The sequence below is a fragment of the Scophthalmus maximus genome, chromosome 4, assembly GCF_022379125.1.
Source record: "Scophthalmus maximus strain ysfricsl-2021 chromosome 4, ASM2237912v1, whole genome shotgun sequence".
Lineage (NCBI taxonomy): Eukaryota > Metazoa > Chordata > Actinopteri > Pleuronectiformes > Scophthalmidae > Scophthalmus > Scophthalmus maximus.
Genome location: NC_061518.1, coordinates 23,749,888 through 23,894,066, shown reverse-complemented (window position 1 = coordinate 23,894,066; position 144,179 = coordinate 23,749,888). Strand labels below are relative to the sequence as shown.

At 44.9% G+C, this 144,179-nt stretch overlaps 1 protein-coding gene across 2 annotated transcripts; it reads left to right on the top strand.

The window, feature by feature from the left end:
* The first annotated feature begins 43,311 nt into the window (after positions 1 to 43,311).
* Positions 43,312 to 132,227, top strand: cdh8 (cadherin 8). Of its 2 annotated transcripts, none has more exons than XM_047331725.1 (12): positions 43,312 to 43,749; positions 46,014 to 46,531; positions 76,274 to 76,568; positions 101,331 to 101,450; positions 108,084 to 108,251; positions 108,450 to 108,637; positions 113,778 to 114,025; positions 121,943 to 122,079; positions 124,687 to 124,808; positions 125,537 to 125,654; positions 129,563 to 129,814; positions 130,038 to 132,227. In XM_047331725.1, exons 2-12 carry the CDS (start codon positions 46,274 to 46,276, stop codon positions 130,523 to 130,525), a joined length of 2,394 nt encoding a protein of 797 aa, XP_047187681.1. In that variant the 5' UTR covers positions 43,312 to 43,749; positions 46,014 to 46,273; the 3' UTR covers positions 130,526 to 132,227. The 2 variants fall into 2 exon arrangements, with proteins under 2 accessions (XP_047187681.1, XP_035485152.2); XM_035629259.2 differs by having other exon boundaries at positions 130,032 to 132,227.
* Positions 132,228 to 144,179: the final 11,952 nt, after the last annotated feature.

Sequence of the window (144,179 nt, the reverse complement as noted above, 5' to 3'; positions counted from 1 at the left end):
TTAACATACAGACACCAACAACCACTCACTCTCACATTCACATCTATTGTCAATTTTAAGAATCTCCTTCAATCCACCTAACCCCAATCTGCATGTCTTTGGACTTTGGGAGGAAGCCGGAGTACCCAGAGAAAAATCACACAGACACAGAGAGAACATGCAAGCTCCACCAACACCCTTGGTGGTAGATAACTTTTGTATTTTCATGGCTGTTGCAGGAAAACCTTCAAATTGGTTGCAAAAGTTATGTTGATGCTTAAAAGGTCCACCTGAGAATACCCCCGTCAGTCACTCCATTAATAAATTGATTCATACTTTTACCTGCCATGCCTATTCACATACGATTTCCTCACAGCATGTTATGCGCCTTTGGGTCACATGTTGAGGTTAAATCATAAAGTTCAGATATGGTATGGATCAACACATTTTAGTCAAATCCTCACTGTATACTGGCTATTTTTCAACAGACTTTCACTAATCGTAGGAGATTCTTTCTAGACTCCCTACTTTTACTGAAATGAATAGACCAAATGAGAACAAAACCAGCTGAGCCCTAAAAGAGGATTTTGTGGTAAAATAAAATATACATAATATTTGTAATAATAATAATAATAATAATAATATATGTGACATAAAACTACAAACAAATAACATGAATAAACATCTTCATTTTTTGATTGACATAAATCCAAACTCCTGGGTCTTGACTCCTGAATCTGATTTTGTTTTCTTTCTCTCTGTTTTTTTTGTTTTTTTTTACATTTGTATAAATGTTTATTGAACTCTGGATTGAACTGCACATGTATTATCTAAGTGAGATTTTTTTGTTGCTGAATTTTGGAAATGAAAATAATAATGAGAGACTTCAATTTCTGTCTTCATCTTGGTAGGATCCCAACTGTCTTTTGTTTCTCCCATTGTTTCTAGTCCATGGCATTATTTATTTATGCCTCCAGACATGTATCCATTGAAGGTTAGACTTGTTACTCACTAAAATTTAAAAAAAACCCAAATCTGCTGAACCATAGCAATATTAATATCTCTTGAGCCTTGGGCAGTGACACACATTCTTAAACTAAGATTATGTAATTCAATGTTACTTAAGTATGTAAATATGCTTTTAAAAAATGAAATTAGAGGAAACATGTGCATAGTTACAGTGACTCCAAATCAATACCAACATACACATTTACAGAATTACACACCTTAACCTAAATGTCATTGATGTGTGAGTTAGAGATGCTAAGGTAAGGCGTTATCATGAAGATGATTACTGTCATCATGTATATCCTAATGGTTGTGTATGTGCTGTGTTAGGCCAGGGTCTGCTACGCACCCTGGGTAGGACAGGAGCCATTCATAATTGATACCCAACGTTTACTGCAAGCCCAGGTGTGTTGCAGGAAATAACCACTGACCCAATTACAGTTTGCATCCAGCATGCTTTGGTTAATTTGAGTAAAAGCCATAATTGCTCTTGGTTTTATAATTCATGAACAAGGTTGTGCAGCACTGGCAGGGCACCAGCATCTATTACTCAACCACCCATGAGTGCACCTACACAGACAAATAGTAAACACGGCTGTGTGTGTGTGTGTGTGTGCGTGCTCACACACATGAGACTGGAAATGCACTAGGGCGAAACGGTTGCTGATGTTTATTTTACATGTGAGCAGGGCAGGCTATATTAAGTTTGGCTGGTATGATAGGTGGGCATTCATCCATCCATCCATTATGTGGTCCCAAGACTACTGAACTCCTTTTTCTTGAAATCATCGTATCTTGTTGTTTACTTATGTCTTTCTTTTTCTTTTCCTTTTTGCATCTGACCTCACAGTTTTCCCAAATAATAAGTTTTCTTCAACTGTGAATGTTTGCTACACCATGTTTAAACTTTTTAAGAAAGACCTTTACTCAAAATGAAACAAAAGTACAGTACCATGCAGCATGGAGCTCTGAACATTTTTGGCCATTAGTATTGTTTTTTACTCTACATGGGAGCATTCACACCCACAGTCCAAAGTACTTGAGGGAGGAAGAACATGTGCAGTGTTGTGCCTCACAAAATGGAGGACCTGACCATTTGGCCCTTTGTTCGAAAGACAAAGTAACGGACGGAAAAACTCTGATTACCAGAATGCTTCACTTTTCACAACTTGGTGTGATATCTCCTCGAAGCTCCAGCTGCCATTGGTCACCGTGTGCCCCAGACCCCAGGGGGTCAACAGGCCTATAAAACCCCAGCGCCCCCCGCTGCTCACTCTCTTCTTCTTCTCCTTTCTAATGCCTCCTTGAGGGGTGAACTCTCTTCTCCATCCTCTCACCGGAGAGCAAAGACCTCTCTTTCTCCTCCGGGAGAAATATCCACTAAAGCAGGAAGCATATTTCCCTCAACGAGCTACAATGTCACCATTCATTCCATGTCAATTATGCCTTGGACCAGTGGCCATTACCATTGAAGGCAGTTGATACACTACAGAATCGGACAATTTCTTTTGATATTTTACATTTTCAACACCTGACAGAGTTTGTGTAATGCTTTTAAAACCAGGTGGTTCTTGGCATTCCATAGACCATTGGCGTGTTCCCACAGACACTGTGTGCAGCGGACGAGTCTCTGTCAATCCAATCAGACGTTTTCAATGATATTGGTATTTCCTGTGCTGTCTTCCAATTAAAAACTGTTTTATTTCTTCTGTGAACTCTTGAATGGGTGGGAAAGATGCACGTTAGCCGAGCCCACCCCTGCTCGTCGCCACCTCCAGCCTGGTGTGTGAGAAAGATTATTACGTTGAACTCTGTTGAGTTGCCGCTGGGCGATATTAATGTGTTTCGCCTGTTGTTATTGGGTTTTTTTTTGTTCTTTCTTTTTCCTACAGGTGATACTACCATCAGAGGAGATTAGCAGCTGGGGGAGAAATCAACATGCCCATTGTTAACAGCATTGATTCCCTAATGTACTTGATTCAGTACTTCTGGATCAATTGGTTGTTTCTTTCTATATCATAATATAGACAACGAGACTTGACACACACACACATATGTAAAGTCTTCAAACTAATTTGAAAGCAGAGAATTTCACTAAACTCTTCTCATCCTGGAGTATATCCGAGGGGTCACAACGACATTACAGGGATCAGTAAGAAAAGTGTGAAGACAGAAAATTGGTTCCTCTGACCAAAATCATGTCAGCACTGAGGCTCTAACCAGTTATTAGTGGTCACAAGTAGAGTTTGTTTTTTTTTCTTCCTTTTTAAAAAATATTAACGCCATTCCGCTTTCGTTGGCAAGAACCCACAGATGTGTTTCACAAGCAACTACTGTTAAATCCATGTAAGAAAAAAACACAAGAAAATTATTAAGAAATTATTCCAGCAGACTCGAAAACCGGGAGAAATGCCTCCAAAGATGCAGGACTACAACACACAGCTGGAAACGATGTTCAAGTGTCAAACAAGTGTGTGTTAAAGAGTTCAATGGTGTGGATCCTCTATTTAAAAAAAGCATGAAATTACAGTATTGAAGTCCCTAGAGAAGGAGCCCCACTGGAACTCAACTTTCACAACTTCAAGAAAATTGTTGTGTCCATGACAGTTAGAGCTGTTAAATTGTCACATGAATTTGAACGTGGATATTTGATTTTCAACATCATGATCCAAATTCATTACAGAGTAATTGGCATTCTTTTCTTTTATAAGTTGTGATTTTAAAGAGATGATACTTTTATTCTTAACATTAACATAGCCATAACTGATCACTTATATTGTCAATGTCAATGCACAACACCATGGTTTAAATTGCTCATTTTCTTAAATTGTTTCGCTCCATTTATCCTCTGTCGAAAGTTACCCTTTTTTTTCTTTTCTTTTTTTGCATAAAATAACCAGGACATTCTGAAAGGACAAAGGACACACAGAGGAGACACACTCTGCACAGTCCATTCAGCAGAAAAATTGGCTCAGTTAAAACTGACATTTAAAGGTTTAGGATATAACTCACTAAACCATAAACACAACAAGCAGCAGCTATAAAAGAAAAGAATCACCTGTAGATGGGGCACGTCAGCGTGGACAGGTCTACACCCGTAGTTTGGACCCGCCGCTGCTTCATTTTAATGGCAGGTGGAGGAGGATGAATGGCAGGACTGGAAACATTGAAGACTGTCCTGATTAAAAAAAAAGAAAGTATTTCAGTAACAGCCTAATGATATTAGTGCATTGGTGTGCGTCTCTGTGTGTTCACTGCCGTAAACAGCCTGACAAGCACAATAAAAACAAAGGGGGGCCTTCGCAGTCATTAAGATATTGCTACAGTATTGGTCGATAACTACAGTTGAGATGTAAAAAAAAAAAATCACAGTGCAGTGCAGATCTTTTTCTCAAAAGTGATTTGTGAGAGTTGGAGGGAACAAACTCTGCCAAAAGGGTGTTCAGATTGAGCCATGCTCAAGTGGTCTTCAAGAGCGCAGTACAATTTCATTTATTTATTTATTTGCGTTGGTTGGATTTGCCGACATTCCTGAATCTGTTGGCTCCAAGGCGGCGCAAGTGTGACAGTCCTGGTGAGGCCCTGGTTTCAGGTGCAGCACATCAACAACAGACTGTGGCTTTGCCTCCTGCTCCACGTGTAAATGGGAATTTGTCAGAACTGGCAAAGAAGGAACACTGGATTGAAATCGACAATCCAGAGCTGAGGTGTAATGCCAAGTTTAAAATTACATCTTGCCAGTGTACAAAATTTACATATTAATCAAATACTGTGTTTTGATATTTTATTTTGTTTTTTCTGAAGAAATTCTGCATCTTATCAAAAATGATTTATGATGAAGCAATTTGTCCAACTGTATTTCCCAACAAGCAATTAAGTCCCACCATTAATTGTGAATGTATCAGTTGCTGAGAATTTTTATTTTTATTTCCTCATTCTTCTGTCCTGCAAAGTTGGTTTGGAGTGGGCTTGCACGCTCAAGGTGTGACTGTATCTGTGGCCCCTGCAAACTGTGACTTTGCTGGGATACTTGGACAGCATGGGCCATCACAACTCACGTGGTCTCAGCCGGGCTGGGGGCTGATTACATACAGTATGTCAGAGAAGGGAAAAAGTATGCAGAAGAACGTGACGGGGACAATGGAGGGAGAAATGTAGAGGAAATGTATAAAGGATTTTAACGACTCATTTGTCTGGCTCCTTAATGAGAGGAAGCGGAACAAAGACCCCGGCTAATATTCCGAGGGGTCTAATTAAAATTAGGTGTGATCCGATGGAGGAAGGAGCCACAGAGGTGATTTTAGTCACAGCCCAGAAGAGGCCGGCTAATTAGGGAGAGTGATGGCCTTTACTTGGAAGCCACTGGAGAGTCACAGGGCACACACATTGTCCACGTCCCTGTGGCCTGGCATGGAGATTGCTGCCACACTTCTGTGCAACAACCAGGGCAGAGGAAAAGAGGACACTACAGAGGAATGGGACAAGAACAGCGCTCAACAACAGGGCCGGTGCTGTCGGAGGGGAGACGTCGACTGTGATTGGACAACAGAGCGAAGACGAATTCCGTCGCTGCCATAATTCTCGTTTTCGCACACAGCCAGCTGCTCTATTTCTGTTCTCCTCGTCCATGTTCCTCCCAAGTCTCCCTTTCAAAAGCGGCAGGACGGAGGCAGACTTCAGCTGAGACAGTGTTCCCCACAGCTGCACGAAGACGTCCCAACAGTTCATCCTCCCACCCATCGCATCAGGAGAAAACAACAGTGATGCTTCAAACAAATTAATTGGATTCATCCCGTTTCCAAATTTCGGCATAATTTCATTTCAGCGTTCGATCGGGATCCCCCTCCGGGCTGCTTGAGCCGTGTCACTCTCATTGATGAAGAAACATCAATAGCTATTTGTCAATGTGAGCATTATGTATATGAGCCGTCGGCTTTTCTTTGATTTTTCCCAACGGCTTGTACATGCTCATCTTACCTTTGACATTGAGGGAATGCCGTCTTGTTGTTCTTTATGACACTGTGATAGCACTTGCCCTAATCTTAATTGATGGTGCTGTGGCTCATCTGCTAAAAGCAGCCTATATTTATCTGCTCAAACTATATATGCGCACTAATAGCAATTGCTTTCTGCCGCCTGTCCTTGGGAAGCTGCCAGGAAGACTGTGAGAGGGCAAGAAGTATCATCCTAATGTCTCAGCGCCATCGCGCACTGAATCATTCTGCTCATAATAAATACAAATATACAATCACATGGGTACAAGCACACACTGGCAAAACACACGGCCGACCTTGTAATTATCCATGGCAGCGTGTTTACTTTAAAACAGAGGAGGTTTAATCATGTATCCTTCAGTCAAAAATCGGAGTGTGGCCGACGGAAAGACCTTGGCTCGGTCTCGACTCAAAGCAGGTCGCTGCTTGCAGAGACACTTCCAGCTAATATGACCAATTACTTTTCACACCACAGGCATGGAATTGCCAAATGAAAAGGCTGAAACCTTCATGTGTCAGGAATTAGACTCCCTGGCTCTGTCTAAGATGTGTGCTGCTAGGCGGAATCACGACATCACCAAGTGCAGCCTGGTCTGTGTGCATTTTGGGCCCGTATCTTAGGCCCTGCGCGACACAACGTAAGGTCCATTACCAGATTCAGACGGACGCAGTTTGTCATTTTCCCATCCAGTGCACACGTTGTCAAAGCAGCAAATAACCTTGCGCCGATGTCTGCGTTGATGGGCGTGTCGGTCTATAAATGAGGTGTGTTCAGGTAAATCGTTGGCGTGTCGTTACTTTGACAGCGTAGAAAATACAGGTAGAGATACAAGACCAGGGAAAGGAGACGAAAAAAGATAATGAACAAATAGCATGCGGTGCATTTGTATTTGACATTTGTGCATTTTTTTTGCGCAGCTTTCTTCCCGGTAGACGTGTCATAATAGCACTACGCCATGGTGCAGTGACTTGACTTTTAAAAAGGAGTCGGAGATGATGCTCTGATTATTGCATTGTATGTCAAGTAGTAGGACAAAGAACAACCCTGATCCTAGTGGTCTGACCGCTAGGATCAATGGAAACTGAATGTGTCATAATATAATTTCCCCTTTAATCCAAGATGTGCATCAAGAATGTGTTATAATATAATTTCCCCTTTAATCCAAGTTGTGCATCAAGCGTTCCAACGCCTTAATCTTTGAGTTAATTGTGAACTATTTAACGCCTTAAAAAAATTCCCCCCCTTGTGGGGGCTGACGACGATTAGATTTTTTTCAGAAACACGGAAAAATCAGAGAGTATGGGTGAAGAGTGTTGTTGTCGTCTCCAGGTTGACACACTCACTGCCTGTCACATCACAGACCCCGGCGTGTCCAGATGTTTAGCTGATAGATATCTGGACACGTCGGGCGAGGCCTCAGTGAGTCACTTTGGCCTTGACCGTTTCATGGGAAATCTGTAGTTCACATGAGAGAAACTGTGCTCAAAGTTAAACAGACGCTATTAAACAGTAGCATTTGAATTTAAATACTTCCTTTGTGTGATTTCTACATTAATTACATAATTTTACATTTAAATATCCATTATTACAAACTTCAGTCTTAAGAAAAAAAAAAAGTGATTAAGCGTGATTAATTCAGTGCTATATCAGGTAAATAGCACGTCCTTTTCAATGGAAACTGAGGGTGTGGAGAGCAGTTGGTCCACTGGCTTGTTTGCTTTATTAAACCATAACAGGGATCTTCTCTTAATCTTAAAGGGATAGTTCAGTGATTATAAGGTGGGGTTGAATGAGGTACTTATGCATAGTTAATACGTGACCATATGGAGTTGGTGTCGTTTTACGGAGTTTGGAGGAGAAGTGGAAGCAGCGAATGTCGGAGTCCCACTGTTGCAGAGTGGACCACCGAAAAACCTCTTTTTTCGCAACAGATGATTTGCGGAGTGATACGCTGATTCTCTGCACCGGCGCGATTTGGCCTAGTAATACATGGCCGAAGTACGCTTGAAAATAGAAGTGAAAAAATAAACGGCTGTCTGGCGACAAACTAAAGGAGTTAAAAAATACAGTATTTAGCGTCCAATTGAACAAATATTTTTTTTTACGTAAGGTAATGAAAGGTACATTGTTTTGGTGGTCCCCTCTGCGACAGAAGTTACACCGAGTTACTCATACAACCCCACTTCAAAATCACTGAACTATCACTCTGACCATGCATATGTGCAGATATTGTACAAGGGAATCATTTTTTTGTGATTAAATTTATCGGATTGGTATGTTTAAAGAGAAGTGCTGTTATCGAACACTCAAGCTGTAGTTTTGCAGAACGATCAGAATCAATGTTGTAGTTTCCTAATCTTAACCATGCTATGATTTGCAGGCGCTGCTGTTGACATAATTGTAGACATACAGTACAACCACAATATTAAATGCTCTATTTTTGAAGAACAAGCGTTGGAACGCCTGATGCACATCTTGGATTAAAGGGGAAATCCTATTATAACACATTCAGTTTCCATTGATTTGTGCAGTCTCTCATCACATCCATTGGAAGTTGGTGTTATGAAACCCGACAATTCTACACGCAGTAGTTTCCAGGAACTTGTCATAATATTGATGAGACGTCTACAGAAGCTCACACCTGAAGCTCAAACGACTTTGTTTTTCGAACCGCCTCCGTGAATTCTCCGCGTTGAAAATATCACATCCCTATCAACAGCGCAGGCCTTTTGCCGACAGACTTTTATAACATGGCCGTGAGTATTGCAACTCGTCACTCCAAACCTGCGGGAGGCTGGTCTTTGTTTAAAGGCTCGCTTCGCCGTTGCTGTTGCTCTGTTAAAACCGCTCATGTGAGACCTGATGTGCCCAGTGACCCGGGGATCTGACAGGCCGCGGGGTCCCACAGCAGGTTTACAAAGACCTCCAATGAGAAATTGATCGGACAACTATTCGAGGGTAAATCATTTCCACGACTTAATTACTTTGAACGGAGAGAGGGGGGAAGAATTAACACGTTGGAAAGTCCGAGGCATCTCCCTCAGAGCGCGGGAGTCCGGTGTGTGCCGAGCGAGCGCAGCCACTCACCGACTGATGGATCCCAAAGACTGCGCTGGGTTTTCTTCCGTCTACGGCCTATTCTCTCTTTACATGAGGAGTTTGTCAAAACATGCAAGACGCCGCTTTCAGATAGATTATGTCATGCATTATTGAAATGCGAAAACATCTTCTCATTGTGTTATATGATTCCATCCGCTGATTTGACGCAGTGCATCTGATTGATAGCCTTACACAATAAATCATCTTTTTTTTTTTTTACTCCATACTCTACACCACGTTACATCTTTGCCTTTTTGGCCCACGCCAGTTTACACTTCTGATTAGATTTGTGCATTTGAACAAAAACCCACGGGTGACCTCCAATCTCCTCTAAGTGACTTTAATCTCCCCAGATTAGCTGATTTGTGCCACGCGTGAGCATAATACAGTGGGAAGGGATGCATTTTTTATGGATAAGTAGTCAATAAAAATCAGCATGTTGCTGCCATAGTGCACCTTGGCTGCGATCCAACCTGTTAATACCATTACAACAATACTGGTAACAGGCCTGTTGGCTTTTGCAAATTGAGCCACTGCAGGCTCGCTGGGATCTGATTGGATTTCCCCCAGTCCTGCGGCTGGGAACATGTGTTCCTGCGATCCCCAGAGCAGCTGTCAGTTTTCTGACGGCAATGTTCCTCTCCACCGGGGAAAGGAAAGAACAGAGAGCGTGAGGGGGAGGGGGGGGGGGGGGGGGGGGGGGGACAGAGACGGAGAGAAGCACCCGTGGCTATTTACAAAACACTTGTTGTTTTATCTGTGCGAGGCAGTCAGGGGCCTTCCCGGTCCTCTCCACCTCTCATTAATCAGTGACAAAGCCTTATTTAAGTGCTTGTTGTCCTGACCTATTCACGACTGACGTTGGCATTTAAGAAATACCAGCTCGGTATCAGCTGGGTGGGCGGGACGGGAGCGTAGCATTTTAGTCGGAAGGCGAGCCATTAATATATTTCTCCTCAGAAGAAGCTGTCTGCGCGGCGACAGCCCCCTTCCCGGGCTCATCAGTCGGCGGGGTGAGGGGAGTTCACTCTGGGCTGATGAGCTCAATGGGTGATCACCTTTTGTAATGAGACCGACCGAGGGGTAGCACGGAGAGCACAACGGAGACGGAGGAGGGATAGGGGGAATCGCCTGTGTGAGAGAGATGAAAGAAGAAAGAGACAAACCTGAAGAGACTGAATGGGCGATGAAGAGAGGAGAGGGAGGCCACGGCTCACCCGGGGTGAGGTCGAATGGTCAAATTTGCTTCGGAAGTTTCCTATATCTGGAAATGACCCCGGAAATATTTCATCGGCAGCCATGATAAGAGTGGTTTGGATTCTCTAAATGCATAGGAAAGATGCTTCGTTGCTTCCTTTCCTATCTCCTTTGGCATAGGGTACACTGGACCTTCCCATGCCAAAGGAAAGGAAATATAGACGACCCACAGTAAATTGCGGCAGGTGAGGCGCTATGCACAAACGGAAACGATTAAATCCGTAGAAGGAGAAGAAGTAGGAGAGTATGAATATGACCAAGATGGGTCATCATGTTAATTACCGTTGCCTATAGACCATTTACATCTAATGCCACACGGTGGTAGTCCATCTTCGGAAGTTTGTAGTTTCACCACGGCAGACGCACGTCAATAATATCCACTGTCGCATAATGACGTAATATAGTGAAAGCAGAGTTGGATTCTCTGAGCAGCGATGTTGGCTTTTCCTAATTCCTATGAGTCCTCCTTTCCTTGACCCCGGGACATTTTCAATTGTGGTCAAGGAATAGTGGATAGGAAAAGACGATAGGAATGACAATTCGAATCCACCCCACGGCACTCGGGAAGGCGGATCTGTGTTGAGGGAAAGAAGCACAGGGGAGTGAAGAAATAGAGACCGCTCCCTACGACAGGATGACATATGAGGGTGATGATGACGACAGTAATTATTTTGGTGATGATGTCGATGAGGTCGATATTCCACCGGCCAGAGGAGGCCTGCGATGCATTAGGTTTGACAAAAGTAAACCCTTGCGCAGCGTCCGCTCCCGACGCCTGTATGGCCGCGCATCCGTCAACGTGGCCTCGTCATTAACACAATCTCTGTCAGGGCTTTATCGTAGGTCAAGTTCAGTGGCGCTCCTGGCAAATAAAAGGGCTTCATAACTCAGCCCCTTTAAAAGCATGACTGACAACGGCATAAGTGACGAAGCGACAGCACAGATGGATGGGAAGGAGAGCACTGATGAGTGGGACAGGGAGGCTAATAGGGAGATATTGCCGAAATTTGAAAAAAGAAACCTGACCTGAAAATATTTAATGTAATTGCAACAAATGGACATGCGTTCGGGTACATTGCTGCCAGAGCAGCATCAATGCAACTCTGCATTGATATTACAAGTCTCCAAACTGTACAGTGCGGTTGGAACGCCAGTCTTCCGAGAGATACTTACTCACATGGTGTTTTCGATGATGGTGGCGAGTACTGTCAAAGAATTTGATCCCAACCCTCCAGGTGTTTGATTGTTTTGAGACGTGGTGACTGCGAAGGCCGGTGCATATGATTCATATGATGGTCAAACTGGTTGAAAGGACCACTTTCAACTATGTATTGGTTTGTAGAGACCCTTTTTTTACGGGGACAAGTGGACCAACACCATGCCAGCAAAATGCTGCATCACAGCATCCCACTTGTTGAGAATGTGCTGAATATCACCATTGGTTTTTGCACCACTGCACTGTGCACGTGGCCCCATCTTTGTAATGAGGGGTTAACTATACTGCAACCCCTCTGTAATATCCCTCTCTGTGTAATTGTTGACGAACTGTGAACTGTATGTTGATGGACTGTTCACCTGAGGAAGAGTTGCGGAAAGGGTCACTTTCCCTACTGTAAGAGTTGCCTACACCCTTTGCCCTTTATTTGCCTATCCTGCTATTGTCATAGCCATGTAGTTGCATAATGTGTGCGATTGACATTTAACCCATACATACTTAAGCCATGGCAGACCTTCCAAACCTGTTCCCCTTAGCTTTTAAACACCCTTGGCCCCATTTGTCTCTCTGAAGCGAAAAGCTGGTGATCTCTGGTGAGTTTGACAGGTTAGGCAGTACTAGTTTGCAGAAAAAAAGCAAAAGAAGAGTTGTTATTTCAGTAATACAAAAAAAAATACAACATATGGCAAATATTCCAGGGCATCCACAAACTGGAAGGTCGGTGGTCCGCTTCCCGCTTCCCAGAGTAAAGCATTCCTTGGGCAAGACACCCCAACCCTAAATTGTCTCTGACAGCGCAGTTGGCAGTACATGGTTGAAAGTGACTTGTACTGTAAAAGCAACTAGAGTGGTCGTTAAGACTAGTTGAGCGCTATATAAATATGGTCCATCCACCATATATTTTCTTGCCGATAAAAATTGCTTTCTCTTACTGATGCTTACTTAACCCAGGCCAGATTATTTTGCAATGTATTTCTTTGAGACTGTCCCCCAACTCATAGGACCAGGTCGTTTTAGAGCATTCGGACCTCTAGCCGTGGTTAGGTACAAGGCCACTAAAGGTCAGCTGTGGACCTGGTAAATCTGTCAAGTTTGTTTGTTAATATGAATTTGCTTATATTCTGTAAAGGAATTGTGCTGCTGATTCTCTGCCATGTCACCCTAGCCATCAACCTTACCTTGACAAACTTATTAACCATGCTTTGGTAAAGCAAATAAAGGCCCACGATACTCTGAAGTTCAAAAAACGCATTTGTACCCCCCTGTCACAGGTATTTTAAGAAACGGTCGATATGTTCAATTTGGAAGATTGTTGGTTTCTTTTGGTCATTATCCAAGGCATAATATTGTTGACATTAGTCTTGTTCAGTATATGGAGAAAGATGAACTTATATATCTCATGTAACTTTTAAAATGTTTTGGTATCATCCAAATATCTGTTGTTTGTTTTTTGCAAAGAAACAAAACAAATAGATTTGGGGTTTTGATAAAGATTACTTTCACTAGAAGTTTTAACAATTTTATTTTTCTATGAGATATTATTTCTAGCTTGTAGTGGTTATTATCACAACACTATTAAAAACTATTCAGGGCCACAATCTGTTAATTAACTTGCCTTTCGAAAATGTGAAGTTGTCCTGACTGAATCACAGACAGGACTTCAACGTGCTCGTGATTTGCTGCTTTAGGTTCCATTTACCAAACCAAACTTCAGAGATCACACAGTGCGGTCTCTTGGTGAAGCTTTCAAAACAGCTCAAGGTCATACATGATAAGCTGAATGAATGAACTTTATTCCAATGAATAGAATAATAAGTTTTTTGTACAATCACAAAATCATTTCAGAACGTCGGCCATTTTCAATGCGTGTCATGAATTATTTCCCGAATGTCAATTGATTGCCTCAGTCAAATTTAGATTTAAAATTCTAGAGACATTCACTATTCACAGCTGAACCGATGACAGGTTGTCTAATTTCATAAATGAAAATAATGAAAGTGGTCATGAAAGCATAACCAGCATAACCACTGCATCCTCAACTGGAACATTACCTGTGTAATGCAACTAAGCTACCCTCCTCCAACCAACCCAAACCCCCTCCTATACCCCCAACCAAATCCCTACTATTTATTTCTCTCCTAAACCAATAATCCTGCCCCTTCCCTTTTGGGTTCACTCCCGAACTTTTTTTCCCACGGAACGTCACATCCCACATGTTGGTATTTGGAAACTCTGCTTGTCGTCTAAGACCTACTTAAGAGCAAGGCAGGTCCTCCTGCCAGAAGTGAATATTAATACATATAGGGTAGATGGGGGGGCTGGGTTGTTGGGGCAGTGAGGGGGGAGAGCAGAAACAGTGTGATGAGAAAGACGGGGTTGGAGACAGAAAAGGAGAGAGAGAGAGAGAGAGGGAGAAGCAAGGTCCTGCTAGTGTCAAGCAGGGCCGACTATCACAATTCAAAGGGGGATTTTCACATTATGATTCTGCAACAGTGTATTGCATACTTCAAAGACCTTATTACAGCTGCCTATTAGCATTCATGCTGCCATTCACGTTGCAAGTCCAACACCTGCATGGGAAACAGGGGCAGGATTTGCGGCAAAGAGGACTTGCTGGGGATCACAACGCTGGGGCACATGACTTGGGGAAGAGGATACAGCGAGGAGTGAGGAGTCCTAGGACATGAATTCTAATTCTTGGCTTGACTTAATTAATACCGCTGTCTTGAGTATTGCAGGCGACGGCCACACATTCGTATGAACCTCTTTGTTTGCTTCAGCATGTCGGCTGTTTATCTGTTCAGCAGAAATTAAAAGGAAAAAAAAGGGCAATTCTTTAAGTCTGGCAATGTTGTTTACTACCAAAGACAACAGTGAGTGAGTATGTCTGGAGTCTCTAAAGATGCGCTAACTCATCCTCTTTTGCAAAACATGGTCATGACAGGAAGGTACAGTGTCATTTTGTGTCTGAATCCAGTAGTAATTGACAAAAAGTAAAAAAAAGTGCATTTTGTAACCATTGGATTTGTGCAATTTTGGTGCTGTTGTATGTGGGATATAATCCAAAGAAACAACAGTGCCCACATCCATTGTAATGAATGCAAATGTCAGCTGGTGCAACCGAAAAGCTAATTTATGTCTTTTTAATATGGATGCACCAATCTGATGGATCACTGTCTGCCAGGAAACTGACCTTCTTGAGTGAACAGCTGATCCACATTAATATTAGTATTTCTGTTCTGTTCTGTTCATTTACTACTGTTTGCAAATTTTGATCTGCCAATATACCTCGCTTCCGCGTTACTTCATGAATGTGCTTCACGGGACATGCATTGGTGGTGCTGTGGTAGCTCATGTAGGCCATCAGTACGTGCTAGCCAAACAGACAGGAGTTTCCTGCGGACATCCATGTTTTCCGAGCAGATGCACTGGAACGCATTTAGATCGGAGGTCGGTAAAGCTAACCGACTTTCGACTTGCAATGGAACACAGCATTGCTGCACCCGGTCTGTTATGTCACTTCAGTTCGGGTTAATTTTGTACTCGCCCTGAAGTAATATGTGTTATGGTTTAGCGCTATACAAATTAAAACTGAACTGAACTGAGACAAATTGCACACCGATTATAACACTATAATTGGTTGGAATTGTCTCACGTTCCATTCAGCTGCAGCTTAAGTTGAATTACATGTTATCAATATGAGGGGAAAAAAACACTGTCCATGTCCAGTTTGAATGAGAAGACCGACAATATGTTCTTTCTCACAATACTGTACAATAAACCCCCAGAACATGGCGGCACTCCTGTACAAAGCAAAGTATAGAAGGCAATGTCATTCATTTCCAGTCGTTCGAGTGGAATCTTTGTTATGTGTGAGGTCTGTTCTCTGGCGCAGCTCTACCGGCTACATCTCTCGCTCTGACTTGTATACATGTCAATGCGTTGTGTCTGTATTCCACCAGCCTTAGGATATGGTTTATTCACTTAAGCATGCTCAAGCTGCCGATGAAGGGCTTTTGATGCGACTGCTCTTTATCGCTACACCCCACAAGCCGTTTGCTATGGTTCATTAGCTTTCTGTTGAGTCGACTGCTAATACTTGATATTGTTGCAGGCTGTTCATTTCCAAACATTTCCAAGTCCCTGCCCACTAGCAGAGCATGGTTGGAGAAAGAAAGCGCCTTCTGCCGTCATGATGGGAAAAATGGTGGGTTCATCGTGTGGACTGCGAAGAAAGGGGGCTGATTGTTCTTCTTTTTCGTCAGTTATTCTGAGATGAAAAAAGTACTTTTCAGGAAGAGAAGAGCTGCTGAAACATTGTATGTGAAAATAAGTGTCAATTTGCAGCCGCAGAGAAAAACATGTTTGTCTGACTCAATATGTGTGGAAGAATAGACAAGAATAATAATACTTTATAGGAAAGCCTATGCAATACTGGCTGTACAGCAGTCACTGTAAAGTCCATACTTTATGATATTTACATTTATTACAATTATATACGATTATAGCATAGTCATTTTAATATCGTAATCATTAGGAAGCCTGCCATGTATTTTGTACGGTAGAAATAGTATTGTAAAAAACAGGAACACGATTCAAATTATGAAAAAAAAAAACATCACAATAACTTTGTTGCAAATTTCTGTTTGAAATATCAAGATTTGATTCGGACAGCTACGACATCTCCCACTTGGCCAGAGGAACCACGGATGTGTCAACAGGCTGGTGGAAAAATGGTTGCAGAACCACTTTGGCTGGCATTACATCAAAGTACAATCCAATATATAATAGTACAATTGATTCAGCGGATCGATAATGAATACATTGTTGTTGTTTGTTCGTGTCCGTGTTTTGTGCGGTTTCACTTAATCGAGCGGCGAGAACAAATGTGTGTGTTTCCTCACGAACCAGGGCCATCGTTGTTTGCAGCTGTCTTCGGTTGGAGGAAGGACAAGCCACACCTAACCTTAACCACATTGGGAGTTCTTCTTCTTTCACATTGGTCCTTCATGTTTGTGACTGCAGCTGGATTTACATGTCCAAAGATGACTGCCAACATTGTGCGAAGCGGCATTGATAGTGACTTTCAGAAGCCGAACAAAGAAATGCGAATGCGGTTCTTAAAAACTTATGTTGCGTGAGTATGTGTTATGACATAGTCATGTGTGAATCAGTATTTGTATATTGGTGTTGTTTATCCTGCCTGCCAGAGGGAGGTGCTGCTCCAGTTCTGACTATATTTTTCAGGTGCCGACTGGAGGATGGAGATTGGCCAGGAGCTAATCAGGCTGGCTTTGAAAGGATGCCTGCTAATGGTGCCATCTTCCTGACTTTCAAACAGACAATGCTGTTCCGTAGTGTATTGTTAGAGTCCATGTGGTAGATTGAATCATTGTGAGATTGTTAGATATTGTGTAAGAGTAAACTTTTGAATAAAGCAGTCCTGGTAGAATAGGGGCGAGTAGCCATTTTGTTTTTGTGAAACCTTTTCTCCTCTTTTAATGTTAGAAAAGAGGCAGGTAAGAATCCTGTATTTTTTTATTTATTCTATTTTTGTTGATAGGTAAGTTTGTTTCATTAAAACAAAGAATTGTGTTTGTTGTTTTGGCTGTGCTGACCCTGAAAAAAAATACCATATTGAAGATACAAATCTTTTGTTTGGACTTCAAATTCTGTCTCCATGGTCGTATCTGGAAGTTGGGAAAAAGAAGAGCAAACTTTTATGTTGCGCTCAGGTTACCCCTAGGCTGGTCGTAACAGTTTGTTACCTGAAGAAAAAGGCACATTTTACTCACTTAAGGTGAACATGAAAGCTGTGCATGAACACCCCACTATTTTTGTAAATGAACAACAGCATCAATAAAATAATTCACTCAATTACAAAAGGTCTTCGCTCTGACTTTGTCAGTGGAGCTCGAGCCCTAATAATAATAATTCAAAAAGGATGAATGGATGGATTTGTATTATTTAACCTCTATTTTACCAGGTGAGTCCCACTGAGATTTACAAGACCTCTTTTTCAGGGGAGCCCTGGCCAAGAAGGCAGTCACAGTTTCAGACATACAGACACAAGCAGCACATGATGAAGACATACAACAAACATCATTCAACTCACAGGACATACTGTAGTTAAAATAATCAGGAGGCAAATACAATGGGTTGGGTTTAAAAGCAAGTAGAAACTGGTGAAGAGTCAGGCCAAAAACCCCTTAAGCAACCGTTTAAAAGCCCTTAGTCAGGTCAGCACTTGGAGCGACCGTCCACTCTGCAGATGATTCCAGGCAGCAGAAGAAGAAAAACCTAAAAACCTTTTTACCAAGTTCAGTGTGAACTTTACAACCGTCAACAGAAGCGGTTGTTGTGCGCAGTCCATAGGAACTGGTTTCGATTGAGATGTGGTCAAAGATAGATGGCAGACGTCCAAGGATGGACTTGTAGATGAATATATACCAGTGCATGAGCCTGCACCTGGCAGGCCAATGAACTTTGGCATACAGGGTACGATTGTGTGTCAAGGGTGTAAGGCCTGTGGTAAACCAGTCCAGCCGTTTCACACTTTGGGACTGCTGCAATGCAACCAGGGTCAATGGAGATTTGTCTGGGGTGCTCAAATGAGTGAAAAACAAATATACATTTTAAAAACTACACAGCAACCATTGTTTCCAAAAACAATGTCCTGGATCGTCCACACATCCTGCTGGGACTATTTACATTTACATTTATTCAGTGGGCAGACGCTTTTATCCAGAGTGACTTACTTACTGCTAGAAAAGAATAAAAAAAAAGGATTTCAATGGGAAAACTGTCGGATCCAAGGTCTGTGGATTATCCTGAGTAATTAGGGCCTTTGTTTCTGGATAGGCATGCTGCTGTTTGAGAAAATGTAATCTTTCAAAGGTTTTGAACTGTAGAAACTTGCTAGAGACATGAAGAGTTCTTAAAGGGTCTCTTAAAGGAATATTTTTGTGGTTTTAACAGAAGCCAGCTCAACGTTTTACATCTCCCTCCGTCGAGGCCAGACATGACAGCGCGGAATTCAATGACCGTCGAGGACATCAGGGCGGCGGGTGATTGGGACACTGCGGCGGCAAGAGCAGAAGATGCCAGACTGTGGAGTTTTGAAATGGGAAAGATTGGGAGTGCAGACAAAGAGACAAGCGCTCGTGTTGAGGTGAGAGAAATTGTGGCAGAAATGTGGTTCGTCTATGCAGCAGCTACAGAGACAAAACAGTTCAAGTAGCTCTTCCTTTTTTCAGGAGCTCATAACTCCAGGCGATGGATTTCATCCCTTTACTGTGAGTAAGCAAGTTTGCAGCCCACACACACACACTCACAAAAACAGGCAGCCATAATAACAGCTGGTTGTGTAACTCATAAGACGGCACAGCCGATAAAACACAAAACTTCAACATCAAGATAACAGAAATCCAAAGATCGGTTAAACATTAAAAAAAATACCTTAAAAAGTGGAATATATAATTGCAGAGGCCGAACAAATCAAAATAAGAGCTGTTAGCAGAATAATGACTCTCAGAAACACATTGACTAAGAAACATAACAGATTTCATGCCGGTGGTACAGCTGAGGGTGCTGGCCGTATCCCTGTGACATCACAAAGTCACAGATGCTCGGACAGTGTTCATGCAGCACTAGACCTGCTTTATAATCAAGCAAAAAACCACAACATGGACCCCTCTCACTTTGTAAGCTATGAGGCCTTTAAGGTTTAATTACTTCCGAGAGCAAATCACCTTGTGAACTGTGATCAGGCTCCGACTGTGGACATCAGCAGGCACCAGGAGAAGATATTTGACCTGGCACCAGACACAAACACACACAGTTGGACGGATCAATAGTGCTGCTTGGAATAAGGAGTGCTGGGCTCTTAATACAGATTGCACTTCTAAATGGATGTGAAACATCTGCTCGCATGCCTCCCAGTTCCAGTCGGCTTAGCTGGAATTAGAGCCAAGAGTTTTTCCATCATTATCTCCCACTTACATGATGTCCTCATAGCTCCACGCTGCCCCCTCAGGTGCATGCGTTTTGGGAGCAAAACTGACTTTGTTTGCTTGTGTAATTCCAAATTGATTGAACAAACGTGGATCGCTGTTTGAAACATATTAAACATCCACAACCCGTGCAGCTGTCGGCCTTGATATCTAACATAGCTGGCTGTTTTTTGACTGAAGACGGATGGTGGGAGAGGGTGGAGCATCATCGTATCCCCATTATTCTCCGCGATCGCTCTCTGCATGGACGTATTGGGCACTCCGCCTCGACAAGAGGAAAGACAGACCATGATCAGAGTACAATGAGGAGGGGAGAGAGTTAAAAACAACTTGTTAACACTGGCTGCAAACGTTTTAATGAGTCGACTCTTAATTAGTGCCACAGGAAATCGATGGTTACCTGAAATCCTTGTCATTAACACGCGAGCAGGAGGGCTAACCCCTGGGACCTGTGCTAAATAACAGTTTTTTTGTGTCACATGCTGCAGGAGAGGACCAGGAGGAAGGTAAAACTGTGAAATACGTGTGCATATGTGTTTATGTACCGGGGCGTCCCGCTGAGCAAAGCAGTGCATTGGCACTTGTAAAGGCTGGAGGTAATAAAGAGAATAGTTAACGTATCCGTGTCGCAGGAAGGCAAAGATATACAATATACTGCATTTTATCTTGATTCATGAGTTCTGTTTCAAATTTCAAACGTACTCTGCAATTAAAAAATGTCTATTCTATTCTTTTATAATTTAAACCAAAAACAAAGGAACAATGAATCCTTTTATTTTTAACCGCAGGCTATGTCAAATTAAAGGTCACATGAAAGTCAATCAACTTTCTATTTATATTACAGTAGACTTATTCCCCCCCCAAAAAAGGTTTATTAAGAGCAGCTTGTGCTGTACTTCCATGCTCCGTACATGAATCGCTATGAACTAAATGCTCACTCTCGCTCCACAGGTAATTTTGCACCATAAAATGAAACTAGAATCTAATGCTCGAGACAACTTCAGAAAAATCATTTTAAATGATAGAGAGAAAAAAAACATGTTTGAACAATCTGTGACATTCCCCAGTAGCTGGGGAGTCATGAAATTAAGCAATAAAAAAATATAGAGATAATAAAATTATATTAAAAAAATCATATACACATTGTCAAAAGAAAGTCCAGAAAGGAGACTTAATTATTTCATTCATACCTCAGCTTACAGTTTAAATTCGAATTGACAAAACATTTGCCACCTTTCTGATTCCATCCATGTGTGACGACAGCCTATAAACACCTTTGTCTTCGGCTATGGTGCGACTGCTTCATTTCCAGCATGCCGACACCTTTACGAGCAAGGTGGGCCTATGAAATCATCAGCCCTATTATAAATGCCACTGAACAATCCACTGGCAGACCTGGTGTTTAAAATGCGTTAGCTGCAGCATTGCTTTGTCTTCTTTCTTCTTTTTAAAGTGACACCTTTTATGGATCTTTATGCGTTCATTATAATTTTCATTTCCCTGTTGCAACCACGTCTCTGGAATCCAGCCGACAGTTGCGGGATGCGCGGCCGCATACTCACAGGCCCCCGCGATGTAAAACAAAACTTCACGAGGGAGAGGGACATCTTTGTGTCCCACAGCAGCGGAACTCTTGAGAACGGGAGAACTTCACTTTTCAATTTTGACGACATAAAAACCGGGAGGAGCGCTCTCGAGATTAGAGTTGGCTGTCGTCTCATACGGCATTACGGGGGGGGGGGACCGCCATGCTCAGAGGCGGCACGATTTATTTCCGTCGGGATCTGCCGGTGTCACTTGCGGGCGGAGTGTGGCCTCTGTTTGTGACGGCGTTGACTCGCTGAGCACTTGATTGGAACACACGGGGTTTTGAAAGCGGGGCAAGGCCTCTGACTTTGATGGATTTCTGGGCAATATTAGTCAGCGGGCATGTAACCCCCTAAGCTGCGGTGGAACTGATCGAGGTTGACCAAATAATCTGCCAATTCCCTCCCGAGAAATGCAGAGGCGACAAAAAAACGTCTAAGTCTCTCAAGCCCCCATCCCTGAGAGCTGGATCAGCAGTTGTGTCAAAAAACTCCTGTTAAGAGCACAACTTCAGAGTAGGTGGTGGTGGTGGTGGTGGTGGTGGGGGGGGGGGGGGCTTGCAATTTCATGGTTTCACTTTTAATTCGCGTTTAATCACACAATGGTTTACGGGAACACAGGGTGATGCTGATGGAGTGTGACAGTACAGTTTGTGAGCAAATGTCACGGCGTCGGATACCTGTATTGTTGTGCCGCCCGAAATTGACTGTCACGTCAATCGCTGGAACACTTCTTGCTTGCTATTCAGGTAATGAGCCACCGCTTGGGAGCATTTTTAATGTGTGCAAGTCGCGTCGATGGCCGGCCTTGGAACTCCCAGCGCTCTGTCATTCATCCCACTTCAGAAAGCTCGGGGCGTTCGAGCACCACGAGTGCTGGAATAGATTGTGTCAGTGTCCCCCCCCCCCCCCCATTTCTTTTTCTTTTTTTTCAGGCGATACAGTCAATATGGTTTATGAAGTTGAGGTCTCCCTAGGTCACATGGGAGCAGCAACTTGAAAGCCGAGCACTCGGCCTCCACTTCACAAACAAGCTGTCTCTACTTCAAACGGGCGGCGAAGCTGCCCCACATTTCTTCTCTTTTCACTTCCAATAGCCAGCACCGCTAATCGCCGCCGGCTCTCTCCATCTCCCCCTCTACACCTGGCAACGGGCGCGAGCGTGCAGCCGCGGCCAAAGGTAGCCTGAACTGTGGCAGCGCGCGGCGCGGCTTTTTTAAAGTACAGGAATCACTCAGGAAGCCGCCGTTTGGTGTTTTCAGTTCACAACGGAAATACTATAATCGTCTTGATACAATTGTAACAATTTTCAGTGAACAGGGTCTGCGTTTTAAAAAAAACAACCAAGTGTTTTCAGTAACAGGAAGTGAGGAGAAAACTATGGACACCACCCAAACCTTCAAGAATAATTCATATCCAATGTGCTAATTTCATTTTAAGGGCAAAGAGATAGAGAATAGAATGATTATTACTTAAAAACTAACATTCTTTAGTGACAACATCATTTTTTATTGTTTTTTCTCATCTAAGGAGGCTGTTGCATTTAATCATGAAGCAGAGATTGGCATCAGATTTTCTACAATTCTGTGTGTAATTGGCAGACATTTCCATTTCCATACGTGCAGCCGGAAGAAACTTGGCTCAAGTCCCGCATAGACCCTTAATGGATGAAGTGGTATTGATAATGGATGGATACTAAAGCTAAATTAAAATTTGAAATATATCAAATATTCCACCTTTATTTTTTTTGTGCATTTTGTATGCTACATTCGTTGCGGAAGGAAATGCTGTTTAAACGGTTTGCACTTCTTTCCAACAAGTTGATCTTGATTTCAGAGTCATCACTTTACTGTCCCCGGTCCCGAGCCATGTGAACTCTGTCTGTGTTTTCTCTCTCCTAGTGTATCTCTGACTCCAGAGCTGCAGGATCCAAATCCGTCGCAATTATTGTTATTAGGGCCCGAGCCACTGACAAAGTCAGAGCGAGGACCTATTGTAATCAGTGAATCTATTATTATTATTATGCAAACAATCGCTAATTTGAGGCAGTAAACGTGCTCTGACCTGCCCGAAAATTTGCACAATTATTTTTGTAATTGCAAGTACCAGTCTGTTAGATTAGATTAAAGCGGCGGTTGTACAACTGTTTTTCTCCTCACCCCACCCGGTCGAGTAAGATGTTTCCGCCCACAACTGAGTCCGGTTCTGCCGGAGATTTCTTCCTGTTAAAAGGGATTTTTTTTCTCCTCCACAGTCGCCGAGTGCTTGCTCATTGTTGGAACGGTTGGGTTTCTCTCTGTGATATTTGTAATATTGACCTCACTATGTAAATCGCCTTGAGACAATGCATGTTGTGATGTGGCGCTTTACAAATAAAATTGAATTGAAATTGAAAACTGAATCGCTGTCCTTGCATTATACCAACTTCAGCTCCCCATATGATCTATAACAAGCATGTTTTCACATACAGATCTTGATATTTAGTACGGTGTGAGAGAAATAGCTATTGTCATTCTTACTGTCTTTTGTCTTGCGTAACGGGTCTACAGCTTCCTGCCTCACACCTCTGACACAGTACTCTGCTGGTGTCTGCATTCATGTGCATGCACGTATATATGCGAACGCAGTTTTTCTGCGACACTTTCTCCTCAGTTGCCAAAAGGAGTGCACATGCACACATGCTCCCCCTTGTTTGTCTGCCGTCAACAATGCTCTCCACTGGCCCCCTCCACCACACTTCCCCATCTTGGCCTGTGTGTCAGGCCCCTTCCCTCCGCCCTCACTGGGCCACCAATTTGACTGGAGCAGCAAGTGTGGGCTGGGCAGTCTTCCAGGAGCCTTTCTAAAGCGGCTGAATATTCATCTTCATTAGGGCTATCACCTCCCCTGCCTCGTGCAGGGCTCGGCCCCTTTAACGAGGAGCAAGTGATTCGAATTGAGGGTGGGGGGTGATTCGGAATCCAAGGCATCGGTGGAAGATGAAGACCATTTTTTCCCTTGTTTTTTTATTTATTTATTAGTCTGCCCTTGTCGTTGTAGTGTCAGTATTTTCCTGGTGCAGTTGTTTTTACATATACAGTAGGAAGAACACCCTGGCTGCAAACTTGAGGTGTGATAAGAAATTTCAGAGACCGCACCTGTGACAAGGAAAAGATGTACCTGATATAAAATGTGGCCTCCTTGCCCTTCAAAGTGACCACATGGTGACTGGATCTCCTGCACTGGATTGACAACAAGTTATGGAGTAGGTCGGATGCAGAGCGACAGATGTGTTGGTGTGGGGTCCCAAAAAATTGTTTTCATACATGTAAAAGTGTAATAAAATGATTAACAGCATGACATTTTGAGCTATGGTTGAGGCTGTGCTCTTGGGCCACAACATGCTAAGAGATCGCAACATGATTGGTTGTACTTTTAATGGCGGTTGGCAGCCAGCATAACAGGCACATGATCGGCAAAGGAAGAGCAGCAGATGTAGTAAACTGGGTTTTTTTTATTGTAGTGCTTATTTGTATGTAAAACCAATATATATATAGATATATATTTATATATCTATATATATATAGATATATATATACGTCGTTGACGATCATCTTTGGAATTACAGGAGACGTGACAGTATGCATGTGCAAGCAGTGAACCAATGAATGAGCTCATCCTTATCGTCTTCTCAGTTGCAGAGATACCTTGTTATTTTGCTTTTACATTCAGACATAAATCAGACAACAAATTCAAGCAGGGATGATGGCACTGTCTGAAGCCACCCACTTGTACAATCAATAGTTTACTTCATCTTGATTAAATTGACATTTCAGATTTTTTTTATCATCATTTTGCATCATTGATAGCTGTACATCTATAAAAGATACTGCGCCAAATTATGGAAATAATACATACCAGTGATACAACTATTTTGCTATTATGCTGGGATTTTCAAGGACCCATTTACAATCCCAGAGGGAGTATGATAAATGTAAAGAACCATATAGTACATATCAGAGCGCTTTCAGCCATATCCTAAGGGAGCAAGCATATTAGTTGGTTAGCAAGAATCTTCTAGCGACAGTTGTCGTTTCATCTGATTAATTCTCACAGCCTGCATTTGATAACATCTCTGTGAAAGCAAGAGCCTATTATTTCACAAATGACATCACATTCTGGTTGGTAAGTCTGCCACTGTACATGTATCTAAACTGAATATGTTGTGCTAAAGAACCGTAACAGGCAAGTGGTGGGGCCTAGTGAATGGCTAGTGACTGTACCGACGGCAAAAACTTGGCGTCATTGAGTTCAGCTATGTAAAACCAATCCTGATGTCCGTTGAAGTATGAAACCTTTTCCACATTTTTGTCTTGTTCCTAATCGCGAAGCCAGGCCCTCGTCCCCTGTCATACAATTTGACAAGACGAGGAAATAATAACAGTGGGGACGTGTGCTTTCCCACTGGCGAGTGCATGAAGACTTGGAACTGGGCACATCCTCAGAACTACCAGATGTTGGTAAATGTAAGACCAGCACGCATATAACACTCATTACATTACGCGAACAGGCTGCATGCCTAAAATGTGTCATGTCTCTGCGCTCCTGAGCCAGGAGGCAAAAAAAGAGTTGAATAGTACAGGAGCAGGGGGGGGTGTCATCAGACCAGAGGGCAAAGAGCTTCACGTATGGAGCAGAGCGAAACCCTTCCCCGAGTCGGGGCTATTTCTTAGTTATTGCAGTATGTGTATAGATTTTACTCCTCTGTGAGAATGTACGGAGAACCGCTCCAGAAACCCAAGGCTCCAGACCCGAGACATTTGCTGACAATTACATCATTTGTTTCCCCCAGTTCTGAGTCGGAAAAGGATTGCCATTTTTTCCCCCGCTGCTATTCCCGGATGCCTGTCAGATTTTGCATTGAGCCTCTGCCTAAGCCCCTTCCAACCGAGCACTAAAATATACATCACAGCGTTGTTTAGGATTTGTATAACCTCCCTCTCAATTAGGCACACGACGTGTCTCGCAATTGTATATTATTGAAACATCACCTGGGCTGGATTCCGCTCTCGTCTGCTGAGTGTGCATAACAATTACGGGTGAAAATGGGAAAAGAAAACAAAAAGACTTGAAAACTAGACAAACTTGCAGCTATTGAGATATAGATGCCATATGCCATAGGTTAGTTTATATAATCCAGGAGCCTTTTCCCCCCCCAACCTTGTAGGAGTAACCACCTGCAAATGTACAAATCATGATATGTAAGGGAATATAAACTATTTAGAATGGCCGCAGGTTATGAAACCCTCTACGAGACTTCTCTTAGTTGCCTCAACACTTGAAATCACTTGCTCGCAGTCAACGTGTTTGCCACAATGATTTGGAGACCTTTGGCAACGCCGGAATATTAATGCCTCTTACTACAATTACTGGCCAAAATAGATCTGCCTTCGCGCACGTTACTTTCAACCGAGCCTTCGCCTCCTCAAAGGGAATGTTCTACTCCGCGTTGAACGGCCTTTTTCTATAAAAATATGATAGAAATTGTCTGTGACAACCGCCACTCAAACTGAGCGGCCCATAACGACGAGAGAGCCAAGAACAGGCTTAATACTATTTATAAATCTCTGAAATGGCAGGGTCTGCAGGAAAGTGTGAAGGAATAACGGATAGAGGGTAGGAGGTGGTATGTGTTTGTGTGTGTGTGTGTGTGTGTGTTTTTCTCCTTCTTTTTTCACCCCAAAGCTTCTTATGACCTTAGTGTTCCTCCAGTCCAAACATAGCCCCATGCCAAACATAATAGAGTCTTCCAATCCAGTGTGCACCCTAAACAAGCACTCTTTCAAATCGCCGTCATTTTGCAATGCCGCTCATCGTGTTTAATGGTAATAATCTTGAAGTTTTCCCGATGAAAGCATCTATTTTAGTTCTTCATCGTTCATAGTGTTGATATTGTATTCATCTTTATGCAAGCATAAAAGTTTTCTCCACTCCTGCAGAGTATGTTCATTAATTCTCCAAATGAAATATCCCTAATCCCGAAGAAAAAAAAACGAAACAGTTTTATCCGGCACACCATAATTTCAACTCTTGACTCTAAGGCTCCTTACTTTTTCCAAGAGCACAGCAAGTGTTCAAGTCCTACAACATCCAGTTCTAAGAAGTCCCACAGGATTAGCCAAGATTATTGAATCACGGCTTTAGATAATACCATCAGTTACAGTTTACTTCTGAGAACAGATGCAGAAAGGGGCAACGTGGCAATGTTGTGAATGTGCTAATGATAGCAGCAGCCTTTCTCCCTCCGAATAAGCAGATGCGGCGAGGTTTGAACAGCTGTCAAACGTGATGAGCGTGACACAAGCGCCTGCGGTGGAAACTGTGGGACTTTTCCTATGATATAGCGGCCTACACACCGGCACAACATACCAGATGACAAATCTGCGAAACACCTGGCACTTCGTTTTGATAGGAGATTCAGGGTGCAGAGGAATTATTATTTCACCAAAGACCAGCGTACACAGGTGATGCAGGGCATAGCAATTCAGCGACCATGCACAAATGAGGATGAAACTGAAGGAGTACATGTACTGTAGACCGAATAAAAATGTGGGAGGCACTGTTGTACCTATAACGTTGTACCTATAACGACGCTTCTAACATTTATTTCTGCCACCAGGCCGAAACTCTTCTCCTACCATCACCTCAACATCTGCATGGCCAACTTCCCCCGGCTCAGTTTCCGTAACGATGCGCGTGCATCCGCCGTCATGGCGCACGCGTCTTTCAGGTCCCAGGTGTTGTCCGTACGCGACTGTTATGAATGAGGCCCCGGGATGTGTCATGACAGCACTGTCCCTTTCACGGGTCACTTCACTCAAATTCGCGACACAACACCATTCATCGCCTTCCATTTGTGGCATCCAGCCGTGCAGATAATTTTTGGTTCTGTGTGCTGAGATTTTGTCTCCCAGATTTATGCTTCCGCTGCAACACAACAGAGGTGACTGGAGTTTTTGTTTGCGGCGCTCAAAGCGTCAGAAAATTACATTTGAAAGACCCAACAGCAGTGTGTCCTTTTTCGAAGCTGCGTTCTTCCAGTTCCTCCGGGGGATCCACAGAGGATACAGGCCACGGTGTCACTTAGCGCTATGCTTTGTCTTCGAGGGACATTTTACATGCTCTTTGTACATGGTAAAGTATAGTATAGTGTGTTTCACGTAATCGTTTATGCTATTTTGTGTTTCTAGTTGGTTGACAGTAAATCAATTAACAATGTACACCAACAGCAAGTGATACAATGTAAGTTACATATGAGACTATGACTTTAGGATGCCACTGCCACTGCAAATGTCAAAGAGAAAGCAAAATGCTTTCATAGACAATTCATACAGTTTTTGGTTCATTTTCCAATTTTGTTTTCTGAAGTTACAATTTTGACAAGCTTGTACAGTGCTGCTTTTCCAGGTTTTGGCATTACTTTATTTTCTCCCAACAATTTGCATTTGAAAGCAGTATTAATTTTTTTTTTAGATGTTTATTATGTGGGAGGCATAATATATTAATCAACAAATAATAACAATATAGTATATATGTTTAAATGCATTATATACTATTTATATTTTATATACATACCTATTGCTTTTTTATATTCTGCTCTCCACTTTGCTGCTGTAACACCCAAATTTCCCCGTTGTGGGACCCAAAAAAAGGAATATCTTATCTCTTGAATGCCGTGAAGCATCTGCAGGCTATGTGGTATGTTTCACATATTTGTATGAAATATATATTTTAAATATCTCATGCACAAAAACCTATGTGCAAAGGTCAAGAATGAAGTTTGAAGCTCAGAATGGCTCCATGTGAAATATGTGTTTCAGCTTTTCTTTGTTTTATCATGAAGTAAATTGATGTTTTGAACTCTGTAGCCAGACTTCGATGAAGTCTTGTAGTCATTATCAAAGTTACTACTGATATTGAAAATATTTAGAACACATAGATATACTTGTATGTATTGGTTAAATGAATGTGGCTTAAATTACAGATCTTGAGTGTCCGCGTATTGGATTTCATGTTCAGCCCCATAAAACATTAGCAACACAAGTGAAGAGCTGAAGCATTGTTTGGCAATGATTTGCCGTGTGTTCACGCTTTCACAGTCAATCGGTAGCGCGACTGAATCTCCTTCACTTCACATTTCCCTAGCTGACAAGCTGCCACCGCTGTGTGCCGTTACAATTACAAGATTAATGGACAGGGTGGATTTTGGTGCGCAGGAATTAATCGTGTCTCATTTTACTCCCCTGCCCCCAACAGATGAAACAATCAGGGCAGTAAACCTGGTGGTGATTCTTGTCAACATGAGTACAGATGCAAATTAATATATGCTCAACAGGCCATAACTTCCCGGAGCAGCCCCCTGAACGTTAAGGCACTAGACTATTGTTTTGTGGGTTTTCTCCTTCTCTTGTTCTCACAGCTTGGGTCGAAGGGCTGTGTGCAGCACACGCGTCAAAACAACTCAGCGTTAGTGAAGTTGAAGGTGCCCATATTTTGGCCGTTTACAGGTTCATAATTTGTATTTGGTGGTCTACCAGAATAGGCTTTCCGATGCTGTAATATCACACCATACATCACTCCACGGCCTCTTTTGACCCCCCCTCCCCCCTCCCCGCCCCCAGATGCCCTCTGCTCTGATTGGTCTGTTTCAGCCCACTTGTTTGTGAGTGGTGAACCACTTAGTGCGGGTTTTGGAATAAATGTCACGCCGCTGTACGCAGACCGAGTTAGATATTTAAAGTCAGACGGAAGGCGTTTCGGTCTCTTCAGGCGAAGTGTTTTCTGTGGGAGAGAAGGACTCCCTTTGCCGCTGATTTTGGCCTTTGTTACTTAGCAGACCTATTATGTGCACCAAAAAAAGCGTAAGAGAGGCACAGAAAAAAAAGTGTAATTTAGCTTTTGTGCACAGGTAAGTGGTGCTTTTTGGCTATTAATCTGGTTAGGTCCACCGAAGTCTAGCAGAAAGGGTTTAGGGCAAATGCGATGGATGGAGGAAAATAGAAGATTTCTTATTCTGTTTATTTGACTCATTCCTTGACAACACACTATAATAACCAATCCCCCCCCCCCCCCCCCCCCCCACACACACACACAAACACAAAAAGCTATTTCTATCCAGTGCCGTCTGTCAGCCCTGTATAGAGTCAAAGCAGGCAGAGGAGGATCGGTTAAGTGAGCTAAAAAGAACGCCACATGCTATTGTCTTTGTGTCGTCTGAAGAGTTAAGAGCCCTTGAGTATAAATGAGTGGAGAAGACGTCAGTGGTGCGTCAGATATTTATGACCCTGTTTAGCCATGAAAGGAATCGGGCCGTTCCAAACACGACAAGCCTGCTTAAAGCTGCTATAACCCGTATTTTCACATCAATAATGGATCAAATGAAAGCGGTTAGTCTGACAAAGTGATTTTCCGATGAATATGGCAGAGCGTTCAGCAGCTAAGGAGCAGGATCCCTCCGGAGTTAGTGGCAAACTAAACAGATAAGAAAGGACAGTGGATATTGGAGTTCATCATTATCATTTGTAAATACAAGTTAAAAAAAAAAAAAAAACTTTTCATATATACGTACTGTACATTTAAAACAACTCTTTCTTCCCTGCCTGGCGTTCAACAAAGTTCTAGTTTAAGGTGTGCAAATACAGTATATGAAAAGCTTTAAACTTCCCTTTCCTCTTCTGCGTATTCATAGAAAAGTAGTTCAAACAACAAAATGTTCGACACTCTGACGTGTCCACACTCAGAGCCGTGAGTCAGACACAACACAGTGTGGAAGAGGAGGCGGCGGCCGCTGGAGCTCTGTGACTGTTATGGCACTGCCGGAAAGACGGGGCCCCTGCAGCCAGAGTGGCCTCGCCCTGCTGCACCTGCACCGCATGCTCAGCCACGGCTGGTGCGATGAGTGCACCGGCACGCTCCTGGAGACAGAACTGACATCGTCCCACTGCAAAAGAACTTCACCGTGCCCAGTTTCTCTGTTATTTGTCTACTTGTTCTTGGTGGGTGGAGTCACAGCGGTATCCACTGAGCGCGAAGACGCGCAATACCAGGTTTTTCAGCCACTGCGGGCAGAGAAGCCGATGCTGAAATAAATATAGGTGCCAATGCATTTGAAAGAAAAGTTGGCTCCTGGTGTAATGGTTGGAATCAGATATTCGGCGCTGCTGGAGGCGGAATATAGAGTTGTGGAATTTGACCCAGCAGCGTAGGGGAGGAGGAAGCAGCCGCTACAGCTTCGTGACAGCCGCAGCCGTGTGAGACAGAGAGAGAGGGCGGGAGGCCCTGCAGCCGGTGTGGCTCGCTCTGTACAGTAGCTGGTTGATATCTGGTGGGAGGTCTGTGTGGCAGGTGCACATCGATGGAAACAAAATTAGAGTCGGCGCACTGCAACAAACTTCCGTCTGCTCGGGTCCTATTTTATTTATTTACTTTTGGGACGAAGTCGGCGGTTCCGCTGAGGGCAACGAGCGAGCTTCGTGCTGCATAAAACACATTTCTAGATCTGCAAATGAAGAAAAATAGAAACAAAACAAAAACACCAAGCCTGCAGGACTAAATGGACAGGTCAGCATCCTGTAAGTGCAATAAGATTAATCATGAATCAAGCTTCAGAGTAAATGATACGATCTTAGCAGAAAGTATTGTCGAGATCAGTCAGGTTCACTTACATTGTCACTTTATTAAAATGTAAAAGGAAAAAACAAAAGTGTCCGAATGAAAATTCTTAAAGGGATAGTTCAGTGATTTTGAAGTGGGGTTGTATGAGTAACTTATGCATAGTTAACATGTTACCCTATGGAGTTGGTGATCCGCGATGTCATTATACGGAGTTTGGAGGAGAAGTTGAAGTAGTGAAAGTCAGAGTCCCACTGTTGCAGAGGGGACCGACGAAAAAAGTATTTTTCCGCCACATTTTCAAACGTTACCTAAAGTAAAAAGCATACATCAGCCATGTATTACTGCGTCAACTTGCGGCGGTGCAGAGAATCAGCGGATCACTCCACAAATCAGCTGCTCGACTCAGACCTACCGCGGCGAGTTGGCGCAGTAATACATGGACGAAGTACGTTTGAAAAAAAAGTGTGCAAACTTAAACGACTGTCTGGCAGCAAACTGAGGCAGTTAAAAAAGGAGAAGCATCCTTAAGCGTACAATTGAACAGATTTTTTCTTTCAGGTAACGTTTAAAAATGTGGCGTTAATAACGTTTTTCGGTGGTCCCCTCTGCAACAGTAGAGCTCCGACTTTCGCTACTTCCACTTCCACTCCTCCAATCTCGGTAAAATGACTTCGCTGATCACCATCTCTATAAGGTAAAATATGAACTATGGATAAGTAACTCATACAACCCCACTTCAAAACCACTGAATTATCCCTTTAATATCCAAAGGACTCTGTACAAGTATTATTTATCTACATCAGAAACACTGTCACTCTGTCCCTGTTATGCTGGCACTGTCACAAAATTGAAATGCTAACGAGTGATTGTATTGTCTTGTCAGACAACATGGGAGACGCGTGTCTCTAAAGGACAAAATACTTGGACCAGAGAACCTCTTTGCTGCAGTCAAATCAGACCAAAGTTCTCTGATACTTTAAAAGTGACCGTCTCATTTGTGCTGATCCACCACAGGCGAGCTCGAGAAGTTGTACTTTGACCCCCACTCGCACACCTCGGTCCAGAGCGTCTTCGTACTTCTGGTGAGCTTTCCTTTGCTCTAACACACAACTGAATCTAATCTGTGTTTTCCTTTTATGTTAATTCAATTCGTTGGCTACAATTACATTACAGAGAGTATGATCATTCAAAAAGGATCAGCTTTGAATCATGCACAAAAAAGAATGGATGCATTTAGGATAAGGCAACATTACTTGGTCATTCACCTCGTTCACAAAAGTCTCACGAACCTTCTGCCTCTGTGTCACTCCCGCTGGGCGAAAAGGCCACTGTCCTCCTGTGCGGGTGCCAGGACCCGGGCCCGTCGCCAGTGTTTCTCTACAACTACTGTCACTAACTCTGTTTTTTCTTTCTCCTGTAGTTTGTGCTTTTCCTCCGTCCCCTCTCTTCCTCTTTCCCTTCGGCAGGCTTCTCTGACTCTGCGGCTGCAGGATCTGGAAACAATTGCTGTGAGTGTCTCAACATGTTTTCATTTCATGTTTTAAGTTTGATAATGATGTGGTCACCTCCAAGTGGATATTGTACTGCAACATCAGCTATTTTGTTGGAAAAGAAATATACGTTGGCAGTGACTTTAATTTCCGACACAATTGACATGAACGTATTTGCATCTTGCCAAATAATATAAATGACTCACATTTTAATTATGTAAATTTAAAAAAAAACCCATTATCTGGTTGCAGTTCTACTTCTTACATGAATGTTTTTTTGCCGTTGCAGTTTAGTTTTTAGGAGACTCAGTTGTAGGAGTGGGGTAGTGGAAGGTGCAGCGGGATTCCACCACTAATGTCATTGTGTGCAAAGCCTTCACAGCACTTTGCACACAAGGTTCCAGGTTCTTTGTGGTACATGTGGTTATGGTTTCTGACCCCCTTTGTCCACCGTTGTTTCCCAAACCAAGCGGGAATGGACACGGCCGACTGAGGCCACCATGCCCCTCACACAGCAGGTTTGGAGCAGCAGCGGTAAATCAACTCTCGTTACGTTTTCAGCGATTTGCATAACTCACTCCAGAGCGCTGTGGTCCATGCCCACTGGCATGATACTGTAAGACAGACTGGACTGAAGAATTCTTGTACATTAACAAAAGAGATATCAAAGCAGAGAGCAAAGCAATAGGAGATATTAACAATCTTTTAGTCGGTTTCCGCTGGCTACATGGCACCGATTTCATCGACGACAAAGGTCACCAAGTTTTCCGACACATCCCCTTTCCCAGCTGTAAAACCGCCCTTTGATTGGTCTCAGAATAATCATTGATACCTTTTTTGGTTACTCTGACTCTGGCCCCTGGAAAAAAAGATAGAGGAGATGATAGGTAGAAGGGTATGAGCCTTGATATACTGTATATCTAATATTACTCCTGTTTTTCCTGATAAGAAATGTATGAATCTCCGTCTACCCTGATGCTTAAAAAGACTCTCGACACTGGCCTTGGGTTAGTTTCCTTGAAGGACATTGGACAACCTCTCAGTCGAAGTGGAGACGAAAACGAACCCTCCTCATGCAGGGAATCTCCTAAGCTGGTCAGCTACTGGCTCTGCAGTGTTTGGGAATGTCAAGGATCCTTTGAGCCATTTTGAGTTTCCAGTGATGGATAATGGCAAACAGCTTGCCTCTGTGAGTAAGGATAACCTTCCATTTGATCAATCTTGCACCCGTCTCTAAGACTATACCCTCCAATAAATCAATAGCCTAGATGTGTTTGTCCTGGTGCTTTCCATTCTCCTCAAGCCCCTACCACATGCTGAAGTACCTTTCTTTTTCTTTTTGCTATTCTCCACACGTCCTCTTTGATATCCACGTCCCTTTGTTCTTCTTAAACACCTTATTTTTTCTTCCAAGATTATTTGTCAGACATGATCCAAAAACTGTTGCAAATTGCATCATCTGCTAATTTGTCATGATGCAGGGTTTTTTTTTCTTTCTTCCCACAGTATATCCCAGTGTTTGTCATCAAACAGCACTTCACAGTACTTGCCTGTCTGTGTCGGTTAATTTTAGAGAGAACAAAGGGAACCGTATGCGGCACCGAGGGAGAAGCCTTTTTGGACTGTCAAAGCTACAAGATATGGAAAACCAAACACAGAGGGGATTTGATTGAGAGTCGGGACAAGTGGCAATTTAGCATCAAACAATGAAGTGTTGGCACCGAGAACATCAGGACTTAGGTTGTTAGCGTTAATATTTTTTTCCATTAAGATTATTCCGGCCTAGAAAGAAAATAACATTTTTATTTTTAATTCCATGTTAGGACAGAGTCATTATTTTGTATTACTCATAGGAACGTGTCTGTAGATGCTGCAATTAAATTTCAACAAAACACTTTTGGTGTGGCTGTGCAATCCCTGCAGGACTGCTTGTCGCCTCCATTCTCTCCTAAGATTCGGCGGAGGATGGGTTCGTTTTCTAATGACTTCACATAGCGTCAGCCACATACACCGATTATTAATTAGAAACTGGAAATCCCTCTGAGATCTTGTCTTGGTACGAGAAAAAAAAGAATTAGGTGGTCCCATAGTTGCCAAGCTGCGAGCCATTTCAAGTCCATCTTCAAATGCATGGGTGTACTGCCAAGAAGCCACAAGAGATGCACAGAATCAAAACATCTTCACCCAGATTATATATCGTGATAGTAACCTGCTATTTAAGTAGTATGTATCTGCATGTGTTCAAGTCACATTCTTGAACGTAAACTGTTTCAAATTGGAAAGTGGAGACACTTGGTATTAAATATTATTGATGAAAAAAATCAGCCTATGTTTCATTTATGAAAACATAACCTGCTTTGCAAAGATAATGAACCGTTTTAGTAATGTAAACCTGGAATTGCTATCTAAGGGGGAAAATAGACTATTTGTGAGCAAAACATGGAAACATGGTGTGACCATCACTTTAACCTTGCTTCAACAGTTGCATGTTTTCAAAAAATCTAGCAATGAGGAGCAACGTTCTCGTTCATTTGGAGAATTTACTGTAGGTCCAATATCCACTCTCTTTTAACTCTGTTTTGGTCTCCACCAACCACTGAGGGAAATATCTGGCTCAACTGTGTCCACCTGCAAGTTGCTAACTTTGTCTGTATGCCGTTTGGTGCTGTAGAGGGAGTGCAACCGTATATGTTTTTAGTGCTTTGAGAACCAAAAGAGTAGAGTCGTGGACAAGAGAGCTAACAATGAGGTGAAACTCACTGCAGAGGATTCATCATTATGAGTCATCCCATTTGTGCTGTTATCTTAATTTCATATTTGATAGTGTTACTATAAAAGTATTGGTTGCAGGGACTTCACATTTACTGTGTATTCACATTTATGTAATGCTAAAGTTTTGTAGCACTTTCTGTAGTTGTGACCAGGATGGAGAGAATCGCGCATGTGGTTTTCCAAAAGTGTTTTGCTTTTTTATTCTTTCTTACAAAAGATTTATTCTTTGGTTAATTTTTTTTCATACCAGACTTAAAATATCTCTCACAGACTGAAATGTTTTGGAATAATAGCAGCCATCCCCATAATTTGTTTGGTCCATCAGAGCTATCACACTTTTTTTTTTTTTACTCCAATATGTTTTTTCCTGTGAAAATGAATAATGATGAAAGTTGATTATTAAACTGCTTACATATAACCATAATGTACAGGAGTAGCATGGCAATCGAGGAAGCCTGTTCGTACAGTATGACTAACTGAATGTGACCGTTCTAATTACTTGAGAAAAAGCACATGGAGACATTTAGTTGAAGTATGTCAATGTTGCTGGTGCCCCATTACACAGGTATTCGTCCTCATCCACAGACATGTGTTTCAGTCATTCCTGAGGCCTAACTGAATGAGATCATATGCCTTTAACAACATGTCGTGATGTGTCGTTGTGTTTTGTGCAAAAGCTAGTCCATAGTTAATTTGGAATTTATTCATAATTTTGGGCCATCACCAATCTTCAGCTGTGAACTTAATAAAATGACCGCGTATGGGACAACTTCACAGACAGCTATAGAAATGAAAAAAGCAGACTGGCTTATGCTGCAGCTCCTCGCTGGAATCCAATGAGAGGTTAGCTGGCTCGCTCCTCATTTCTACAGCCGTCAGTTAATTTGTTATGTACCTCAGTTTTTAATTAGAAGAGCAAAAATTTTTATTATGATCTATGCTGAAAAATTTGCTTTTCATTCATGGCTCTTTAGAGACATAATTGGTGGTTATTTATTATCAATTCAGAACATATAAATTAACATTTCTCACACTGGATAAAAATGTCGCGAATGAATAATTAATAATGTACCATTTATTGTTGGTTTTAAACTTGAGTGCAAAACTTTTAACTCAACCCCCGCTCCTGCTTACAATCTGTGAGAGCCTTCCGGCGTCCATAATTTATCATAAAGCTCTTATCAGAAAAGGAAATTCATAAGACCCTCCCTCTGTCTGTGGGCAGACGACAAATGGCAGAGCTCGTCCTCGTTAACCGAGTGGCTAGCCCTCATAATGAGCACTATTGAAGGTAAAGTGTCATTATTGCAGCACGCCGTCTATTCATTACAACCATCAATGTCTATTGATGTCTGCCTTCGTCTAATCCGAGGACTCTTAGGTGAGCACTCGTCTTCATCTATAACCTCCCTTTCACATTAATGTCAAATGTCTTCCCTTTTTGCCACGTTCAGTTTCGCTATTATGTCCCCGTGCTCATAAAGCATCGCACCTGCCTGCAGGAAAACGGAGAGATAGCCCAGCGTTTAATGGTGTAATAAATAGAGGAGGGCCCGCGCGTTGTTCTGATGGAACGGAAGCATGAGTGCGAGTTTCCGAAAAGAACTGCTCTTAAAAACTCAACACAGATTAGTGAAACAAACTTGCCTGTAAATCAAATTCCATGTGTACAAACCGTGGTGTCAATTTCAACGGACACAGCTGTCAGTCTGGATGTCTGCCTATGAACTCGAAATCCTGACGGATCAGCAGTATATCCCAAGATTCACTTCATTCATTCAGATATTTTTAGGAAATCACGAGCACCCGCGGGGGAAATCATGGCGGATAAAAACAAGTTTTGAAAGCAGAGTTTCGACTGTGAGCAAAACCTTGTCCATTACTGCATCTAACTTTCTTGGTGTCCTGACAGTCCTCTGTGGCGTTTGACTCTGGTTTTAATGCAGTGGGAATAAAAGTGTGTGATTCTGCCTCACCGTTTCAATGGCTCGCATCCCGCCTAATTGGCTGCACAATCATTTTCAACAATGGCTGTTGCGACCGGCGTAACACATCTGGTCCATTAGACTTTTTTTTTTAACAATGGGTCAGTTAAGCTGCTCAGTGTAACGTCTCAGCAACTGCTTGATGGAAAGACATTTTGTACAGACATTCATGGCCCCGAAGGATGGATCCTAATGATGCCCTGACCTTTCCTTTACCTCCACCATCAGGTCCAATTGCAAATTCTTCTGAAGCGGCCCGATCAATGGAATCTTTTCTCTGGTTTAGTGCTACTTTCAAATAGTATGTTAACACTATCAAGCAAAAATGTCAAAGGTTATTGCTGCCTTCAAATAAGGTATTGTTTAACCTAGTAAGAAAGTAAGTAAGTAATCACCAGTGACACCAGTCACGAAGTGGATAAAACGTGATTCAATTCAATACAGTTCAATTCTATAGCGCCAAATCGTTACATACTGTACGTTATCTCAAGGTACGTTACTTATTAAGGTCGCGACCTCACATCATAGAAATCCAACAGTTCCCACAATGAACAAGCACTTGAAGAGAAAAAAAATCCCTTTTGACAGGAAGAAGTCTTGAGCAGCACCAGTCTCAGTTGTGGGCGGCCATCTGCCTCGAGAGGCTGGGGTCACAGGAGAGAAATGGGGGAGAGAGGGTTTGTGGGTAGAAAGAGGGGGAGAGAAGAAAGAGAGTGGGATAGAAACTTTGGTGCGGGTAGGGGTTAGTGGAAGTGGGAGGGGTGGGGCCTACTCTTGAGAAGAGTCCATATGGACGCCCTCCTCTTCACATCACAACCTCGCATGTAGGGATTTTATGGAAGAGTTCACAAGTTGGGATATGTTTGCTGATGTTTTCAGGAATTTTAAAGGCCACATAGAGGTAAGGTGGTAAGTTAGTATTGTATGATTTTAGTCATATAGAGCTTCTGTGTTGGATTTAACAATACATCTGCGGGAAATGTGTGTAAGACTCTTGGTCTTAGTCTTGGAACAGCACAGGGTTTCATGCTGTTTTCCTGTGATCATCTTTATGGCATAGTCCAGATATAATATTTTGTCTGTGTTGATTCATTATGGCAGCAGTTTGGGTGGGACTTCAAAAAATGTATTAAAAAAAAATACCAGAGTTTCAGCTTCTGCCATTGTCACGAGTGATGATCGAGCTATGTCAGAGTTGCCATCCGACTCCAAATAATTGTTTCCTTTTTTTTTTTTTAATGCAGTTTTCTTTTTTTAATTAATGTGACTCTATGTGGCTAATGTGGTGTTATGGTGCAGTAAACAACGCTGCTTTTCAACACCGGGGGGCACATGTTCCTCTCAGAGCTATGTACTGTATTTGGGGCACCAAATACAAAATGAAACAATGGTTGCAAAAACAAATACTTTCCCCAGATCTAAACACACACACACACACACACACACACACACACACACACATACACACACACACACACACACACACACACACACGCATGACAGGCAAAGTTTAGAGAATCTTTAGTTTCCAGCAGCTGTTTTCTGTTCTCAACTAAATAAACTCATGTAATTTGAATTTTCCTCACTAATTACTTCAGTTAATTAATGCTTCAGATATCATAATTCAACATCTGCTGATTCAACTTGTTATCTAAAGTTCACTTAGCATGTTGCTCTCAGTACTATATATACACAAACAACAATTAACATTTTTTTTGCAAAGCAGATAAACATCTTCTTTTTTTAAAATATGTGTGGGTGGGCCGGGGTTAATTTAATTAATTTGTGTCAACGAAGGACGTAAGTTGAACTTTCTCGTTTCACCCCAGAGGGGACTCAACATAGACAAATATGTGAGTATCAACAAAGTCTAATAATCATTTCTGATGCATTGTTGTTGCTGCAGCTCTTCATTCCCTCAGCGTCTTGTTACATGCATCCCTTAATGAAGCAGGAATGGAATCCCTGTTTGTTGTACCAGCGGGGGTCTGAGGACTGTCCTGCATAATTGGGAAGTAAGTGGCACAGATACGTGAATGTGAATAAATAAGCCAAATGTAATTAATGAGGACCAATGATTCGACCGGTGATAATTAAATCTGCTGTGTTTTTCAATTTGCATGATTAAGATGTTAGTTAATGTTATGTTGCAGCCGCGCACGTCACAGGTTGTTCATTCTGAAAATGTCAACATATCAGAATTCTCAACACTGCACTTAATTATCTTCAGGAGCTTAAAAAACTATCAGCTAAATCAATTAACTTTAATCTGCAACCAATTAAAGTGTGACTTTAAGGAATGCTAATGCGCCACATGCTGTACTTACATCTGAGCCTGCTCAAACACAGACGTCGCCCAAAATGTCTCGGTAACTCAGCAAGTGTGTGTGTGTGTGTGTGTGTGTGTGTGTGTGCGCGCGCTCGTTGGAGGGGGTGCACTTTGCACACTGTCTGAACAGGAAGTGTTCACTTCAAGCAGGAGTTGTTGCTTTTTCTCTCATACCCAACTGGAATTTAAGTTTGATTTCACGCTGTTATGATTCAAAAGAGGTCAGATTCGATTTGCATATTTTGACATTTTAACCATTCACGGCAGCACGAATACATTTTTTTAAAAGCCTGCCTGAAAAGCAGCTACGGTGGTTTCGGAGGAGCCGAATTGGAGAAAAAGCTAATTGTGCCGTTAACATAAAAAAAAGGAGAGGAGGGCACTTGACAATGAAGAAAAATTAGTATTTCTAAGCTTTTCATGTCCCCCAGAAACAGACATATTCTGTAGAGCGATTTCAATAATTTTAATGTTATATAATAACCGAGACAGGTGAGGAGAAGGAGGAATAAGAAGAAGAGAAAACCAAGGGTCATTTTAGTTTCAAGTCTTCTTCAATAAAGCACGGTGTTCATTTTGTAGTAAATTACTGGAGCGTGAATACAGCATGATTGGCAGCTGGTCTGTCCAATCAGTGCATGCTCGCACGGGAAGGTGGGCACGCAGTGGACGGACGAGCTCTCGATTAGACACGCCCCCAATTATATGTCCCGTTTTCCAAAATACCAACATGGTGGAATCACCAGGTTAGCAAATCATCACCATTGCTGACGGCGTTGAAGGGCAAGTAAGTAGAGAAAGGGGACATCCACCTGAGAACCGTTTAGACTGCAGGTCAACTGCTCACGGAGATGATTGCTGATTCCGGGTTATTCACATACCTGTGTCTTATACACCTGCTTTAACAGGTTCGCTCACGAGTATATCCCAGTGAGAATGTCCATAAGCGTGGGCAAGCACATGCCTCAAATAATTGGAAATCCACTTAAAAACGTGACACACATGAAGGAAGAACCACGCAGCGACGTCTGTCACGTCGCAGCAGGCCGTGGTGGCGACCTGTTGTGCAGAGCTTCAGACGTGGCGGTCCGCGGCGCGCGGCGCTCCAGCTCTGTGATTAATACCACTGACAAAGCAGCAACTAGTGATCGATTGAGGATGCCTGGGATCTGAAGACCATTTCCCCTTCACTTACTTTGCCTTTTTACAAAGCCATCTGATATTTTGATCACCGGCGGGGGCCATGTCGGCGGAATGAATCACTAATTTCAGGCGGGAAACCTTTCTCATTTGCACAAAAAACTCGCACCCGCAAAAGGGAGATTTTGAACAATTAGATGATTTCAGATTCACCTGATGTCAAACACAGCTCTCAGCCTGTACCTTTTCATGAGGGCGCCATGGATGACATTGGCGCCGACACTTTAATTAAAAAAAAAAAAAGAAAAGAAAAATATATTCTTGTATTCAGCATGAATTCATTGAAGTTTGACACTTTTTACTGGGGTGTGTGAGGCAGTGCGTGTGTGCGTGTGTGTGTGTGTGTGTGTGTGTGTGTGTGTGTGTGTGACAGAGCGAGAGGAGTGTTATGTTAATGTATATATATATTTATATTTATATTTATATTAGCTTAACTCTGTCCACACATATACCCAACATGCGCGGGATGTCTGTCAATTAAATCTCTATTCATATCGAGCAGGACACATGGCTCAACATTTACAGGCTGATGTATTATGCAGCAGGAGCTCTTAAGGAAGATGATTGGAGAATTCCCATATGGAACGCGGCTGCAACTTCAAAGACCTTGGTGGGAGGAAAATTAAATGGTACAGAAATAAATAATGGCCGACTTGATGCTAATTGGGATCTCTTGCGCTTGGGTCAAAGGGGCCTCCTCCCCGGGGCAAACGCCTGATAAGAGAAACGGTTTGTTTGTGTTGGTGTGGCGTGGCACGACAACGCGGCGTGTGTGTGTGTGTGTGTGTGTGTGCTCTCCCGCCCTCCGACCGAGACTTATCTCCGGATTTGCTCGCCCGGACGCACGCTGGGTCGAGGTGGGGTGTGGAGGGTGACGTCATCGTGGGATCAAAGGACTGGGGAGTTCTAATGCCCCAATGACTTTCATGAAGACAGATTCTCACAGTAGATGAGAGAAGCCGTGCGTCTCTGTGTGTGGGTGGGTGGGTGTGTGTGTGTGTCAGTCAGAAAGAATGCTGACCATCCTCTGCTGATGCTCTAAAAGCGGCTGCTCCCTCCAAAGGCCTTTCATGACTGCTGCCAAGTAGCCGCACAAACACTAGAGGGCCCTCTCAGTGGATGGCAGCATTGGGTGACCCTGCGTGCTGTCACTCATCACTAACACTCACACACTAACATTCAGCTATGCCTATGCAATGTGCCGGACTTTTGCTTTTCTTACTGTCTTAACACGACCTGTGTAACGCTTTCGCTGCTCCTTGTCGTTTTTTGGTTGTTTTTTTTTGTCACAGAGTTTCCTCCCTGTGTGCAGCATCTATGTATCAGGAATACAAATCAACTGAGCCACAGAGCAGTCGGTGTGCGGGCCACAGTGGAAGAGGAGGAAGAGTAAGCATGACTGTGTAGAATACACTTATTTACGTTCCATTGTGCCAGCAAGAGCCAGAGTAGCGTGTGTGTGTGTGTGTGTGTGTGTGTGTGTGTGTGTGTGTGTGTTGGGTGTGTTCCTTGCTCATCCCTATCAAATGACAGTGTAAATGAGCAGGGACAACTAATGCCTCTATAAAAAAAAGAGGAGAGAAGAGTTAGATCAGGGAGAGAGAAACACACACACACACACACACAGAGAGAGAGAGAGAGAGAGAGAGAGAGAGAGAGAGACAGCGACGAGAATGATTATATTTTTTTCCCCCCTGCACTCACCTATGTGTAATACCCACAGCTACAGCAGTGCGAGACAATAACCTCTGAGTGTCCGTGCCCGGCGCGCGGAGCGGCGCGCGTTCATTTGTGCGCCTGTTGAACCGGCTCCCCATCAACCCAATGAGCGTCGCGGAGGGGGGAAGGCTCTCTCTCCGCCGCCGCGCATCTCTCCTCCATCTCCTCCTTCACTTTTCCAGGCAGCCAGCAGGAGCCTGTCGGAGCTCCCGTAACTACGAAACCCCAAACACTGTCACTCCGCCTTGACAACCCTGCAAGGAAGAAGGATACCCGCCTCGCGCCGCTCCATTCTTGTTCCCCTTTTTCTGTTGCGTCTCGCTCCCTTTCCGAATGAAGCCCATTGGACTTTTTTCCTTTTTTTCCTTTTTTTTTTTTTTTTTGATTGTTGCGTATTTTTGAAAAGGGGTGAAATGATGCAGCACCGGAGAAGGATTCAAGTCCCACCAGTAAGTATCGCCCGCCGTCGTGTTACACAAACCCGAACAGGTATTGCGCTTGTGCGTTATAGTGTTTTTTGTGTGTGTGTGTGTGTGTGTGGAGAGGTTTACCAGGACGTCCCCTTTTTTTTTCTTCCTTCTCCCCCCTCCGACGCCGGGGCTAAAGTGCATCTTTCCCCCCCCCCGGTACATTCGCGGTGAGCCGCGGCGACACACGGAGCGAGTCGTCGGCAGAAAGGTCCGCAACTTAGAGGCTGCCTCCTGCATTCAACATCTCACTCGCCTCCGTTGGCGGCGATGGTCGCACATATGTACACACACACACGCACACACACACACGCACACACACACCGCCGAGGCTTCAGTGTGCTTCATTTTCTGTCAGTTCCACTCGATCGTGCGCTCCAGTCCCGCAGTCGGTGCAATAAGATGGACCGACTGGGAAAACACTTGTCCCCTCAAAGGGGTCCAACCCGCCCCCAATAAAACTTCAGAGAAGAGGGGACATTTGGGTAATCATGCGGACTATTTCTCCGACGTGTTGAAAATGCAGAAGTGGCAGCCTCAAACTTTGATGGATTCCACATTCGTCGGTGTTTCACTCCTTGTCATTTTGACATTTTGGCAAAAAAACGACTCGCTCCGGTGTGTGGAGTGGATTTTTTTTTGCATCCACCTTGGACAGCTCCTCCGCCTCCTCCGTCGCCGCCGCTCCGTTCGCCCGCAGAGCCGCCTGCACGGGCCGCTCTCCGGCCGGGGGAGCTGTCCGCTCCACCCGTGGTGCTGAAACCGCGAGCTTTACGCACGCACTGTGACTTGATAATTGAAAACCTGTTTCATGTCGGTGCTATAATTTTACATTCCAAAAAGACATGTAGATTATCCTCTTAACTCATTGCCCCTAAATACGCACACACACACACATATATATATATATATATATATATATATATATATATGTATATATATATATATATAGACAGATATATATATGTTTTAAATGAACCTGTTAGTCTCCAGGCCGGCCGCCTGTAGTTCCAGAATGTCACAGTAACTCGGGATCTCTCCGCACATTCGTGGTGTTGCGACTGCCTTCAGGTGGAAATGCGGCTTTAGGGCTTATCGTCCTTGGACTTGCACCTGCCGGAGCCACGTTATGACTCCACACCACGGTGGCACGCGCGGATAAGAAAAGAAAGAAACGAAAATAAAGTCATCTGAACTCACACTGACACGTGTGTGCCGAAAAGCAAACCCAAATTCTGGTGCTGTGAAAGCCTTGTCCACCCGCATGCGGTTCTAGCTGAGGACAACTCAACAAAGCCAAGCCTTTGTGTCTGTTTTGTCGTCTTCCTTTTTTTGTCGCTTGCATTCTGGATGCACATCAGTGTGCTGCACAGCCGACGAGACCGAGCCGGTGAGAGGGACGTTAAAGCTAGAGCTGCTCTTTGATTAAAGGGCAAAATTAACATCCGGCTCACTCTTTCATAGATAGATCGGTGGGTGTTTTTTTGGTTTGATTACAGTTTAAACAAACCAAAAAAAAAATGGACACAAGTTCTCTTATCAGATCATAGCCAATGTAAAATTCTGTATTTGATTGGACGACTGAAACGTGCCTCTCGATGCGTTTGATCCCAATTGTCCGGATTGTTGTGTCAGTGAGCTGCGGAGCTGTTGACTTGGTGGGGCTCACCTGCAGAGCAGCCTCTCAATTTTGGACGCTGTCGTGAAGAAATGTGATTGTGGCGTGCAAAAGGATATCCCCCCCCCCCCCCGCCAAAAAAGAAATGTACTGTCAAAACATTAATCACAAGGCAAGATGTAATTGCTCACAATCTTTTCCGGGATAATCCCCAGAACAACAGATTAAAGCGAGGGGAATCTGATGTTGAACGGGCTGCATAGCCACAGAGTTGCAGACGAGCCCGTTTGTTGTTCAATTGCGGCGGGATCACTTGGAAAAGCAGACCGTGATAAAGGGTCACGGCTGCTACGGATAGATCCTCCGTGATGATGAAGTGACATCTCGACCGCTTGGGCTAAAACGAGAAATTGATGTCTTGCCGTTTTTTCTTAATCCATTATTTTTTTGTTCACGTGTTCCTTTCAGATTCCTTTCTTCTGTCTATCATTCTGTCTTGTCTCGTCTGATTTGTTCAAATGTTTATTTGACTCTATTTTCTCACCCCCTCCCCCTTCTCTTCCCCACCTCCTGACAAATCCTCTCGGGACTAAAAGACAACTAACAAACTGTGATTGCTCCCCTATAGGTCTCCCTCTCTGAATAACGCCAAATGGATGCTGTGCGGAGCGCCTCAGCCCCTCACCAACTGCTATGGAGGCATACCATGCCAGTGACCTTTATCACACCATGAATGCAAGCTCCGCCGTTCAAAGAGGACACAAGTAACCTTTTCTTGTTACCCAAGGACCCGGTGATCTGAAGAGAGTATAGGGGGGGAGGGAACGAGACACCGGAAGAGACGCGTCTTGTGAGACAATCAAATAAACAAAACACAACGGCGACACGATGCCAAAGCGGTCCGAGGAGATGCTCATGGATCTGTGGATATCCTTGCTGCTGGTGTGGATTACTTGTGTTCCCCGCGTGTCGGCGACTCCAATCGTTGGCCCGTCCAAAAGTACACAAACTGGTGGGTCCGCAGCAGTGGCGAGCGGTCTTGGCGAAGGACAAAGATTACTGAGCCGCGCCAAGAGAGGATGGGTTTGGAATCAAATGTTTGTGCTGGAGGAATTTTCTGGACCCGATCCAATTCTGGTTGGCAGGGTGAGTGCTGTGATTGTCAGCGTTATATTAAGCTCGCTTATCGTGTGGAAACATTAATTCGGGCCATTTGAATGCTCCCTCCTATTTGTGTTTATTTATTTATTTTCCTTTTTCTTCCCATGGGCAGCGGGAGGGTTTTGGTTGTCAAGGGGAAGCAGAGATACGGGGACAAGAGAGAGGGAGGCACGTGTGTGTGTGTGTGTGTTGGAAGGGGGGGTATCACAAATCAAACTCCCATCAAATAATGGTGGCAACATTTATTTCTGCTGATTTGGATGTCCTTAAAATCCAAGATACTGCACAGCTGTCACACAGATTGTTATATTTTTTGTCACGTTAGGTTTTCTTTTTCACTTTCCCTTCCGCACAAAATACAGATGAAAGAAAACAAATGCTCTCACCCCACTCCCTCATCCCCCCCACATCCTTTTCTTCCTGCAAAGAATGGGCGAACGAGAGAAGGCCGCTCCAGCTATAGTTCGATTTTTATTCCTCTTTGCGGCTCCGTAATGAAAAGAACTGTGGGCCATTCCCGCGGCTAAAAGGGGGCCACCTGCTTCCTGGCCCTGTGTGGAAGTGTCAGGCCCCGCTTCAGGGGAGGGGAGCGGAGGGGATGGGGCGGGGAGGGGATGGGGATGGGGCGGGGGCCGCTGGCCAGCACGGCCAAAGCAGCTTGTTCACAGCTCATTGCTGGGACTCACCTGGGGAGAGTCAGCCTGGCAGCCACGTCCGCCTCCCCCCCCGCCCCCACAAGAATATCACCCAGCCTCTCCGGCATGGGCAGGAATGCGGGCACATCAAACACACTGTTTGGTCTTGTTCGGTGGCAGCTTTGGCAAACAGTGTGCTGGTGCCTAATGTTTTGATAGTCGGTGGGTATACTTGTCTTGTTCGTGACACATTGGCACTGCGATTGCACTGAAACCCCCTTTCCCAGCCCCTTTCGGAAGCGGCACCCGACAGCACTGACGCGAAGGAGCTCGGTTGCGTTTTTTGCCGCGCAAGAAAAACAATTGTGCTCCAAGTAAATTACTTTAATTTCACTTGCTCTTCTCCCCCCCCCCCCCCCCTTCTACCTCGAGCACTGTCATATGGCCGCATCAATTAAACATTTGCCACCATGCGGGATTTGCACCTGTGTTTGCTAAATACCACACAAACACAAAAAGGCTGTTAAGCGACGCATACATTTTTCAGGCGAGTCAATTAGGCGGCCTCTGTTGAATTTGACAGTTGCTGCTCGCCGGAATGCCGAAACAAACAAACACTCCCCCGGGGCCCGCGGTGACCGGGCGCGAGCTCGGTATTTGAAGGTTAGATTGCAGCTGTGAGACACCGAGCGTCACAGATTTGACGGATCGCCCGGCAAACGGAAACGTCTCCTCAAAAAAAGAAAAGAAAAGAAAAACAAACCCCCCCACATAAGCGAAAGGCAACGGAACACATTGATGGCAAATTTTTTGGGATTCCTAATTCCGAGCTCTGTGTGCTGCGTGCCTCTGGCCGGAGCGGGAGATGTTGCTGCAGGCTGTCGACGGGGTTCTCAGTCGCGGGGGAGGTGTCCTCCCGAGGTCTTAGTTAATGTGTTGCAACAAACTTGAGCGTGTGGGTTAGGGTTCGTCAGAGGTATGAGCATCTCCCCGTTGAAGGACAGTGGGTTGAGAGTCGGGTGTGTGTGTGTGTGTGCAGTCGCTGTGTGTGGGGGAGGGGGGGGTCAGCTCTGGGCAAAGAAAAAACGCAGCTTGCCCTTTGTGAGGCGGTGATGATGGGTTGCGTTCACTGCAAGGTTAAGTGCTCATGAGTATGCCTGGCAGAGCTAAGATAAGTCCTACGTTAAACCAAGATGGGACTGGTATTGGTCCAAGAGAGTATAAATCTCTGGCCCGCTCAGGCCTTCTGTCTAATTTTCTTCCTCTTTCTCACAGTTTCTCACACTTAATTAAAAATTAATAAAAAAAATGAATCAACTAGGTGGGAGGTGTGATTTAAAGGGGGGGGGGTCATACAGCTCTCTGTGTTTTTTGTCGTTGTCTTTTTTTCCATCATTTCCTCCACTGTGTGAGGCTGCCTGCATCTGTGGTCATGGGCCCGTTGTCACGGAAGTGCAGGCCAAGATTGGACTCTTTCCAACCCCGTAGTTTTAAATTTTAAATCTTTTTTTATTTATTGCTGGTGTTTAATTATACCCGCGTCCCCGATCTTTGCCGGTGACCGGGTTCCCCCTCAACTACGCCGACACTTTGCACCGAGAGTGAGAGATGGTGTTTGTGCGAGAGGGACAGGGAGAGATTGTGCCATCGAATTTCCAACGGCGTGCCATTCTCTTGTGTTCCTCTCTCAGCAGACCATTAGCATAAATGCGGGAAAGCCGGAGAAGGCGGGGGGGGGAGAGCGGAAGAGCGAGGAGGGCGGCCACAAGGCGTGACAGAACCCTTCCCTTTTCGCTGTTCTTGTTCAGCGCGTCGCTTCGTGACATTGTGATTCACTGAGCGGCGCGTTCGCCCCTCCACGTCAGTCCCGGGGAGGCAGGCATGTGGTACCTGTTAAAGTGAAGCAGGGGAGACAGCTGTGAAAGCCTGTTGCTCGGGCTGAAGCTTAAAACGAACACGGTGTTGGAAGGGGATTTTAAGGATTACTCATCATGAGCCAGGACGGTCAAAAATAACCCTTCATTAAGAGCAGAAATAGGCAAATGGAGTGCGAAAGGCATACGGGCCTGAACGCATCGCGGGCTGATCCAGGTGACGCACGTTCGCCCGTTGTCGACGGCGAGTGGGAGATACCACTTGAGCGTGGAGAGACTCTCATGCGGACCACTGGAAGGCAAGGAGAGGGTAATTTGGGGCAAAGCAGCTCTTGATTCGCCAGTCCACGGCCAGGATGGAAACGCGTTGCCGCCGGGGTTCTAAAAATGAAATGAGAGTTCTTTAGCATCTAAAGTGGTCGCAATCTCGTCAAAGACTTGTCTTCATTTGCGTCCCCGTCGGAACCCCCCTTCAATGTTGGCCACGTTCGCCCAAAAGTTTGCCCGTTCAATCAAAGCTGTTTCAATTATTCAAACGTACAAAATGGGCGACTCGTTTGAATTAGGCCCGTTAAAAGGCAGAACGTCGTCTTAGAACAAAAGACAAACAGTGAACAAATTGCTGCGTTTGCACCAAAGAGAAAGCCGAATGTGTGTTTCCTCAGATTGATGGCAGTTTGCGCCGGAATATCTCTCAGCCCTCGGACGTAACTTTTCCAGACTCCGTTGCTTCGCGGCCATCATTTAGCATACGGTGTGCGATAATGACGGATTGAAGTCTGCCGGATTGTAGTGCAGATGCGATAAATCGACTCGTCCCTCATCCCCGTTGTCCAACACTTTCATCTGCCACAGCATTGTATGTGGGGTTTTTTTTCCCACAAAGAGAATTGATAATCAACCATTAATATTCATCAATTCGGGCTGAAACGGCAAGATTGCAAAGGACTGACAGCGACACTGGGGGAAAGAAAGCTTTGATTATCGATTCAGAAAAGACGGAAAAACGGATATGTCCGTTGGAGAAAAAAATATATATCAATGCTAATAACTTTGTCGATGTGCCGAGAAAAGCGAGCACACGCTTCGTTCTTCCAGACAAGCCGTTTGACAGGATTCCCAACACTAAGGGCCGCCGCGGGATCAGATTGGTGGTGGAATGCGAGTCCGCAGGGGGTCTTGCTACAAGCAGCGGTGATTTTCCCCCCCAATGTTTACTGAAGACCCTTTGGTACTGCTGGCTTGTCTCAAATGGTTCACTCCTTCTTCCTCGCTTTCCCCTTCAGAGGAACATTCAGGTGTAACTGAGGAGAGATGTGGTCCTCCGAAAAGCAAGTGGCCCAACTCCTGTACCGTATGTATGTATTTATTTCACAGGTGAATTCCATAGCTGGTGAGGTGAAATTATCATGCCCCCCGCCCCCCCCCCCCCCCCCCCCCTGTCTGTTGAGCACCCTTAAAATGGAATTGATAAACTTTTATCCGGGACGGTTTGCCAAATTCACTCTTAGACCCTTTTACTGCTTTTGTTGCTTTCTGCACTTTGGACACGATTCGGGACATCAGTCTATAAATAATGATGCGAGCTACTTCTGCTCGGCTGGATTGCCTTCCTCTGTCTCTGTCCCCCACCTCCACCTCTGCCTCCCCCTCCCCCTCCCTCTCTCTGTCTCTCCGTGATGGGGCGATTATCGAGAGAGTGACTCTTGAGCCCCGGGTAAGCTCGCCTCCAGGGCCGGCGGGGTGTGGTACTGTGACATTGTTAAAATTTCTCAGAGAGTTTCGGCTTTAGCGGCGCGAGGCGGCGAGGCACCGCCAAGGCGCGACTGAGCCCCGTCCGCAGCCGCCAGGGCAGCCCGGGAACCCTCCTCCTTTTGTCTGCGTATACTCTGGCTCCAGCAGTTGCGCGCATGTGAAGACTTGGCCTTTTGATTGATGGATGAGGAGTGGGGAGAATATTAGCCGAATCATTGCCGGTAATTGGTAGCCATTATGACGCACAAATTATAATTATTGGCTGGGATGTAATAAATTCTCAAATGCAGCCCACATCAGAAACAGGGTTCCCGTGACTTTGCGAGGGGGGTCGACGAAGAGGCTCTCATTAAATCCAAGGAAAAGGGAAGCCCCCGTCGATGTTTGCCGGACTTAATTTCATTCCACTCGGTTTTTCTCACACCCACAGCCGCTCCTGGAATACAGCTCTGTAATCTGTCCTCGGGGCGGCGCCGCAAAAGATCCATATTGAGCTGCGGTCTAGTAGCAGCTCCTCTGTCTCTCAGGCCTTAGATCTCCATTCCCTCCTCTTGTGTAATTTAGAGGAAAAAAACAACACGTGAACACTCCTCTGTCCTCCACTTCTTCACCCCCCTCCTGCCTTCCTCTCTTTCCCACCCCCGCCCCCAAGGCTCACCTGTACACTATATCACGGATGCCGGCAGGGCCATTATATCAATGGGCCATGGCCACAGTCTCCCTCTTCCTTTCCAATCTCTCCCTGTGTCTGTCCCTCCCGGTCTGTAATAAAACACTGGGCCCAGCAGCGGCTCTGATAGAGCTGTGAGATCACATTAGCGCTGCCCTCGGAGAGCTTGACAGGTTGTCCACGGCTTTGTGTGGTCGTCCTGGTTCCCATTAACAAGCTGCATTAGGTGTGTGCGTGTGTGTGCGTGTGTCATAACAGTGGAGTCCATTCGGCAGCGTTGCGCACCGGAACGAGATGAGCAGACACGCGGACCTGGAATGGAGCATATTTAGACACGAGGCAATAGTAAACACAGTGGTGTCCACGGACGCTTTATGGCTGGTGTATCTTTGCAAACATTTGCAGCGGTGTCAGCATGGTCATATTTATGAAGGATTTCTCCCTAAACTGCTGTATATGGGTTTTAAGCAGAAATTGCAGTCGGGAAACCGAGGTATTTCAAATGTACAGGTCACCACCACCTCGCTGACGTTATTACTTTTCCGGCAAATGTATTGGCAATACTTGTATCTTAAATGTAACTGCCAAGTATTTTTTTTCATTTTTTTTTTAACCAGCCTGCCAGTTTCATAGAAGTACCGTGGTAAACACTCGCAGTTCACTATTGGCAGATGTGCCATTTTTCAAATATTCCCTCATTGGGTTCCCCCTCTTCATTTCTTTTTTTAAAAACACACCCACGCGCGTATAAGCATGGAACATACAGCAGCTCCCAGTGTCCCCTTTAGCATGAACCCCCCTTTGCACATAATCACACACTGTATTTTCTTGCCTGTGTGTTTTCATAAGGGAGATGAAAATCATGTTCCAGCTCAGCGTATCACAAGGAGGCACATGACGCGCCGTGTCCGCCATCCCCGGAAGCTCTCCTGTGTACATGCATCAGCTGCAATAATAATTTAACAGGAAAGCACATCCATTCACGCTGGCTTCGGAGTCCCTGGGCAAAATAACAAGCTTGCCGCCATCGCTCACATCTGCGGCCCGGAATCATTAAGTCCGCGTTGTACAGTGGGCGGCCCGCGCGGCGCGCCCCGGTCCACTTTCCGGAGCGTCGGCGTCGGCGCTAATTCATGGCAAACGGCCCTTTTGTGGCTTCACCTTGGACTGCGTCGCAACGATTACCCCGCTCCCATGTCAGCGTTTGTCAGTCAACGGTGTCAAAGTCTTAGAGTGCAAATCCCGCGAAAGCCCCCGCCTCTCATTAAGTCAGACTCCCCACACCCCCCCCCCCGACCGACCCCAGCCCCTCTCTCTTAGCGCCTTCCCTCCCCTCTCCTCTCATCTGCTCTGCCTCCCCTCGCCCCCTGGCTCGCCGGGGCTCGGCCTGGGCCGGATGTGCGGAGGTGGAGCTCTTAGCGGGCTAAATCGTCCGGCTCTCCGCCTTGAACTTTGCTCTAACTAATTCATAGGAATTAAAGCGGTTCACCTCAAATGCTTGGCTTGTGCTCTGCCTTGGCTAATTGAGTCCGCTTTCCCCTCGAAAGGGGGAAATCTGCTTTGTTTGGGTTATATCATTCTCAAAGCATCAAGAGGCGCATTTGCCATTCGCCACGGCTTAAACCCCTCGCGGCCCTCGTGTGTTGTGCTGACGTGCAAATGACTGTTCATTTCTTAAGCAAAACACCGACTCGTGCATAATCATATTTTAAACGGGCAGCGACGGGCGCCCACATCAAGGCGACACTAAGGAGCTTGATGTCGGACATTCTGTTTACTTGTGAGTCTGGACCGTGTTTCTCCCTGGCCAAGCACCAGTGGCAGTAAATGAGGTTACAGTTATTTAAATCTGATTATTCAAATCAACAGATTATGATTATCTGAAACCTGCTAATTGGCCCATGCCTCTGACTTAGCGGTTGCAGGCGCGGGCCACGGCGGCAGCAGCGGAGGCAGCTGAAGATTCCTGCTCCCCGCGCCAGTGTGCTCTTGTGGGCTCGATGGTTGGCTCGGCTCCCCGGGCGGCTCCTCTCCTATAGATGGAGTGCACGTGCACGTGCAAAATGCTGCAGCAGGCGGCTGCAGGCGGCTTATCCCCGCGCCTCTGCTCCCATGCACGTCCCATCAGCCAAACTGGGACTGCCGGAGTAATCTTGTTAAGAATGGATGTTGTTATTGTGCGGCTGGATGTGCATTTGGCTTCACGGTGAGGCGAGAGCACATGTGGGCTGGAGCCAGAGAGACAATGGGGAGGGAGTTTTGGAATGGGAGGAGGGGGGTTTGCAGCGGGTGCCTATTTCTGGCACTTAAAAGATGACAGTCCTCAATCCTCTCCCTCCGCCTCCCTACTCTGCGTCCTCGCTCCTTCCGCTCATCCTCCTCCCTGGCTCCCCTCGCCCTGTCTCACACTACGTACTAACAACACGGCGGCCTCAGTAAACAGTGGATGTGACATTCACTTGGAGATCAGTGTCTTCACCTATAACAGGTATTAAAGATGATGATTATCATCACTGCTGAGCCGAAGGCAGCGGGTTGCACGCCTCAATCATTGGATTGACAGTAAAAAAAAAAAAAGGGCAAGAATCAATGGCACCATCAAGTGCTCTCTCTCTCTCTCTCTCTCTCTCTCTCCCTCTCTCTCTCAATGTGGCCACTTCTAACTCCAGTATCCGGGTGCCAACACGCTGTGGCTTTGACCTTTCTCACAAATGAATTATTTTGGTTTAATGATCCCTTCTGCGGGAAGAACAAAAAAAAAGAAATAATAGCCATGAGAGGGAGGAATATAAATGGGCAACACACTCCACACCCTTATTCTCAGACCTCACTTCCACTGTACCTGCGAAGACACCTGTATCCCTCTAACAATGCCTCGTCCTTGTGTATGTTCTCTCCCAGATGCAGGCGACGCATTCCAGCCTGAGCCTTATAAATGAACGGACTTCAAGAAACTACCCTGGGATGTAATGAGCACTAGCGTGTGTGTGTGTGCGTGTGCGAAAGTGACACTTTCCATTTTTTCTTTTCTTTTACTCCTCCAATGTTTGATTAATTCTTCTGTTTTTTCTCCCCCCTGTTCGGATCAGAAGAGAGGGTGGGATGTGGCGAGGGGGGAGAGGGGTTGGATACATGAAAAATTCAAAACGTTATAATATAAAATCCAGATGAATTATGAATGCTTAATGGGAATCAGGGCCGAGCGTGCAGGATGTTGAAACGGTTCTCAAAGAAGCCGCGGTGCACGACGAGGGACGCGCCGCGTAGCGTCGCCTCTCTCTCTCAGCCGCTTCCCCACCTCTCTCGATGGCGACAAGACGAGGTGTTCAGGGACACTGCGTGGAGGACGCCAGAAACATGTGAAAACGCTTTAAGGGGCCAGAAGCCGTCTGTCATCGAAGTCTGGCTAATTACCTTCATCCCAGCAGCGAGTGCTTGTTGTTCTGCTTTTGAATTGGACACGCACCGATGGTCTACCTGATGAAATATTAACAAATCTTTACTTACACCCGCTCTTCTCTGTTGTGTTTTAATGAAATGCAGGGCTTCAAGGAAGAAAAGAAAAAAAAACAAACCCCAAAATGCTATGATAAATAATAGAACATCCAGTCAGCGTCACATTATCACATATGGGTTTGATGAAAGCCCGGACTGGTGTTGGAGTGTGAACATTTAGTTATCAAAGTGTTTGAATGTAGCAGCGTAACGTCGGAAGACTTGACAAGAACTTTTCCCTTTTTTCCCCTTCCAACAAGCACACGTAGCGTTGGCTACGCACCTTTAAGCCCTTAACCCCTTAAAGTGAAACCCTTTTTTTTTGTTGTCCTCAGCCGTTTCAATGTTGTCACGGGTCAAAAACACGGAAGCAATACCGATGTAGGGATTAAACGGATGAAGCCGCATAGATAGTGGATGGATGGAGGTGATTTACAGTAAAAATACAAACAAAAGCTTGACGTGTTAGTCCCTTTCATGTGAAAACAATTAAGGATGGCATTTGCGAAAACGCACTGAACAAAAAAAGAAATGTCCAAAGAGACAAAGGTTCTCGACAATATTATCCTTCGAGAAATTTTTTCTTTAGATACGGAGCAGTGAAAATAAGAAGGGTAAAGATACTTTCAATTTCACACACACACACACACACACACACAAAACGAGCTGTGTCTTGGAGGGAAACCCCCTCCGAGTCTCATGAGATGACTCTCCTTGCCTCTTTAGAAGAGCAACACTCTGCCAAGTGGCATGGCGCCCTCTTATGTCACTTTCTGTGCTCGGCATCGCGATGCGCCGGCGTTCCGCCGCTAGCCGGGGCGAGGACGCCGAGCAGCTGCGGGGATGAGGCGGCGAACATTTTTAATGGCTCCTCAGATCCTTGAATGGTTTTGTCAACGAGGGGGAAACGACCTGGGCCAGCCCCAAAAACCATTGTAGCCTCCATCTGGATGGAGACAGGCACACAGGTCCTCATTTCCCCTCCATCTCAATCTGTGCCGCGCTCCCGATGTTTACAGAAGCCCGGCGCCCGCTTGAATGGCCGACTCGTGCCAAGATGCGGCGTGTCCGTCGGCGTCCCGCTCCGCACACGGGAACACTCGGCCAGCGCGCGCACACATTGGCGACGTTTCCCACGCAGTGGCCAGATGAGAAAACATGACGTTATCCTTCTTTTTTCTTTTCTTTTTTTTGGGGGGGGGGGGCGTGACTTTGAACCTGTACATGCAGTGTTCGGAGCTCATGTGTGCACAAAATGTGCGCTAACATCGTGTCTGTCGTAATGACCTTTTTTTCCCCGATTGCCCCGTGTTTTTATAAATACCATGCTGATATGCTGGGAAATGTAATTACCACACCACAGCAGCACTCTGGCTCTTTATTAGTTTCTGACAATGGCCCTCCTCGTCACCACCGAGAGCTGCGTATATGTGTGTGTGTGTGTGTGTGTGTGTGTGTGTGTGTGTGTGTGCTTCGTGTGTGCGAAAGCTCTTCTGTTGTCCTGTTTACGCAGCTGAATCCTATAGTACACCACCGGTCCCGGTGCTGCAGGACGACTTTGCGCCTCTGATGAACATAATGGATTGAGTGTGTGATTTCGCGTCTATTTATATGTCGGTTCCGCTCGACAATAGTTACAATATCCATAATATCCCATTTCTTATCCAGTTATTCATCCACTCCTTAGAAGTGATCTCTCAGGAGTCATAAATGGATCATATCCAGTCCGACACGTAGATGAAAATAGGATGGGGGGGGGGGGGGGGGATTGTGCGCGCTGTATTAGAATTCGGATCCGAATGTCTCCAGCCAGGATCTCTGCACACGGTATGCGTGCTAACATTTACAATGCAAAAATGGGAGCGGGATTCCTGCCTTTGTTGCATCACTAGAGTGCAGAGGGAGAATTGCGTGTCAAAGGGGTCTCGTCGCATACGTAATTGGATGGCGCCTCTGCACGGGCTCAGCGTTTGTCGATAAGGATCACACCAGCCAGGTTTGACTCCGGGGATTAGGGCAGCGGCTGTTTGATCTCTGCGGTCTTTGCATAAAAATCACAAGTCTCCCCGAATGCTGCGCGCAAAAAGGAGCTGAGTTGGCTAATTGGGAGGCGGCGCCGCGCGCGCGGACTTCCACTGTGGCTCCGTGCAGTGTCCTCGAGATGCCTTTGACGACGCCACAATTACAGTGAAGCCAGAGCACTGCATTAATGGCGCTTTCGAGCGCAGGGGGAAAAGAGGATCTCCAAGACTGTAACAATGCTTTGAATAAAGAAAAACAACCCACACACTACTTTGTAAATATACTCCAGGCTATCAGAGAGGACAATTGAACTCATTAATCATTAAGTAGGAGCCATGGTCACTCTCAGCATTTGAAATGTTATTCCGAGACAGTCTCCGAGCTGCATTCAGGGTCCCCCGTGTCCACGTCGTGTCCGCGCGCACCTAAGCGGCCGACGCGGCAAGAGCAGAGCGGGGCGTGCCAGTGACGGAACATAATAGCTACTAATGACCATTAGGAGTTTGGTTTTCATCCTCCAGGGGGCTGCAGAAAAGGCCCTCCGTCTTATCAGTTGATTGGAAGCAAATAGACGAGGCCGGATCCTGCATATTAAGTAACCAGGGGGCTATAGAATGGTGTTGCACTATCAGGGGAAACCCTAATGGAGTGGCGGGGAGCTCATCCTCTGCTAATGCCTCGGCGGCAGCAAATGGACAACTGCTCACAAACATCTGCTCCACTTGTCAAATATGTGGAGCAATTTCTTATTTTTACTCTCCCCACCAGATGAAAAAAAAAATGTTGCATCAGTCTCCGGCTACGGTTCATATTCCTGCTCCTGGCAGCAAAAAAGCTGTAGACCTTTGTGCTGATCTGTGGTAAAAAAAAACAAAAAAACACGTCACTTGTGCTTTTCCCAGCAGCAGCGCTGGTGACCAACTGTCAGCGATGGCAGCTAAGTTGTTGTCGCCCCCCCCCCCCCTCTCTGTGGAGTCATTTGCATTATGCAAATGCACGATTGATATGGATCTTCTCCCCTTGGATGAACATTTTGCACAGCAATTTGCCAAGCTAGTAATTACTTATCGACAGAATGATATTACACAGGAAATTGTTGCACGAAATGGCAAAGCCATCTCGCTGAAGTGGTGGCAAAAGGAGTCACGCGGATGGCAATAACAAAATCAGAAATCATCAGCTAAATGGTCATGAGTTATGGGGGCCCGCGTTCACCACGGCTGTTCTCACTGCGCTCCCCTCCACCGCCACCTGTGGTCGCACCATGGGCTCGTGGGCTTTGCATTTTAATTAATCGCAAACATTATTAAGGATACAAATTCACTGTCTCACTCAGTTGCACGACGCGATGTAGCCGAGCTGCAGGGGGATCGGCGCTTAGCCGTAGTATTTATGCTGCGTTCGTGTAACGTGCTTGTCACGTTGTGTTGTGACCAGCGATAAAGTCCCCCCCCCCCCCCCCCCCGTCCCTCTCAACGTGGTGAAACTGAAGAGTTGGAGAATATCTCAATTTTCTTTTTCTTCAAACGGGCAGAAACTGCCCATTCAGCATCGCTGCAAAGAAGGTAAAAGAGGTTTTACAGCATTAGTTTGTTTCGATGGACATCATGTTGTAGTTGCAGCACGCCCGTGCAGAGTTCGTTTCAACACAAGTCCTCTCTGTTGAATTATAAATCAAAGGCTGGATTCAAAATGCATTTAATTACTATTATTTTTAAGGCAAGTTGTTGTTTTTTTTGCACAGGACTGATTCAGCTCTAGGGCAACATCAAAGAAACCAAAAACACGGCGTCTTCAACACTTTGACCTCTAGTAACCTTGAAAAACAACAACAAAAAAAGGAATTCCTAATGACTCATCTCGTGGTTATATTTTCGACTGTCTGTTTCCAGCGTGAAAAAAATTGGTGTTTTTCCGGCGCGCCGTTGCCGGCGCGTCTGCGTCGGCGCCGCTCCAGCTCTAATATCGAGCATCCCGAGAGATTGGCACCTGGAGGAAAGCAGGAAAGGGGAAAGAGGAGAAAGAGAAGGAAAAAAATAGGGAGGGCCAGTGTGCAGCTGCATTTTCTGTCTCAGTAATCGAATCCCTCAAAAGGGACCCATTTTTCTTCATCTCCCCTGGTCCACAGGACCTTTAAACAGAGCAAGGCAGCACAAGAAGGCGCCATAGAACACAATTATAATTCCAATATAGTCTTGTGAAGAAAATGTAAACAGATAGCCCGGCCGCAAAAAGCTGCCCCCCATTTTCCCAGAAGACTGGTAATAAAGTAGAAAAGATGTAATACTGGAAGAGGCTTTTTACCCCCTGTCCTTTTCTCACTTCAGAAATTGAAAAAGTGCAGTTCTCCGCAGAAGAAGGGATGCCATGAGTTGTTACGAGAGGTTTAAAGGTGAGACGCGGGGGGGGGGGGCTCGGTTTTTACCAGAGGCGCTAATGCAGTTTTGCAAATGAACTCTAATATATGGACATTGATAGGGATGAGCGGTGCTGCGCATCCGGTAGAGTATGTTTTTTTGTCCACGGGCTTAATTTCAGAGCCCTCCAAGTCTAAACAGGAGCAACTTGGGGGAACAGCATTTTTGACTTGAATTCTTTTCACATGCTGTTCACGTGAGCACACTGTCATCCCTCTCCGTCGGTCTTCCCCCTCTCTTTAATACCCCATCCGTTGTGCGCTGCCGCGGGGGTAGCTCTGGTTTCGTGCCCGATTTTGTGTTCCTTCCCCGGCTTCTTCTACCGTCACGGGGATGCAAGAGCAAAAACAGCAAACGGGGCTGCTCACGATCATGCTCCCTGGCAAGCGGTTGCAACTGTCCCGATAATTACCGGTGGTGGTGGGCCAAGAGCACGAAGGGAGGAAGGTGTCGTGGTTGTTTTGGTCAGAGATTGGCGGCTGCCTACTCCCTGAAATGGAATGAAGGGACAGGGGACGGGGAGTGCGTGTGGGCACATGCGCTCATAACAACTGTAGCGTATTTTACTCCTGCATGACTGCATTATTATTCCACTTACTGTATCTAAATATATGATATATTTGCAAGAAGTCCTATTCATACCATATATCTAACTAAGCAAGACATTTTGTGCAAAATGTAGTTGGTGCTCGTATAATAAGAAGAGCACCCTGGCAGCGGCAACACCGTCGCAGCGCTTCTCATTGGTTCCCCGACAGACGTAGGCAGCTGTCAGAGCTGCGCGGTTTCATCGCTCGGACATTTATTTATTTTGTTTAAATGCCAAACAAAATGCGGCCCCTCGTCAGTCCAATAAGGGACACGTCCTTACGTTTCCAAATACGGGAACGATTCCTTAACCGTATCCCAGATAGTCGTGCTCATTTGACATCTAGTGGCAATGGATATCATATGTGTAACCTTTAAGCCCCCCCCCCCCCCAAAAAAACAGTTTAGATTGAAACGGTGACAGCTGAAGTCCGCTCTTCGAACCATGCGGGCTGTGTGGTAAGATCTAGTGCTGTGACCTTTACCATTGCAGTGTGATTCCAATCTGGTGGAGTTACTCACTTAGCCCGGGAGAAGAGGCTTCTGGACTCGGCTATAGTTGGACGATTGTGACTGGCTGCACAGATCCCCACTGAGTGTAAATCACACAAGGAAGGAGGAAGGCATGGTTGTTTGTACTCGTGTGAGCGCTCGCGTATGACTTTGTGTGTGCTCGTCTGTCTGTGTGTGTGTGTAAGCGCGTGTGTGTGTGTGTGTGTGTGTGTGTGTGAATATCGGGCCAAGAAGCAGTAAGGCCCGGCGGGCCAGGGCGGCGCGGAGGAGGGGGCGGGATGTGACAGTTTAGTGTGAGGAGGGGAAATGGCATGGCGCTACTGAGGCTAGTCATCCGTCTGCTGTGACACCCAGCGTGCGTGGACGATGTCCGCGGGACCCGGCAGGGCAGAGAGGAAGTGTGGCCGCGCAGCCGCGTGGGGGGGGCGGCGGAGTGGAAGTGTCATATTCGCTCTGTAAGTGTCACTCTGTCTCTGGCTCCTTAAAAGTCATTAGTAGTAATTAGGTTAAATAATATCGAATGTGAATGAACTATTATTTTATTTTAAATATACCTATGCCAGTTTTGGCAGGTACCAATGTACAGAGCTGTGAGGGCCCGACAATCCATCAACATCAGTTACTTTTGGTAATAAACAAAAAGATGGCATTTGATGATTATGAGGCATCTCATTGCTGTATGTATATATATATATATATATATATATATATATATATTTTTTTTACAGTGGTGTACGAGGCACTCAAACTCAAACTTTTGCAACGTTGTAGTAAGTGATACTAATAAGTGAATGCACAGATGTACTGTATTGGCAACAATATGTGCTGGACTTCTCAAAAGTGAAAGACCTCTATGCAGAATGGCCCCTGTAAGAGTCTTATATTATTGTCTTTCTTTTTTTTCCTTCTTCATTTTAATATTACTATTGCTTCAACAACGCATAAATGGTCTGTGGATGTGTGTGAGGTGAGCCCATTTAACTGATGTATATACTTTTGGTTAGTTTAATCTGGAAAAAGTGCATCACACTTTATAAAAATGGCCCCTTGTGAGTGTGAATTAGCTCAATAAAAAATAATGCTCAAGTTGAACAGATACTAATATGCTCGAGCGTGATTCTCGAGTAAATGTCAGACATTCGCCATCGCTTGAAAAGAATTATAGTCACGCCGGTGTATGTACGGACGAATCAGCTGTGTTTTAGGGATAAATCATACAGCCGGCTTCAGCGTATCTGATGACATTTCATCAAGCCCACTCTCACCTCTGACCCCCCCCCCCCCTTCATTACAAGCACTATAGTCATTACCAGTATTACCTTCAGTCTGACTGGGAGAGGAAGGGATACGCAGAGAGACTGAAGGGGGAGCCAGAGTTGCTGGGGATACTCGAGGGCTCCTGGTGGCCGAGTGTGGTCACGATCCTCCGTCGCAGCAGACGAGGCCGTGTGAGTGACAGCAACCAAGTGCGTCGGCATACCGAGGGGCAATTCTCCCAGCTTTCCGATTGCTTTCGCAAATAAAGTGGGGTGCTGGGATGGAAACACCCTCTCTCCTTTCCCTTTTCTTCCAGTTTGTTTGTGTGTGTGTGTGTGTGGGGGGGGGGGGGCAGAGACAAAGCTGAGGGGTGAAAATGTAGAAATAACACCAAAGGAGACAGAGCGAGGCACACAGGGATGCATGTGTGTGTGTTTTGGGGGGGGGGGGGGTCTTTATTTTCACACTATTACTGATTTTACCTTGCAAGGAAGAAAAGATGTGCTCTTTCTGGAACACGCCTGCGTGACCCACAGAGCACACGCGGCTCGCAGACATTTCAGTAGCTCGTCTTCGCTCAGAGCCATCGGACCGATTCCTCCCTGTCTGTTTTGTCTGCTTCTTCTAGTTTTGCCATAAATATTTCAAACACTACAGACTCACCAAATGACATCTTTTTTTTCTTCTTCTTTTTGTTGAGGGTTGGGAACCAAAGACTCCAGCAGGATGACATACATTTGTCAGATTTATTCTCTCTATCTCCCCCCCCCCCCCCCCCCCACCCCCCCGTCCACCCACCCACCCATTAGCGGATTGGCTGCTCAAGTGCTGTTTCCCTGTCAAGGGAATTGCAAAAGGAGAAAAAAAAAACAACAACTCTGCACGAGCCACAATGATGGAAATGACTTTGGTGGCGTTTCTGCGTGGCACTCTGCATGAGGCCGGGCGTGTATTTCAAATCCGACTTAGTCTGGTGCGTTCACAAAGGCAAAGTGACCAAAACAATGCGCTTTTAGAAAGGTGGCCCAAAACGTTCTTTATCCTTCCAGAATTCAGCTGGAACTGGGCGGCAATGACATGTGAAGGGTTTTGATTTACACCCGTGTCCTTTAGCAGCCCCCCCCCCCCCTCGCTCCCTCCCTCCCTCCCTCCCTCCCCCTCCGCCGACCAAAGTGACTCCAAACCTGCTCCGTTTTGGCTCTGGTGTCATTAAATGAAAAGACCTCGGGTTGCGGCGGGTTTTACTAGCAGTATCGCACTGGACAGCCTCCTGCGGGGACAACACCAAAATTCAATTTTGCTTTGACTGCCAGCCCTAATGACGACGACCCCGCGGGGCAAAGGCAAACTGAAACTTGTTGTCCGTCGCAAGCTCTCGCTCCGACATCGTTCCTGATGCCGTGACAGGGTTTTGTTGTCGTCGTCTTATTTCTTTTCCCGTCCTCCCGTACCGACGGCGCAGGTCAATAGGTGTGGCCACCCCGTTTTTTGTGTATGCAGGCGTTTTTTCTTTCAGCCAGCGCCCGGAGGCGACTAAATTGATATTGGAAGCCGCTGCTGGAGCCGAAAGAATGTTGGACAATGGTTGAGATTGATGAGAGTTTGGGCGCTTTCCCCGTGACCCCGCCGCATCTGGCAGGAACAAAGTCAGGCAGGTGTGACAGCCAGCATCCATCTACTAGTCAGCAGTAATAGGGAGGGAGCACTTGTACAGGGACACACACACACACACACACACACACACACATTTACGTGCGTTTTCCACACCTTTTAGCAAGCAAGGAAGCACACACACGTCTTGTCACACACACGCACACACACTCACACAAACAAGCCGACAAGCAGGGCGGGTATGCACACATTCGTTCAGACACACACACACACACACACACTCACACACACACACACAAACACACACCGAGACACTGACTGCCTTCCTGGCAGGCTTCACTGTGTGTCTTTCCAGGCAGGAGTCGTTCGCAGCGACGCCGACTTACTTCAAATGTCTGCGAGCTCTCATGTCTTATTACGGGAGACAAATGGCGCGCTGCCCCGCCGACAGAGTGCCGACCTGTTAGCTCCGGATCTGACAACCAGCGCAACACGTCTTCCACTTAACCGGGCCCACTCCTGCCGGCTGGAACGCGCGGAACATCCGGAGAACCCACGTGCGCTTCTTCCGTGCCATCGCGGCAACGCGAGGTTGACCTTTGGTCAAAAGGAGATATTTGTCGGCTCGTGTCATTTACAGCATGAGACGGCATGAAAATCCTCCGTCACAGGTTGTTTTTTTTTTGAACAACCGATCCTTGACGTTTGACCTTTCTGTGGATTATCATTCAAAAAAAAGTAACCGGCACGTTGTTCCTGGATAGAGACGTTGCTGTTGATTCATATCTTCTGTGTAATTGTTTTCAATGCAGTGTTTATCGCAAACACAATTTCAATCATTTCCAAATCTCAGAGATAAATATCTGGGAACCGAATGCAAATCCGAGCAACACCATCTGCATGGATGAGCATGGCTGCGAATGTCTTTTATCCATCTCGTGTTTTCATTAGAGTTTTGATATCCATCCAGCTTGCAACGCGACACAGAGCGCCGCCGCTCATTTTTAATCAACTCAACACAGACACGAGCAGCTATGACGCGACTACACGCACTTAACTCCGGACAGGAGGGGTTCACAGTGGGACTGGTTGCCACAAGTTAGTATTCACAACACCTCCTCATACCTGACTGTCACTGAAGACGAACCTTCACAATTACCGAATGTAAAACCTCCGATTGCTTTTGCATCACATTACAAATTGGAACAATTTTTGACATCACCTCATTGTGGGCTGATGTTTTATTCGGGGGTCCTAGAGTCTGTTGTGCAAAAAAATCAAAAAAACTAGAAAGTAACTCAGCAGAGTGCTAACCCCCACCAGGGCCCAACAGGCCCCTTATGAGATCCACATATAAATCGGCTAGATTCTGATTTCTTTATTTGGATCTGTCCCCCAATTGCGCACACTCATCAAGATTCATTCATTATTCCCAGGGAAATCTGTGAAAATCTGAAAAAAAAACTGCCCTATATCGTGGGCACTATATCATGTACGAAAGTGAGAATCATAAATGATTTGATACATTTTAATACATTTGTCCTGATCTATACCAAAATGTGAGGGGTTCTTTCTTGGCCCACGTCCCATCCTTCCACCGAGTTTCCGTGGAAATCGTGTTCTGTAGTTTCTGCGTAATCCTGCTGACAAACAAAGAAAGAAAATCACATGGGTGAAAACATAACCTGCTTTGACGGAGGTAACTGTAGTCTATGCTTTTATGCATCTCGCTCAATACAGAAAGAAATATGACCTGGAAAATTATGTATTTTATTTATTTTTAACTTTGTTCAAATTGTGAGATTGGGCATTTGTTGACATTTTCCAATGGAATAATTCCTTGATGTTGGTACAAAAATAATATTAGGCATATTTAGGGGACTGATATCTATAGGTGGGTGCAATTTGGTGCAGCTTGTCTGAATTCAAGGGGACACTTGGCCCTTGGCGGAGGTACTTTATATTATTTCTTGTTAACATTTGGTATTTGAATGGACAATCCCTTTCAGTTCTAGTGATCAACATAAAATGTGATGTTTGATGCAACATGCTGGTCTTCATGGTGTTGCAGTTTTTCCTCAAAAATATGAATAAGAAAACCCCAGCTCTGGTATCACAGGTGTCCACCTCTTCCAAACTGTGCAGGAAATGACTCCGTCCGACGCTGTGCGCTGTGTACGGAGGACGCTGACATTTATGGAGCAGGACCCGAATGCAGTCACGCAGGATCTCTTTGCAGTAATAGCATCTCTCAGCCGGGTGGTCTACTCCACCGATGTTAGAGTGCCTTACTGTGTCACACCCCGGGGCATTGGCTCCCCTCCCCCCGCCCCCCTTCCCTCCCCTTACGCGCCCATCATCACCTCAGCCACCACCACTGCCACCGCCGCACCTCACGGAAAATCCCCAATGAGCCTCTTCTCCAATGTAAATCACAGGTAGGGGGGCGATGTGAGCCCGGCCGATGCACCGGCACTGTGCCGTGAAATCTCTGTTGACATTACCGATGGGCGATTCTAGAAAAGAACACGGAGCGGGAGCAGCAGAGGAGGAACAGAGTGATAAAGGGGGGGAAAGGGAGCGAAGGAGAAAGATATGAGGAGACGTGAGCTTTTCAGGGATTGACTTTTGACTTTTTTTTTCCTTCAACTTTTTGGCCTCACTGTCTGGTCTTTGTCTCCGGGTTGATGGGCTGAACTCAGCGGGCCGTGTGCTTTCATCCTCAGTCTCTCATTGAGATTTGGCATGTTTTTTGGGGGGGTTTGTTTTTTTTACTCCTGCTTTTATTGGCTGACACGGAGAAACTACCTGTTTTTTATTGGCCTAAAAAAAGGCACTTTAATTCAGCCGCTGGGTCTTACGGCTCGAATACCCCCTAGGCCTAACCTGTTTTCTTACTTTTCTTGAGGTAACCTTTTCACAGACAATGATTGATTCCCCCCCCCCCCAGTTCTGGTTGCTTTGTTATGTGATAGAAAGAAGTGCGCAGATGAAGATAACTTGGAAATGAAGTGATGGTCACGAGGGAATCAGGAAAATGGGTTATGAGAGGCAATTTCCATGCCCACTCCCCTTTTTCCAAGCACCGAAGGGAAAAGCAAATGACTTTAACTTGTATGAAAATATTTTGTTGTACTTTTGTCTCGGGTGGGGCATTTCATGTGGACTTTGATTTGATTAATCTTGCTGCTTCTCAGTTTGTTTCGGAGTGGCGCAACTGGCTGTAAAAATGGACCCCTTTGGGCCTAAGGATGTGATTATGTAAGTGAGCCGGGCCTTGGATATTCGTCTAATGTGGCGGAGGGGAACTGTGGGGATTTTTACTCTCTAAGCGACATGGTAATGCACCGATGGTCGTCAGTGTGGGCTCAGGGGAAGGGATGAAAGGGACGTGTCACCGCTGTCCGCCATGCAACACAACAGAGATGAGTGTCTCCCTCCTCTCCCTTGTCTCCTTTTTTTCCCCCCCTGCTCCGTGTCCCTTTGTTCTCCCGCTCCCCCCCCCCCCCCCCCGCCCGTCTCCGGGTCTGTGTTCGCAGACAGAGTGTGAAACACGTACAGTGGCATCATGACACACAGGAGGAGTGCCTGCGCTTGTAGCAGCCGTCCACTCCAAGGTGATCTGACATCTTTAAGCGATGCACTGTGCAATTGCACATTCGCTCAGACAGGCGTGTTGATGCCGCTGCATAGCCAAAAAGGACCCCCCCCCCCCCCCACGCCCCCATTACCCATGTGAAGCCCGCTGCCAAGTGCTTCCTCGAAGAGCACGGCTTAATTGTTTTTGCCACAGCCATGCTTCTTCTTCATTTTTCTCGCTTTCCTTCCTAATCCCAGGGACGGGGAAATGGAGCTGTTATTTGCATGTCTAATGATACTCAATATCACAGGCCTCTCAAAGGAGGAGGCACAGATGATTATTAATATAGCCAATGAAGCCCTCATTTACACTGCCTTTTGTTCTTAGGCCTGAGAAAATACTGTTTTCCAATACCTGCTTCGTAGAGCTGCAGAGAGATAGGTCGGCTTTAAATGTGGAAAAACCTGCAGCAGACAGCAAAGCTTCTCGGTGTCATGTTGGATGCTGGTTTAAGCTGAAAAGATAATAATAATCCTGTTGCAGATGAGATTGGTACTCCTCTTCTTAGATGTATTATACACACAGGCCATTTGTTTCCACTCCAGAACTTGCTCATTAATCTGATTGTGCCCATCTGACTGATCACTTGTGTGCATTGAACGATTTGAATAATAGCGCTATAGCCTATACAGTTCCATACTAAAAGAAAAAAAAAAGAGGATCTGCGGTGGAGGCCTACTTTAAGACGAACAAAAGCACTTAGCCAAAGCCGTCAGAGGCCATTATTCAAGACCCCCGTGCAGAAAAAAAACTTTCTGTACACCTGCAGGAGTTTTTTCCAGCAGCAACAATGCATGGCGTTCTCAGCAGTGGCAGTTGGCATTGGAACGGGCTAATTTGCAGGGCTGCTCAGGTTGAGAACAATGACGCTGACAGCTCGAGCAGGCACTGTGGAGCACATCTGCATTTTGTATGCAGGAATAAGCCCCACATGACGGCTCCAACGCCGCATTCCCCTCCAATTATGGAAATGCGGTGCATGTCTATACTTTATGTGAAACACCTTCTGAAAAATGATATTGGAAAAGCAAAGAAAATCTGAATTGATTCCCGTCCCCCCCCGCAGGTTTGTTCACAATTTCCCTAATGACTATAATTAAAGTTTAATTTATCAGAGACTCAGAGTGGATGTTAAAGATCTCCCCTCTCACATACTGTTGCTGTATGCACATGGTTTCTACATGAAATGTGCTCTCGTCCTTTGCCAGGGACAGTTTTCAAAGGTGCAAAGGAACCGAGCCCAGGAAGCACACTCTCCAAATACTGTTGATTATGATATTTTATATTTTACTGAATATACCAATGCACTTTACAGATAGGATTGGAAAATTTGCCGTGGCATTACTGCTTAAATCACTGTGCAATACATATTCTGGGTGGTGAGGGGAGCCGAACCTTATGTACGCCACCCCACATCATGTCAAAATAATATATAATATGAATATCCCTATATATTTTTTTGTTAGTTATGAGTAAAAGTTGTTTAAATGTTTGATCCAATTTAAAACTGTGTGTCCATGGAGCTATTAATGTGCTCCACCAATGTAAAATTTAATAAACCCATTCACACAGAGAGCAGAATTGGCGTCCTCTGCATGTGGCAAAGTGAAAATAAAATATATTATTTTGCAATAAAATAAAAAAGCAAAGACACTGAGTACTTGCAGTGCTACTTTAAAACGTTGTGGAAATAATTTTTCGAACCCCCCCCCCCCCCCCCCCCCCCCCCCACACACACACACCTTCCCGCTTTCCCTTCACACACTTGAGCTCCGACACCTCGACCATGAAACTCGCCCGTCAGCGTGTGCTGTTTGTGACTTTTAACAAGATCACACGATCACATGTTTGACAGACGAGTTTGTGACGCTGTACTCGAGTCGACGCTCACGCCGTCAGTGGCTCAGCTGCAGGCAGAGGAGAAGAAAGAAAGAAAATAAAAAAGAGAGGGAAAAGGGAAGAGAGGGAGAGAGTGAAATGAAGAGGGCGTGAGGACGGGCGGGAGCGGAGAAGGGGGAGGGGGGGGGGGGGGGGGGTGAAATGTTGAAATATGAATTACAAACCCGAGCAGCACCATCTGGACCGAGAAAACACACATCATAGTGGAGGGAGCTGGCACGCTGAGCGAGGCTTGCTACGGGATCCATCTGCACCTCGTGAAATCAATCTCATTCCTTGATTTGATTAGGTCAGCCGCACAGAAGAAAGAGAAAAACTGTTGTGCCCCTTGATTAAGCTTGTTTTGTTCCGCACCCACCCGCCTCCGGCGTGCCGTGTGTGCCGATGAGTTCTCGGGCCCACAGGTAGGGTAATGACAGTAGTCGGGGTTAATGCAAAAAAATCGGCCCCTGTTTAACCCGCAGCGCGTGCAGCGCGGCCCCCGTAGCTGAGCTCATTTACACTCTTCCACGGCTCCGTGTCTTTTATTGTCTGGAAGGGTTCCTTTCTTTCTTTCTTTCGTTTGTTTGTTTTGCTCGGAATTAAAGTGTTGCCCGGGCGGAGGCTTAATTCTGGCCGCGGAGCCCTCCGGAACATACATGCGGAGCTGCCAGGAATTGGACACACGCGCCCTTATACCTGAGGTCGTGCATTTTTTAAAAATGTTTTCTTTCTTTTTAATTTACCTTTGCTATTTGGAGGTGAGGGCTGTATCGGGCACACGCCCATGAGCGGACTGAACATGTAAGGCCTCTAACAACAGAATGTAGTGAGCGTGCCGTAAAAATCTATACTGAATCCACAATAGGTCATTCTTGGAAGCCGGAGCTGATGCAGCCGACAGCCCGGGTGTTTCATTCTTCCTACTTTCCCATTCTTCCTCTGCGGTGACACTGTACCCTCCCGTGATTAAAATGCACCCTCCCGTGCGTCCACGCTCACGAACAAAAAGGGCCTTTTCACGGGTGGCTAAGTCTAATTGTGCGTTGCCCTCTTGTACACTAAAGGTATCGCTGCTTTGAATTATTCCCCAGAAGCAATGAGGCCGTGAACGCAACACACGTGCCATCGCTCAAAGTGCGGCGACGGACAGCCGCGCACATTAGCCCTGATTGACCTCGGCGCAGATAAGCGGCCGAATCCGGCGCACGTTGTCTCGTTTGTTGTTCGTCTCATTAATTTGCGATTGTCCAAGGGGGGAGAGTAAAACAGAGTGGAAGCAGGAGGCGGAAAAAGAGCTCGCCGACGGTTTTTCGGTTTTTCGCAAAAAGGGCCGTGCGGAGGAGGTACAATGCTGGGAGTCTCGGAGCTGATTGTAATTACGGTTCCTTTTTCCGAGTGGAGCCGGCTTCAATTACAAACCCTCACCTTTGCTTGTGTGTGGGTCACGGCACCATTTCTCCCCCAGTGTCTGCAGTGACAATGAATGAACAGGAAAACGCACCAGGCTCTCTTTTCCCTTTTTTTTTTTTTTTGGTGGGGGGGGGACACCTCTCCGGACAGCAATATTGATTATTGTTCTGTTGCAAACAGATGCTCACAAATCCCCATGGATTTGAATCTTTTTGTGGCCAGTGCATAAGAACAATACCAGATAACCTATTTTTCTTAAGAGTTCTTTTTTCTTCTGACTGAGATAAGAAAAATCTATATTTGCTCACAAGAGCAATGAAAAAATAATTAATCTCATAGCTGCTTAAGCATTTACTCAACACCTTTGCATTTGGCCTTATTTGCGTTGTGAAAAATTGAGGCCACAATATTTTGCTGAATGAAATTGTTTTCACAGCGGCACGAGGGCGCAACTCCACGGTTCTCCTCCATTAGGGTCTGTCGCGTTTTTTCCCGCACCAGAAGGGAACTTTTGGAGTCCAATTTGATAAAGCGCTGCGTGCCATGAGACAGACTGCGGGGAAAATGTTCCCGAGAATAGCTAAGTGTATCATATATCATGCATCGCGCCATCTGCTCCGTACATTCAAAATGTTATTGCAATATTTAGAATTACAGATTATTCATGTAGGTGTAATTAACAGAGTCGCAATCCAACGGATGGGGACGGAAACTACAATTCATTCCCAGACATGTTTGAATCTATCTAGAGTAACTATTTGGGCTGCGGTTGCCTAAGGGTGTACAGATGGAAAAAGATGGTAGTGCTAATTTTACCAGTTTTGGCGATAAATTACATCTTGTTGATCCCTCATTGCAGTATGAAGCTCTCGTGAAAGAATTTTTCTGGATTCTCCGCATGCCAGCGGGTCACAATGACCGGACGAGGATGAGCCTGGGCCTTAATATCGGACTGAACGGAGTGGAAAAAAAGGTCAACAGCAGGTAGCTGTTACAAAAATGTGCCATGTAAACTAGTCCGTGCGCTGCGTGGCCTTGGGATCCCCATACATTTTACATAACAACACGCAGTCTGCTGCATATTTAATGGTTAACAAGACACAAGCCTGTCATCTCCACATTGAGATCGTGCTAAACATGACATTTAGAGTCGACACGGTGATTCATTATACAGCACATTTCCATCCTTCTCCAAGGATGCGTCTGCGCCAGGTCACGTAATTTGCGACATTAAATGTCATCAAATGTTTAAAATAACAGCGGTGGGAAAGCAAATAAGGACTCAAGTGTTTTGCGAAAATACGTGCGCTTGTAAATTATCGTGCACTCCTTCTCCGCTGCAATATCGGAGGGAAACAATCTGTACCCCGTGACTCCGCGCAGTTATTCTCATGGGTACTTTCAACAAAAGTCATCATCTACGAGACAAAAGCTGCTTAGACGCTGTCGCATCAGCATTAAACAAACCGATACTGTCGTATGTAATAACGCATCTGCCGCAGTGGCCATCGCTCCGCAGAACCAGTTCTCTCACTGTTGGTGGGGCGCAATTTTTCCGACAACACGCGGAATTTTGAATGCAGCGCTCTGAGAATGCCGTGTTTTCACGCCGTAGCGCTGGCGCTGTGTCTCCAAAGGCACCAAAGCACCCGTTCGACCACCGAAATGGCACCTACAGATATCTGAATGCGACGGTGCTTCTCTCAGATTAGTGATCTCTGACCCCTGTCGAGCGCGAAAACGAGGCAGATTTGGGGAGAAGGCCGCCTGACGTGCTGTGCACAGTCTGCTCTTGCAGACAGTGGCTGACAAGCTGCATCACGGTGACAGCATCTCCTCCCTCCCACTCCCCGCCGCAGTCTCCCTCGCCGTCTCCAGTCCTACTGGTACATGCAGAGGAGGAGCACACGTCCTATATACCATTTGCCCTGACAAGGAGCAAAGTCATTAGTTGCCTTACGCCTAAGCATGTGGAATCCAGGTTGGATGGGGGGGGGGGGGGGGGGGGGGGGAATATGTAGAAGCTGCCTCATTAGGACACAGTGATTGTTCAAGTGATTGCTGTAAAAGCTCATCTTCAGCGGCGACTGACATATTTCCTCCTCCGCTGACAGGATAAGCAGTCCCATGCAGGCCCTGATTGGGAGGTTTGGATGGCAAAATCGAGGTGTGCGTGTCTGTGTGTGCGTGTGCGTGTATATATATATATATATATATGAGCCTGCACACAACAGCACTCGCACCGAGCAGTGAGCACTGCAAAGTACTGCCACAGGATAATTTCTTCAGTCAGCCGAACTGCAGCCTCAAAATATATGGACGTCTTTTCTTTTTCACCAGCCAGAGTAGAGCCACTATGTCGTAATAACTTCCCCGGCATGTGGACACACACACGCACACAATGTACTCACTGATTGCATTATTACTTCTCTATGATAGACCATGTTTACATTCGTACAATAAAGCAATCACCGTTTGCATTGGTTTCAAAAGACAATGACACACGAGAACTTTCACATACAGGCAGCATGTCAGTATTATTCAAGGTGTCGCTCTCTCCACCGTTGGCAGTCAGATTTCCAATAAAGTCGCGTGTGCTCCATGATCCGTGCGTCTAAAGAGCCTCCGCTCTGAGCTCAGAATATACTGTATCGCTGTCCTGTGACTCCACTCCGGCATTGTTGCACATAATCATCATGGCTACAGTACGTCATCCATTATCAGCCCATTTCCCCCGACTGCCACTGTCAATGTCACTGATTGTTGTTGGTGATGTTTGAGTTGCCCGGGCAACGCGGCTAATGACACAGGACCTGTGACAGACTTTCTTTTACCCTTTCGGTAATTGTGACCTTTGATGACCATTTGTGCGGCGCTCCAGTTGTGAAGGCTGCCTATAGGAAGTGGGCGACCAGGGGCATTTAGAGGAGATGTCAGTGTTGAGGCCCGCAGCTGGTCACAGCCCAGCTCGCCTCAACTTTCCGGGAATGTGGAGTTAAAGTGCCACTCTCTAGCAAAGCGATGATTGAATGGATGACTGTGTGCTTGTAGAAAAGCACACTGTGTGCCCTTTTTTCTTTTTCCTCTTAAAAAAAAAGAGGGGGGATTTATTCACCCATCTCCAATTTCGCTAAACTTGTCAGCGACAATGCGACAGGGGGTGTGCTTTACAATGTGGTTACTTCATTTACATTTCAAATGTAAGAACTGTCCACATTACCCTGAAAAAGTTCAGAGCCCTTTGGGCAGTGTCCTCATGTTGGCTTTGTTCTTAATTGTATAGCCACGATGATAGCATATTATTTTTTAATTATCTATATTTGAACGTCTTGATTTTTTTGAAAAACCCTACAAGTGCACCAACTTTGTCACTGTCAGTCACAGGGAGTTCCTCCCCTGTCTTTGCCACCGTCACACCACTTGATTGCACGTCTTTTCATCCCAACTTTGTGTAAATGAAGCAAAGGCGCACGTAGCTGCTGGTCTGTGCCTGGATGATCCACGGCTGATCCTCACAGGGTTTGTACCCACAGTACTCTTTGGTGCAGGGAGCAAAATGAGACTACTAAGAAGTCGGCCAAGGCCTTTGGCCGTCAGGAGAGGTGAAAAATACACATTTATAAAGCATTACATGAACCGGTCTGCTGCGTATGAACCAGTGCAACCTCCCAGGTCTGGTGAGGCAGGTTTCTTTAAAAGTCTTATTCGGCATGGCTTTTAGAAGACTGGCATTTTATCAATTTGTATTCATATTTTTTGTCTTTATTTGTGTAGCATTGTTTTTTAATGCTTTAATTGCTTCTATAGCAATTCGATCTATTTCGGTTCTAATTATCTGTTGTTTTATTTGTTTTGTTGCTTATCATTTCTTTGTTTTGCCTGCGTTAGTCCTCCATTCATATTTTCACTTTCTTATCGTCAAAGGTGTTAGTCACCTGTAAAATCAATTTGAATTGCAAACTGCATGACAGTCGCAATACAAATGAACGTGTACTAATTCACGCTCATTATCAGACCATTATTAACTGAAGCAAGATCTAATGAATTCAAGGGTGACACACGAATCCTTTTTCACAAAACCGTCTCAACTCGTGGTCCGCTCCATTCGCATGCTCCGGCGCTTTGGATTGCGGTGCAAAAACTCGTCATCCGCAGATTTTGTTTGCTCGGTTGCCAGGGAATCACAAGTGTGCAAACATTCAATGACAGAAGTAAAAGTTCACCTCGTCAGTTCCTGGAAGACAGATCCAGAATGGGGTTCTCTGGCCAGGGCGACGTCTGAAGGCATTAGTGTCAAGAGAAGTAGTAGAGAGTCAGTGCCAAGCGCGCCAGGATTAAATGGTTGCCACCTTGCTTCAAAAATAATGTGTACCGTATAGATTTATGGTTCAACCAAAACCAATATGCAAGCTGAAACAGTCACATTTGCCACCCTTCGAGGGACACAGACCCACGCGGTCACAACAAAGTCACGCGTAGGAATAAAAAAAAGAAAACAGCTCAATGACAGGCCGTCATTAATTTGAGCTCATTTTAAAGAGTTTCTCAGTGTGCAGGATGTTGTGAAGGCATTTGTGTTAATGAGCTACATCATTCATGTGAAATGATGGCACAATTAGGAAAACAAAAGTGCAAGGTGTGACAATTTAAGTGAATGTGCTTCGTCAGTGTCGGCAAACAACACCTCCGAGACGGCGTATGCATAACGGGCGGCTTATAAAAACATTGCGGGGGGTTTTAGAGGTCGGGATTTTCACCGGCATACTTTTACCTTGCTGTTCTGCGCCCGAACCGCGCTCCCGCGGGACCCGCGGGACCCGCTGCTGACAGACCGCGGCAGGAAAAATGGAATTAAAGCTGCTGAATACAGATGTTTTGATGAATGCCTCGGCGTTGTGTTTTGCAAAGTTGTGTATGTTAACAAAAACGTAGGCCGCGAAGAGGAGGGCTGCCAGACGAACTGCGCTGAGCATTGTTGGATCTGTACATGTTTCCCGCTCGCCGCCTCTCTCCTCCGCTCCGAAAGCAGCTCACCTTGGGGATCAAGAGGCTTACACGAGAGGTGACTTACAGAGAGTGAAGTGCTCTCCCTCTCTGTTCATGTAAATAGAAAGCAAAGATCTGTGCTTTGCCCGTGGAGCCCTGGCGCGCCTCTCCCTTTGTCTCTGACCTCTTTCTCTCCGCACCATTGTGTCCCCTGCTCTTCCAATTTACCTCTTTTAACTCGAAACGGCAGAAGGATTTCGCCGGCTCTTCTGTCCGCGGATGTTGCCACGGCCTCGTGTAGCATTGTCAGACTCATTAGTTATACTCAGCCCATGTGGCGAGTGGGAGCCAGCCAGTCAGCCTAGCACGTAATGCCGCTTTAGTGAACTAATGAAACTGTAATTACAAAAAAAAAATAATGAGGAACACGCAGTATAGTCCAGTAACTTTGGGGCGAGTTATTTGTGAGCATGAATCATTGTGCCCAGAGAGTCCTCTTTAATTTTTTATGGATTTCGATACTTTTTTTCTGTTCTCGCAGTGTTATGGATGCAAGCTCTGGGCACCTTCTTTCGGTGAATTTATAACTGTGGGGAGCAATATCCCCGCACAACGTGTGTTTGTGTGATGTATTTGGGATGTGTAACAAGGAGCAGTGTAGGCTAAGGTCCATTTCCTGTGCTACTTACAAAGTTATTGTCCCCAGCGGGCCTCATTTAGCAAAGTGTAGGCTATGTTGAGGCACGTTTAGTACCCCCGCCACACGAGTCGCCACAAAGCACAGCGGCAAAAACAACACATTACAGTCATATTGCACACTTATCTGCATTTGCATGGCCAGAACTTCCCGAATGTGCTGATGTTATCAACTTGCATTCATTAACTCCCTCCTCACCCCGTCTCTGTTTACACAGTGGAATCAAACTGAAGACACCTCTAAACTTTGCAATTCTTCTTTGCCTTTCGATTGCAGCTACACACGGACTTGGATGTGGGCGGCAAGAACATCAAGTACGTCCTCGCGGGTGAGGGTGCGGGCACCATCTTCGCCATCAACGAGTTGACGGGCGACATCCACGCCATGAAGAGGCTGGACCGCGAGGAGAAGGCCGAGTACACTCTCACAGCCCAGGTCGTCAACGCCGATACAGACGAGCCCCTGGAGCCGCCGTCCGAGTTCATCATCAAAGTCCAGGACATAAACGACAATCCGCCACAGTTCATCGAAGGCCCTTACAGAGCCTCTGTTCCAGAAATGTCCGCTGTCGGTGAGTCACAATAGACGGGCCTCAATACTGGTCTGTGCCGCACGCGGCGGCCTAATCAGTGTGTGCAATTCCTGGGACGGCTGATAAAAATAATGAGCGAATAAGAATGAGAGGAAATGAGCATGCCTATTTACAAGCCTGTCCGCTTTTGTGTATCTCAGCAAAACGAAAATACAAGAGTGATGAATCAAATCAAATCAGTAGAACTTCACCCAGAGCTCAGTGCAGCCATTCAGTGACAACACACACTCGGTACGGCTGCCTGATGCTAATGTTACATCCTCGACAAACACAAAGAAGTCCAACTGACAACATGCGAAAGACGAGCCAAACAGTGTGCATGTTGTACATCTAAAATACTCCCAACACTAGGAGAGCGGGGAGTGCTATTCTTAAACTCTTGCACACACACAAACCAAGTTCTGCAGAAGATGAAAAAGCGACATTTGCACATTTCAGACATGCTACAGCAACGTCAGCATATGTAGATACATAACACTTGCCCTTTTGGCAAGAATATCAAAAACGCTATGTTCCACTTTGTGTGGGTCAAGGGCCATGCTGCCTTGTGATGTGGGACCATTCGGGAATATGTGGACTTTTTCATTGCATTCTTTAACATTTTCACAAGTGCAGTCAGTTATGTGAAACAAGCTGGTGATGGATAGGATCAAGTATTCATGGAGAGATTAGAATACGCAGACTGTAATATTTTATTGATGACAGAATCTGTAGAAAAGGGAAAAAAGCAATAGGAACCTTGACTACCTAATTTTGTATGAAGGACATACAGGACATTTAACGTTTCCTCCCCAACACAACTTAACAAACCTCACTGTAGGGGAAAAAAAGTTGAGAAATTGAAAAAGATTTGCCCTTTTCATTAAAGATTCAAGCATTTTTTGTTTAATCATAAAAGGAAGCAGAAGAAGCCAAATAAAAGCACACTCACAAATTGTAAGCGGCGCACTGTCACTTAGCTCGACAGCACTGACTGATGCTAATTGCCATGAGCTACCATTCTACAAGCTCCCATAAAACGGGTAAGCAAGCCGCAGAAAACACTTTCAATTTCGATGTATGCTAATGTATTCGTATATTCACATTCTTATCGTATTCATGCATTTAAATGAACACCGTGTGATGATCACATGATTGAAATGTATAGGCTAGCTCATCAAGAATAGGCAGAGGCCTGCAAGGGGCTCAGTACACTGTTTGTGTGTGTGTGTGTGTGTGTGTGTGTGTGTGTGTGTATGTCTGTGTGTGTCTGTGTGTGTGTTTCTGTGTGGTCTTCTTCCGGGGAGCCTTGCCATTGACCCCCAGAGCAGCAGGAGTCTTGTAGAAAATGTTTCCATCAGTAGCAGGAAGGAGATCAGAGTGTGTCTTTATGCCGTTTTGACATTGGAGGAGTTGGGCGGTGGTGCCGGGGTCTGTTGCTGGGCGGCAGGCGCTTGTTTCCTCATCGAGCGTCCTCTTGTTACCTGTCACCAAGCTGACAGAACATGCTAGGGCAGATGGCGTTAGGTATGTAATGGAGTCTGTTCCATGAATCCCATCTGCAGGCCACAGCTCCTGATTCAGTTGTTCGACGTCACAGGCGGTTTTGCTTCAGACCCCCACGATCGCTGCCGCCGATTCTAATTGGCTGCGAGCGAAAAAGGAACAAAATGCAAAGCTCGGGTATCCGTGTAAACACAGAATAACGGTGAACTCTTGCTGTCTGAACTCCTTTGCTTGATCCCTGCTGCTCATAGTTTTGGATCCCAGTTGAAACGTGCTGCTGCTCTCCAAGGGGTTTTGTCAGCGCAGTGCTGGGACAGCCACCGTGCCGGGGTAGACAGGAAAGTAGTAGCTGACAGCAGTCAGCCCACTGGGAATAATGCATAAGAAATGGAAATCAGCATCTCTTTGTTGACTGTTGTTCCCTTTTGTCACTGCTGATTAATTAAACATTCACGAATGCTCAATTGTTTGCTTGAAAGGCTTTTTCTTTTAGCAACTAGTTTTCCTCTTGTTAAGTTTGTTGTGTGTTGGCGGCGAATTATGGGGAGAATTAGGGGCTGTGGACAAACCAACAATAAGTTGTTCGTCTCTCTCGCCTCATGTTCACAAATCACGGGGTCTCTTTACAGAGGCGTTTCATCTCCATCGCACTGAAATGAGAATGTGCGCAGGACTCAGTGGATTAGTGGAAGTGCGCTGAGCAGTGGATAACTAATAAAGTCCACAGGAAAGGGAGCATAAAATGAACGGATGTTGTTGAAGACGCCTGCATACGAGCAAATCTCCACAGCGACGGGGAACTGGGAAGCATTAAAATGTAATTATGGCACACACTATGAAATGCAAGCATTACATCTGGTATGGAGTTCAGACGGTGCTGAGTGTGCTGATGTATTCCTGCTTGGCGTGAACCCACCTGCGTCGAATAATCAAAAAATCTAATCCAGACCGTAACAGGCTGGTTCTCCTGACGATGTTATCCACTTACAGAGCTTGTCAGTTCCACTCCAGACTTCATCAATGTCTTACCAGCGCCTCACTTATCAAGAGTGTATCCACACGCTATCGGTGAGACCAGGGACAAATATCAACACCCACGTTTTATCTGTCAAGGACTAGGGCTAGATAGAAAATCCCCTCACTTAATGTCACCATCCCCCCATAGGACGCAGTCCCCACAGCCGGATGAGATATGTGCCATGGGCCGCTGAGGTCACCATGTTTCCTGTGTGTGGAGGAGCACAGAGGTTAATGGGAAATGAAGGAGAAAGACCTTTTGTTCTTCCGTTAAAAGGGCCAGTCCGATAAGACGTGTCGCTTTCTGTGACTTTTCTCTGACTTTCGTTGCCCGAAAATAGGATGAAAATGAAGGTGACTACCATTCTAATTGTTTAGTGGATTGTCCGTGTACAGTGCAACAATGAGAGGAAGGGGAGAGCAAAGGTGGTGCCAATGGTGGAGGAGAAATGCCCATCACTCATCAGCGAACCGATCCAGCATTTGCAAGTAGCAGAGATTTGGTTATCACTTTGCTTGAATTGGGGTAACTCTGTGGTGCTGTTGTCGATGGGGGGTTATCCCAAAAATGTCAACTCTTGGACTCTGGTAAGCTGGTAAAGCTCAGTGGGTTACACCGCTAACTTTGGTACAGTATCTCAGGGGCTTCGATTCCCGGTCAGGGCGTTGCTAAAATCCATTGTGGGCCCATAGGCAAGGCCCTTAATGCTACCTCAGCTTAAAATGAATGTAATGTTGATTTAATGGCACCTAATTGAATGGGCAGTGTAACTGGCTAACACATTAAGATTATGGACGCAAGCGGTGCCATCTTTTGAAAAAAAAAATTCATCCAGCACACACAGAGCAATTATGCCTTCAATTGCATGTCAAGTTTCCAGCCATCCAATGAATGTAAGGACAATTTTTACTCTGATTTGTGTGTACTGTGTTAGTCCTGCAGCAACTGCATGCTGCTCTGTGTTCACTCGCCAATCTGCCATTTTGGAAGAAGAAACAAAATGAAAAAAGGGAAGCTGCCTGTTATGTGGCTGGAGATGTCACTCAGTAAATGCACTGTGGCCTAGTAATCTGTGTGCAGAAGGACTTGTCACAGCACCTACTGCGCCCTCCGCCATGACAGTAATAGGTCTGTGTCAAGTCATAGGGCCATGTCACAAAGCTAGTGTGCGAGATAGCTCGGTTTAGCCTGAGCTAAATCCAAAGCTAGTTTAGCCATCGATGTCCCCCCTAGCAAATATTAGTGTCATTGCTTTGCAAATGTGATTCTGAATTGGTATATACGTAAACATCTGTTGGCTAATAATGTAGCAAAACCAAAAAGACGACATATTGCCCCTTTTTAATCCTGTAAGTGCTTGTATAACCATACAAATGTTAATAATTATTCTTTATTGGTTACAAGTGCATATTTTGGTGGAAAGTAAAAAGTATGTTGTCCACGGAAATTTTACATTTAGCTCATCACGACTTGACTTCGCAACCGTTCCTCATTATGTTACGACAAAAAAAATTATACATGCAGCATTGCTTTCCCCCCAGAAGGAAGGTACTTGCAGCTGCAAATTACTATTATAAAAGCTGAATGTAATAACTAGGAGACAAGGTTGTGTGGTGATGTGGGGAACCACAGCGTTGGCTCATCACTATGAGCAGCAGGTGGAATTATTATATGCTGTATTTTTTACATCATCACATTTGTTTATTTGTTTTACAAATCCAGACGTTATACAATTTGTTCCAAGTCTAATCGTCAGGCAAGAAAAAGACCATGTCATCTGTCTTTTCTTTGAAGGATAAAGAGCCAAGTCATTTACCATCCTTTTGGTAAAAATGTATATTTGATATACCTCTCCACACCTCTGATGTGTTCTTAGCCTCATCAGTATATTCATTAGATGATTATGTTTCTACCGTCACGTCAATTATAAGCAAGCTTGTCGCTTATTTATGCAAGCCCTGCTACGATTATAATTATCATTCATTTGCGCGGAGTGCACAAATCTCACAGGATTAGTAGATCCTGTTTTCCTGTTAATGGGGTCTCCGACTTTGAGGCCATGTAGGCTGCAAGCTGAGAAATGCACCACATATGTTTGTCGACCATATGCCGGAATTATGAGGCTCCGTTACCCTTCTGCGGCTAACAAGGGGGTTGAGGCGCAGTTGAAAAATGACAAAGTCTTGGAGTGATGCTTCAGGTAATTAGGGGGAAGTCACACTGTGTGTGTGTGTGTGTGTGTGTGTGTGTTGGTGGGGGGGTCATTTGGGTGCAAACGACAATAATTGCTACATTGCGACACAAACTTGCTGAAAGTTGTTCTGGCGGATTGAACTCATGCGGGAGATGCCCCAGGAGCGTTGGGCTGCGCGTGTGCTTCATTATCGGGGCGATTAATAAACAGGCGCACAGACAGATGGCCCGTCTCCCCTTTTTGCACGGACCGTGCTCCCTGAAACCCCCTCCAAAATGAATACCTGTTTGGAGGCGCGGCGCCTCGCCAAATGTGTCAAGATCTGCTAAATTGGAGTGCAGACATAAAACTGAAGTGACATTAATAGATTACCTGGAGTTGATTTGCATTTTTCAGTTATTACGGGTGTGAGTAACAGGACTAACAGGCACCGCCGCCTATGTAGGGGCCTTAATGATGTTTCCTGATTACACTCTCATCGCCATCGGCAGCTGGGAAAATAAGTAAAGGCTTGTCATCGCAGATTTGGACGATAAATGAGCAGACTTGATCAAGGGGAGACGTATGAAAATGAGCAACGGTGCGGGCCGTTATCAGAGCTGAGCCTCTCATGCTTCCCACATTCCAACTGCAGAAAGCTCCCTGTGATCACTGATGATTTAATACCCACACCGTTTTTCAAGTGATGCACTTGTACATAATCCGTCGTGAAGGATAACATTGTTAAATACCGCTGTGTGTGTTTCATCAAAGCATGTTTCTCTGTGTGTATCTATCTATCTATCTATATATCTATCTATATATCTATCTATCTATATATCTATCCATCTGTCTATCCATCTATCTATATCTATCTTTGATTGGTGTTGCTCTCCACTCACTTTTACCGTCTTTCAGATCAATACAGAGAAGCTGAGCTATTTTAAGAGTATTTCATGCTCCACTTGGGCCAGATGTTCTATAAAAATCCCCTTCCCAGATATACCTAAAAATATTATTATACTTTGCTGATCTCGCAGTAAATCTTGAACATATTTGGGCCTTGGAAAGTCCGAGCGTGAATGCATTAAATTGCAGTTTAATTCGAATAAACCCTCGCAGTATTTCAGGGTCACAGCAACCCACATAAGTAAGAGAGGCACATTTATAGTGCATCTTTCTTATCCGTCTGAGCTTTGGGCAGAGGGCTGAGAGCGAGAGTGTCTGGTGTTTGTGTCTCTCTCGTCTCTGATCCTAGACTCTGGTCTGGCGCTTGGCAGATGGACTGAGTGGCAGGGGGCCCTTGGCCCTTTAACTTAGTGGGCAGCTGGGCAAGAGCTGGGCCAGCGCGGGGCTGGGGCACATCTGACGAGCGGGGCTCCTGGGCTGGGCGGGGACACGTGCGGGCTGGGGCCGCGGTGGTGGTGGTGGTGGGCGGCCTCGCAGGCTGAGCCGGGGTCAGAGGGGGTCGGCGCAGTGAACCTGGCCAAGGCTCTGACTCTCTCAGGCCTGTCCAACTGCCAGGCGGCGTGCATGCCAGCCTGCCCTTTCCTGTGGCCGTGCTAAATGGGGATAGGACAGGCCTCGGAGGCAGAGAAGGATTTAACGGACACGCTGGAGTTTCTCTGTAAATAACCTGCTACTCTGATCCATCTCACCTCATTTGGCAACAGCATCTGCACTCGTGCGTCTGTGTGTGTACGTGCATGTCGCTGTGTGCGGGGGGTTGTTGTTTTCATTCACCTCTGTTTGCGTCCGCGGTTCTTGTCACCTGTCAGTAACGCAGCGACTCCTTTGTCTTTGTGTGAATCCATTCTTCTTCGCCAGATGATTGAGAGTCGCTGCTAATTCAACATCTCCCTGTAGGAAAAGTATGGGGGGGAGTAGGGCATTCCCAAAAAAAACACATGTTGTTGAAGTGAATGTACACACACGCACGCACGCACACACACACTCACACACATACACACATAGCTGTTCAACATCACATACAAATTGTGTATTACTAATTCATCACGTTATTTATTATCCAATGTACCTCTGAATTATGTTTCTAACACCATCAGCCATTGGTCTAGCTACAGTAATATTAGCCCGTCCAGAGTCCCCTGGGGGCTTTACTTTCTTTCCTTCCTTCCTTCCTTTCTAACGAATGCGGGCAGAAATGCACGCACGCACGCACGCCGTACATGCGAATGAATTCGTACCCCCTTGAACACACATGCACAAGTGGATTCAAGTGCACATAGTAAAAGCACATGCCTTCACTATGTGAGCATGACGCCACCACACCATTGTAACGATGCTGTTATTGTTCAGGTGGAATTTGTCCCTGTTCTCCTGTGTAGCTCTCTCTCTCTCTCTCTCTCTCTCTCTCTCTCTCTCTCTCTCTTTACCTCTTGTACACACTTTTTCTCCCTCCTTCCCTCGCTCTCGCTCACTCTTCCCTCGAGGGGGAAGAAAAAAAAGAAGTAGCTGGCTTCTAGGTAATGAAGCCCTTCAATGTGATCTGCATAAGATTGCCTCCCTCGCCGGCCCCGGCTGCCTTGCCCCAATGAATAGCAAAATACTCTCAATGAGACCGAGGACAAGAACACAGGTTGTTGTTTTTCTGTGGCCATGGTTTCGTTTCTTTTTTGCTTTAAAAAAATATTTTTTGAATACATTTTTTTTTGCTGTGCCGGTGATGTAGAAAGGGAAGGAAAGAAATGAAAAGGAAGGAGGTAAATTACAAACAAAGTTCATGAAAGGGAAGGCAAATGAGGGAGTGTGTGTGTGTGTGTGTGTGTGTGTGTGCGTGCGCGTTCGTGTAAGAGCATGTGTGCAAGCCGTTGTGTACAGCGGAGGCCACGGACTGTGCTGCCGCTGAGTGGATGAATTCATTTGATTTAATGTAGCAGGGTCAACAGTGGTACAGTGGGACATTGAGGGTGACAAAAGTTGGAAATCAAATTCATTTGGCTGAATGCAATTTTTTCAACATCACCATCTGCAGCGTTGAGACGAACAGCCCCCCCCTCCACCCCCGTCCAAAAAAACACACAATGTACCGCCGCTTACCGTTCTGGTTAATTAGGCGCGCGTTAATGAAAGTTCTAACGGCCTCGGAAACGCATGTTAAGTCTCATTTTGTGCTGTCACGCTGTCGCGCACACACTGCTAATCATCGGAATCAAGGTCAGCCAATCAGTCTGAGAGTAGGAGGCAAGGACACGGCATCCTCACCTTCGGCGGGGCTGCAGGGGAGGAGACGGGCGGATCCCCTCCCGCGGCGTGCCCGTCCAAAGACACTGCGGCGTCCTCCAGTCGCCGCTGGCTGGTGGGCAGATCGCTCGCTGTGAGTGGGTGAGTGAGTGAGTGAGTGAGTGGGTGAAAACCTTGTCAGTATGTAAACAGTCTCGTGGTGTCCCTGGATTGTGGAGGATTTATTTAATTGAGGCTGAAACAACTCAGTCGATTGGCTTGTCAGTTGGGCAATCACTATTTTCTGACTATTCTTTCTCAATGACTAATATGATTACCAATAAGTCATTCTTTTAAAGCAAAAATAGCAAACGTCCCCTATAGGTCCAGCGTCTACGTTGTGATGTGCTGCTTTCCTGTGTTTGTTCAGTCCGGCCAACAGTCCAAAATCCAATTTAGTGATGTCACCTCGTTCTGCCATGAAGTCTAACATTGATCGTTTTTTTTTTTAATACTGGGCGAGCGTGGGTGGTGAAAGCCTTTGTTATCTGTTGACTTTGAATCTGCTGCACACTGCTGAGCAGACCACTGGCGGCAGAATTAGAGACAGTTAGTACACATTAAACTAATCATCACACACCGAGACGTTTACTATATTTATAGTATATTTCCGACTTCTGCAGCAGTGTAGTGTTGCACTTTCATAAAGCTGGGGACAAGAGACAAATGGAAAAAAAGGAAATGGAAAAATCAATGCAATGTATCCTAATGTTTAGTCCCTACACTGCCAAAAGAAAGAAGCTAAAATACAGGAAATAAACACTGAAATTGAGGAGAAAATGACTTAATATTAGTGAAATTGTCTGTCCTTGCAGCAAAATAATTTCACTTGACAAAAAGATACATCTTGAAATGAGACACATTCTTCATAAATTCAACAATACACCACGGACTCGAAGATAGAAACAAGTAAATTACTTTTAAAACAAGATATTATTTCCTCTTTGGCTCCAAAAGACACATCCATTGGAGCTTTTGCCACGTGTGTTTGTTGAAAAAAAGATTTCCTTAGTCAACCTCTTCCAGAGCCACAGGAGACATTATACGGCAGTTCTCACCATGACTCGTACATTTAGTACTGTACATGTCAAACCTCAGTGCAGACCTACTGCTAATAACGAAAGGCTAGGACTTATTCCCATGACTGTCGCCTTTGTTTTTTATGTATGCGCACTAAACTCAGCGTGTGGTCGGCACCTGATGAATGCCCGACTGACGCCTCAGTGAAGAGTGGGTGCAACTGCAAGTTAACACAGAAATTTCCCATTTTACATCTGTCATGTATTTTTACTTATTTTGAATAACTACTTTGGGTGTGTAGTAAAGATTAAGCTTTGTTTTCCCCGCAGGCCCCTCGACAGCGAAAAAAAATCAACAACACAGTTGATGTACAACATCTGGCCTTAAGCCTGTGACCCTATGACCCCGCAGCACACCACCATACAATATGGCACTGCCTTGAATATGTTATTGCTTCATACAATAAACAGCAGGTCAACACAGATGTAAGCGCCTCTGTGTCTCTGTGCTTTTTGGAGCATGTGGACCGCTTCCAAGCGATTTGTCGTATCATTTTGCTGAATACCGGAGTAGGCTCGATAGGCTCGTAGCTGACAGCAACACAGTACGCGTGTCATTGGAACATTCCACCTATAGGCTACCTGGGATCAATGTAGTTGGCTGCGAATGCCACCGACTGCATTCCTTCGGTCTTTCCATTTGGTTCACTCAACTGATCCGCTCAGCCGACGGTGTGATCTCGCACTTGGCTGGCTTGGTGAGCGGCAAAAGGACAGAGAGCAGAAAGACGAAATCCAGAGTCAAGAGTAAAACAGAATTCAAAATTTTTACAAAAATGATTAAAGTGCCAAAAGAGCAGAGGAACAAAGGGGCCGTCAGCTCTTTTATCAACCCCATCTGCATTATGGGCAGAGAACCTGCCTGTCATGCCCGTGTGAGAGTCTGCTGAGTTCTGATGAGTTTCCTTTGCGCGCTGTACTTGATGTCGTTGAATAAAACAACATCTCTGCTCCGCTGGTATTTTTTTTCTTTTCTTTTCTTTTCTTTTTTTTTTTTTTTTTTACTACCTTGCCCCGTCCTTCTCCCGGGAACCGATAAGGATGACCCCAAAAGGTCGCAAGCGGGTTGGCTTCCCGCTGTTTGTACTCCTATCATGTCAGCACATCGGCCTCTCCGGGGTTTGAGGAGGGTAGGTTCCGTGTCTGGCCAATGTTGATTCTGAGGATTTTATTGTGAGAGGTGATGGGGGGGGGGGAGGGTCACCTGGCAGCTGCTGCAGAGGTTTATTCCTTTAAATCGTCTGTTTAATCGCTGAGTGGAATCCTTCAGGGGGAGGAGTGTCCTCGGTGCTCATGTCACATCTCGCTGGAAAGCCAATCTGAAGCCGTCTCTTACTCACCCGGTCAAACACTTAGTCACTAATTGCCTACGTCTGCCCCTCAGTCCACGCTGATCTGCGATCGCCCGCTTGCACTTCTCTCGGCTGTGCTGCTGAGCTGCGCAGCATTTTTCCGAGTCCACCCTGTCAGACAAAGGACGTCTTTTGGAAAATGTTACTGTTGATGTTCCCTCATGTATTACGGGGGAAACAGCGCTATGATTTTCGGAGCCATTGTCATCGACGGCTGATTGAGACAGAACATATTTTATGACCACAGGGAACGTCTTGAAAAGTTATATTTCCGCAGTTTCGTGGAAATCAAACTTTGCGCGCGCACGTGCGTGTGTCCGTGTTACATATCAGCCACAAGTGACAAGGGGCGGTCTGGAGTCATGCTGGTGAGTGGGAGGTCTGCTCCGCGCCATCGCCACAGCAGGCAAAGTGAGGGGGGACTCCAGTTTCGCACCTCCGACTCCGGCAAATGCTTACTCATATCTGCTAAGATGCCAGGATGCTTTTCTCATACGCATTCTTCAGTGCACAGCCACGGCTCGCCGGTTAATTATTCACGGAGAGAGTCGTGGATATTTCATGTTGCGTTGCAGGGCCTTTTTTGATACACTTTTCCCTGCTCTGCATTCCTGTGCGCCTCTTTCTCGCTGTGTCTTGTGTTGTGCGGAACGTGGTTCCCACTTACGTACACTGGCCTTGAAAAAAAATTTAAAAATTTAAAAAAGAACTTTTTCTCCGTGGACATGGAGCCATAAAGTCAACGTGAATGCGTGCTCCCTCCTCGTGCTCCAGGTGATTGGAGATTGTCGGGCGGCACTGCACTCTCATCCCTCCGCGTGTGCATTATTAATTGTCTGAGGCGACAACCATAGCCATTCGGACCCTGCGGGCTCCCGCTACTCAGTGCCTTCAAATGAAAAGCAGAGATTGCATCCCATTAAAAGAGATAACCATACTTTTAAAAGTGACCTCTGGCTCCCACAAAAAAGGGGGCTTCCGCTCAATTTAGCAGTCAGAGAAACAAAACAAAAAAAGAAATTGAGCTAAGCGATAGCTTTACGTCGCCCTGTGTCTGCGCGAGCACACCTTCAAGTGGCTCCGGCCAAGATTCATGTGGCACGGTGGAGCCGGTCGCGGAGCGGATTGGTCCGCGCAACGTAAACGGGGGTGGGAGACATTCATCAAGGTGGCGGAGGTTTTGAGACCAGAGAGACCCATCCAATCACCAGCGGAGAATAAAAGGGTAGAGGCATAAAAGTCTGTACAGCAAGGTCATTTGAAAAAAAAAAAAGAAGCTGATAAGACGAAAGGATCAAATCTCCAGCACAGGCGGGGCCCTCCTCTTGATGTCTGTCCCCATTAACTAAAGCCCCTCGCCTGGCTCGGCTGTGGCCACGCCTCAGCTGTCTGATACAATAAAGGCATGAAGGGGAAAAAAAAGGGAGAAAGAAAGGGGGGGGAAAGAGATGTGTCCGCCATGCTTTTACTGCTTTTATTTTGTCATCAGAATTTATGGGCTTGCTTGTAATTTCATTTTTTATCCTTTTTGTTTCTTCTTCCTCTTTCGCTCTCTCGTTCAGGTATTACTTTGAATGTTCTCTTTTCATTGGATCATTTTGTACGTACTTTGTTTATATCGCGGACCAATATCCAATTCACGTCCGGATGTACTGGAGGTTTTACCCTACACTGTCCACCCGTGGCACTTCACCGACTTCCTCGGCTCTCGCGGCTGGCCGTGTGTCGGAAGACCGGCAGCTCTCAGCGCCGCAGTATGGATTTAGTCACTCTGTGGTTTTACCACAGTCACAGTCTGGTGTCCACACACACACACACACACGCACACACACACAAAGGCCACACGCACCAACACAAACACAGTCAATCGTACAGTAGGATACACTGTGTCACACTGGGGGCTGCTGTGTAATTGGGTGAATCTGCTCTCCGGCACGCCACAGAGATAGCCCTTTAAAAAAACTCACTTCACTTCTGGTGTAAACAAACCTTGGGATTACGAGGGGCGTAAATCCACAATTCTGTCGCTGTCCTCTCCTGTCGCCACACACGCGCACGTCCTTTTTTTGTTGCGAGTTTACGACCGCGTTCTGTGTTTGCGCCGCATTTTGGAGTGCGCTCCGTCCGTCTCTCTGCGTCTAATGACTGGTTTCACGTGAACAAGAGCAGGAGTGTGTGTGTGTGTGTGTGTGCGCGCGCGCGTGTGTGTGTGTCGGTCTCCATCGCGGATGTAGGTGCGCGTGCGCGCTGGCAGGCCCGCCGCGCGGACACACTTTGTGTGACGGCGTGCCGCTCTCTGTCTGTGTGTTCCCCCGTGATGGATTGCTTGTCGGGCTGCGGCATAGTGCCGCTCTCGCAGGGGGCTGACGGAGACATTGAGTCACCAGTCACGTAGACGCTGGCACGTTTCAGCGTTCCTCTGGGGGGGAAAAAAAAAAGGGAGAGAGAGAGAAAAAAAAGCCCAACGACAACAACGCTTTAACCCTCCTCACTCCGGGCCGCCTGTCAGGTGACGGAGTGTATCACTTAGGAGGGGCTCGTCGCTAAGGCCCGCGGCGTGGCCCGGATTCGGTGAGTGGTCAGCGCCTCGGCGCGGTTGTGTGGGAGGTGGAGGACCTCTGTCACACGCCGCTTTCGGACGGGCCAATTGCTGGAGTTATGGGCCACGGGCCGTGTGCCGCCGACTGTCATCGAGAGGCCCGAGGTTCTCTTTTACTTTCCGCGGGCCGCGGGAGAAAATATGTAATTGGCTGACAAAATCCTTTTTGTTTGCAGTGCAGCAGCCCCCCCGGAGGGAGCCGACGCTGAGGCGGGGAGGGGCAACACGTCCCTCCGACTCTGTCCCGTGTGTCGCTGCTGCCCCCCCCGGAATTTGAACGCACGTGGATGTCTTTGTTACTTGAAACTGATAAAACCAGTCGAGCATTACCCACGCGCTTACAACTTCACTTTTGTAAGGGACTGTTGCTCGTGACATTTTGGCATTTTGCAGCCACTTCTTATTTTAATCCATTAGTGTTTACTTTTTTATCTCTCTCTCATGCCACGTCTTTAGTTTTAGTCAGACATACTTGGGTCATGTCACTCTGGTCATATTTTCCGACTCAGAGGATGTAGGCTGTGGGCGCAAGCCTGCCACTGGCCGCGTGACATTCTCCTCCCCTTCCCGCCTCTGGCCTGTTTCCATTTTCAAAATACTCCACGGGAAACACAAACAACCTCCGAGCTACAACTCTGAAAATAGCAAGTTTTGACACAGATGCGGATCGTGCAATCACACAGCCGGCGTGTCATATACTGTCTTTTTGTTGCTGTTGCTGTGTTTCATTTGGAAAACACAGCAACACAACCCCGGCACCATGATAGTGTTTACAGCCAGATCGTTCCCCAGCAGATTGCGACAGAGTCAGATCAAAGATCATTGTTGTTTCTTCGTTTGAATATTTACAGGCTGGTTTAACATGCAATGGTCCAAACTAAAGTCACATATTCGAAGCTCCTCACAGTCAGCGAGATTGTCTGCGAATCGTTGCCCATCGCTTTCGCACAAAAAATGCATTCAATGACCATATTTTTCAATAATCCATGAACTTATTTTATTTATCATTCATACTCCAACTGCAAAGCCCAACATATCTGCAACACATCTTTCAAACGCTGACATACAATTTTCTAAACGGCTAAAAATACATTCAAAACGGGAAATGTTTGTGCATTTGTGCAGTAACCATATTACGATATATAGAAAATCTTAACAGGAATATTTACAATGAAATCAACTAATAATAAATCCGAACATAGCTGATTTTCACTTTCAGCTGAAAGCCTACCAATGTGTTTGTGGTCCTGTTACCAAACAGACAAAAAGGAGACGGCCTCAGAGGGATTTTGGTTGGAAACATGGATCAAATGCAATTCAATTCAATTGTATTTGTACGGCGCCAAGATCACAACACACCTAATCTCAAACGCACTTTACTTAGTGAGGTCGAGACCTTTGCATATTACAGAGGAACCCAACGGTTCTCACAATGAGCGGCCGCGGAGAGAAAATAAACATAATAATAAACGCAGAACCGGATTCAGTTGTGTACACAGCACTGTGCAGTCCGAGCGATTACACCATTGTTGTTATTTTTTGTAATCATTATTTCAGCCCTAGAATTTTAGAATTCATTTTGTTGCCACCTTTTATTTTCCATCAGTAAAATACTATATGCAAGGATATTGAAGAAAAAAAAAGAAGAATATTGAAGCAACATCTGGGTAATTCTTCTCACACTAGGCACAGTCAGTAACGTGAAAATGGGTTCTTCCTATTCTGTGATAAAGTACTGATTCATGTGAAAATCATTAAAACTTCAAAGATAAAAGCTCATCATTATCAAATAAAAAAAACGTTGAGCACGGACACAATTAAGAAATCTCTATCGTCAAACAAAATGTTGGCGGATCATTTTGTTTTCATTTAGGACTCCACAGCTTCGTAGTGGGAAGCTGAGTGAGAAGAAAGAAATATGCTCCGAGGTTTTTTTGAAAAATAATTAATAATAACAAGCAAAATCAACTTTATTATTCAAAGATTAATAGACAGGACTCACTGTTTCTGAAATACGCCTCGGTTGATAGTGTCCGTCCCCACGTCGAATTGGCGAGGCGTCTTCCGTGTCTGCCCAGTGCTGTCTGTTTGCTGAGATACAATTCTACCGACGTGGCTTAATGGTTGGCAGCCATATTCAAATGGGAGGACATTTGCTGCTATCTTGCTATGTGGGAACCGGAGAGACCGGGACGCGCGTTGAGCGAGGTTATGGTTATTCTGGCCATGTGCCATAATCCTGTCCTGTTTCCCATACCACTGCCTTTGGTGACTCAGCATTCACACAGAAGCATGCGAACACACACACACGCGCACACGCACACACACACACACACACACACACTCTGGGGTTCTGCTGGCCACAGGGCAGCTCAGCTGGAACAGCATTGGGCTGCACGCCTTGTTAAGGGCAATTTGGCTACAGTGTATACATAAATAATCATTTCTGCTTTTTTATTAATAACTTTGATCTCTGGTTTACACTTTTAGGAGCTAGTGCTGATGCAGTAAATATTTATCGCGAGTTCACTTCCCCACCACAGTTTTGCATTATGCTGCAACTTTTATTTTTTTATTTTTTCCATCGAGGAAGCATAATTCACATTAAACGCCCTCGCTCCCGTGGCAGAGTTCTCAAATTAAGCACCATTTTCTTCATTTACCCGGGATGAAGTTGTTCATTAGAAAACATACTTTGCCTTATTCTTTGTTATTACCTTGCCATTGTAAATGCCTTGGGAGCAATTAAACACGTGAAGTGGCCAATTTTCCGTCCTCGCCTTCCAGTCCTGAACTCTATCTGCATGTTGCACACATTTCCTATGAACTAATTAAAGTGAATCAATGACACAGCCCTTCAAAATGGCGGCATATGTCATGGCCATCAGTGGGGAACAAAGGACCCTCTTAATTATTTTGTTCCTGCCGTTCCTGTAAACGGCTTGTCAAGGCGGCAGACTCAGTGGCCGACTCCTAAAAGGAAGGGATGTCATGTTCACACACACACACACACACACACACACACACACACACTGTACATTGTACACACATGGCCACAGACAAGCACACAAACACAGACGCACACACTCTCCCCCGTTTCTCTGTGACGGCTCCCCCTCTGTCTTATGAAAGACTAGTAATTCTAGTACAACAATGACAATGTAAGTGCTTAAGTGTGACGGTCCCCTTGCTCTTCAGAAGCGCAGCATCCCTTATCCATCCCTGGCTCTGGGGAGCAATTTCTCCGATGCTGACAACCATATCTTATCTTCAAGATATCCAACCCCCCCACCACCACCACCACCATCACCCTTTTGTAAGACCTCTGTTGGCCCATGTTGTATTTGGCTAAATCTAATTCTGAAATAATTGCGTTGTGGCCTGATACAAACACATACTTTGTGATCTTTGCGGCCCGCCGCTGGCTGTTCCTCATTCATTTGTCCTGTTCCTCAGCTGCAGTCTGCGGCCCCGACCAAACGTGCAGTTTAGAATGAGCACGCATTAGTCCTGTAATGAAGACTGATGGGCTGAGGGCGACCACGTTTTCTTTTCCTAAGGTGCAATTATTTACTTTGCCTCCTGTAATCTGAAATACTAACATCTTCCTGATGTAAACATAAGACATCATCGCACAGGAGAGCCTCCACTTTTTTCCGTCAGAGCCTGCAGCTGTAGATCATGAGTGTTTTGATGGAAATGGTAACAAATGAAGAGGTGGGAGGTTTGAGGCAATGCTGGCAAATGAGAAAAAAGTGCACTCGTGCCAGTTGCTTATGAGCATGCTTATTTGTTTGAGGGTTTCCCTTAGTGCCCATCTGCAGTGTTGCCATAAATGCCCATCTGCAGCGCAGGAATCTAAAACTGGCTTGGACTACTGTAGGAAAATCAACTGGCGGCCCTCCAAGTATGTCATCCTCTCCTCCGAGAGTAAAGACGGACGGGATGGATGGATGGATGGATGAAAGGATGCCTCGACACGCTTGTTTCCCCCTCCTCGTTACAACCATTTCTGTGTTATCAAGAGCTTTGGCCTGCCACACTACAGCGCGGCATTATACTTTGAATTTGGCAACACTCCGAATACAGTGCTAATCTTAACTCCCGCATTATTCCCCCGTCTGCGCGCGTGCATTTCAATTGGCAAAAGGTGGCAAAATAGTCCAGAAATAGTGCTGGCGGCACTGCCTGGAGAGATGGGCTGTCAGTCTCCCTGTCTGATCATGAGCTATTATCCTCCCTGCCCACAGACAGGAGAGAGAGAGCTACACCAGTGTCTATGTGATCCTGATCAATACATAATCACTTTCCTGTCACCGCAATGGCGCTATCGGGGGACAGCCCAGCCACACAGACCAGCCATTTTACAAAAAGGCTTTGGCATGCCATCGCTCTGACCTAGAAAGGGAGACGGTGTCGAACAGACCCATAGGTAAAGGCTGGACTCATTTGAACAGTCATTGCCACGGGATGCATTATACAATTTCTCAACGCTTGGGTTTATCAAAGTAGTTTGCAATGTGCTGTCGGAAGAAAAATTGATTGCAATGAGACAAGAAAAAAAAATATATTTTCTGACCGACAGGACATAATTTATAACATCACATCAAACAATTGTCTAATTGGCCACTAAATGCACTCTGAGGTTTTCCAAATTCTGAAAAATGGACGGCCTTTTCACATTTAATCCTCTCCCACCACTGTCAAAAAGTCCATGTTGTTGACTGTAATTAAATTAAATTACCTCTGACAGCAAGAAGACACTAAAAAAACACAGACTGCAAACATTTTTCGGATACAGTGTCAAATGTTCCTGAGTGAAAGCGCCATGTTGCCAGGGAGCGGCTCATCAGTCGTTTTGCATTCAAGTCAGCTAACTTGAAAAATAGATTCAGAGAGATTAGGGGCCAACACAGCATCGCAGAGTTGTGTGCAATAAAACAGCTGAGGAATAAAAATTGCATCTTGGTTTTTTACGCCGAGATCCATTTACCGTTTTGTTCGGCGTCAAGCTTTTTGTAATTTTTTATCTCGGCAGCGGCGGACAGCGACATGAAAACACTTTCTGAAAACATGGGTTGGTGAAAAGTTTGTGAATGAGAGCTATCTTGTTGTAAAGGAAGAATTGATTGTTTGCTCAATTGAAGCTTGCTAATAAAATATACATTTTTAAAATGATCAAAAAGGTATATTTTTCCTATGAACTGGAATGCATGGATTTCAATTGACCATCATTTGGAGGCGGGCAACATGCTCTGAACACTATAATACCTTTTTTTTTTTTGGGCAAAGTTGATATGGCAAACCTGTGGGCAAATTGTTTGCGCATCCTGCAGACATGGAGCCGCATTAGAATTCATTTAGGAGTTGAGTTTCAAGTGCCCTGGTGAATTGAAATGAAACTTTCACTTTCCTTTTAGCTCTGCTTTTGGTCTCCAGCATCTCTACTGAGATAAATATCTGTTTCTTGTTTCACTGTGTGCACCACTTAGTCGCTAACTATGCCTCTCGGCCATTTTTCTGGCCAGGTACTGTCAAGAACACATCTGTTTAGATGAGCTTACCCAACATAACTTCCACCGTGTCTACCTTCATTTTATTGATTTAAACTATAGTCACCTCGATTTATTGACTAAAATGTTTTTTAACTAGTTGCCTGATTTTACCATTGATATATTTGCCGTGCTTTTATCAATGTTTTGTTTGTGTTTCCTTAGGTGTCCCTGGGTGTCTTGAAAGGCGCCGACAAATAAAATGTATTACTATTTTTAATATTATAAGAAGTAGTAGAAAATTGTCATTGGATAGCAGGGTTTGTAGTCAACTGACCCATCAGCAATTTGAAGATATTAATTATAGGAGCTGAGATTTCAAATTCGTCTCGGAAATTGCTTTGTTAGACAGCTCTGTGTCTGACGCGCTGATTTACCAAAAAAAACAAAACCCTCCAAAGTTCAGATAGCCAACTAGCTGCCGGCTTTAAGCAGCTATTTAGTGTGCAATTTTAAACACAAAGTAGCTTGTATCTGACAAGCTGATATTTAGTGAAAGCGAAATGTAATAATTCAATCTTTCTAAAGCAATGATCAAAAACAGCCGTGCTCGTGTACTTCTTCTGAGACAACTACATTGCACTTATTATAGCGGCTCACGCCCCGCTGTTGACTAATAGCTGTAGGCTATCAGACAGGGTGTGTGTGTGTGTGTGTGTGTGTGTGTGTGTGTGTGTGTGATCCACTTTTTTTTGCCTTCTTTTTTTTTTTTTTCCACCAAAGAAAAACTTTTGTAATATCTAATATCTGCTTTGTGCATGCCAATAAACCACCCACAACTCTGGGCTGTTGTGCGTCCTCCTGCCCCTCTGCCCTTCTCCTCTCTGTTCATGCCTGCGTTCTCTGCTTCTCCCTTTCAACCCCTGCGGTGTAAAGCCAGTCAGACATAAACAGTATTGTTTTACCCGGGTAGGGCTCACAGCAGGCCACTGCTAGCCCCACGCCTGACGCAGCCCACTGCTCTCCGCACGCCTCGGTTATATCCCTTTCTCTCTGGCTCAGTGCCCGCATACATATGAACGCCCCCTGTCTTCTACCCTTCACGCTCCCGAGCTGGTCTGAGCTTGCTGGACGTAGGGACACTGTGGACAATGTAAGCGCCCCGGCAATAGTGGATGAAATGTAGCGACGGGTTCTTTTGCAGTGACCATAAGCGCGATAGGCAGTTGAGCGCGTCCCTGTTAGATAATGTGCTCTTATCCGTCCGTCCCACAAACGGGGGACATTTAGGTACGGTTGAGTGCGGTTTCCTGGGGTTAGGAAACTGCACAACTCTTGTGGATGGAGTAGCTCGTGTTCTAGAACAACTGGAGAAAGAAAAGCGCCGCACTGGTCATGTGGATGTTACAATGAGGACTTCCTAATTTTCCCCTTCATCGTCCTGCGGCCTTTTCGATGCCACCAGCAGGGACGAGTGTCTTAAACATGTCAACATTGGAGCCATTCTTATTTTCCTGTTTGTCAAATAAAACGTTGCTGTTTTTAATGGTCCCTAAAAATATCTGTTTGTCGATAAAAGCTGTGGACACGTGTGGTATTCAATTTCCCGAATGAATTTCCTACACCAAGTGTCTGCAAATGAGTGCCTCGCACTGGCTCAAACCTACGTCTTCATGACCTTCCACTGTTTCATTAACCTTGCAATCCTTCTCTGGAAATAAGCAGGCCATACGCGGATGAAGCAGCGTGCTCCAGAAATAAGCTGCAGTGTCCTTCCACAGTGCCGTTGTGTGTCACATTGGGCTGCACCCCCCCCACCCCCCCCCCCCAATTTATCCCCTCCCTGGTCCAAGGGAGATTCCTATTGATTTCCCATCACCGAGCCAGTGTACAGTGTAAATAGGAAGTGTGTGCCCTATTATTTGTGTCAGTTGAGAACACAGAAGACTAGACCCCCATGTCTTTATTCCAGGGCCCGTTCAGGAGGCCACAGAGCCCTTCAAGCAAAAAAACTACAGCTGTAAATTTGATCTAAGCGCCTCATATACAGTAATGGCACCTTTGAAAATGATGTGTGTTTAAATTATTGGCGTGGTATTAAATCCTGTGAACTCCAGGACATGATTAATGAGATTACACTCGGCGCAGGGAGGCAACCGTGAATGCTGGCTGTATTTCCATACATGCTTAATGTGTGTCACCCTGTGGGTTACTGCCCAAAACCAACAGAGGGAGATACGCTTTCACAGGAGAAGGCTGCGCGCAATCTCTCAGTGTCCAGGCAAGTGCGACGAATCCATTTAGACTGGAAATAGCATGACTGCACCGGCCGTACCTCCACATCTCTCTGAAAGGGTTGACCAAGAATAGCCCGTGCATGAGTAACACTTTCCAGGTAGGAAAGTTGCCAAAAGCTTCATGTGCGTTTCATTCGGACGCAGAGTTTTCCATTGTAGGCTTTGTATACATGCCTAATCCCCCCCCCCCCCCCCCCCCCCCCCCCCCCCGCGTGGCTTTTGTTTTTAAGCCTCCATTCAAGCTTTTTCATCCCTGGAAGTTTATAGGTGTTGTGCTGCTATTATTGGAACCGCCACAATGCTACAGGCTTCGAATAAAAACCAGAGACAATGTTCCTCCTACAATTGGGCTCGTGTGCCCGTTTGGATGGCCTACAGCTGCATCCATTTTTTTTTTTTTTTTGCAGCGTCCCTGGAATTTCTGTGCATTATCAAGGGGGAAGGATGAACTAATCTGCAGTGATTTGAAACAGGACCAAAACACTGGCTTTCCTAATCCCTCATTTCTTTTCCTTTTTTTTTATCAGGGGTGGTGAGGAACATTTTAACCCTGTGGGAGGGAAAGAGGGAGCTATTTCACGCTTCACCGGTTCAACTGTTTTTATGAAGATTTCCTTTTTTCTCACCCTCTACTACCCCGCACTTCAATCCATAGTGTAACTGAATTCATAAATCTTGTTTGCAACAGTCCGACACCTTTTCGAAGTACGGAGGTACTTTTCATAATTAGGGATGTGTAGATGGCTGCCTTCTCCCTCTGTAGCGGCAGTAATTTAACTTTAAGGCAGATAAGACTCTGTATCTTGGGGGGGGGGGGGGTGCAATTTCCTTAGCTGTCTCTCATTTTATTCATTTGACAATTGGCAAACACCTATCGCACAAAGGATATAATTTGCTTTCCGACATTGCTGCATGAGCACACCAATTTGGATTATTGCACACATCTCTGGGATATAAGTCATATAATTATGCCCCCCCCCCCCCTTTCTTTTAGCCAATTTATTCAATATTTGATCTACTTATTCAACATAATTTCAGGGGAATTTATACACGTACTGGCGGGTTGTTGGGGCAGAACTACGAACAGTACACTCCAGTGTTATCCTCCGCGGTGCGACGAGATGTGAGACTTTCAACGGAACTCATATGCAGTCAATGTAATGAGGTGCAGCACTAATGCCTGTTTTGAAATGTGACAACTGATAATCGCATGTAAATTGAGATTTAAATACACTGGCTTCAAGGGCGGACAATTGCAGGTGTGTCAGCGGCCGGCGCGGAGTTGCAGCGGTGTTGCTCTGTCGTTCGCTGGAAGACAGCAGAAGCGCGGGGAACAACAAAAAGAGCAGCTCATTGATCCGCTGTGATCTAAAAACTGCACAAGGCACGGGGTATAACAAGCGGTAGGAAATTTACAAGGTAAGCTCTGGCAACACAACAGCATAGGTCATCATACGAGTATGAATCACGAGAGCGCCTCGGTCTCAGAGGACCACTTGAGGCTCCCGCGCTGTGAAATAATTGGGTTGCAACAGTGAAACTCCTACTCCAGTTAGAGAGTAAAGGTGGCTTTTGCTTTGGTTTTGCTGTCACAAGACCAAAGACTCAGTGGCGACTATTAATCAGCGGCGGACACGTGTAGCCGACGGCGTAAAGAGGAAGATGAGTTCAAAAACTGCACCGTGCGGATTTGGGGGAAAAAAAAGAAAGAAGAGATCTGTTTGTGAGGGGGGGGGGGGGCCCGTTGTGTCTCACAGTGGTTGTACTGAGCCGAAACGTTCTCTGTTCGTATCGAGTTTGTTTTGAACCCCTTGTTGGTTAGACGGAGCTCAAGTCATCATTGTGCTCCACATTTGTCGGCGGGTCAGCTGGGGGGCTGTCTCAGAGCCGGCAGATGCCGACGATGCCAACGGAATGCGTGATGTCTGATTTTTTGGGTTACACGCCGCAAAACATTGCAGGGACCGTGTTCGTGTTTTTTCCTACGGTTTAATTCATGACATGAAACCTCTGAATCACAATGTCGGAGCCAAAACTGACGCTTGGCACTTGATATGAGCCCTTTTTTTTCTTTTTTTTTGTCCCCCCCCGTCTGCCGTGGACAGACAAAGGTGCCTGTGGCAGGAGCCGCGCCGTCTGCGACTAAGGGACAGCTCCCTTTGTTGTCAGAACACCTCTAAACATCTTGTACAGAAACAATTACCGTACCATCTGTAGCTTCCTGCTAGCGTGTTGCTCACTGTCAGCATGTCAACATCTTTTCTCGCCCTCCGTCCCCCAGCCCCCACCGCCCCCACCCCCCTCCCTCCGCCACGCGCTCCCTCACACTGAGACTGATGAGGAGCCGGGTCACTGTGAACTAAAAGGGATACGTTTAATTAGTTAATAGTCTCTTTATATTCAGTTTTTTTTTTCTTCTTCTTTTTCCTGATACCTTGTAATGGAGCCGTCAATGGCGGAATGAGCTGACACTAATCTATTTTCTGATTCGCCCTGAGCGTTTGAGAGTTGGTATATTGATTAAGGTCCCTGCACACATTTCCCTGCAAAACCTCGTGGAGCCGGTTTATTAAAGAACCTCATTTCTGCCACATTGATAATTGTTGCTGCAGTTAATGGCCGATTGCTCTGTTGTTAAAGGAATAGTGGTTATTGAATTAGCATTTTAAGAAAACATGTGCCGACAGTTACATTAACATCGGCAAAACTTTTAATTGGGCAAAACTCTTCCCAAAGGGGGAAAAGAAAAAAAAAATGTTGTGCTTGTGTTTGCTTTGTAGGGCTCGAGGACGTACACAGTGCATTCAATGATCTTATGACCTTCAAACCGTGTTTTTCAGGCGCTGCAGCACACTGCACCTGTTGATGAACACATTCCCATTCTGCCGTTCTTGAGGCCCACGGCGGTGGAAACTAAGCATGTAAAAGTGTAACTCGGCCATTAGTGGATGCGGTTATGGTCCCCCGTGTCCTGTGTCATAATAGGTCTGCGTCACATCCGTCACTGCCGCGTTGATTTGCCCCCACGCTAGCGTATCCAGCGGAGGCCCGGAATTACAAAAGGCGCGACGGCTGATCAGCACAGACGTGGCAGGTTTGCTCGGTTAGGCCGTTAAAACATATTTCATCTGAAGCCATGTCACGTTTGCCGCAGGCAATTGACACTCTGATGCCAGAACTGTACACATGCCATTGGAAGACACATTAAGGGCATAGGCAGGCATATTGTCATTTACACATGCTGGTTTAAATAACATGTTGTTTGGCACAAAAAGACTGAAACATTAAATTGTTTTATTTTTTGATGTGGTGCACAATTGTTAGGGGGGGGGGGGCGGGGGCAGGGGTGATGCATTTTATTATTTCGCTGAAGGGAGAGTAGAAGGGTCGGGAAAACATGGGAGGGGGTCTTTCTCCACAAAAATTATTCCCACGCAGACAAAAGAAAAATATGTTTTATTTCAGCCTTTTTATTTTGCATATAGCTTCCAACTGTGCCTAGCTCATTTCCTCTATGACAATGGCAATAAATAATGAGTCACGTTTGTTGCAAAAATAGAATGACTGCAATGTTTGGGATCTGCTATTTGCAATAATTTCTTATGTACTATTTGTTGGATATTGTGCAAGTTATGATTTCATTAACATATTAAGTTTGAAATAGTACACCAATTTTAAGTCTTTATGGGCCTTGTTTTTTGATATAAAACAAGCTGACATAATAATTGCTAATATTACGGGGGAGTCCGGGTCTTCCTGTATCAAGGGGAAGGTCCGCTGGACAATATTCCAGTGCCATGCCTCTTTTTTAAAGAGGCAGACTAAGAAGTTCAGCCCACCCTAATATTATTCAGCAGTAAACATCAAGTAGGTCTGACACAGATGAGACAGAACCCTCGTACAAATTAAGAACAAACAAATTCAGCTCATAGAAATCAGCGATGTGAGCATGACTTCCTTTTCAAGTTACAGTTCATAACTCTGTCTCTGCCCGCCCCCGCAGGTGCCCCAGTTACCCGGGTAACAGCTACGGATGCCGATGATCCAGTGTATGGGAACAGCGCTAAACTGGTCTACAGTATATTGGAGGGGCAACCATACTTCTCCGTAGACCCTAATTCTGGTAAGTAGAGTAGTTTGGTGTTTTAGTCTTACGCATGTTGCACTCCTCCAACTTAAACCGATTTAGATTTAGCAGACTAACGGCAACACACACAGAATAACAAAGAGGGTCAATATAATCTCTATGACTTCAAGCATAGGAGGCACAAAAGGATGACACCTCTGTGGGGCAGGCGATCCAACAGGGCCCTTTGTGCTGTTCTTCATTGTTTGCCTGACAAAGCCTGAAGAAGATCTCTGCGAGATCGAAACTTTGCTTCATTAAATTTAATGAGGGCTATTAATACAGTGTGCGAATCCCTTTGTCCGTTTCCAACCAACGGAGAACATAATGTATTACAAAACGTAATGAATGGACGCCACGCCCATAATGAGACAAAAAGGAAAGAAATTGGCTTTACAGAGAGAGACAGTGATTACATCTAAGGATTATTTCAACAGTCTTCTTCCTCTCGACAGGGGCACGCACATTAGGGGCCAGAACCTTTTAGTATTTTAAACATTGTCCCTTTTCATTACCTGCCTCGACTTGGATAAATGAGCTTACAAGGTCACCTCAGGTCAAGTAGAGGGCTATCACGTTTTGACCGAAGTCCCGGGGTAAGTACATCCAAATGACAGTTACGAATAACATTATCTGAGAAGGCCCTAACTTATTGTGCGTCGATGCAAATGTGTAGGGTAAGGTGCTGCCTCAGCCGTGCAGACTATTTTAAGCTTTCAGGACCCGACGGTGTATCAGACCCCCGGCACAAGGACGAATGTTTAGATGGTCGCTGTAGCCACTTTTTAAGCTGTGGGAAATTATTATTCCACGTTGTGAAAAACATGAAAACCATTTAATGAATAAATAAGAACCATGCCCCCAGTTCATCACTCGTTTAATTGTGGCGACTCCTGCGATTGCGAGCAGACATATTGCCACCACAGTGTGTGATTTTAGATAGCGTGGCAATGTTCCAAAAGTGCAGCGGCAATGTCGGCGTCTTGCCCTGCCTTTGCAGGCAGATGTCACTGCCGGCATAAAGGTTTGGAAAAACAACGTCCCCGGTACATACCTTTACTACAGAGCGGCGTGGTGGAATAAAGGCGCGCATTCATCCTGCCTTGAGCAGCCTGTGTTAACGGTGCTGGAGGACGTCTCTCATCCACCTCCAGCCACCTCCTGGCCACTCCGTTGCCGATTAATAAATGCAAGCCTTCGCTCCTTCAAAAAAATGATGTGGCCCTCGAACATAATCCAAGACATTGATTATGTTGCCGCCGCACTGTAACCGGTAAAGAGATTTAGTACTATATAAACATAATGTCTAGGAGACATGGCTGATGTACGAGGAAATCAGCTTTTGCTTTTCGGCTCGGGAGCCTCGGCCTACTTGGTAAACTGTGACATCCAAACACGAGCTGAAACACCAACAAGACATCCACACCCTGATTACATGAATATGCATGAACATTCCCGCTGTATATCAACAGAAACCCCCCCCTCCCTGTTGGCATTAAGGCCGGAGAGGCACCCTATACTTACCGCACCTTTTAAAAACCAAATCTTAACAATTCATGAGCGATTCATTTAATACCCATAGTTCAGTTTTCCCATTAGTTTATATCAATTTTTCTAACGGTGCCTGCAATCTGGCAGCTGGCGAAAGGTCCCCGCGCTGCCAACGCGGTGGATTTCAATGGGAAACGGAGGCTGAGGTGACAGCAGTGACTGAGAGCGCGGCTTTGTAATGTGCATGTGCGCCGCCTGCGGGGGCCACAAGTTGCCGGGGTTCCAGCAGGTGGAAATGCAACAGCTTCCCCACCTGCTGGCCCACCTCAGGTAATCCCACTCTGTTGTGCTTTTCAACATCCTCATATTTTCTGAAAGAATATAAAAAAAAAAACAATTATCACAAGACCACATGGCAGCCACGTTAATGAGCATTGTTAACCGCTTTGTATATGTTGATGCTATTATGTAACCTCCCCCCCCCCCCCGCCGGCATTTCAGCAAGCCTGTGGGGGGGCAACATTACAAAATGCACGCTAAAAGGGAGCTGACATCGTTGCTTATAGCTTGAAAAGTTGTGTAACAACAAGAGGACTGCAGGTAACTCGGCCCATCTGTTTTATGAAATGCTTTTTAGATTATCGCTGCATGAGGCTGCTGTTGTGTCAGGCTCCCGGGCTCGCTCCGTCCTGGAGCCCGTACCCTCCGCAGCTGCACGCTCGCCCCATGTTTCAAAACATTAAAAAAAAATTAAAAAATACAAATAAATGTATTACTGGGGGCGCTTTAGCTAAATTTAGAATTTAGAAGTGTATAGCGTTTATAGATAATGCAACCACCTTAAATAAGGTTTGGTAAAAACACCAACACAGATGAGATGCTGAGCGGAACAGAGACCCACAAAGGATGTCAGTGGCTCGTATTCTATTGAGTTCACATTAGCAGTAACATTTGATCTCACAGAGATCTTTGCCAGGCTTTCGTCAGAGAGCACTTAAGGACACCACAAATTGAAATCATTATACACACAGAATATTACTGACAGGTTATTGGAGTCTGCATTATGAGACAGCCTTGGCCCACATGGTGCCGTATACAGCCTTTCACAACTGGAGGTTTATGTTACGCATGTACAGTAGACAAATGTATCCCTCTGAATACATAAAGTCAAACACAAGGGGCTTCTCTTTTGTGTTTGTCCTGGTTTAACCAGGTCATCTGTTTGGGAGTGATATATGCAACATCGCCACGATTCAACAATGTGCTGCGTGCCATTCATTATTAACACTGGAAAAATGATAGGGCTCCTATGAGCTGAGCTCTGCATCGCCGGGTTGCGTGTTTTCATCAGCTGACTGGTCGCCCCGAATGCATAAATGGGCCCAGCACTTATAGGCCGCCGTATAACACCCATTGGCATATGAATTCAAAATAATAATAATTACTTCTTCCTCTCACAAGGCAAAAACTCCGCAGCAGCGACACCATGCATAAAGTTATCTGAAAAAAGACTCCAGATTGGATCTTTAATTGCTTTTTCAGCTGACTTTTTAACATGTGTCTGTAAGCAATATGATTAAATAATAGTGAAATTACATTAATAAGAAATGAGATGGAAATCGGCTGCACGCAGTTTGGAAAAACAGCGCGCAATAAACAAGCTGGAAGAAAAAGGCATTCGCGCAAATTTATGTACATAATCAGGGCGAACATTCAGCTCGACACATAGAAAAGTGTCGCTCGCCCTCGCCGCTATAGGCGTCGCGATCTCCGAGCGTCTGCATCCGCGTGGCTGTGGAAGGCGCGCCGAGCGGACAGTTTAGGGATTAGCATTCATGCTCCGCGTCAATGCGGAGCACATGCAGATGGCTCATTCAAGTGAGCCAGATGTTTTAATGAATGTTAATGAAAAATAAAAGGTAAGGGGGAAAACAACCATTAGAATGCGTTTGACACTTACAACGCCACGCTGGAAATGAAAAGCGTTCAACAAATAAATAAACATCATGCCCCAATTCATCACTTGGTTAATGGCCGGTGGAAAGAAAGAAAGGAAGAAAAAAAGAGAGAGGCAAATATCTATGGAAATGAGTGTTTGTATATCCTCCCTTTTCAGTGATTAGGAATTAATTTGAATAATTAACGATGATCAACAGAGATGAGAGTGCTGCCTCTCGCAGTGTGTGTGTGTGTGTGTGTGTGTGCGAGATGGAGTGCGGGTGACTTGTTTGTGCAAGTGGAAGGGAGGTAGGCCTACCTTGAAGCCAGTCGGAGCTCTCCCTGAAAACAAACTTGCGATATGTTTTCACTTCCAAGTGACAAAGCACAATGTACGTATGAGTATAAACTTTGCTCATGCACACCGGGCGTACACCAGCATTCCTGTGAGCAGAGCAGCAATACGAATGGACAAGAGGATGGAGACTTAAAGATATTAGAGTCCTTTATTTAATTGGGCACGTAATTTTGTTACATTTTTTCTTTTTTTTTATTGGCAATCATTTATTACTCTGATGGTCGGTTTATGTTCACTCACTCCGTCCTTCAGACCCTCTCGATTCGTCCCTTGTACAATTGCAAGTGCGAGTGAGATAATGTAATCTACTGTGTGCAGTGTTACAAAAAAAAAATAAAAAATCTGAAATCTGAAAAATCCTTCTAACTCGTCCTACTATATAAAGGCTTTCAAAGGAGCAGCGTGTGGGATTTGTTGGGATCTTTGGAAATCTTGCGTGTTCACCTGAAAGTAAGAATTATAGTGTTTTGTTGGCTTAAAGTGAGCCCCCCCAGAACGGCAGAACGGACAAACCGAACCCTGACTCTTGAGAGGAACACTCTCACGTTTGTGGATCACCTCTAAGGGAGGGCTGAGGCAGGGAGTGTTCATTTGGTTACAGTCTGCAACCTCACAACCAGATGCCTCTAAATCTTATAATAGGATTGGTTGCTATGGTTCCTCTAATATGAAAGAGTGCTCAAAGTCTTTTTCTTTTATTTGGTAGTTTTTTCTCTCTCCATGAGCTCCTTTCTCTTGACCTCCTCCACGTAGCACTTGGCTTTTACATTGTCTATTTATTGGGTATGCAAACTGAGCGGCTTGTAACTATGAATAAAGAAAAACCAAGAGAAGACGAAAGTCCTACCTCTAACATTCTGGATGACGTACTGGGATCCATGAGTTCTACATTCACAATTCATAAACCATGTTGTAAAAAAGCATGATTTTAAACTGATGGCATGATTCACGTTCACAAGTCCACTGCAGAAAAACAGGTTCTGTTTGGGGGCGTCGGAGAGCCCAATGTTTGGTGCCAGACAAGCTAGTTTGAGTATTTCTCAAGCTGCTGGTCTCCTGGGGTTTTTACAGTCTCTTGAGTTAAGTCAGACTGTGTGAAATCTGACAGAAAGTCTACAGTAACTCAGGTGGCCACTCTTTTACACACGTGGCGAGGGGAAAAAAAAACAAAAAAAAAACATCTCACAAAGAACAACATGTCAAAACTTGGGGTGGATGATTTGCAACAGCAGAGGACCACATCCAGTTCCTCTCCTGTCAGCTGAGGAGAGAAAATCTGAGGCTGCAGCGGGCACAGGCTCATCAGAACGGGACAAACGAAGACTGGAAAAATGTAGGCCGGTCTGACGAATCTGTATTTCTGCTGAGGCTGCAGGAGGTCGGCTGAGAATATGGATTCAACAGCCTGTATCCACGGACCAACCTGCCATGTGTCAACAGTCCAGGTGTGGGGATTTTTTTGTTTTCTACCCACATCACGGCTTGAATGCCCCGGCCTCTCTGAATACTGGAGCTGACTGATGTTCCTCTCTTCATGGCCTCAATTTAGATCAACAATGTAAGTGTGCAGCTGCAAAAATGTGCAGAAATAATGTAATGCCGTCGTGCCGACATGGAGCAGAATCTCTCCACGTCAAGAAGTACTGAGAGCAAAGAGACGACGTACTCGGTATTAGAATGGTGCCCCTAGTAATGTTGTCTGCTGACTGTACAGGATGTGTGTACAAATAGCTTTTTGGCAACATGTTAAACATGAAATAATTCATATTTGTTCAAATGTTTTTCTTTCTTTTTATACATTTATGAGGCGTGTTTTTTTTTCCTTCATCAAACGTACAATGGGGAATTGAAAAGTTAAGTTACTTTATTGGTACATGGATCTTGGAGTAGTGGGCTATGGCAGCAGGATGACAAACTGCTAGAGCTCAGGGATGGTAACAGCAACATGCAATCCTTGTGGTGGAGGGAAAAAAATGCCCAACACCCCAGCGAGTCAATGGTTAAAAACCCTTCCGTTACTTCAAATTATTCTTACAGTCTTGGGATGTGGTAACATGTCCAACTCTTGTCCTTCAGCGCGTTTGCCACCATATGTCACATCATCATCGTGCTGAACATGAAAGCAAAATCCACCCAGAAACTGTGCAACATCTGGAGGGAAAGATCTATCCAAAATGCCGGCACAGACAACGTCCTATCCCCTCCCATGTTTTTCATCATAGGAAGGCACATTCTCATTGTCTGAGGCAGCTCAGGACCAAGGCAGGGTGTCATGCCAAAGCCTGGCTTTTATGAGGGGTTTTATATTCATTTGATGATCCTGCGGGCCTCTGTTTCCTGAGTGGATTATCCGTATATGCTGGTGCTGAGCCCTTTTTATATTCGGCGCTGTGGCTTAGTCAATAAGGTCCATTCTGCATACAATATTCAAGATTATACAAGACAGACAGCATAATTCACACTCAATCAGAATACAAATGACTGCAGACGGCGAGAGAAACGCATTTGGAAAACAAACACAGCTGATTCTCGGCGCTGGAACCGGCTCAGTCATGACCACCTTGCTACGCTCACACAGACTGTCCTTTTTCCACAGACTAAACCTGAGGAGAATTCTTTATCTCTGCTCGGTATGGAGTCCTTGTTTTGTGAAGTCATGGTCTTAAATAATGCATGTTTCAACCCAGGGAGAGTAAGGTGGGCGTGAAGGTTACTGTACGCCTTTGCTTTTTTTCTCGTGCGTGCCTGTGCATACTCGCATGCGCATCATTAAAATGATGTGCTGAGTACATCAGCCATGTGTATAATTGCATTAATGTGTTATGAACTGCTTCCACCTCCAGCGACCATAAAAATTGCTCTGCATGGGATGGACCGGGAGATGAGAGAGGAATACCTGGTGGTCATTCAGGCTAAGGACATGGGAGGTCACATGGGCGGCTTGTCTGGAACGACGACGGTCACCGTCACACTGACGGACATCAATGACAATCCACCAAAGTTCTCTAAAAGTGAGTAACGTCGAGACCTTAATAAACATTTGAAATGAAATTAGGGAGGGAAACAAATTAGTGCTGCTCTACATAAGTATTCCTCAAATTGGTCACCATTTCCTCCAACTGCTGCGCGGTCTAATGATGATGCAGCACCGCAATGTGCTTGAATGTGATTTCTTGCAGTCCAAAGAAGGTTTGTCTCTCCCTCCACAGGTTTGTATGAGTTTGTAATCCCCGAAGACCTACCGATCGGAAAAATGGGGGGAAAGGTGAAGGCGAACGACAGGGACATCGGCGACAATGCCAAGTCGACGTACAGCATCATCGAGGGCGACGAACAGGGCACGTTTGAGATCGTCACGGACGCGCAGACACAAGAGGGGATTCTCCGAGTGAAGAAGGTGAGACCTAGGAAAAAAGTCACAACCTCAGGCTTCCTGTCTTTGTAGGTCAGCGACAGGCAAAACACTGCAGGGCCCCGGGGTGGAGGGAGGAGGAGCCGCGCGGGGCGTTCACTCTTGTTAGCTAGGTGGAGAGCCGCGGCAGCTACATCAAGCGGCTGCAGCTCATGACTCAAAGACAAACTCTGTGTCTACTGAATTGCATGTTCACACGAGTCTGGATTTCTGTACAGCTTCCGCTGAAAGTCTGTGCCTGAGCGTTCGGGAGAGGGATTCACTCAAAGGCACATCATTAAATATTAAAACACTGGGGCCTAACCACCGCCTGAGTGGATTCGGGGCTAAAGAAGCACTTGCGTTTGTGTATATATCGCTGAATCCTATTTTTCTCCATTAAAAGAAAAAAAATCTCTGAGAGAAAAGATAGTCACAATAAATCTCTGTCACTAGCGAGACTTGGCCCTGCAATAGGCTGGCGACTTGTCCAGGGTGTACCCCGCCTCTCGCCCAATGTCAGCTGGGATTGGCTCCCCGAGACCCTTAAGTGGATTAAGCGGTAGACAATGGATGGATGGATGGATGGATGGATGGATGGATGGATGGCGAGACTTTCTCTTGGTGAACATTCAAACAAACATGGCAAACATGGAAAAACTAAGAGGTTAGGATCACTTTGTCTCTTACAACATACTATTATTTCCACATGATAGTCCCGCCCGCTTCGCGGTAGCTGTCTTAGCTTGAGGCGGATTGATTCATAATTGTAAATGTGCTCAGCGCTCATTCTAACTTTGTTTCGCTGACACACACAGACACACAAGAGCAGATGGTCTGGATTTAGATTTGCCCGTTGTCCCGTATATTTTTTTTGCCGCCTACAAAAAGCAGCTCCATCCGAGCAGTTGCCGGGTAATTGCCTTGCTCAAGGGTGCCCCGGCAGTGGTTGTTCCAAAAGAGAAAAGACAATAAACAGTAAACGTTAAAGACGTTCTCAGGTAGACCGTCCTGAGGCAAACGATCGACATTCCCATCATGAAACCTTTTTTTGTTGTTGTTGTTTGTTTTACCCGGAGGAAAACTCATTAGCACATAATGCCATGATACAATGTGATGTTGGTGAATTAAGTGTTGGAAGTAGCAAAGTTATAATCCTCAGATAAGTTCAAAAGTATGGCAGAGGCTTAGACACATGCTTTGTTGCATATAGAAAAGTGATTTTCGTACAATTTCATGAAAGTTAAAAGTTGCACAAGTTCCAGCACGGATACCACGGTTGGCCTGTAGTCATTTAAAGCATGCGATCCTATAGTTTTGCTCAATACCAGTGAACGCGAAATTTACATTGGCAACCACAATACATTTTAATAACGCCATGCCCTTCAAGCGAGTTTAGACAAAGCTGTATCCCAAGGACATCTGTCGGAAATCTCACTGAGATTTTGAACACCTGGCATCACAGACGTCAAAGCACACGCTACTTATACATGCATGTATTCTGTCGAGTCTATGGAAGCTCTCCTCGGTGGAGGATGTTCGCATGTATTGAATCACACACATGATTGATGAACGGGCATCCTCGTGTCTTGAGTCATGGCTGGTTTCAGCGTTTGAGGAGAGCGGCCGTACATCACTCAAGTACGGAACGCCGTTGTGTTGTGATGTAAGACGACATTACCCCAAGGACGTGCGGCTGTGACTTTGTCAACGTGTGAACAATGAACTGTGTGGGAGGTGGAATGTATAATGGCGAAAGGCATTCTTCCGGGACCGAAGTTCACCTCCACTAAAGAAAACGCCGGTGCTGGAGAACAATCTCGACGCAGAGCCATAAAATCTCGAACTGTTGACAAAGCAAATGTCAAATGTGTTAGTCTTTTAGCCAAACCTCAGCTCCCCTCTCCCCACGTCCTGCTCAACTCTCTCTCCGTGGGCCCGGTTGCCTGCATCGCTAACGCAAGATAGACGATAATGTGTTGGGAAAGTAACAAGGCATTTTTGCGCACTGAGTGTTGTTGAATCCCTCCAGAAAGCGGCGTCTCAAGTTGAGACGAGTAAAAAAAAAAGGCAGTTGTTTGTGCCATTTCTCTTTTGTTCTGCATCCCGCACAGCTGTTATCCAACAACCTGGGTGACAGAAGAAAAAAAAAATAAAAGATCCAGCGTTACACTCCAACACGCCCTGTACCTGTTAAAAGCAGCGCGTGGCTATGAACTGCCATCTAATGCGGAATTCAAATTATTCGAAGATCCTCTGCGGCAAGGTTAAATCATATGGATCTCGCTGAGCCTGGAGAGGCACAACACCAGGGCAGAGATTCTTTGCTGTTTGGGTTTTAAGCTTTTTATCTGCCAGCCCGCAGGCCTGTCGAGGGATGTTAGTGGGATGCTGAGCTTTCACCCCCGCGGCCAACGCTGAACTTTGAAGTCTCTAAATTGCCCATGTACATACTGATTTGACGCTAACGCCCCGGAGAGACCGAACAATGACACAGCGGGGTTTGCGGTGTGGGACATGGCCGGGGGTAGGGGGGGGATGTCTCCTTGTCGCCGAGTCTCTGTTCCGAAGTTTAGCCTCATTCGGCGAAGCAGAGCGGTTCGTCAGGAACTGCAAGAACGTAAACTTGCCACGCCACCTTGACACTGACAAATCTTTTAACAATCAACTGCAGCTCGACAACAGGAGTGGCATGCATACAAACACGGCGTACCAAAGTGCCTCGCTCTGGATCATTCATCCAAAGCACTGTGCTCGTTTATTGAATTAATAATATGAATGGGTCAAAATTATGACTTGCATTCTGATTCTGAGTGCCTCACAGACGCTCCATTTGATTTTGTAATTGATATTGGAAATTTGTTTTAATCAAACTTCACATGGCCCATCAAGGAAGCTGTTTACTAAAATGTTTGACTCAAACCATTCAAGTGGATTTGGTTTAATTAAATATGCCCCCCCCCCCCCCCCCACAAACACACACACACACTGGAAAACAAATGTAATGAGTTGTTTCTACCTGCTGTCAAGTTTTAATGACACCGGCAAGCAGAAGAAAAGAAAAAAACAACAACAGAAAACGCTGTTCTCTTCCAATTGCGTTAATCATTCTTATTAACATAGATTGAATGTGAACTTGGTCAGTTGAAGGCATGAAACCAAAGGGATTCATCGTTCGACTCGGCTGTGGAAGAGCAGCTCAGAAAAACTACTCGCAGGAAGGAAAGAAAGAAAGAAAGAAAGAAAGAAAGGGCAACACAGCATCACATCTGCTGGACATAAACCAGTTTAATTAATGTTTGTACCAGTTAAAGACTCACAAACAGTGATTCAAATAAAAAACTTTGGCCTCTCCGTTTCCATGTAATCATTTTGGCTCTCCAGCCACAACCTTTCTGCAGGCTCTGAATTGAGGTGTAATCCGCTGGCTCGAGCTCCGGCCACACTCTGTACTTTCTCAGCACAGACGGCGCGACCAGAGAGAGGGAAGGGGGGGGGGGGGGGGGAAGTAGCGGAGGGCGGGTTGGGTGTCAGGAGTGAGGAGGAGGAGGAGAAGAAGGGGGGAGGTTAGTAATGAAAGTGTTCCAAATAGCTTCCTCGGAGCGTGGAGGAGTGGGGCTTGGAGAGGCTTCGGGGGGCTTAGGTCTGACTACTAGTGTCCGGATGCCAGGAGTGTGGGAGTGTGGCAGTCGAATACCGTCTCCCTGTCCGGACCCCCAGACAGCCCTCCACCCGCCTGCCCCCTCTGGCCCCAGAGCTCTCAGCACTTTTCCTTGGGGACAATTCCTCTTCCTCTACCCCCCCCCCCCCTTCCTCTAAGTAAATACATCCCTCATTTTGTCCATCTCCCTCCCCTCAGTCCTCCTCTATCCCCAAGCCAGCTCCCATCCCCTCAAGCGGCAAGGCCCAGTTTTGATTTCCCTATAAATCCCGGTTATGGAGTGTGGAAGTGACTTGATCCCATTATTCTAGTAGTATGAGAGCGACCAGAGGTGATATACAGAATGAAATTGTGACAGTCTGGGGTGTCCCTCGGAGATGCCAAGAGGGTAAAATTGTGGCTCTCCTCTTTCTCTTAAATATTAATGACGAGCCGTCTTTAAAAGGGAAATACGACTGTATAGTGAGGGAAAACAGGGATTAAACAGTTATGTCAGTCACTAAGCGGCGTGTCTTGCGCAAAATGTTGTTAGTTCTCTCTGGAAAATTACACCTTTTCTTTTTTGTTTTTTCATCGGCCCCAATACGTACCTGTTCTCATTTATTTTATGTGAGCTGGTGGTGATAGCAGTGCGAAGGCTCCGATGATCTGCTGTCACCGAGAGCATTAGCAGGGAGATTGGTGTTCTCTCGCGCCAAAAAAAGGCCGGGAAATATTTTCAGGTCGCGCAACTCTGAATATTACAATTATTGGGACTAATTGCCTTGAATCAGAAAATGATGACGTTTGCGTCAACGGACGAATCCGATGAGACATGACTGCGCTCTTCTACAAATCTGCAGATCAAAGCCCCATGTGTGTTCTTCTGTAGCTTCTTTTTATTATTATAGTGGCGTGATTCTTCTTATTTACTAGTAAAAAATACAAAACGTATTGGAGCATTTTCATGTGCGGTGTGGCCCCAGAGTTTAACACTCTGCAATCTTGTTACGTCTCCTGATTTATATATGTCGGGTCATTTAAATGGGTGCTCCAGCTACCAAATATTTCATTTTCATCAAGTAGGGGGGGTTCACAAGACACCGATTGGGGAATAGATACCAAGATCCTTCCCCACTTGTAGCCCCTACTACTGTGTGTCAAGCTCCAAAATCACTGGATCTCCCCAACTTTCTGTCCTTTCTGACTCTGTTTCCTGTCTTCACGACTTGAGGTACTGTAATTGTGATGACAGGATCGATAATAATAATAATGTCATGACAGGTAAAAATCCGCGGGGTGCCCCTTTCAATCCATGACGCTGCAGAGTGGTTCGTGGAATGATCATGTCTTTTATCTGTAACATTTCTGTTTTTAATTTGACAGGTATCAGACACAGTAGGTCAGCATAACCACATACTGAGTATTGAGCGTCTCAACGTTGCACTTAATCGCGTCACTTTGCGTGTAACCTGTCATTCCTCCCTCTCCCCCTATCCCCGTCAGCCTCTGGACTTCGAGAGCAAGAGAGCCTACACGCTGAAAGTGGAGGCCAGCAACGTGCGCCCGGAGCCCAGCAGCAGCGGGCCCTTCAAAGACACGGCCACGGTGAAGATCGTGGTCGAGGACTCCGACGAGCCGCCCTTCTTCTCCAAACCCGTGTACCTGCTGGAGGTGAACGAGAACGCCCCCATCAACACGGTCGTAGGCACGGTCACCGCCAGGGACCCCGACTCGTCCGGGAGCCAAGTCAGGTGGGAGCACGGATGCGGTTTGGCAGCGGGCCACCGAAATGGCAAACTCCTCTCCCCCTACTTAGCCAATTGCTATTGACCGGCCGACTAGAGCAGTGCGGAACTTGAAAGAGAAAGAAAGTAAAAGCTCTTTAGTGTAACCCCAAGAAGTGCTGGAGAGAATAGGTTAACAAATGGGTCTTTTCAGGCTATAATGAGTTGTTTTAATAAAAGGTTCGACACGGAGGCATGCAATTAAGTCCCTTCATGCCCGTCTGTGACCTTTGGACACTGTGGTAGTGTCTTTGTGTCTCTGGCAGCGGGGGAAGCGACTCAATGATTGCTCTTATTTCCACAGATGTACAAAAAAAGAAAAGAAATTAAGATTATGAGTTGAAGGCAGAACAACTTTCTCTCCAGCCCTGCTATATTACCCCCCCCCCCCTCCGCATGACTCATTCTTGGAAATACCACAAGGGCACCTTGAGGATAGGTTATGCGGGCAATTTCTCTCCCTCCGTCTTGGCATTTCATTAATTCTCCAGCGACTTGCTGACCGCATTCCGGGGACAACACTCAACAGGTTGTGTGTAATTGCGTGGCGAGCAGAGCGCTGGCTGGGCTTCGCAGATTGGCTGAGGCAATGGAGCAGGGCTGGGCTCACTTTGCGTCTTTATCCCCCCCCCCCCCCTTCTGGTGGCATCCTCATGCTTAGTGATGAAATTGCCGGGAGGAATCGAGCCCGGGGGTTGCGCGACGCCCCCTTCCCAGTTAAAGAGAGACATTTTTCATATAGGTCCCGTATGACATCTCTTGCCCCTCTCCGTTATCATTCCGTGTCACAGTGCTGCCGTGTCTGTCGACGCACGTCCGGGGTTTCATAGAGCGAGACGTGGGGACAAAGCGAGAGGAGCCAGTTCGAGGAATGCAGTGTTTAAAAGTCCAGCGTACCAACTTTTTTTTGCACTGAAGAACTATATACAGCACTGGCAGCTATGTTTTTGCGCACTTTATTCCCACGTGCCTCCGCCAATGCATCAGTACTGAAAGACAGAGTGACTAAATAAAGAATGAGCGTGCACACAGATGGCGGCACCCCGCTGACGCGATCTCTGCGCACACTTGCTGCCGCGAAACTGTCCAGATATCAACATCCCGCCTTGGCACTCGTGAACTGTTTTGAGCGCGATGCGGCGCGAGCTGAGTGACAGGCTGCCATCCCACACCGCACCGGCTTATTTCCCCTCGGTTTTCTTTTCTTTTCTTCTTCTTCTTCTCTTTTTCCCGAGGTCACTCACTTAACGCTCACTAGGCTCATTAAGCTTTTAATCACCCTTCTAATTTTTTTTTATTTTTTTTTTTAATAATTTGTGGAGAACTTGTTATTTTCAAGAATGGATTGTGGCAACAAAAAAAAAAACAACCCTCCACTGCAGCCGGAGAAACAGAAGACAGCCTTTTTTGTTCTTTCTTTAATGTGCTCAAGAGCCGTTACGATTTTCTTTTGAGTTTTTTTCTATTTTTTTTTTTTTTTTTTAATCAAGCTCATTCTCCAATTTTCAATCGCAGCTCTCCGAGAGCGGGGCGGCGGGCGGGGGGAATAAGTGGCTAATAGAATGCCGCGTTAGTCGTCTGCCGGCTCCGGGTAAAATCCGCTGATCGCCAGGGAAAAAGAACGGCCCAAAAGATAACACACAGAGCCAGACTTGTACTTGCCAGTTTGCATTTTGTCACAACAAATTGTTTTATCTCTGTGATTTCTTCTTTCTTTTCTTTAGTACCCCCACGCCCCCCCACTCCACAAATCCTCAAAATGAGCGTGATCTATCACAGATGTCAAGTGTCTCTTTCTTTGTGGGGGGATGAGATGAAACAAACTATTGTCAGGGAGAGCTTAATATGATGCATCGCTCCTCACCAAAGACCATTTGATTTCACTGCGAGCCAGGGTTTTGTATTAGCCTGTAACTCTGAGCTTTCGGGCGATAAAATGATTACCGTCTGGAAGATTTTAATCCTCCACATATACTGGCTGACAGAAGGCTGCAGCCTCAGTAAGGCCTCTTACGAGAACAGAAGCATGTAGTAAATAATGGAGAATCGAGACGGAAGCCTCGGCAGTCAGTAAACCACGCGTGTTTGCTTTACAAACTCCGTCGCGCGTACATGGCTTCAACCGACAATTATGCGCATTACTGAATAATCTGTAATTGGTGTATATTAATAATGTCAATAATTTCATCATGTGAAACATCAGAGAATCGTGGAAATTCTGTCACGACCATCCCCTGAGTCCAGGTGGCCGTCTTATTTCGTCAAAACAACCTGAGACCCAAAGAAGCTGCTTCCGACTTTTAAATTGATTGAATTTAAGAAGACAAACTGAGGTAATTGGATGATGGTTCCACACAAATGAGCACAAGTCAAATAAATTCATATTTACTTTGGCCGCACTTACCTCCTTCAGTTTACAGTTTGTACCTTCATCACAAGTTTTGTTCAACTGAATTGAACTGTTCGGTTCAATTTCTTTTCAAGCTGATAATATGAAATTTACAGTTCAGTCTATACAATGTGACCTTTTTTTTCATTTTAGTCATTTGAAAAAGCAAATTATTTGGATCAGTAGTGTTTGCTCAAGCATTTGCTGCAGCTCTGAGTCTCTAAAAAGTGTTTCGGTATTATTGCATGAACACATTTTGGCTTTTGCAATATTTTGGAATATACATAAGCGTTATTAGACGAAGCCCTTTATATATTTTTAAAAAAGCCGTGTCAAAGAAACAGCACAGATGCGGCGCACGTCGAGTGTTGGTCTTTACACTTGGGATAGCTGGAAACGATACTTATCAGCCCACAACCAGCACCGTCCTCCTCTCTCCCTGCTGTCCTGCTTTCTTTTCTTTTTTCTCACCCACTGAGTCATTTCATCCGCTAACTTAGTGCTTTCTTTAAAAAAAATTGCAAGCGGAGAGAGGGGGCCGCCACCACGAAGAGAGCCACAGCTGCTGCCGGGTGGCTCTACAGTGGAGTGGCACAGCAGTAATGGCAGCACTACTGTGAACTTATTACCATCTGGATGAGCGCTCAAGTCTCTGATCACAATCGCTCTCCGTCCCAACCCCCCCCCCCCCACACCCCCCAGCCCCAGCCCCACCTCAGACCAGACCACACCAGTCTGAGTCGAACAACCACTCGGGGCGAGTGCTCTGGTGGGCTCGGGTGTCCTCTGCACTCGGGAGACAAACAGCCCCTTAGCTGTACTCAACGCATCCAACCAACGACGTTTCAGGTGCACTCGGCGAAACACTCCGCCAGCGTTGCTCCTCCCCGGAGGGCCCCCGCGCTCTGTCATTTTCTACCTGGCTGATCGCGCAAACAAAGAGCAACGTGACATCTGGCAGTTCGCCGTGGCCGCCTGGCACGAACCGCTGGATTCCACGGGAGAGGTGTGACCGCACGCCATCGCCAGAAATATTTGATCGTTTGACAAGCGGCGCACGGGTTCTGAACATGCTTTGGTTTCATACGGCTTTGTCTTTATTCTCTCTGTTTTTTTCCTGCGTTTCTTTTTTTTTCCCATTGTTGTTGTTTTTTTGGTCCTTTTGCAGGATTCCCTTGTGTTGTTTTAGCACAGCTGACGGCTCACATGCTGCATGTGGTGATACAAGGAGATGGCGTCGAAATGAGTGGAAATGCAAAGGCCCTCCATTCCGCCGTGCTGATATATATATATATATATATATATATATATATATATATATATATATATATATTTGAATTTTCTTTTTTCACTTTGGACTCTCAAGGAAAATCCTCCTTGTAACAGAGCCTGGGACACAACCTGAATAAAAAAGTAGCGTTAAAACAGTACTGGTCAGCATTCAGGGGACGGCAAAAAAATTAGTTCCACATCAGTGATGCTCCCCGTGGAGTTACTGACCTAATAACAAGCAGGAATGTCACAGAGGCTTTTTGTTCTCTCTGGGAAGGAAAAAAAAAAGCACTTGTTCTTGAGCTTTTCACCTCTTTCTTTTCCCAGACTTGTACGGGCACTCAGTCATTTATTCGCACACTTTTACACTCCAAAGGACACGAAACCCGGCACCTACTGTCACACACGCGCATGTGAAAAATACAAATGCACACAAAAAATCTTTCCAAGGCAGCTTAGTCCTTATCGATACGTTGGGTTGACACTGTATAGCATGTTTTAGTATGAGGGTACATATGCTGGCCTCTAAATAACAAACTGTAAAGTATGAAAAAAAAATTTAAAAAAGGTTTGGGAATTCAGAGGCAATGTTTTTATTGCTCCTCTTAAAAACTGTAATTTTGAATTCACAAGCTACAAAAACACAACATTAATCAATTTAACATGCTCATGTTTTGTTTTTGTTTTTTTTTGCCTATGAAAGTTAACTGTTAGCAACTGTTGTTTGACGTACAGTACAGGATTTCCTGAATAAACTCTCGTGTGCCTCTGGTAACCTCTTAAAGCCTGAGGGTCGTCTGAAAACGTTGATGTTCAGGCATCCATGCCGGTAAAATCATGACATAAAAACCATTAGAGAACTTAGATGTTTACAATATTTTTTCTAAACGATTGCCCCTTTGGCTGGAAACAACGAATTTGCTCATTGACTTTAGGGCAAAGGCGTTGATTTACAATGAAAGCCAAAAGGCTTGGGTGACAGTCTGACAGTTCCCGTCACGATCAGATTCTCGGGACTTTCCACATTTCCCGTCTGATCTTCACGGCGCTTCCCTTGCGTTCGTGTTTGGCTCTTTTACTTCCTGCCTTTGTGCAGTTTTCCCCACTTTTGTGAGCGTCTGCCCACGAACTCATGTGTTTCATCTGCGTCCAATTATCTCTGCCTCCCTGGTGTATTTAGCCTCGGTGCTCCCGGCCCTCTTTGCCAGGTCGTCTCCCCAGTTTGACCCCGTGCTCCTGCTCCGCTCCCCGGTGTTTCCAGCTCGGCTGTAAGCCTGCGCTTCAGATTAAATAGTCTCCACTGCGCCTACCTGCCTTTGCCCTGTCCACAATTTGGGTCCTGAAATTCGAACCCTACATCGGCTTCAGAGGCTTCGAAAGAAAGGCCTCCGTGGCCCTGTAAGAGTTTTGCATCAGGTCAGTCTTTGACCCCTCTCCTTTCTCCGCAAACACTTCTCTGTGTTTCAACCTGAGTCTTGGCGAGCGGCTCAGCAGGCTTCTTTTTTTGTGTGTGTGTGTGTGTGTGTGTCAATCTCACTCGTTTTCATTGTTTTGATCCAAGCAGCTGCTGTACAGCTGTACCTGCTTCAATGCCACATACCTCACTCGGGTAGTCAGCCAATGTCTGAGCAACAACTTGAAAAACTTTTCTTTCTTTTTTTCCAAGACTGCCAGCAAAACAAAGAAAAACCCCCCAAAAAAGACACAGTGAGCATTCTACCTTCACTATATGAATTTCAGCATCTCCGCTCCGAAACCAGAAGCACCCAGACGCAACTACTGCTCTTAAAGGCTTATGAATGCATCCGGTCTTCATGGAAAAAAATTAAAATAAATTAATAAAACAAAACCCAGATTTTCCATATATTAATTCTTGCTCATACTGTTCATTCATTGTCTTTTTTTCCCCTCCCCTTTTTCTTTTTCCTCATATTGATACTGGCCTAGTCAAGTTCTTTGGTTGACACAAATAGATGTTTAATTGTGCTTTCATAAAGTTCTGGGACTCACAAAAGATCAGAGCAGACACGAGCAATCCTTATGTATGTATTTTGCGTACTCGTTTCATATGTAGGCGGAGTATTTCTAGACGTCAGTTCCATCAGTCGTGGGAGAGACACTCTGCTGTATAATATTTGGCACAAACGGCCTCTGCGTGACGTTTCAACTGTTAGTCTGAGGTCAGTCCAATGCCGTTTAAAAGGCTTGTGAAAAGTAAGGCGAAGCCGAAACGAGAGCACACGCGCACACGCATTTGCACTCATCCTCGCATCACATATAGAAAAAAAAAGCAGCGTATATATATATATATATATATATATTTTATTTGCCTTTAATTCTTTTCACATCACGCTGTCAGTTTGAGTGACAGGTGGCAGAACATTTCAGGGTCTGTCTCCCCGCTTCCACGTGAGGCTGTCAGAGTCTGACTGGGATCCACTCTGTCTGCAGGAGAGAGGCCGCTCCCAGGTGGTTTGCTGCTGTCTGCCTGTCTTGAAAGTGCTCTGCGTCTGCAGGGCAAGAGAGAAAGAGAGGGGGGGGGGGGGGGGGTGGTCCTCATGGACCTCTACCCGCCCGGCGTCTAGAGGATTTTACACCATTTCATCTCAAAAATGGAAATGTCACGGCTCGGTACATCTCCCCAACAATTGGAATCTGGGCCAGCGGTTTATTTATTTCATTCGCTACCAAGCGGCACTCGCCTTCATATAAAGTGTTGTTGTTGTGACTTTGTCTCTAGCTTTTTCTGGTGCTCTTTCTTTATTTTCCGTTTCCTTCATCACCTCTCTGTATCCCCTTTTTCTTTCTTCCTCTCTCTCTCTCTCTCTTTCTCTCTCTCCTTCTCTCATATAAATACTCCAGGGTTCCTGCCAACAGGTCTGCCCTGATAGGGATGAGCGGTTCCACTGCGCGATGGTACGAGGCCCAGGGTTAGGAGGGAAGGGAGACAGGGTGAGCGGGGCGCCTGGTGGCTGAGGGATGGGCGGGGGGGGGGGGGGGGGAGGGTCTGACCAAAACAAAAAAAAATGGATTGGATGAATTGGATTGGGAAGAGCTTCAGACCCAGCTGGATGGAAAAGAAGAAAGGAAAACTTTCTGTTAGTGAGTGAGAGGGGGAAGATATTGTTGTGGAGGATACGAGAGCGAGAGAAAGGAACAGGGACAGTTTGTCCTGGAGGTGCGGGTGTGTAATTAGCCCACGTGAATCACCGCGGCCCCGTGTTTTGGCCGAGTAGGATGTTTATGGCAGTCGCAAAAAATAGAGGCTAATGAAATGTGCGGAACCAAAGGTGACCCAACATGACAGACTCTTTTTTTCCTTTTTTTTCCCCCCCCCCGGCAGTTTTTCGTGTGTGGGCTCGTCCCAAGGATTGGCGCGGCGCGCGGCGCAACATGAAAGGGCGATTTCACAGCTTCGAGTTGCAATCGGAAAAAAAAAATTCCCTTTTATGTGCATTCCAATTTCATGCCCGCTGCTGGAGTTTCCTCTTAGAGGGTAGTTTAATGTCTTGCCACTGTATTTTTGTCTGAGACCGTACGAGTCTTAAAAAAAAAAAAGAAAGGAAGGTAAGAAAGAATAAATAAATCAGCGTGTCACAGGCAGGGTCGCGCAAAAATAGAAACCGGGGGGAGGAGAGGGGTCCCTTTGAAAACTGTGTTTTAATGATTTTAACATGAGCCGCCGTGCGACGCGAGCCTGAAAAGTTGTCGAAAGCCAAACAAATGGCGTCGTCTAAGATCAGGCAAGGTCACACGTAGGGGTCGCTGGTTCATTTCCATCACATCCGTTCCCCCCCTGTGTTGTTTGTGCTCCTGTTTGACACAATGCCGTCCTGACTCATTAATGCAAAGCCTCTGGGAGCCATTGAGTGTTGACAGAGCTCAAACAGGGTTAACAACACCCCATCTCTCACACACTGACATAACATGTACCAGTGGTCCTTTTCTTTTTTTTGCAGGTGGGGGACATCAGTGTCGGGGGTGGGGAGGGCATCTTGAACCTTATTGGGATTGAATGCCCCCTGCTGCTCATTTTCAAGCCGTTAATCGTCCCGCATATGATAATCATTGATTTCCTGCTGTTTCAATGTGCATCCGTCTACAGGTTTCTCTTGACGGATGTGGCGCCGTTAGCCGCGGCGCCCCGGGGGGGCCGCTAAAAGCGGTGCCGTCGCTTAAGGAGTTTGGGCTGGAATTTCTGATGATTTGGTTGTCGTTTGCAGATACTTCATCGACCGGCACACAGACCTGGAGAGGCAGTTCAACATCAACGTGGACGACGGGAAGATCACGCTGGCCAAACCGCTGGACCGGGAGACGGACATGTGGCACAACATCACAGTAACTGCCACAGAAGTCAGTAAGTAACCTCCGATTGTCCCCGTCCTGCTGTGCACGTTGCTCCCCATGAATTGTAATGTCCCATTTCTCGAAAATCAGCGCACTGTTCGACATTCACCGGCACGCGCGCTTTTTAAAAATGGAGAGCCGCGGGAGGACACGTACGGATTTCTTCTTCCTCCGAGCGAATCTCGTGGTGTCTCTCGCTCAAAAGGACTCAGTGACCTGCAGCACACGATCCCCTGTTCAGGCTGGCGCTTTGTACACTCAGCCCCCTTCTCTAATCGCTCGGAGAGCGTGGCACAAACAATTAGCATTTGAATCCGCAGAGGCATTAAATACGTTCATTTGCTGAGTTTTGATTGAATTAAACAGCTCAGTAGTCAATTTGTGGAAGTGCAAGAACATTAAGACGTATCAAATAAACAGTTTTAAAGACATGCTCCAGAGTGGATTGCTCCAATGCCAGCATCCATTACAGATTAAAGAACATCTGCGAAGCGCAAAACTCACTGACTACGTAGAAAATCTTGCCGGCAGAGCTACAAACAGCTCAAGCCATATGTAAGGCTTTATTTGCATACAGATTGTTTCAGGGGGGCTGTATGTTGTGATAAAGCTTAATGTACCCCTTAAGGCTACTGGAATAGAAATTTACACAGCTTGTTACTTCTTTCTCCCCTGTCCTCTTCCGCTCGCTCCCTCTGTCCTCGTCTCCCTGTCTCATCCTATATCAATCCTTTTCTTTTCCTTAATCATAGGACTCACACATTAATTGTCAGAACAAATGAAAGAGCAAACACTGTCATTATGTGTTGGCCGTGCAGTGCAGACAAATCCCACCATCGGAGCGGGCCCGTTGGAGGAATTGAACGTGTCTCACTCGATAAGCCGGATGCCTCGTCATGTCTGGCATCCCTACATTTCAAGTGCGCTTTAATGCCTCTTGGCAAAGTAACTGTGGCTGGAGATAGTGGCATCTCCGAGAACACCTAATAGGACTTTGCCAAAATAAATATGGCAGTTTTGCTATTCTTCACGGATGGGGGAGGAGAGGGGGGCCGCTGTCCTCTCTGGCATGAAGAGGAATAGATGTGTTCCCAGTTCTGTCCCGGTGCCATTTGCCACCCAAACGGAGGCGTGTTCTGCCGCCTCGCATCAGTTGACATCTGACTAATCAGATTCTATTCCCTGTCTGCTGCTGCTGCTGCTGCTGCTGCTGCTGGTGGGAAGTCACTTTTGCAGGAGGCTGGACTCGCGCTCTCCCTCTGCCCTAATCCATCTCTGCTGTCTATCAGACTGTCAATTTCCACTCTCGTCACTGCTTACCAGCTTTTTCAACTCGTCCCCATGCAGATCCGCTGGAGGTCTTCAATTCCTGGGGCATCTTTTCACTTGTGTGATGTTTTTGTATTAAAAAGGAGAAGAATTAGAAATGAACATTTATTTGACATGAGAGACATTTTAAAGCAAATACAACTATATATTTCTTTTAATTACCCCTTGTTGGTGGCAAACTTTAGGTACAGTTGATGTCTAACTGGCATTATTGAGTACATTTATGGACATTGCGAACCATGCTATTACTATGCTGTTATTTAATCCATTTTAGTATGTTTTTTGGATTGACACGATGTCTTCAACACAGTGGACACAATATAACTTATGGGAATTGAGGCTAATTCAATTTTATGTTATCTTGTAATTATCACAATGACCACTGTTTAGCCTTAAACGTAGTCGTTTTAAGACGTTTTTTAGCCGTTTTAAACATAGTTCAAATGAATATGATTGAGATAACTATTTTTGAAAAAGGAAAAGGGCCACAAGAGCCCCCCGTTGCTATTGAGAAAACCACACTCCCTAGGAAATCAAATGTATATATCTAAAATACTAAAAAAATGTCTTTGCTGTCATTCACAAGTCATTATTCTTCTTATAACGTCCATGGCCCGATATAAGTTATAATAAAAACATGAAAATCCTACCAGTGTCAGAGGCGATAATGACAGCCTTGTTGGGGCCACATCAGCAGATAATTGGTTGAAAAGTTGGCATCTGGCACCTCTGATTAATAAATACAGCAGTTCATGTGGACTCTCGAAAGGGACTGTCAATTACTAGTGATGAATAATTCCAATCAACAACTAATCTAATTAAATCGCCGTTTATTGTCTTTTTAGACTTCAGTTACCAATGACTCATTAATATGCATGCTTTAACCCTCATGTTTTAAACATTACAGTGTACGGGGGATTTTCAAAAAAAACCTTTGAATGGATTTTTTTTTCCCTCTTCTTCTCTGTTGCCTAGAATCCTGTTTTGCATCGCTGATACCAGCTGAAACGTAGATTGATGTGACTTATCATCTGTCCTCCCGTCAGCTCAGGAAATGAAGGGAGAAATAAAGATGGAAAATAAAGGAAATTAAAACTAGGCCACATGATTTACCTGGGAATTCATGTGTAGCCTTGTTTTTTTGGGGTATTGTTTTCTCCCAGTTGTATATTTTGCTTATTGTCTTTTCATCTTTTTCTTGATTTGCCTCCCTCTGTTTTTGTCTTTCTATCTATCTTTCTATCTATCTATCTGTCTATCTATCATCCATCAATCTATCTATCTATAGGAAACCACAGTCAGATTTCGAGGGCAATTGTGGCCATCAGGGTCATGGACATAAACGACAATGCCCCAGAATTTGCCACGGAATATGAGGCCTTCCTGTGTGAAAACGGAAAACCTGGACAGGTAAGTGATCCATCACTTTCCTTTGCATCCTCCCTTTCTTTCTTTCTCTCTCTCTCTTTCCTCCCCTCTAATGATTGGCCACAGTGAATTATAGCCTATTTATTTCACTGGGAAACTACAGAGGTGGGAGTGCGGTTCTGTTTCCCTGCAACAGTCCTCCCTTGACACAGTGTGCGCAGAGCAAAGGGGAAATGAGAGCAGTCAGGATTGATCAGAGTGGATCATAATTCAAGACTGTCTTTCATGTCTTCCTCCAGATGGCACAATACTTCCCCTAGCCAAAAAATCCTGGATAAGTACTTAGCATTCTCCTTCTCATCAATCGACCTCATTCAGGGGACCTGCGTACGTACAATGGGAAGCTTTATTGAAAGGAGAAAAAAAAGGGGGGTGGCGGGGGGGGTGGCTGAAAAAAGAGAAACTGTCCTGCAGGGCCTGAATTCTAATTTCCAATCAATCATAAAGACATACAGCACGATAAGACCTATGATGACAGATTAACAGATAGAGCCCGGAGCTGGAAAGTGTGCCAGACGAGACAGGACCTCATTGATAATAATCTCAAACTCCAGGAATGAATAGAGCATATATTTCATCGGGCGTGATCCAGCCAGCATTACACTGAGGCAATCTCGGGTGGCAAAAACAGAGTAATGAATAGTCTGCCTCCTCTAATGGCTTCGAACCCTCCCCTGTACATCTTCTTGCCTCTCCGTTTTTCAACACAGGTGATCCAGACCGTCAGCGCTGTGGACAAAGACGACCCAATACAGGGCCACTACTTTGACTACCGTCTGGTCCCGGAGATGCTCAACAATCCCAACTTTACCATCAAGAACAACCAAGGTTAGAGACAAAAGGAAAACGCAGAGAAGCAACTCCCCTGCGCCGGAATGACAACATTTCTGCAATGGCTTTCCAGTCCAATCTCTAACCCGCGGCATGTTAGCCATACTGGAGATGAAATCTGGTGGATCAGTGTAGCTCACAATTAGCAGATGTGAAATTGTCTGGACACCGGCTTCTTTTTACTCCCCAGTGCGTTTTGAGGGAAACTAAATGAATGGGATCCAAATGGCTTTTCTTGGTAGTCTTGCAGCTCAATGTAGGATGACTACGGGAGCTGTTGCAGCCTGGCAGATGGCACTAAATTTATCTGCTAAATACACTCATTGGTTTATTTGCCGTCTTTCTTTTTTTGTCTTTATCCAATTGCTCTTCTGCTGCAATCCTCTCCATACCGTGCTCTGAACAGGCTGTGTTCATCATGACGTTGCGTAATGTTTTCAGCTCGGGGCAAAAAAAAAAATCTTCATATGGTACTGGCCTTCTGTCTCAACTTCGAGCCTGCAGGCTGACTTACTGCAGGAAGAGGAAGGAGTCCTTAAAAAGCAGGTCATCAAATTGACTATCTGTCTTTGACAAGCATAAAAACCTTTAAATTCCGAAGCGGTTACATTTTGGAGTAATATAATAATCACAGGGAATACAAAAAATAACCATGGCTAAGTATAGCTATACCCCATCTGAGAAAGTAAACAATAATTAAAAGGAGATGTGTGAAAAAAAAAAAAAGCCTGACAGAAAGTTGGATGTCAAAAATAACAGGTTGTTAAAGATCAAACATGCACAGATTGGTTAGATGACACTCTGCCCTTTTGTTGAACGAGATGAAATTGTTTCTTAATGAAATGTTAAAGATAAACCGCTTTTCTGCATTTGTCCAAACAACAAGAAAAGGAAGCCTGTATTTTCACTGGCCAAAAACCCAATGTAATTATGTGTTGTGGTACAGCTCTACACAGTGCATATACCACAACAACCACTTGTCTATGGTATTGCTAATTCCAAACAGAGAGGAGAACCCTCTCGCACCGTATCCCCCCCAGCACTCCAGTGATTCTTTCTATCTGAACGGGCAGCTGTGGGAGACACTTCATTGAAGAGCAGCGTGCTCCTTTGAGCCTTTTCTGTGCCGCTTTTGTTTGCGCTGATCAGTGTTATCGTAGGGAATCGCACAGTGGAGAGGTGAGGGGTTGCCCGCTGTGGGGAAAACGCCTGAGATCCCAGCTACAGCACAAGATATCGCTGACGTGTGTGTGTGTTCACGGGGTTAGGTAGTATTCAATTTTTCCGTTGGGCGGGACAGCATACTGACCGCTGACGCCAGAAACAAAACAATCTTCCCTGTACAAATAAAAAGTTGAACTCTTTAGGCCCTGGCAATGTTTGCGCCCTAGGCGAGATTTTTGATCTGCGCCCCCGCCCCCAAGGTGTTTACAGTACATGACAACCGCCCCCAACCCCACCCCAACACTAATCACCACTTGCAATGCAAGAAATGAAACAGTGTAGCACATGCGCAAAATGTGCAATAAATAATAATATGAAGAATGAATAAATCAAGAAATTTTGGAGAACTCATCCATTTCCGACTCACTTTGCGGCTGCGACTCAAAGGGAGACCTGGAAAGTCTTGGATGGTGCGTAATAACGTGCATGCATTGGTTACTTTGCATCACGTCATGACAGCAGACGGCGTTCATCATGAAGTCAGCTCGTGACTGACAGTTCAGGGGGCGCGGTTTGTCTGTTTGTGTGATTAAAAGTGTTCAGGGCCGAGGTAGAATTTGGACCCAAAAAGGGAAACAGCCAGACTTAATTAAAGTTTTAAAAGATTTAATAGTCTTTCAAGCAAGAGAGGGTGGCGATTGAGGGTGGCGATGTCGAGCAGTTGGGTAATGGAGCAGGAGCAAGGCAGCGTGAGTTCGCCGATGGTCTCGTGAATGAGTTCCAGGCTTGGGCTGAGTTCCAGGACCGCCTGCTTACACCTGGCACTGCCTGCCTCAGAAAGTGAGCAAAACGATCGGAGAAGGTTAAAAATCTGCCTCGGGAAAATCTGAAGTTTCATCGGAGAAAGAAAAGACAAGAAGAAAAGAAGAGAAAAAGGGGCTAAAGAATCTGGCGACGAATAGTCGAAGAGTCGCAGCTTTAATGCAGGAGAGAACGAGCTTGATCAGGAACACATACACAAACACACACAAACACACACACGAACAAACACACACACACACACACACAAACACACAGAACTGACATTAATGTGGGGGTAAATGATAATGACTCCTCTCTGCTTATGCTAATTTTGCAACATGGTTTGGCCTTTAGCATTATCGTATAATTGTCACTTGTGGCTGTTAAGAAAAAGCTAAATATACTAATTTTTAAGTCCAAATGGATTTTATTTATTTTTTCCCCGGCACCACCTTGGTGTTCATAGGCCTATACATGTTGATTTAAAATGTACCCCCAGCCTTCCTGGTCAGAAGCTTGGAAGTCAAATGAACATTTAAAAAAAAATACTTTACTACTGTTAGAAATATAGTAAACCCATTACTTATTCAAGTGATTTTCATTTTTAACTGCAAATAGGAATACATTTTATGGTTTCACCCATTTTTCACATCAAACTTACACAATAAAACTGCAGATATTAACACATCCATACTGCCAGTAGTCTAAAGACTAGTAGGAAGGAAGCTTCTTCTAATCCGCAAGTATTGTGTTATTTAATAGCATTTAAGTCCTGCTTGGTTTGCATTCATAGATTCACTGTGTGTAGTCACTCACATAATCTTAAGAGATTTCCGAAGTTCAGAAAGTTGTCAGGCTGTTTGTTTCACTTCTGCTGTCACTACTGTCATTTGGAGCCTCCAACATATTAAGTTATTCATAGCAAAAAAAAATTCATGGCGAGTTTTTAATATTTCAATGTACACAGAGTTTTCATCAGATTCCAACAGTCACTAGATGAAACACTGTTAATCTGCCCTAATATATAAAAGATAATAAAAAATAAATAAAAAGCAGTCTTGTTACTTTGCCAAGTTCATTCTGTTTGAAGGTTATGCATAACAGCTTTCTCTTTGGGTAGCAGGGAAATGTTTAATTCTATTTTTAATCATCAATAGTTGCCCAAAAAAAAAGAAGCCCTGATGGTTTACTACAGTATAGTTGGTACTTAGCATACTCACGATGCACCGCTGTGTGATCCAAAGGAAATAGGACACATCGGTGCAGTTTGTGGCTGCACACAAAATAAATCTGAGCATATGCTCACATCAATTACAGGTTGTGCAAAGCAAATAATTCTATCACGAGGCATTTGGTTACGTTTGTTCTGTCAACGCGGGAGGTGTCAGCATGGCTCGTGCCCCCTTCAGCGTATATCGTCCGAATCCACCCCCCCAAAGGTTAGACTTTCAGAAATCTTGTACATTTTCCATATGATCAGCGGGAGTAGATTCTTATGGGAATGCGAGTGTTTGATAATGTGAACAGGGATAAGGAGAGCCATCTAATGAGCAGACAGCTTCACAGAAGTGTCATCAAAGAGCAGCTGGCACCTTTCTGGGTCGACATGTGCCATCTCCTGATTCAGTGACGCCCGCCGCGGTCTCTTCGCTTTCTCCAGCTTTCAAAGGGCACGGCGGAGTCGGACGCGCCTTTCTTCAGAATTCCCTGAATTGGGCTGTCAAGAAAAAGGGAAGGTGGCTGAAATCCATCGGCAGAATTGTAATGTGGGAATCCTAAAAAAAGAATCCTGGTGACGATTGATGTGAAATTAGTTTACCCTCATGCTGCACTGATCCTTCACACAATTTAATAAATGGAACTTCAGTCTGTTGCCACTATGAATAGTAATGGCTTTTTCACACATCCTCACGGAAATCCATCTCTCTCTTCCCTGACAGACAATTCAATCAGTGTTCTGGCCAAGCATGACACCTTCCGACGACAGAAACAGGAGATGTACTTCCTGCCAATCATCGTGACGGACAATGGGAATCCACCAATGAGCAGCACCAACACCCTGACCATTCGGGTCTGTGGGTGCAGCAAGGAGGGCATTGTTCAGTCCTGCAACGTGGAGGCCTACGTCTTACCAATTGGCCTTAGCATGGGAGCGCTCATTGCCATCCTGGCCTGCATTATACTGCTGTTAGGTGAGGTCTTCCTTTTTTTTGTAAAATCGTTACCATTTACCATTGTGGACGAAAATATATGTATCTGTGTGTGTATATATACATATATTTATATATAATATGACCTTGATGAATGATAAAATGAACTATAAAATTCACTCGTCAAATCTTGACCTGGACTTCTCCTTTATTTCTTTCTCTCTCTCTCTCTCTCTCTCTCTTTCTCTCTTTCTGACAGTAATAGTAGTACTATTTGTTACCCTGAGGAGACACAAGAATGAGCCTCTGATTATCAAGGATGACGAGGACGTGAGGGAGAATATCATTCGTTATGACGATGAAGGGGGTGGCGAGGAGGACACAGAGGCGTTCGACATCGCCACGCTGCAGAACCCGGACGGCATCAATGGCTACTTGCCGCGCAAGGACATCAAGCCTGACCTGCAGTTCATGCCCCGGGCGGGGCAACACTCAGGCCCCAACGGCGTGGATGTGGACGAATTCATCAATGTACGTCTCCACGAGGCAGATAATGACCCCACGGCACCGCCTTACGACTCCATACAGATCTATGGATATGAGGGCCGCGGGTCCATTGCCGGCTCCCTCAGCTCGCTGGAGACTGCATCATCAGACTCGGACCAGAACTATGACTATCTCAGAGAGTGGGGCCCGCGCTTCAGAAGACTTGGGGAGCTGTACTCTGTGGGCGAGAGCGACCGCGAGACCTGACCTTTGGTTTGTTAGAGAAAAAAAAGACCTTTGAGATTTTTTTTTTCCTGTCCACATACTTTTATGTGTATTAAACGCTAGAGGGTTTGCTGGCTTTTAGAAACAGGTGTTTAAAAAAGAAAAAAAAAAACAGTTAATAACAAGGGAGGCCACCTTTTTGTATTCTTATTAGAGTGAGGTATAGCAGTCGTCATCCAATACGTCAAGCGCATTGTAATTGTTGAGCCAAACAATGTCTTTATTAGGAGATCTATGATTCTTGTGGAGTGTAACTTAGATTCCGTTGTGGAGTGTCTAGCAGTATTTTGGGTGTTAGTCATTTGCTGTGACTGCCGGTAGCAGAAAAAAAACCCTTGTTTTGCTGGTAGTTGCCCAATGAAAGGAAGTAATGGATATTGTTGGGTTCTCTGAAGCTCGAGCAGACACCATACTCCATGCGCCATGGACAGCAACCTGGGGCCGAAGAAGCTGCAGAAGGACTCGTGTTTCACGTCTGGCTGCCCAAGCCACACTGCTGATTGGTGACCAGAAACAAAATGATGGAAGAAAAAGCAATATATGGTCTACATTACAATGATGAATGTATGTTTGATTTGAACAAAAAGAAGAAGCAAAAATACAAACCAGTATTGGCTTTAAGGTGAATTTGTTATCATTTGATATGTTCTCTGGTGGCCACATTTATAAACTATTTAAAGCCCAGACGGGCTTGCTTTATACAACTCTTTGTATTTACATGCTACAGGTGTGGGTCGCAAGTGTTACTAGCCTATAGAAGACTGAAATGAAGACAAAAAAGAGAAATGTAGAAACTCTGAGGCCTTCTTTTTACAGAAGCAACATTAAATACAATTGTAATCTACTGTTTTTTGACAAGAGACGTGTTGATTCTTCATTATTGTTCTATGAGTTTTTGTATATTTGTTCTTAAATCATTTTTTTTTCTGTGCTGACAATTTAAAGTGAGTGTGTTTAGCTTATTTCACATTAAGCCGTTTTTCCAGCAACTTGAACACTGTTTCATAACAGCCACTTCATATCATGAATTTACTGCAGTTGATGACATAGACTAGATGTGAGCAAGCAACAAGAGCTCTAAGTTACTGTAACAATACAAATAATCTAATTAATTGGGACTGCAAGAATGGGACCTTTATGATAGATGCTAATTCTGTGTAAAATATGTCTCATAATATTTTTTGGGGATACAGCCGGTTACCGTCTGAGCACAATAGTCAAATTGATACCTACATGTAGTACGTGACTCCCTCCGAACATCAAATCTCATTTAGGAAAGATCACATTAGCCCAAGAAAAGTGAAGACACAAATCCAGACCATGTGCATATTGTGCTTACACTGTATGATATCAATAAAAAAGACTTGTACTGTACATAGAGTTACTGCTAACATCATTAGCTTTCAATGAGGTGGTAGGTTTTGTCTCTGCACGTTAGCTCTTGCACATGATGAGAATCTCAATGGCACTACAGCTGCGTGCATACTCAGTTCGTACTGATACAGTATTATGGCAGTTCTTGGTAGACTTAACAATATATATGGAATAGTCCTACATGCAGATCATATTTTCTACTGTGCTTTAATGCTTATAAATGTGTATGTTCAATTATTTACTCCCTGTACTGTAATCTAAGATACCCTGTATTGTTTCCTACTTTGTGAAATATATTTTTATAAATATCTGCGAATGGGTGTGTTTTTTTCTTATGCGACTACGGTGTCACTGACGATACAGGATCGCAGATAGAATATTAATGCTGTTGAAGGGGCTCTCCACCAGTTTCACACGAGGGGTCTGTTTACTCGTCTTGAGGAGTGCGACTCAGCTTGTCAAAATAGTTGTATAATATATTTTGTAGCTCTGGAGGGCGCTTTGGAAAAATTACCTCAAAGATGTCATGCCTGAGCTTTGGTTTTGGGACACAACATTTATAAAAGAAAGTATGCATATACTGCAGAGTTTGAAAGACAGGCATTTACCAGTTCTTGGAGGGTCTAACAACAGATGTTTTTATTCACGTTTTTGGGAAAGGTAGGATCCAATGCTTTTGCAGTTTGACCTACGGGGAAAAAACTCCCGGCTACATCGGCTTTGAGACTAACCATTCCTTTTTAAATCTGTCGCTTGCAAGTTCCCCCAGCTTTGTGGGAGTGCAATACTACTGTAAATTGCCCTAAGAGCACCACTTCTTAAAAACTACCAGCAGTGTAACCTGTGATACATTTCTGGGTATGTTGTGATGTTCAATAGCTTTTTTCCCCCTCTTTCTCAAGCGAAAGTGAATACACCAGGAAAAAGTGAATTGCAAGGCTGAATTACAAAACAGCTCCTGAAAATCCTTGAACATCACGGAAAAAAATACCCAACAATAGAGACGAACAGGAGGAAGCACAACTGGACCCATCCTCACAACAGCGGCGTGGCTGTGTGGAATCTCTCAAAATGCTCCTGGCATGCGTAGGTGTCATAAAACAGAGTGATAAAGACCAAAGCATCCCTGTATAGCATTGTATTTCCCAGACTGTTCTTCACTTGGTCAGCCACTGTAGCATACTCTCGCACGGCAATCCTTGATTACTGTTAAAAGTCAGTTTTCTTCCCTGATTGTGTGGAGAGCAAAAATGGAATTTGAACCTACTGTACTTAAAATTCTATCATTACACTTTCAGATTGAACATGAACCCTAAAAACGGCAACAAGATAGGAAAACACAGCAACAAAAAAAAGTCATATGCTTATCATTGTGCCCTACCAGCATCTTTTCCTTAGCTAAAAATGCCTCTGAATTTGAGAGTAACCTTTCATCCCTGTGAGTTTCTTTTGTGTTTGCTCAGAATAAATATTATCTTAGGATATGCCTCGTCAGTTTGACATTGTGAAGTTGGTTAAATTCAAAGGATATAGCCGACAATCCAACCAACTCTTAGTATTGCTCACTTGGCTCTGTCACTCTGATTAAAACATAGTAGTATTTGGAAATATGGTCAGAATGAATCACAGCAAATCAAGGGGAAAAAACAAGCACAACAAGTAGTGTGTATTCTTGTCACTTTCACTTTGTCCCCATCCAAGACAGTATGTCATTTTAAACATTAATTCTATATAGTCACATTAGGTTCATGTAACGCAATCTGCTGTGCATCACTATCATCATTGAAGGCCTTTGAGTATTTATCCTGGTTTGTAATTCTAGTCTAACAGATACTTTGTACTTTGGCTGTCACTTTTTTATTCATATTTTTAAATTTTGATTTTGTGTTGCAGTAATACTTATTTACCTTATTTTCATTTAACACAAAGTATGCAATTTCCATGTTTCTTGCCTTTAATCCTTGTTCCTTTTTGAACACTGTCGACTCTTTGTTTAACTTGAAAGGTTAGACTGTTGTTCGACTTCATTGGATATCGAGGTTTCTCACAAATAACGAAAGCTTTTGATTGTATCAATTACCAACTGTGTCTCAGTGAGCTCAGAGACACAAAATCACACCATCTACATTACATCACAGTCATTTAGCAGATGCTTTTGTCCAAAGAGACTTACAATAAGTGCATTCAACCATGAAGATGTAACCCAAAGATGCAAGAATCAAGAGAGTACATACACATTTATCAAACAGGCAAAAACAGCTTCAAGTGCTCATTTGAAGGTGCAGTCTGAACAGGTGAGTTTTCAGTCTGCGACAGAAACATTTCTGGTTCCACATTTGCGGAACCACGACAGAAAACAGACATGATTTAGATGAGCGGTGGCTGCCCACCCCTCGCAGTGAGGGCATAGCAAGCCGTTTGGCAGTAGCAGAGTGGAGTGGAAGGGCTGGGGTGTAAAGGTTTGACCATGTCCTGGATGTAAGAAGGGCCTGAGCCATTCACAGCACGGTAGGTGAGTATACCAACGCCTTGAATCGGATTCGAGCCACCACCGGAAGCCAGCGCAGGGTACGGAGGAGCGGTGTAGTGTGGGAGAATTTTGGTAGGTTGAATTTACTATGCCTTTATATGGTATTTGTAGTGCGCAAGCTCAAACACACACACAGGGATACAGTTATTTCAATTAGAGCTGTATCATACTCACAAACATGAAACACATTTAATGTTAAAAATCTGACATATCAGTAATCTTATCATCTGATTCCACATTGCAACATACATCCACCTTTTCCAAACTTGTCCAAGGGTGTTGGTATTCCAGATGCTTTTGCCCTCTGGGATTGGAATTGATGCTAAAACCTGGAGGCTGCTATCTTCATGCACCTGATCTATTAATCAAAAATCAGCCATGGAACACATTTTACCCACTGATATGTCCCGCTAAACGAAAGTACAAAATTGTTTTCTGGAATATGCGACCCCGGCAGGTCAGTGGCTCATTTGTAGTCAATCTTCATGCTCCCCATTGCTGTGTATGTCTGCGGGTCTGACAGAGGTTGCCTAACTAAATAGTAAATCAAATTATCTTCTCACTTTTGTCACGTAATGGAAGTGTCCCTCGGGTGACAACCTTGCACTAGTTGTTCCCTGCTGATATGTGCCAGATTTTATAAGACAGGCCTGTGGCTCTGGGTCTCGTGCTGTAGAAACTGTAATTACTGTTGCCTGGCAGATATGCCCCCAATTACAAACAAACTTTGGTGCTTACAAATTGAGAAAGCTGCTTTCTCCTCTGGATTCTGAGATATTAATATCATGGGTTGATACCATATGTCCTCCTCAATATTTTCTATTCTTTTTTTTTTGTTCATGTTTACCATTGTAATGTTCTCACGTACATACAAACCCCTTTAGGGGGCCCTAGAGCAGAAATGAGCAGTGGATCCCAACTGACCCACTGTTCCTACCTGTTTGTGTTGTTTATCGGGATCCCTTCAATTGGCCATCAAATACACAGCAGACTGCATGGCAGATTAATTACATTTTGCCTAAAGCTGTAATACTAGCGGGCACCAGGTTTGCTGTGCGCCAATTACCTTCTGGTAATTTGATTAAACACTAATTCCTTTAGCAATATGCACCACGTAAGAAAAGTATCAACAAAAGTAATACGGCTAAAAAAAAATTTAAAGATTTTTACACGAGGGCACTCAAGTAAAAGCCTCAAATTTAGTTAATAATGCATCCGTTTTATGTTTTCCACTTAGATCCAGTAGCAGTATCCAGCTGCACTCACAGTTTTTATATTTACTTTTGAACATAGTAGATTTCATTTATGTTGGTGAAAGTATTGAAGAATGACATTTTCCAATTTAGTCAATAACAAGCCTGACCCAGAAACAAATCCCTGTTACACAGTGGTGTAATTGATTATTTGTTAAGGACCAAAGAGGTGGTGAGAAAGAGCTGTACAAACCCCAAAGCTTTAATGTAATATGCTGAATGGTTGTAAATGAAATCAACATTCTCCTTTTTAAAATAAAGTTCAAACTTCTATTTATCAATATATTATTATTTATTTTTTGTATTCATAATTTTTTAATATCTTATATATATATATATATATATATATATATATATATATATATATATATACATATATATATATATGTATATTTATACATATATATATGGAATTTTTTAAAGCTTCTGCAAATATTTTTTTTATTGTTTATGTGAGGTACCACTAAATTCACATAATTTGCGTTAACTGTCCCTTTATGACCCTAATTGTTTCATTTTTGATTGTGAATACTCCCAAACTTTGTACTGACTTGTTCGACATATCCAATACATACATGAAATCTGGCACAACAAATAAAATTATCTTCATGCAAAGGTTAAACAATGTATCTCGGATTCCGCAATGGCTATACTTATATCTCTGGAATTCAATTCACAGAACTGTTGTGAAAAATTTTGTGTTAATGAAGGCTAGTTCATTAGCCTCTAGAAACTATTAAAAAAAAAAGCCCCGTTAAAATTTCTCTTAGACAAATGGTTTTCTTACCTTTCCTCTCAATAACAAAGTCCCAAGGGAATTCACAAACAAACCCATTTCTTTATTATATAAATTTATTCCCCTCATTATGATTGAACTTATTCAGGCAGGATAACCTTACCTGCAACTTGCTCTTTTTTTAAATTAAAGTTCCATCAAACAGTGTTTACATGCCTAATTTAGTCCACTTTGATCTTTTCGGAGGTTGCTGTGAAAAATGTTCCACAACATCACTACAAAAGAAAATCTAAGTAAACAGTGTGCTCAGGTGCAGCTATATGTAGTGGAATAAGTGGACCTGTCTAAACAAAAGATAATGAAAATCCTCAAAGATTAAAGGTAGACTCCCTCAGAGTTTGTTGTTTCCCGGCATGGATGGAGAATTCCAGGGCCCATTAAGTGTTCTGTACTGAAAAAAAATCACTGTAATGGTCTAACCAATCTTGTGTTTTCACCATTGGTTGCTGAACCGCCAAACCACGTAAACACCATATGGTCCCAGCTGCTGGTCTAATCCATTCTGCTAGCACTTTTCAAAGTTTTGTTGACATGAAGGACTATGTGGCCGAGGCTAATTTAGCAAAACTCTGACATCCAGTTGGAGCTAAACTTTTATTCGGTCACTCTTGGCCTGTTTACACAATGTATTGTGACCTGTAATCAAGAAGACACAAGAATCATGCTTTAGTTATGTAGAAGAGAAGGCCAACCAGCGACACAAATCCAAAACACACGTCTTGCAAAATAAGACATTGTATCTCCATGCTGGTAATTTGCTTTTTCCAGCATCCACAGCTGCTGAGCAGGTGGAAATGTGTGTATGTGGAGGTGGAAGCTGGAGGAAACTTGTCCTGGCATTTAATTGAGTGTAAAGTTAATGTTCCAAACAAGCACGGGCTGGAAAATAACTTTTGAAAGCTAGAAAATCTGTGCACACACGCAAGTAATTGTTAGATTATTGGCTTTGAGTTACAACTCTGGCCTTCCCCTGGAGAAATATTACAATCACCTTGTGCAGAAGGAGGAGAGAAATGAGAGACGAAAAGAGAAAATCAATCGTATTACACCTTTAATTCAACACCGGTATGTTTTTCTTTTCATAGTTTCAGAGGAAGAGAGGAAAGCAGTTGTTTAGATTCATTGGTTGCTAACTCTGTGGTCCTAATCATGCACCACGGAGTGTGTAATTGACCCCCCTCTTGCAGTTAGCATTAATTAACACCTCTGTTTGTGGACAGCACAGCCAGCACAATTGCACCATAACCGTCCCACCGTTTCCGCGGTGCACCGCTGTCTCGGCTTCGGCCAAATAACTGCTGGAACCTAAATCAGTTCCTGAGCCGGCTGGCCCCTTCACAGCGGCTTATTGGATGAAGGACGCTTCACCCTGCTGGACCACAGAGCCAGTCTCATGAGCAGATGCAAGGGACTGTGTTTGGGTTATCTTTGTTTGACACTACTCCGCTGGAGGTTATTACAGCTGGTTACTTCACAGTAACATCATGGGATTTTCTTTTTTTCATTATCTTTTCAGAGAAGGCACCCTGGGTAGATGCGGTTTTAAACCGTGATTGTATTTTCACCTTTTTAAAATCTTATTCCAGCTTCTATGTATGCTCAACTGGCCAACATGTTATTTCTAGATAAAAAATAGGTTTTAGACTAAACACAGTCCTTTTGTATACAAGAACGCTGTATGTATGTAACAGACAGACAGTGAGAAACTGGATCTGAATAAATACCAATGTTTTTTACAGAATCTGCTGGATGTAAAGGCAACTGTATGCGGAAAAATATATATACCTCTAGATACTAACTAGTTTATCTTTCTTGCATTTTTCTATTTGAAACATCTGGGGTTAGGGGAAGTCCCTTCATTGTAAGCAAGTACTTTTACAAGTTGTTTGTTTTTGAGTTTACATACATTATTGTAGCATGCGGGATATACTGTATATTGACAGTACAATGGAAGATGCCTCCACTTGACCTTTTGCACTAATTCAAATCAAAAGTCTGCAGTGTTTGGGGGTGTCAAATGTCCTTTGTATGTACCTTTGGGGATGTGTATCTTTCTCCTTTCCCTGGATCATCTCCTACGCGTATGGAGATGATCCATAGAAGTGTTTAAGTCATACCAGTCTTTTGTTAGCATGGTAATGATGATAAACATGTTGTTAAGGTTGTGGAACCTTCATAGTTTGGTTCGGTTTAGGCTTACAAGTAATTGGTTACTGTGGGTTTAGGAAGACCACATTAAAGTAAATACTTCCTAAAGGGTACAATAATGATAAACAGTAATAAAGACAGTTTTTTTCTGTTTCTTTTTACAGGATGGCACTCTCTTAATAGCAGTAGTAGTATTGTAGCTAACAAAGCCTAGTTTCTGTGTCACCCCATATCTATTGCCTGGGTTGCTGTGCACCAGGTGGTAGAGTGGGTCACCCCTTGATTTAGTCCCTGGCTCCTCCACCCGAAAACGTGTTCAAAACTGGACCCTTGTATGTGAGATAGTTGCAGTACACCCAACCTCCTTCCCGGAAATCAATTGAGACACTGTACACTGCCAGGCTCAAAGCTTTGCTTGGAGGGATGACCTTTCAACTTGACCTCCACTTTGTTAGAGGCAGGGCCCTACAGGCTTGAGTAAGAGAGGAACAGCCTGTATTCAAGATGGGATGAAGCATTAACTTGTATTGGCTTAGACTGACTAGACGTAAGTATTATTTATGTGTCAATTAGATTGTTTTGTAAAAACTGAATTGTGTTATTTATGTAAATAAACTAACATACCAACAAAGCAAGAAAAATGCATCAGTTGCTACAGATGTTTTGTAAAGTTTCTAATATCACATAAAACAACACCAACATAAAGAGTGACAATTACATAATTACAAATTTACTCTAAAATGGTCACATCTGAAAGAATCTATAACTTTTTCCTTTTTTTATTTACAAATCTCAGTTTGAATTTCATGAATCGCAGCATTCCATGTGATCTCATTTTAGCAAAGCAGGAGGAAATATATGTGTTGAAACCTGCTGTTTTGCTTTGTTTTCCACAAAAATACAAGGTTAGTGGGTGTTCTCCTGTTGTTAATTGTGCTTACTCACAGTTACCACACACAAATGTTCAACACGTAGCCTACGATCAAGTGTCTTCATTTGCTAATTGCTTTCATAAGAATCAACTGATATTTTCCTTGCAAACATGTTTAATTTCTCTAATGTATTTAACAAACGAGAGACTAAGGACCCTGCAGCTTGTCATAATGTCATATTTTTGCCCTTGATCACGAACCGAGTATGGCGGCTTTTACAGTTAACATGCGCAGCAAACTCCTGTTATTTTTTTAGCGAACAATATTGCGATGCATGATTATTCATCGGTTCTATACATCTAACTTGGTGTCAACACTTCACAATAAGAGCGAATGAGTTCACAAAGAACGGGAACAAGTGGCACTCATCTTGAGGGGAGGCGGAAAAAAAACAGCTAAGGAAAATGCTGAGGTAATGATGCGTTCCCCAGTACGCCTCAGTATGATGCACCACTTTACTGGAGGGAACAGAGAAAAGTAACTAATCTGTACATAATAAGGAAGTGATGATTAGTTATTGGTTATGTGCCATTTAGCAGCTGATTCAGAGGTAATCGCCAACGATTCACCAAGCTGGCGGTCAGCATGTACCATACAGACACACACCGATTCCAGGAACTAATCACTAGACGCTGGCTCATTAACCTAGCGTGTAGCAGTCTGTCCTTCAGTATAGTTATAGTCTTCAGAGTTATTCAACGCCTCCTGAGATCCTGTACAAGCAATATGCCATTTTTACATCAGCATCTGAGGGTAAAATATGGAACTTTGGTCAGGCTGAAATGACTTCAGCTCACCTTGTCACTTCCAACTGATTATAGTGTCTGTCATGTGCAAGAATCTTTGCCAGAGAGCTGCTCAGAACTGCCTTTTGCTTTCAGTTTGACTTAGTTGTGTGACAGATGGGTGCAGCATTGCTATGTGGGGCAACGCTTCCAGAGTGAGGAAGTTTAGACTAATCAAAGGGAAGCATATCAAAAAGGCCTTTTCCTTATGGCAAATGATGTGACACAAACTGCATTTAAACAAGAGTAACGGAACAATGAACGCTGTCAAAGACAGTCTACACGTGTACATGATACAACAATTCAATAGATAAGCCCAAAACAAACACACACACATAACAAATGGTTATTTTGTTTGAGGCTAGATTTATTATTTAAGGCACAGTAGCAGTAAGCCTTGAAGAGGTGCACTGAAAGTTCAGCTGTGCTGACCTATGTGGTCACAGCCAATTGTTGTGTTGACCACTGCTTGAACTGAAAGATCCAACTGTAAAAATCAGGCCCATACATCATCCGTGTCAGCAGCTCATTACAAGTGTCACAGCCTTGCTATCGAGGGCGCGACAAAAGCATGGGACTCGCCGCTTTCAGCAGTCGAATAGAATTTATTCAACAAATAGAAAAATTCTATAAACTCATAACAACTAAATCTGTGGAGTGTGTATGTCGGAAGAAACTGCAGTGTAGGATGTTGGGTGAGTTGTACACAATACGAGGAAAATAACAAACTGAAAGCTAAACCCACATAACCCAGCAGGTGTTACCAGTGTGCCCGGACTGACCCTGCCCCCCCCACCCACCGGATACCTGAAATGCAGGCCGACAAAAACAGGATGACTGGAAAAGGTTGTGACACGACCCAGAGCACGACCCAGGTGACTAGTGCGAAAAGTGACAATCTCCAGATTAGCAGAACGATGGGTCCACAAAACACGAGAGACCAGTGAACCCGTTTGAAACCAATAGTCATTGTTGGGTTGTGTGTGAACCTTGAATTGACCTGAGAATTCGCAATGTCGTTAAATGCGTTTCTATCCTTTCTCCTGCGGCGCTGGTCAACTGCGCGCCCCCACCAAGACGCCATATCTCGCCTAAACCAACCAGAGTGTTAGCAGTGTGAGAACTTGTCACGTACAGACACAGTCTCTGACAGTGTCACAGTTCATCTGCGAAAAACGGCTCGTGTCATATCTATTCCACGGCTAAATATTTATTATTGACGAAAAAAGGATTTGTTTTAACCCAAAACCACGACCTCTTCCTAAATCTATCCAAGGGAGTTCAGAAGGTAAACTGCGCCCAAGCAATGCAGAACCCCCAGTGCAAAACCATTGTTTGCCTCCAGTCTTTTTCCTTCATATTTTAACCCCGTACAGACATTACATTTAAGAAAAAAATTATATCAACTCTCATGGTGAATCATTCTTTACTTGTCAGATCGGCTATTAACAAATACAGATTTAAAAAAACAGGATCTATGTATACATTGATGTTGCTTGGCTCATAATCCTGTTGGTTTAAACCCAAATAATCTTTTCACACAAATTTATTATTCATCCTGCTAGATGTTTTGATGTGGAAAATGAAAGAGTTGGCGGTCTTCTCTGTCCAAAGCCTAAGGTAAAAAAAAAAATGAAGACGACTACAACTACCCTCCAGCTGGGCTCTGTTATAAGCGATCAATGCCATTAAATTCAAATCAAAGTATTCTGCGCACACGTATGGGGAATAGATGAATCGATCGCCGGTCTCTCTTTCGATCCTCCTTTTTTTGCCCTGCACACATGCCGTACATCCGCTCACGTTATGTTTTATTTAAGTGTTTAATTTTGCACAATGTGATTCCGCCGATGCTCACAGCATGAAGGAGCGCATCAACTCAGGTTGAGAACTCTTGTAGAGATGCCGTCTCTCTTGCCATCACCTTTGATCGTGATATGCATATTTCATGACCAATGTAATGTCAATGAGTCCTAGACTAATCCACCTCAGAGCCAGGGGGAGCACACCCAATGATAAGGGTGAGTGAACTCAAACAGACTGAGATAAATATTGTATTTTACGAGAAGGGGAGTGAAAGACGCGGCAGGGCCGAGGGACAGGGAGTCACCGCGAGGTGAGATAGCGGGAAAAGATAGCCAGCGAGAGAAGTGTTTATAGAGCAAGGGAATGAGGCAGGCACTGAGATGGAGGAATAAACTGGGGGGTTATTGCAGGCCAAATGTTGCTGTCTACACACACAAAGAGCTGCCTGAGCTGAATTTCTGTCAAGTTTACACTTTTCCCTGCCATGTTGACCCTAGCAGCGCGCACAGTATTCAGGTCAACAGCAGCGCCTTTCAAACCCCTTGATTGACTCATCTCCAATCCATGCATCATTAAAATCGATTAATTTCCTACAACAACTGAGCAAGTGATGAAACGGACTGAAAGTTCAAAAAGCGGATTTCAATATTTCATGGCCGCAGCATGTTTTAATCATTACAAATATGTTCTCACCCCGACGCCATTTGTAATCTTTTTTCAACATGGCCATCGGGAGACAACTCCCAAACTCGCACCCTGGTGAGTGGGCAAATGCCGGATAGCTGCCATGCAGCTGAACGGGGGGGGGCAAAGGAACTGAGACAGAAAAGTAATTCATAGGAACATATGAGGCCTGCTCATTTGTCAGTTCATACAGACCCTCCCCACCTTCTCCCCCTCCTACTTGTCTCAATTTTTTTTCCTTCCACTCATGAAATGCGTTTGATTCGCAGATACTTATGATGCAGATGATTTCGTTGCCTCAATCTACCTTCTCCCAGCCATCCGCCGCAAAAAGCCTCTTTGGAAGTGATATGACAGCGGATAAATGAATATGGGGTCCTCCACTCCCCCCCCCAGCAGTGAATGGAAGAGGTTATGTGTTAATACAGGAAGAGAGGTTGTATTTTATGTCCAATGATTAGCCTTCTTGTACCTAATTATGTCCCTGGGGACAAAGCCACTCCTCTCCTCTTCTCTCCAAACCTTTTTTTTTCTTCTTTTCTCCCCTTCCCTCTGCTCCATTCCTCCCTCCCTCTACCCTTCTCTACCCTGCACCCCCAGCCCCTTATTCTCTCTCTTTCTCGCTCTCAGGTAAAAGACACTCCAGTTTCCATTCAACATGAGCGGCGTGCACTCACAGACCCTTTTACCCAAGTAACCCTAGTCAAGCCTGAAAAACCATCTACAGTGGACTGTGGGTGTGTGGGCGAGTGAGAGACAAGGGGGGGAGAACGACTGCGCAGATATTGCAGATTCTTTTTTTTCGAATAAGAAAAGAGGGCGAGAAGAGACAGAGAGTGAGAAATGATTTCCACTACACAGGAACCTTCCTCCCTTAATTGTGCATCAATCCCTGGCCAGCTGCAGATGGAAGTGAAGGGAACCCGACTCCACCTCAGCACTGAAAACTGAATAAAACATGCTCTCATGCTTTACAGTTCAAGGCTGCACATACCGGCCCCTCTATACTTCTAGAAGTGGGGCACCCACTCAACAGGTGCCAATTTGGCATACCGTTGTGAGTAACTGCGTGTGAGGGTGATCATCGAGTAGAAAGACAACACCCTCAGGGTGATATACTGCTCTTCTGAAACCCATTCCCCTGTTGGCTCACAGTATTTGAAAAGATGAAAATCTTTAGAGGTGCTTATTGCGAATACTACTTAATTACACAGTAAATACAAGTTAAAACGGGGGTTGTGGAATTACTGTGGAAGAAAAAAAAATCCGATACTAAATGTCAGAATATATATGCAAGCCATTCATGTCTCCTCGTGTAGCCTGAGCCA

Excerpts from the sequence above, each read along its gene's own strand:
- cdh8 (XM_035629259.2), top strand. The coding sequence starts at position 46,274 with ATGCCAAAGCGGTCCGAGGAGATGCTCATGGATCTGTGGATATCCTTG. Across the intron at positions 108,252-108,449 it reads TCCACCAAAGTTCTCTAAAA|GTTTGTATGAGTTTGTAATC; the intron begins GTGAGTAACGTC and ends CTCCCTCCACAG. Across the intron at positions 108,638-113,777 it reads GGATTCTCCGAGTGAAGAAG|CCTCTGGACTTCGAGAGCAA; the intron begins GTGAGACCTAGG and ends TATCCCCGTCAG.